Source organism: Vigna unguiculata, chromosome 3 (genome assembly GCF_004118075.2).
Source record: "Vigna unguiculata cultivar IT97K-499-35 chromosome 3, ASM411807v1, whole genome shotgun sequence".
NCBI classification, from domain to species: domain Eukaryota; kingdom Viridiplantae; phylum Streptophyta; class Magnoliopsida; order Fabales; family Fabaceae; genus Vigna; species Vigna unguiculata.
In genome coordinates, this window is record NC_040281.1 from 63481435 (window position 1) to 63624101 (window position 142667).

Below are 142667 nucleotides of genomic sequence, written 5' to 3' on the forward strand. Positions count from 1 at the left end.
GAAAGAATCAATGATCCACACTAAGCCACGTCAGAAAATAATAAATGAGAGTCAAAGTATAATTTCTCAAGTTATTAAAACAGTGGTCGCGGCACATATCAGGACAAAAAAGGCATTTTATGTTATTTTTAGGGTTTTCAACCATTTTAACTCCATTAACTAATAGGTTACCCATAGTTTTTTAACAAATTTGGGAACTAAAATCCAAATTAAGCCTATGTTTGGATTTATATATTTACTGTTAAAGTGGAATGATAATGATAGATTTGTAAGTTGTATATGCATTTGTTTTTTAATATTTGATTTGTATGGATTTGAAAGAGGTTATTTACATGGATAGAGAAGTTGAGAGATCCGCACATGTAGATAGATGTGGGTGGATTTATTATACATGATGAGTGTGTAATTTACATAAAAATCTTTGCTTTTAGGATAATTATATTTTAACTCTTATTTTTTTGATTTCCATCATTTATTTCCTGACGTGGTTTAACGTGAGTCATTGAACTTTTCAAAAAAAAAAAAGATAAAGAATGAGAGTTAAAAAAATGGGAGTCATAATATCATTGTCCTTACTTTTATTTACTTGTAAGGAAAGAAAATCACTTATGTGGAAAGGAGAATGCTAACGAGTGCCCTAGGGGCACTGGTTAAGGAATCATTAATGTGCAGTGGTACTATAATTTTTACATTAAAAACTGAAATAATTAAATACATTAATTAAAATAGTATAAATGCATATTACATTTTTTTTAAAGACAAAAATATCCTTTTAATTTTTAGAGAATATGTTTTTGATACAATTAGGACTTTGGAATTTTTAAAGTCTCTACTCAAAATTGATACTTTAATTGTTTTTTTTTATAATTTTAGATGTTCAAACTTTTTTATGTTTAATTATATTTAAACATTAAAATACATTTATTTTATTAATAAATATTAAATACATATGTACATCACTTATGGATATTTTTGTCCTTTAATTAAAATAAAATTGCATTAATAGTTGTTAGGTCAGATTTTAATTAATATCACACTTAACTATGTACTTTTGTAAAATTTCGTGTATATTAACTATCCTTAACCAGTGTCCTTAGGGCACTGGTTAGCAAGACCCATGTGGAAAAGCTTAAATTGATTATTTAGGTGGTAGGAAGCATTAAATTGATTCTAGAAAGTGATGAAATTTGATAGGTTGTATATTTATGAAATCAATTATGACCGATGCATCTACATGATGAGATTATTTTATAATAACTCTGATAAATTATTATTATTATTATTATTATTATTATTATTATTAAAATATTGAATTGTAATAATAATATTCAAATTATTATTTAAAAAACATAATTCAAATTTATTTCAACAAATTTCATTTTTTTCAATTTTAACTTTTTTTATTATAAATAACAATTTCAATTAAATTTTAATATAATTTCTACAATTTACATTTAAATTTTTATCATTTTTATTCTTAAGGATAAAATGGTAATCATCTAATATTATTTTTTTAAGACATTTTTTTAATATATCATATCAATCACATCATTTACAAACTTTTATTTTATCTCCATTTAAATCAAATTATTTATTCCTTAAAAGAGACAACACCATAATTCTCTCTTCATTTTCTCAAATTCATCTACTTACTATCTCTCAAATCTTCTCTCCCATCCAAACACATTCTAAATCCTAATAGATGATAAGTCCAATAAATCTAAATGTTTTAAAAATCCCTGGTACACATTGCAAGTTTGGAACATCCACATTAATTACCGAGGATTTACAAAAACCTCAAGACATAAAATTCTATGTAATTACAAATTATATATTCTACCCACCACGAGTATGATATAAAGATTATAATAATGTGTTAGGATTAAGGAGGGGGTTTCACTGGGGAGATACAACACTAATGAGACCTGAGCCCAATCACATAAGGCACTGACACCACTCTCAACCCAACACCTTAAGGCAATGGGTTTATGGGTCTTTATTCTTATATAGTGCTTCACCTTTTTCTCATTTCTAACCAATGTAGGACTTAGAATCACACTTGAATTCCTAACATAATGACTAAACAATAACAGCTTCAAAACACTCATGCTCATAGCTATATATGCTTCAAATACATTGTTCTTGAAGCATGAGTGAAGATAAATTAATATCTCACTAAAATTTTTAAGTTTTTTATTTTTATTTTTTTCTGTAAGAACACCCAAATATCATGTAACTCTTCTAAATAAAATCCTTAGTCTTCACTGACCAAATTTAAGCAAAAACATTATGAGAATGGAGCTGGATAAGCGCATTCAATTTTTAATGTTTTTATGTAAATTTAATTAAGGGCTCCTTTAACAAATAATACTATGATATCTGTTGTTGAGTGCTTTTATTTGCAAGAAAAAAATATATAGTTATATAATCAACGTGAATAGGGATGTCAATGGGACGGGTAAGATACGGGTAGTAGCTCCTTCATACCCTACCCGCTGGATAAATAGCTGCCCCGTATCTATATCTATATCCGTCATGTATCTATTATGCGAGTACCTGTCTATTTTTTTTTATATCCGCGAATATCCACGGGTTCCCGCAGGTATTTACAAAATTATTTAAAAAACATATATTTAATCATAAATTCAAATAAAATAAAATAAAATACATCACTGTCATAAATTTTAAATAAAGTTCAAATAAAGTCAAGTTGATACGTGTCCAAATAACTGTAGAATTAAATATAAAATGACGTTCAACCCAATGAAAATTCTTTAATTAGTGTTTTGATCAACAAATCCACTTTCTCCGATTGATTCTTGAAAAATAAATAAAATAAACAAATAATAAACTTTAATTGTCACGTACCAAGTATTCTTATTTTGATTCCATCATTTGACAACAACCATACCATAAACGTCATTGTCTATATAAGGTTTTATGTATATGTCTAATTTCAAAGAAAGGAATGAGAAGAATGTCAAGGGGTGTAAGTTTAGCGGGTACGGGTATCCACGGGTACGGATACTATGATACTTGTATCCGCCCCGTTAACATGCGTGTATCAAAAATATCCGTACCCATGGATAGTGGGTATCCATTTTTAATATTTATTTTCTATCCGTTACGAGTTTTATCTACAGATACCCACGGGTACATATTTTTTTTACATCTCTAAACGTGAACGTAGGAAATTTTACAGATATTGAAAATATTTTTTTACAACAAATTTATAGAGGAAAATTTACATGTATTTTCTGTGGAAAAAATTTCAAAAAAAATATAAATACTTTTTGTAGAAAATATTTTACATAAAAATCTGTAAATATTTTCTGCCGAACCAGGAAGGTCTATGAGTAATTAATTATTTTAGTAGTACGTGGACTCATATTTTTAGGTAAATTTTAGCATGGAGACTTTAGTTGGGCGTACTAAGCCCACTTTAGGCTATCAGCGCCTCGCTTGTGGTTATGGTGATTGATTTTCTGAGAAATGGACTCAAGTGGCCTAATATACGTTATAGTGTTGCTTTTTACACCTTATAAATATTTACAAGTAATAATATTTTTACATCCTTTATATTCCTTGACAATTAGATATAGTGATTTAATAATATAGAATTTAAATTAAGAATATAACTTCAAAATATTTTATTACTACATATTTATATAAGTTTGTAAATAGATATATCTAAAGTAACGATGTCAACATATCATTTTTTAAATATTTAATCCTGTTCTTTTTTATTTTGAAAAGAAATGGATAAATGTATATATTTTGAATTCAGAACATCAGAATAAAAAATAATAGAGATAGAAAGTTACGACATGGAAGAAATTCCTTAAAATATATCTAGTCTAAGTATAAAAGTTGAAAACTTAGATATTTAAAAGGAGTTTTAAATTCAGTAAATTATCAATGATAAATTATTATTATTATTATTATTATTATTATAAGAAGGGTACTGATTAAAGAACAATTAATGTGCATTATTTTCATTATTTTTATATTGAAAGTTTGAATAATTAATTATATTAATTAAAATACCTTTTGAAATTTCTAAGTAATAATTATATGATTAAAAGTAAAAATTTTGGAAACTCAATAAAGTCATAAATTAATATTTTAATTATTTTTTTTAAATTTTTTAGATGTTTAACACTATCTTGTTGTGTTTGGTTTTCTATTAATTTTTTTTATATTTAATTATATTTTAGTTTTTAAAAGCATTAAAATATAATTATTTAATTATTTTTTAATATTTATTGGTAAGCATTAAATAAAATATTAACACAATTATACAACATTTAGGAATATTTTTGTCTTTTAAATAAAATAAAACTGCATTGATGATTATTCGGTCAAATTTCATTACAACTAACTATAAACTTTGTAAAATTCGATGCCTAATAATTGTGGTGTTAGGTCCAACGTGGAATGGGTCTGTAGCCTTAAAACCAATCAGATATTTAAAACCAATGTTAATAAATGGGTTAAAAGATATACCGATTTGATTGATAATCATTAGGATAATTATTTACAGAAAATAAAAGGTCAAATATAAAAAAAAATATTTTATTATAATAAATGAAGAAACTTTAGAATAAGTTTAATGAGTTGGATGATAACTATTTTTGTTCAGGTTTGATACTCATTTTTAAAAAGGTGTTAATTGAGTCCTAATATTTTGAAAAAGTGTGTCGATTAGGATCTTTCAGAAAAAAAAAATTATTAACGTCGTTAACTTTATTCATGACTTTTGCCATTAAATTTAAATATAAATATTATCAATACTTAATTTTATAAGTCAGTCATTTTAAATATTAATACCGTTAACGACGTTAATAATTTTAAAAAAATTAATTAAAACATTTTTTTTAAAATATAGACTCAATTGACACTTTTTAAAAACAAATAATAAACTAATACATTCCGATAAAATACATTCCATCTATCTGATTAAACCTTTATAATCCATGATATGATAGAGATTTGAGAATCTGAAACCAAAAGACAAAAGAAGGCCGTGGAAATGAAAAAAAACAGAGGCTGAGGGGTTCCATACCTCTGGCCAAAATAATTATGTTATCTTAATATAACAATAAAGAAGAAGAACATGAGGACATTATTACGGAATATGAAAAGGAGAAAACATTGGAGACTCTAGTCATCCAAATCCAAACATTTATAATATTTTGTAATTAATATAAAATAATATTATGATTAATGATAATTTAGGTGATACACCCAAATTTTTTTTAAATTATTTAAGGACCTTCTCCTTTTACTCCAAGCCTCTTTAGGTGTAAGGCCCGTATTTCTCTATTCTTTTATTTTAAAGGGCTATCCCAAAATCAGTTGGATTTGGGGTTGGCTCAAAAGGAAATCAGACCCTAAATCTGCTCTAATCCTAACACTCATACTCACTTTTAGAAATTTGTTCCCTTTGTTTAAGAGTTACAGTCGTCACTCTTTTAGGGTTTCGACGTTTAACCGGATTTAAGTCTAGCTCAATCTCGTTTCTACTCACCTATGTAATCTTCTCCTAAAGTTGTGGTGCTCCGTTGTTCAGTGTCAAGGCCTTAACTAGCTCATTCCAGGTAAGGAAAGCTAGGGTTTATTATTGTATTTCAATTTCATGTCGGTTTTATTGTTGTTCTACGATTTTTATGGTTGGTGTGTTATTGTGAATGCATGAAATGTCTTGGTATGTTGTGTGGATTCGTGGGTGTGGTTGTTGCAGGGAAACAATGACGAGAAACGAGTGTTCTCGCTCAAGCGGGCCTGTCTCGCCCAGGCGAAACTTGCAGAAATAGACTAGATTTACACCGAACTCTCGCTCAGGTGGAAATTATTGATTAAATGGAATGTTACATTAATTGTTGTGGTTTTAACAAGAAGTTTGGCTTCTGTCCAAAACATTAGCATTTCTAATTTTTAGCTTTTGGCCAAAATATCTTTAGAATTCGCTTTATGTGCAGTAAACATTTTAGAAAAATGTGTTAAGCTCTTTCCAATATTATGTTCTTAAAAAAAATGTGTTAACTTAAAAGAAAAGTTAATATTTGTTCAAATTTTATTTAGAGGTCAATTCATCTGTATTCCAGTAAAAAAAATATTTTAAAAGTAAACAAAATTTGACTAGCATTTCTAGTAAGCACTATCTATCTAAAGATTATCAGACCATTTTGTTGTCCATTAAAGGAGGATAATGTTTTGGATATATACTCTTATAAAAAAAATTAAGGAACTTAGTGTTTAGCATAATCATATATAATAATACAACAATTATGGTGAATTATTTAACTTTCAAATATAAAAACTGTTGCATTCGTAATGGAATGAGCATTTTTGTAAAATAAGTCGATATTATATTTTTCACCGTTAAATGTAAGAATATCTCTCACATATACCTTTTTTTATAGCACAGTTTCACTAAGAATATAATTTATTTTATTCTTTTAAAAGTTTTAAAACTGTTACTTTTTAAAAAAATCAAGTTAAAATTTCTTTTTACAGAAATCTTACCTTTATTTTCTGTGAAAAAATCTTCTTCATTAAATATCACTGCTTATGATCTTACCTATCTTCTGATTGTTTTATCTGCTCCTTGTTATTTATTTGGCATATCCATTCAGCTGACAATTTCTAAATATTTTTTCATTTTAAATTTCTAAAATTTGCGTATAATTCATAAAATTTATAATAATATATAATAAATATTTTCTCCTTTGTATCCACATTTTGTAACATTCTATTTAATAAATAGACTTACTAAAATGACACGTCCCACATAAACAATATTACGAGCAAGAATTGGGAGTATAACTCACTCCTTAAGAATATCCAAGAATTTATAAAAAAAAAATCCTGAGGATACATAAACCAACAGTAATACAATTAAGATTTAAAACAAGTTAATATATGGCCATAGCCCTAAGAGAAAATGCACTAAGCGGGATCCAGTCTAGGCGGGCTAAGCAGCAGAGTCACCGTTCCCCTGTTGACCGTGAGAACCTCTCGCATCTGCTCACATCAATAAATTGATGATCATCGCCGCAAAAGGAGAAGAACTACATACAAGGCAACCAAACAAGCAAAAAAGGTAAGCTAGAGTAGAAAACAATTATTATGCAGTCACGTGCTATTACACAATCCAAGCAGTATACATCATCCAAACATGTTATGACTTCTCAAGCAATACACTAGACTCAGACTCGACTCATCCGGATACATATAATCTAGTCGGATTCAGCGGATGCTTGCACTTGTGGTGGATTATCCTGCTCACCCCCGAGATGCTCACCCCTGAGCTAAGTGTTACATTGTCTCAATTCCCCCACATAAGGTTAGCCCTTAATGAGTTTCAGGTCTCCTGCTACTCTCACCACAAAAGTCAGTCTGCTCTATGTGAGACTAACTGACTCCTTAGAGTGTCAGGATGCAACCTTACCTTGAATGCTTACCAAATTATATAGATGGGGCACCACCATGAACTCTCACTAACAGGGATCATGAAATTACGTCCCGACCACTAAAGCACCACCATGAGGTCTCACCTAGAGGTTCATGGGATTACGTAACCACATACCAATCATGCTCAATCAATCAAGTAATATTCATCATGCACATAAATCTCATGCCATCCTTTGTAACCAACCTCTTTCATAGAGATGACAAATAAACTCGTCCTCGTAGGTATTGTCCGAATCCGTCTCCATTTTGACGGGAAATCCCCGCATTGACTGGGTATGGGTATGGGGAATCCCCAAATTTTTTAATTGGGTATGGGGATGGGTATGGGGATGTACATATCTCCGCCATAATACATGTTCCCATTTAAATTATTAAAATATTCACAATTAATTAAGTAACAAATATATATATATATATATTATTTTTTATTTCTTCTAATTATTTGATTTGTCACGAAACTCATTTGCATCTCAATTATATTTTCATCTTATCACAAACTTTATGTAATTATGTTAAAAAGATGTATGTCAATTAATTTTTTTTTATGTCTTACATTTTGAATATTTCTATTATTTTTTAATATTTTTATTTATTATATATTTTTCTTTCACATGAGAATGTTTAATACTCTTAATTTAAGTATTTAATAGCACAACTTTTTGTTTACTAGGTAATATAAAAAAATCCTTTATTACTATTGGTTTTTGTTTCATTTGAAGAACTTTTTTGTTTCGCTAAAACAATTTTTATTATTTCTCAACCATTGAGTATATATGTTGATATTTGAAAAGTTTTATTAGATCTCTAAGATATTTTTTTAACTTATCATACCCTTAATTATACATTTGTTTTTCTTTGTGCGATTTCTTTTAATAGTCTCTCAAATTATTTGTAAATATTTGTTAATTTTTTAATATTTTTGTTTTTTATTTATTTTAATTATGTAGAATACTATTTTGATATATTTTATCTAATTATTTTTTTATTTTCAAAGTCATTATCAATCATACTATAATTTTCTCACTTGTATAAATAACTTTTATTTACTACAATATAAAAATTTAATGTAATTGTCATGAATATTTTTTTATTACCATCCAACATAATTGAATTTCAAAAGATACAAGATCTATGTTAAAATTTTATTATTATGATTATTATTTGTTCTTTGTATCATTTTGATCAAATGATGTATTATAACTTTTATTAGTGTATAAAAAGAGATTCATTAGAATTTAATAGATTGAAGTGAACAAATATTTAAAATATATTTTAATTTGAATATTTGTTTTCCTTTTATATTTTTCAAAAAATATTTTTAAATTTTATCAACTAAGTTTCATTAATGTTTGTAAATTTAATAAATGTGTTGGTTCTCATGAAATTTTATTTGGTATTATAATCTAAAATGTGAAAAATTATAATTTATTTTAAACTTTTATTATGATTATTATTTGTTTTTTGCATCATTTTGATCAAATGATGTATTATAACTTTTATTAGTGTATAAAAAAGAGATTCATTAGAATTTAAAAGATTGAAGTAAACAAACGTTTAAAATATATTTTAATTTGAATATTTGTTTTCTTTTTATATTTTTTAAAAAATATTTTTAAATTTGTATCAACTAGGTTTCATTAATGTTTGCAAATTTAATAAATGTGTTGGTTCTCTTGAAATTTTATTTGGTATTATAATCTAAAATGTAAACAATTATAATTTATTTTAAACTTTTATTATGATTATTATTTATTCTTTGTATCATTTTGATCAAATGATGTATTATAACTTTTATTAGTGTATAAAAAAGAGATTCATTAGAATTTAAAAGATTGTAGACAAACATTTAAAATATATTTTAATTTGAATATTTGTTTTCCTCGCCTGGGCTAAAACTGCAGCGGCACCCCAAGGCTTCCACGCCTTCTCGCTTAGGCGAGTGTCTCTCGCCTGAGCGAGACAGTGCCTCGCTCAAACAAGAGCTCTCTACTTGAGCGAGAGTTTGTGTGTGTAACCCTGGCTTGCTTCTGTTAGAAATGATGCTCCAATATTTCACAACCAAGAGGGGGGTGAATTGATATTAATAAATTTTTCCCAGTTTTAGCACTTTTGAAATTGTTTTGATAAAACCTTTTTCTTTTGAATCAATTGAAATAATATGGTTTGATGCTTAATGTATGGAGCATTTATACTATGACAAGATATAGAGAGAAAGAGATAAAGCACACAAAATTTTTATACTGGTTCGATTCTTAAGAATCTACATCCAGTTCATCTAGCAAACCACAGCTAGAGATATTCACTATATCACAAGAATTTCAAGATTTACAAATACACTTGATAAATCTAAATTCTAAGATAAAGGAACACACACGCAAGGCATCCACACACTTGCACAACCACACAACAGCAAGGCAATCACACATACTTGCTTTAGACAGAAAACAACAGAAATAAACAGTTTCAAACTATATCAAAATACAAGAACAAAGCCTACAAAATGGATTGAGTACACCTTTTCCAAGACTGAAATTTCTTCTTCTTGCCAAGTCAAAATTGAATGTGTCTTGATAGAATTCTTCAAGAGGACCTTCCAAGATAGCTCCAAGAACCTGTTTCACACTTCTCTTTCTTTCTTTTGGTTGAACAGATTTTGCTTCAGAAAGTGCAAAAACTGTTTTTATATAACAGCTGCTATCAGACACGAACCTAGTCAACTACATTAGTTGGCTAGTCGACTATCGGGAAGTGCAGAAACTATTTTTATATAACAGCTGCTATCAGGCACGAACCTAGTCGACTGCATTAGTTGGCTAGTCGACTATCGGGGCAGCAGATTAACATTTTCATATTATCACACACATGTCATGTTAACAATTGTCATGCTATTATGGACATCATCAAAAACATTTCAGATACACTTAATCAGCAACAGCTTCTGCAAGTCTCGCATGGGCGAGAGCAACAAATTTTGCCATTGTACTTCCTGCAACAGTCATATTTTCACACCCAAATAGCAATACAAAGCATTTCGCATATTCACAACAACATACAGTCCATACAAACACCCAACAGACTCTAAACAGGCCAAAAATTATTTAAAACCCAAAACCCTAACTTCCCTTACCTGGAAAGGAATTAGCAGAGGACTTCGACACCACAATAGTGAGCACAACAGCTCCAAGAATAGTTTAGGGAGCTGGAAATGAGTGGAATAAAAAGGGGAGAAGATCAATAATGGAAGCCTCAATTGGAAACAAGGCAACAAAGCTAGGACATAGAGAATAACTTACGTGAAGTAGGAGTTGAGTTTTGAGCTGGCTCGACCAAGAAGGGACCAAACCCTAGCAAACAGCTCTGAAAGGAAAAGAGAGCGTATAAGAAAGACTGTTTTGTAAAGTGGAACCTGAGTGGGAGGACCTTGACTGCTTTAGGGGCCTTGACACCCTATGGGTCAGCCTTAGGTCCAACTGTTTTAGGATAACCTTACAAAAATAAGGACAGAGTAATAATGGGCCTTACACATTTCATAATATCAGTTTTATCCTTAATTATTTCAAAATTTAATTATTTTATAAATAATTTACTATTAATTGTTATTTTAAAAACATTTTAATCTTAAATTATTATTTTAGAAACTTTTTTTATAATAATTATTTAAAAATTAATGATATATTTATTATTAATCTTAACTTAATTAAAAAAATATGAAACGTGACTTATAATAATGTAAATGAGGGTATTGGTAGCAAAAGGAAACACGGAACTCCAGGAAATAGTTTTTCGGTATATTATTGGACTGAGAACATGTGTATATATGTATGAATACTGTCGAAATAATAGACGTCATTATTTGTGGAACCGCCAGAACTTTAGACAGCGTTATCATAATTTACAATAAATAAATTATAGGTGTGTAAATAAAAGAAATTACACCTGTATCATACTCATCAAGTTTTCTAGATTTCTCCCGAGCCTTTAAACACGACACAAAACAAATATATTTTATTCGATAACAACGAAATAAATATGTATTTATATATATATATATATATATATATATATATATATATATATATATATATATTTATATTTATATTTATATATGTATATAATATTTTATAACGTATATTTTATTATAGTTTAATTATGTCATTAGTCTTCATTTTGGAGTCAAAATATCAAAATGGTACTCGAATTTTTAAAAGTCTAAAATTGGTCCCCTTTTCTGTTAAAACGTCTCAAGTTTGTTCTTTCTATTAAGTCTGACTAGATGGCGTTAAATGGGGTGTCACGTGTCAGTTCCTTGATTTTTTGAATTTTTTTTATTTTTTTAAATATTTTTTAAAAAATCAAAAAAATTGTCACGTGTCAAGCGGTCATCGAGTCCGGTGGCAGTGACAATGACACATGTCAGTATTATACCAGGTGTCATTTCCTTAATCTCAATTTGGTCCCTGTATTCAAATTCCTGTCTCAATTTAGTCCCTATTTTTGTAAAAATAATTCAATTTCGTCTCTCTCCAAATTAAAACAAAAATTAATTTTATATAAATGTTATACAAATTTTTTTATTAAATTTGATATTTTTATTCAAATTGATATTTTTATTATATATTTTTAACATAGCTAAGTTTATTTAAAATTTTGTTTCACATTCAATTTTACTTAAAATTGTTTTCAAATTTTAAAATTATGTTTTTTATTGTTACATGAACTAGTTAATTTATGAATTTTTTTTCTATTAACATTATTTTCTATTAACAACTTTAAAACAATTTTAAATAAAGTTCAATGTAAAATATTAATTAAATGAACTTAATTTGATTAAAAATATTTACTTGAAATATCAATTTTGATGGAAATATTTATGTATATTTATATAGAAATTAAATTTGATTTCAATTTGGAGAGAGACAAAATTGATAATTTTTACAAAAATTGTGACTAAATTGAGACAAAAATTAAAATAAAGGGACCAAATTGAAACTAAGGAAATGACACCTGCCATAATACTGACACGTGTCATTGTTACTTTAACATCACTATGTCACTACCATGTGGCACGATGACAGTTTGACACGTAGTAATTTTTTTGATTTTTTAAGAAAATTCAAAAGAAATATAAAAAAAATTCAAAAAAAATAAATAAATAAAAAATTTGAGGAACTGACACGTGACACTCCCTCTAATGACATCAATCTTGACTTAATAGAAAGGACAAACTTGAGACATTTTAACAAAAAAAGGGATCAATTTGAGACTTTTAAAAATTCGGATACCATTTTGAGATTTTGACTCCAAAATGGAGACCAAATGCATGATTAAACCTTTTATTAATAATCAAGTTCTTTTAAATAATAAAAAAAAATTAATTGAGTTTTGAGTCTTCAATTTGAAAATCTTTTTAAAAAATTTTAGAAAATAATATTTTAGACGTGATATAGTAGTTTTAAAATAGTAATACTTGATTATTTCATTATTAAAAAATTTTACTTTATTACAAACGAGTCTCATTATTTTAAAATACACTTTTTTCTTTAGAAACCACTTGTTAAAATTTTTTCTCTTCACTTGATTGAAGATCCTGAAACTATAAGTGAGATTATAAGAGTGATCTTTATGACTTCTCTATAAGAGTTATTGTTATCTGTTAACTTTATTGAAGATCTGAGATCGTAGGAGTGATCCGATAAGTTTCTCCATTTGCATAAGTTAAGTTTCAACCATTTTTTCTTTGGTCTTTTTCTAGTTTCTGTTGCATGTGAAGGTTTTTCACTTGCGTGTGTCATTTTAATCTTCTATATGAGTTTCTGTTAACCAATGATTATAATGGTAAGTCTTGATCTTCTTGTTGTGATAAAAATCCTGTGTAATTGGGGGTAGTTTGATGTTCCAAGAGCTATATTGGCCTCTTAAGCCATTTTGTTAGGTGAGCCAATTGATTCATTAAAATTTGTCTAAAAGTTTAAAGTATATTATAATTGTTAGTCTACATTTTCTTTTAATATTAATTTTAATTAGTACGAACTAATATAGTAGTAATAATTATAAGCCCTAATTTTCTTTAAAAGATTCTCTTAAAAAAGGACCACGGCATGTATTCAAATTTCATAGTGAAATTTTGTTATGAACCAGCTCATGTGATTTTTCCTCGCTTACATTTATAGACTTTTCACGTTCATCCGTGTCATTAGTCTTCTCTCCTGAAGGTATTTTTTTCTTTCAGAAGCGTGATGCCTATTTTTTGTTCACGCATATATCAGTGTCATTAAGACTTTTTGTTTTGTTAATTTTCAAGAGTAGTATCAAAGTTTGTCTAGTTTGGAGACCTTTTAACCTAATTCATGGATTTCAAGCTACAATTATTAGAAGTCGAGATTAGGGAAGTTCATCATTGTAGTGAGGATTTGTAAAAGTCAATCTAAACATTATGAAAAAGATTGACAAAGAATGATAACCTATGAGTAGTAGAGTTTATCTTATGATTAAAAAAATATATTAATTGAACTCTGCTTGAGCATGCATTAATTTAGAGCTGTCAAAACGGATAATCCGGCTCAACCCACTATGGGTTGATGATTCAGTGAGTCAACTCAACCCGACTCACTTTTTAGTAAGCCAAAAAAATTCAAACTCGGTCCGGCCCACCACGGGTTAGCAGGTTAAACGAGTTGGTTCATGGGTTCACTTAATTAAAAAAAATACAATTTTTTTATTTTTTTTCGGTCAAAACTAAATTATAATTCTAATTAAAATCTAAATAAACTTTAATACAATCCAAATACAAACCAAAATAAAAAAATACAAATTATTTATGTGTTGGCTAAAAAAAAATCTCACATGACTCAAATGTAAAGCTCAACTTAATAAAAAAATACTTGTGTGACCCTTTTATCTGCAGGTTGGTGAACCAACCCGGCTCACCACGGATTCAACCTGGATGAGCCGGATTCTAAATGAGTTGGGTCAAAAATCAACCTGTATTGAAATTTGTAAAAACATTTTAACCCAATATCCGACCTGAACCCGTGGTGAGCCGGATTGACTTGCGGGTTTCAACCCATTTTGACAGCTTTACATTCATTCATACCAATGTCTGAGTTATAAAGAAGAACGGTAAGAACAAGGTTCAAAAAATTTCTTGAATAATAATCAATTTTAATAATAATAAAAAATTAATTATAATTGATTTTTAAATTAATAATTAATTTTTATAATGAATTGATGTTTAAATATGTTTTTATCACTGAAATTGGTGATTAATTAAAAGTTTTTTTTAGTCGGAGAAAGTGAAGAAGTATATTCCTTGGAAATGTTTGAATTTTTCACATTTTATAACTTCTGTTCATAGAAACGTACAGACACAATCTAATTTATTATTCATTCCAACATATTCTACTGTTCTTCTGCTGGCCGCCGTGGCGAAAATCAATTATGGTGAAGATAAGATCGGCTGTGGATGGATCAATAATATTTGCACTGTATAATTTGCAGCAGAAGGCAAAGAGTTCACCTCTGTTTTCCTCCAAATCATGTGCACTCGTCTAAATTATATTACATTATTGAGATAGAGATGGTAGGAATCCAAAATCAAACCATACAAAAATTCAATTTATCAATAAAATATTTCTTCTTGGATCGCAGCAAAAACAGAAAATTAATGTTTCTAAATCAGTGAGAATACAACACGATTTATTTTTCAATTAAATGTTCCATAATAATTTTATATCATTTTGACCTTAGTCACGTAATAATAGCAGCTGCATGCATGCATCTTCCAAATAGTGTTTGTATATATTCTTATAAAAGCAACTTGATTCAGAAATCGAGAGGCGTGTATATGAATCACCAGAAATTCTATGATATATTTAGGGATGTAAATACAGTAATAAATCTTTTATAGTTTATTTGTTGGATAAATATATGTTTTGCACATGTATTTATATATAAATATTCGTTATACGGATATTTACATATTTTATTAATATTCACGATATTTACATGTATTAACAACAAGAAAATTTTAATAATGAACAATAAATTTTAATTATAAATTCAAATAAAAATATAATGTATAATTTTTATAAACGTCAAACAAAATGTAAATAATTTATGTAAATAATGTTGAATGACAATTTATAAATAAATGAATTTTTTTTAAAACTAATTGAATTCAAGTTCAATCTGTTAATATTTTTTTTTAATTTAAATTAAAGTATAGCGAGTATGGGTATCTATATGTACGAATATTATTATACACATATTTAATCCGTTGACATGCAGATATAAAAAAATACTCATATCAATTACCTTTGGATATCCATTTTTAATATTCATTTTCTATTCATGTTTTATCCGCATATACCCATGAGTACAGATTTTATATATATATATATATATATATATATATATATATATATATATATGGTTAGTTGTATAGTTGTATGCTTAATGTTACTGAGTAGAAAACAAGTCTATTGGCTGCAAAAGATGGCATGACATAGAATTCACGTGGGATGTCATTAATAAGTTTAATTAATTGGCCAAAAGGGTAGGAGGCAGCGTGTATTTAAGGGCTTGAGGAAGAGCTTCCACTGCACACACCAAACTAGGTTTTCATCTTCACCATGGTTTCCACCATGAACCTTGTGCTTTTCTCTGCCCTTCTGCTCTTCTCCCTCCAAACAGTGGTGTCAGTCACCCCATTGCCTTTTCAGCATCCACTGGACCCTCTCACCAAAGAAGAGATAACTCTTGTCCAAACCATAGTCCAGAGGAAGTACCCAACCTTCAACAACACGTTGAGCTTCCACTACATTGGCCTCGATGACCCTCACAAGGATACCATCCTCAAATGGGAATCCACCAAACCAACCATCACAACTCTCCCACGCAAGGCATTCGCCATTGCCATCGTCAACACCCAAACCCACGAGATCCTAATTGATCTTCAGACTAAGACAATTCTCTCAGACAACATTCACAATGGAAATGGGTTCCCAACCCTATCCGTGGATGAACAAGGCGTTGCCATAGAGCTGCCACTAAAATACGGTCCATTCAAAGAGTCGGTGAATAAGAGAGGGTTGAACCTCTCAGAGGTTGTGTGCTCCACTTTCACCTTGGGGTGGTTTGGAGAAACCCAGAGCAGCAGGACAGTGAGAGTGGAATGCTTCATGAAAGAAAGCACCCCCAATATCTATGTGAGGCCTATCAGTGGACTCACAATAGTGGTTGATCTCGACCTCCTGAAGATCGTCGAGTATCACGACGGTGGTATTATACCAGTACCCGCAGCTGATAACACCGAATACCGTTTATCACAGCAGAAGCCACCATTTGGACCAAAACATTACGGTCTAGCAACCCATCAACCAGAGGGTCCTGGCTTCCAAATCAGTGGACACAGTGTTAGGTAAGTAACGTTCTTCATTCTTTTGTTCTTTATCCACTACCATTTGTCATTGCTTAGTTTTAACTATTATTGATTTAATTAATCTCTTCAGCTGGGCCAACTGGAAGTTCCACATTGGATTCGATCCACGAGCGGGACTTGTGATATCACTGGCCTCCATTTACGATCTGGAGAAGCACAAGTCTCGAAGAGTATTATACAAAGGCTACATTTCTGAGCTGTTCGTGCCATACCAAGACCCAACAGATGACTTTTTCTATAAGACATTCTTTGATGCTGGAGAGTTTGGGTTCGGTCTCTCCACTGTCTCATTGGTCCCCAACCGTGATTGCCCCTCCAATGCTCAATTCCTTGACGTATATGTTCACGCCGCCGATGGCACTCCGGTGCTCATTTCTAACGCAATCTGTGTGTTCGAACAATATGGCAGCATCTTATGGCGTCACACCGAAAATGGCATTCCTAACGAATCGGTATGTACGCATACTACACCTCCTTCTTAACAATTCACGCAAATTGCTCATTCGATTAAATTTAAGTTTAAATATTTACGTTGGTGTTGGTCTCTGACAGTTCGCAGAGGCCAGAACGGAAGTGAACTTGGTGGTGAGAACAATCGTTACTGTCGCCAACTACGACAACATCATTGACTGGGAGTTTAAGACAAGTGGCTCAATCAAACCCGCGGTATGAATCATCATTTCCATTACCTATGTGCATGCATAATATAGCTCTTGCAATTTCAACTATGTACACCACGTGGTTCAATACCAGAATTCTCCCTCAAAATAAGGACGAATTCGTTCAATACCAATAGTTTAAGTTTTACCTGAGTCCAAGAACGAAAATCATTCAGAATGAAATAAAGTACTGCATGCTTCATTATAAATACAGGGTTTTGGAAAAATCTTTAAGACATACAAAAGTGGGCCTCACTTGACTTATTATATGTTTTGTCTGATCTGCTAGTCTTGTAGCCAAAACTAATGTAATCTAATATCAACCATTGAACATACATATACACGGATACGTTTGTATACAGATTGCTCTGTCGGGTATATTAGAAATCAAGGGAGTGGATATCAAGCACAAGAACGAGATAAAGAGTGATCAACATGGTACCCTGGTGTCGGAAAATAGCATTGGTGTCTACCACGACCACTTCTACATATACTACCTGGACCTTGACATCGATGGCGTCTACAACTCTTTTGAGAAGACGAGTTTAAAGACGGTGAGAGTGACAGACGGAAGCTCGAAGAGGAAAAGCTATTGGACGACTGAGACTGAAACTGCAGAGAGCGAGAACGATGCAAAGATCACAATAGGGTCCACACCGGGTGAACTTTCGGTGGTGAACCCTAACAAGAAGACATCGGTTGGGAACGATGTGGGATACCGTTTGATTCCTGCAATCCCAGTTCATCCTCTGCTAACGGATGACGATCATACACAAATCCGTGGCGCTTTTACAAACTTCAACGTGTGGGTCACTCCATACAACAGGACTGAGAAGTGGGCCGGTGGACTCTACGTTGATCACGGCCATGGAGATGATACCTTAGCCGTTTGGACCAAAAAGTACGATTATTTCACTTTTGTTATTACTTGTTTTTAAGTGTCTGTGTCGACAACAGCTTACACTTGAAATAATTGCAGGAACAGAAACATAAAGAACAAGGACATTGTGTTGTGGCATGTTGTCGGAATTCATCACGTTCCGGCTCAGGAAGACTTCCCCATAATGCCATTGTTGAGCACTGCGTTCGAGCTGAGGCCAACCAATTTCTTCGAGAGGAATCCTGTTCTCAAAACCCCTTCTCCTAGGGACGTTCAATGGCCGGGACGTCGCAGCTAAAACTACTCATTTACATTGCCATGTGCTACCACCGCTTCACTCTGCATTGTTTGGATTTGGATACATGTATTAAACTATTAATCAATCCTACAATAGAATGTTTGTCTACGTTGAGTAGTTAGGAAGTGATTACATCCTGCACTGCGTTGTTTGGATTTGAATGTCTAGAGTCTCCATTGTTTTCTCCCTTCCATGTGCCACAATACATCGTGCATCATCTATATTATTATATTACCTTAATATAATAATATAAATTTTTATTGATGGTAATGAATTTATAAAACCATTTCAAATTTCTAAATTTTAAATTTTTGTACCCAGACTCGATTTATTTTAAGGAATTTGTTCATACTTTAAACACATCGTCTGGAATAAAAAAAAAATCAGAAATAGGTGTTCCACAAAAATATCTTCCGAAACAATCATTCCAGAATACAACAAAAATTCTGGTATATAATATATATCTATCTAATTCCGTAAATGACTTCCTAAACATTTGTTTCGGAAACTTTGTTTTGTATTACAGAATATATTTTCAAGTTAGAAATGTATTTCTTGATTCAGAAATACCTTCCGGAATATTCGATCTATAGTAGATTTTTTTTTAAATGAGTATTCCAAGAAATATTTCTAAATTCGGAGATATGTTCCTGAACACTCTTTTTAGAAGTATTTTTTCAGTTTTTTCTTCTTCCATGCGCTCAAGAGTTTTACTCCTTTTCTTAACAAATTTGGGATGGATGTGCACACATGCATCGGACAAATCCTTGTAATAGGAAACAAATACGTTTCAGAAAGGTGAATGTGGTACGTATATGCACCTATACTGTTAACGTCGTTTTTTCCTTTAGAGTCATGGTGTGAGGATCGTACCACAATACGATGACTTGCCTCAACGAGCAGTGCATAGGACGACATGGTGCAGGGGTCATAATGTTGCGAAGGGGAGGTGCTCTGTGTAGGGGACCAGGGAAGGAGGTGCGGTGGAAATGGACATTTCTAATTTGAAAAAAAAAAAAAAAAGACAATCGAAGAATGTCATTTTTATCATTTATTTTTATCCTTAATATTTACCATGTATGCCAGGTGTGATTTAGTTATTAATATTGTTAGTGCATGAATTAAACTTTTTAAATGAGTAAAGAAAAATGAAAGATTTTTGAATGAGGTTTAATAATAATATGGTCCTATGTTTCGGTTTATGATTCACTTTAGTTTAATTTTTTTTATATAATTTAGTTTCAATATTTTTTAAATATAATCAATTTGATCCCGTGATGTAACACATCAAAATCTAGAAGATATTATTACGTGTCAAATAGTTTGAAATATGTCATGAGTTAAAATTTAGAATGTGTCATGTATCAAATCAAAGAAGTCTCAATAAAATAGAAAATTATTTTGATTTTGATACATGATTTCTTTCAAATGATATTAATGTTAATTTTACTTAAAAAATCAAATTGACTCTATTTAAAACATATTATGACTCAATTGCATTAAGAAAATATAAAATTCAAAGTAAATCATATAATTAATTAATATATTAATAACTTCCACAAGTTCCTCTTCGTATTGCGTTGTAATATTTAAGTAAATTTCCAAAAACTGTTAATTTATTTTGAAATATATTGATGGTATATTTTCTTAAACTTATTCACATGGATAAGACGTGCTTCAATAAACAATTTGTAACGTTAAAGAGCCATTTTTTTGTTTACTTAAATCTACAAGTAAATACGATTTAAGTTTTTTATTAAACTTTATATTTTTTACATATTTTCATTTATTAATGTAAGTATAATATATAATTTTCTTTACTTTTAGAAGTTGTTTAGGAAATTTGGTTAATAAATAGAAATTTGATTTTAATTGAACAGAATTTGAGAGAATGAAAGAAAAAGGAATAAAGAAGTTTATTATTCAAGTAAAACATTCTACGAGCAGACAATTTGAGAGAAAAAAAAATAAACAAAGACCAAGCTTATGTCAAGTCCAAATAAAAAAAGGTTGAGTGTTTGATATTAGAAGCAATTTATTTCTATAATCAATTATTGGTAATATAGTTGGGTAAAATCTAAAACTCTTCTAGTGTCTTTCGTCGTGTTATTCGTACTCCACCGTTTTCAGCCAAATCATGCGCTCTCGTCTAAATTATATAACATTATTGAGATACAGATGGTAGGACTCCAAAACCAAACCATAAAAAATTCAATTTGTCCCTCGTGATCACCAGTATACATAGAAAACTAATGTTCTCTAAATCAGTGAGACTACAACATGGTTTATTTTTCAATTAAATGGTCATTAATAATGTTATAATGAGGACTCATTTTGACGTTTTAGTCGCAGAATAGCAGCTGCATTTAAATGATCTTGCTAACTACTATTTGTACACATTCTTACCAAATCCCACCAAGTTGTTATATCAGCGCTTAAAAATGGCATGACACAAATAATTCACGTGGTGATGCCATTTGAGACGTGTATTTAAGGGCTTGAGGAAGAGCTTCCACTGCACACACACCAAACTAGGGTTTCATCTTCACCATGGTTTCCACCATGAAACTTGTGCTTTTCTCTGCCCTTTTACTCTTCTCCCTCCAAACAGGGGTGTCAGTCACCCCACTGCGTTTTCAGCATCCACTAGACCCTCTCACCAAAGAAGAGATAACTCTTGTCCAAACCATAGTCCACAGGAAGTACCCAACCTCCAACAACACGTTAAGCTTCAACTACATTGGCCTCGATGACCCTCACAAGGATACCATCCTCAAATGGGAATCCACCAAACCAACCACCACAACTCTCCCTCGCAAGGCCTTCGCCATTGCCATCATCAACACCCAAACCCACCAGATCCTAATTGATCTTCAGACTAAGACAGTTCTCTCAGACAACATTCACAACGGAAATGGGTTCCCCACCCTCTCCGGGGATAAACTGGCCGTTGCCATAGACTTGACACTCAAATACGGCCCATTCAAAGACTCAATCAAGAAGAGAGGGTTGAACCTCTCAGAGGTTGTGTGCTCCACTTTCACCTTGGGGTGGTTCGGAGAAACCCAGAGCAGAAGGACAGTGAGGGTGGAATGCTTCATGAAAGAAAGCACCCCCAATATATGGGTGAGGCCTATCACTGGACTCACAATTGTGGTTGATCTTGACCTCATGAAGATCGTCGAGTATCACGACCGTGCTATTGTACCAGTTCCAACCACTGATAACACTGAATACCGCTTATCACACCTGAATCCACCATTTGGACCAAAGCAACACAGTCTAGCAACCCATCAACCACAGGGTCCTGGCTTCCAAATCAATGGCTACAGCGTTAGGTAAGTAATTAATGGCAACCATTTTTTATCATTGCTTTGGTTATGAACAGTTTTAACTATTTTTTCTTTAATTAATCTCTTCAGCTGGGCCAACTGGAAGTTCCACATTGGATTCGATCCACGAGCAGGACTGGTGATATCACTGGCCTCCATTTATGATCTGGAGAAGCACAGGTCTCGAAGAGTATTGTACAAAGGCTACATTTCTGAGCAGTTCGTGCCATATCAAGACCCAACAGATGATTTTTATTATAAGACATTCTTTGATGCTGGAGAGTTTGGGTTCGGTCTCTCCACTGTCTCATTGGTCCCCAACCGTGATTGCCCCTCCAATGCTCAATTCCTTGACGTATATGTTCACGCCGCCGATGGCACTCCGGTGCTCATTTCTAACGCAATCTGTGTGTTTGAAAAATATGGCAGCATCTTGTGGCGTCACACCGAAACTGGCATTCCCAACGAATCGGTATATACACATACTACACCCTCCTTCTTATCAATACACGCTAATCGCTCATTCGATTATATTTAAATTTAAATATTTACAACAGTTCGCTGAGTCCAGAACGGAAGTGAGCTTGGTGGTGAGAACAATCGTTAGCTACGACAACATCATTGACTGGGAGTTTAAGACAAGTGGCTCAATCAAACCCGCGGTATGCATAATCATTTCCTCTGCTTATGTGTATCATTAAGATAGTTCTTGCAACTTATAGAAACATTTTTGTAAAGCTGTCAATTTTGTTTTATGTGTAGATAGGATGACAAATTTATAATCTTTTATAAAAGCCATGGTACAAAGAATAAACATTATCAAAAGGAGAAAGAAAAAACAAAACATACTTTTTTTTAGGTTCCTCGTCCTAAAAAAGTAAAAGGAAAACATCTCATAGCATTAACACTTAATATACACAGAATTTTTTTTTATAGATTTATAAGTTATATAATATTATAAGAAGAGATAGATAAAAAGAAAAAACAATTGTCTAATAGATATAAATAAAATTAAACTACATATGTATCACTGCTCGTTTTTCAAAGAAACAATACATGGACACAAAAAAATGTGCATTAACACTTAGTATATACTTAGAGAAAGAATAAAAATGATAAATTTATACGTATGATTTGATAAAAAGAAAAAAGATAGAAGAAAAAGTATATAATAAATATAAGTAAAACTAAAATGTCTGTATATCATAACTCATGATTAAAAACTTCAATCTAGATCCAAACCCTCCCGGTGTATCCCAAAAACATCAAATTGGTAGGAACATTATACTATATTGTTTAAAAATTACATTTAAACATAAAAAATATTATACTATATTGCTTCGATTATTCCTTGCGTAATGTTATTTTATTAGATAAGATCCATATTATTCCCTTGCGGACCCCAGGGGACATTACCACGCATGCCATCTGAACTTTGGAATATCCATGCCTGAATGTTTACCTGAATCCAAGAACAAAAGTCACTCAGAATGAAATAAAGTATAACATGCTTCATTTTAAATTCATGCTTTTGGAATTCAAATCATAAGAGACACAAAAAGTGGTCCTCACTTGACTTATTATATGTTTTGGCCAGACAGCTAGTCCAGTAGCCAAAACCAATAATGTAATCTAATAAACTTTTGAACATACATATACGAATACGTATGTGTACAGATTGCTCTGTCGGGTATACTGGAAATCAAGGGAGTGGATATGAAGCACAAGAAGGAGATAAAGAGTGATGAACATGGTACCCTGGTGTCGAAAAACAGGATTGGCGTCTACCACGACCACTTCTTCATATACTATCTGGACCTTGACATCGATGGCGTATACAACTCTTTTGAGAAGACAAGCTTGAAGACGGTGAGAGTGACAGATGGAAGCTCCAAGAGGAAAAGCTATTGGACGACTGAGACTGAAACTGCTGAGAGCGAGAACGATGCAAAGATCAGAATAGGGTCCACACCGGGTGAGCTTTCGGTGGTGAACCCTAACAAGAAGACATCGGTTGGGAACGATGTGGGATACCGTTTGATTCCAGCAATCCCAGTTCACTCTCTTCTAACGGATGACGATTATCCTCAAATTCGTGGCGCTTTTACAAACTTCGATGTTTGGGTCACTCCGTACAACAGGACTGAGAAGTGGGCCGGTGGACTCTACATGGATCACAGCCATGGAGATGATACCTTAGCAGTTTGGACCAAAAAGTACGATTTTTGTTATTAGTTCTTTATAAGTGCATGCCTGTGTCGACAACAACTTACAGTTGAAATAATTGCAGGAACAGAGACATAAAGAACAAGGACATTGTGGTGTGGCATGTCGTGGGAATTCGTCATGTTCCATCTCAGGAAGACTTCCCTGTAATGCCATTGTTGAGCACTGCATTTGAGCTCAGGCCAACCAATTTCTTCGAAAGGAACCCTGCTCTCAAAACCCCTTCTCCTAGGGACGTTCAATGGCCAGGTTGCCGCAGCTAAAACTATTCATCTGCATTCCCATGGTGCTACCTACCTCCGCAGCACCCTGCTTTGTTTTGATTTGGATGGGGTTTTCTCCCTTCCATGTGCCACGATAATGTCTTCATGCTTCTTGTGTATTATTATAGTATAATAATATAAATGTGAACAAAACTATGTCATATTTATCAGCAATTCCCGGCCAAATAGAACATTGAAAATAAGAAACTGCTGATACCTTGACCTGAGAAATTTGGACTGTAACAACATAGACCAAGGTCTGCAAGAATAAGGTAGCTCCCAAGAAGATATGCATCATTTTATAGATGAAAATTAGTGATTTGCAAGCCTCCCTCTTCTCTGGAACAACATAATTTAGCTCAATTAACTATAAACCCATCTTTCGATCTACTTGAGCAACAATTTTGGCCATCTATAAACCTTATAACAGTATTTACAAGATGAATTCATAAATTAGTTTAAAATTTACTTTTCAACATAATATTAATTAAATTAGCCCTGTTACATAGCAAATTAAAACATACTACGATATCAAGGATTCAACCAAGGATACCAGTTCAAGGCTATATGAGCAAAGTTCTCAAAAATTGGCTCTGTTGTTGGTTATCCTGCCATTCCTTTGTTAGAGTTTCTCCCTTTTGGAACAGCATTGTCTTTTTCTTTTACATAAAGACTGAAAAAATCCCACTATTAAGTATGTTATGTGAGTTACTTCAATTATGATTTTAGTTAACTGAAAATTAAAAAAACTGTGGTTACTTTTAAAAAATAGTAAATGAGTTGAAAGTTATTAAACTAATTACATTATAAATTTTCTAAGAACTCAAATTATTTTTACTATGTTTTGGCAGTAAATTTTTATTTATATGTATTTCTGCTGTGTAACATTTGTTCTCCACCGCCGCTTGTGTTTTGAGTTAGCTGTAAGAAACGTAATCTCATACTTTATTTATAATGTTGCGGACTTTTTTCTCACTCCGAATTTGATATTATCCATAAGGATATAAAGATACAAAGTTTCCCCCTTCTACATGCTGCCACATAAAATAATTCCTTCCCTCTTAACGAGGCAAACCAATTCATGATCAAAGAATACAGCCATTTCTTTGCATAGAAGAAACTTATTTTCAATGGCGAGAGCAAAGAAGAACCACATTACTGGACAACCTTTCCCCAGAAATATTCTAGTAATGGGGAGAATTAATCTTCCTTTATACATATATATAAATATTTCAACCTTCCAAGTTCACAAAATAAGGACAAGTTAAGGTTCCACTTTGATTTGTTTTTGCGTTTGAAGTTCAAGGACCATGGCTTCAGGATCGAAATCAGTAGCCTCGATCCTCTTGGCACTGAATCTTGTGTTGTACTTCATTGTTCTTGTGATTGCTTCTTGGGCAGTGAATCATGGGATTCAAAGGTCTGGTGAAACAGGTAAGATATAGTAGAATGTGTTGGTTGGTTGGTGAATTTGAAGTTAACTGGGCTGACTCTGGTTATTTGTATGGTATAGCATCTGTTTTGTCCCTTCCGGCCCGAATATTTCCGATATATTTTCCGATGGGAAACATGACAACTGGTTTCTTCGTGATATTGTCTCTGATTGCTGGTGTTGTGGGGTTCACCACCTCTCTCACCGGACTCAATAACATTTTCCAGTGGGATGCTCCCAACTTACATGCTGCAGCCATGTCTTCACTCACTACATGGGCACTCACTCTATTAGCCATGGGGTCAGCCTTATCCCCTTTTCTGCTTTCTATTTACTCAAATTTTCTACCATTCTATCACCACTCAACTGCTACTTTTTTTCTTCCAGATTTGCATGCAAAGAGATTGAACTTGGATGGACTGACTCAAACCTGGTAAATTAGCTTGCTTAGTAAAGAAAGTTGTATACTTTATCATTTTTATCTGTTAATTTTTGAAGAAGTAGAGATTTGGTTTCCAATAATAACCAGAATTTTGGAAATACTTTTGCAGCGGACCTTAGAAACAATCACGATAATAGTAAGCGCAACTCAACTGCTATGCACGGGAGTTATCCACGTTGGTATTTCAGAAGTTGTTCCTCCCAGAATTGGAAGAGTTTGAGTTTGGTGGTGGGGTCATGGCATGCGTGAATGCTCTCTATTTTAGCAACATGACTGCACAATTAACTCAGACTTTTTTACTTATGTCAAAATTGTTCATATGATGACTATTTGCATCATGGTATTTTATTAGTTTAATTTTTTCAATTTGTATCATGCTCAGTTCAAAATTCAAATGGACGCAATTTAAATTCTTAAATTCATTGGCTGGTATATGCTAAGATGATAACTAAAATTATTAAAATTCAGAATGAGAAACAATTTGATTGGAATTTAATTTGTTCAATAAAAGATTAGGAAGAGAAGGAAATGCGGGCCGACCCACATTCTCGAAAAAAAAAGAATGAGATAAAAGAAGAATGGGATAGGAAGAGTGTTTTAGCTTTGTGGCACGTTTAGGCCTCTCTCATATAACCCATAGGGTTAACGAGAAGTTGGTTCACATAATCTACGTTATTTAAATTCCTAAAATTTAATAGTTCTTATTCACATTTTTTTTCTTATTTCAGTCCACTAGGTTATTTTTATTTTCAATAAATTTATACTTATAAATTATAAAATTATAAATATTATTTATTTTTATAAATGAGTCATTATAAATTATTATTTCTATTAACTTAATTAAAAAAAATTAAAATTAAAATTTTCATGTTATGAACCGACATGCAAACCTAAGATCCAAACATTACGTGGAACAAATCAACTAAATTAGTTACCATTTCTTTTTGTGGATGGGATGGACTGGCCTACATTTTACAGACCAAATACAAGACAGTCCAAAATAAAAGGATCTATCTACATTTTTATGTCTAAAATACTCAATTTTGTTTAATAAATTCCTAAATTACATGAAATAGAAATATTATATATATATATATATATATATATATATATATATATATATATATATATATATATATATATATATATATATATTTGTGTGTGTGATTTGTACAGAAATATATTATTTTTTATTTTATATAATTTTGTTTGTAATATATAAAAATAAGATGATTAAATATGTTGTTGTATTTATATTAACAGAGTAATATATATTATAAATAAATAACTATATATATATATATTAAAAAACATTAATTTTCTAGTAACATGATTTTGCAACAATATTTTTTAATTGAGAATACCAAGATAGCATTCTTGTAAATAGCTTTATTTCTAAATTCATTGAAAACATATAAATAAAAGTAAAAATACATTAGAAAACATAGTCCATTGAATCCTTAGAAAATCATAATTCCGTTCTCTTTTGTTTAGTTCTTTAATGTAAATTGAGGATTTTAAAATATCAAAAAATTCATTATATATTATTTAGATAATTCTTATAAATAGCTCATCATTAGTTAACTTCATGAAAAGTAAAAACAAATAAATAAAAAATAGAAAACGGGGCATTCCGAGAATCGAACTCGGGACCTCTCGCACCCAAAGCGAGAATCATACCACTAGACCAAATGCCCATCACATCATGCAACATTCTATTTTGGAAATATTTTTATATATTATTATTTACTGTACAACAGGAAGATATAAAATATCTTCACATTAATAGTGCAAATTTTAATTAAATAATTTAAAGTTTATTTTCTCTTTATGTTTTTTATTTTTTTCCTGTCACGAATATATCCCAATTCATTACATATTTACTAGTTTCTGTCACGTGTATGACATTGCGACACGTTACTTTTAGATAAATAATAAATTTTAACCACGGCTATTTTAAAATTAAGTTTTTAAATCTAAAGCATTAAGGATGTTAGAAGTTTTTAAATCTAAAGCATTAAGGATGTTAGTGTAAATTTCATAAATTGGCCCTTCTGATTAACATTACAAAGTTAAAGAATTAAAATTAAACGTTTAAAGCTTAAATAACCTAAGAGTAAATGACTAAAAACGTAAGGGTAAAAAATAATTGTTGTCATAATTTTATTTAGTACTTTTATCAACATTCATAAGTTCGTTTTTTTTTATTTAGTCTGAAATATATTTTTTTACATCTGTAACAAAAATTTAATTAAACTTTGTTAATTTTGTTAGCTTTATTACATATATGCCCCAGTTTGATTGTATAAGGGTGTTGGATTCGCAAGAACTGCATAATAGCCCAAATACGTATGGCCCAATAGTGGCTGTTATACATACATACACATATATAATCTTTGTTATACCTTTGTTAATAATATATTCTGTGTTATCAGACTAAATTTATTGAAAATTGAAAAATTGTATTGGTAACATTATTTGATGAAATTTATGTTGAGAAATCTTGTCTCAAATAAAACTTAAAAGAGATAAACCACAAGGATCGAAATATACAAAATTATTAAAAGAAGTATTATTTTATTTTCTTCATTATAATATTATTATTATTTGTATAAAAGTATTTTGTATTATCTAACTAGATCCACAAAATTCTCCAAAATGTTATAATCAAAGCTCATTTATTAAGAATTTACATTACGATTATTTCTTTTATCTTAAAACTTATCCTGATAAGAATATTAGAAACTTAATACTTTCACGCAACAAAAGAAAAATCGTACAAACAACAACATTAGTGAAATTATTGCGCGTGAATGGTGGTTCTAAGAATGGTTACCAAAACTAACCATCTCTCATCTAATCATGATATGAACAGAATAAAATATTTTTTCGGAGTGTTAAATATTAAAAAACTTTACCATTTATAATAGTTCTATCAAATTCAAAAATAAAATAATTTATAGTAAAAAAATATATTTGTAACTTCTGAAAATATCAAAATTTACTTCACATCACATGCTCAGAATCCTTCGAGTTAATTGTTAATTGTGCTGGCACATGACATGATGTAGCCTCTGCATTGCCGCATCTGGATGGGATTTTGATCTAATAATACAACCATCACCAGACACTAAATTATTATCATTATTAGATTTTATTTTTGTAATAAAAATATCATCAAAACATGATATTAAATATAACTTTAATAATTATTAAGTTTGATCAACAATCATGTCAAAAAGTGTGTTACAAATTCTATCATGAGTAATTGGTTACGAATCGGAGTATAACTTTAAATAAAAATAAAAACGTGGAACAAAGATTCAGAAATTTATTACTTAAAATTTGGAATATGTACTGTATCTAAGCGGTGAAACAAAATTCTTCGCACTTTTCGTTCTTTGTTGTTATATCTTCACCGACAAAGGTTAAGAGACTAGTGTACCTCTAGGCAGCCTAATACAACTATATAGTACAATCCACCTACATAAGGCCCTGCCAACATGCAAATGGTTATCAAATAAATCAACGAACAACCATAAGCGGCCTAGGCCACCTATTTCAGGGAACAATACGACATCTGCCGACCATTCCATACTTAGAATATTAAGACAAAACCCCTAGGACCAGCAATCATCAAACTAAGGGGCCTAGGCCTGGCCCAGACCCACCTACGACCCAAACAATAGCTCAGCCCATGGCAAGATCAAACATAATTAATAAACAATAAATACGCATGAACCCCAATAATTAAAGGTACACATTCATTAATCCCTTAATCACGAGATTTGACTTTCTGAGAATCTTTTGGCTGACTTGATCGTCGGAGTCCTCTACGCAGATAACCCCTTATGGGTCCAAACCGTGATACCAGCGGATGACATGTGCGAGATGAGGAGAAACCAACTAGAGATATTGCAAATTGAGGTAAGATGATATTCGTGTTTGACTTCTTTTATTTGTTCTCTGCAAAAACAACATAATCAAATATAACATTAATCTTTTATGTGTCTTATTATTAATTTTTTTCGAAAGACAGAAAATACCATAAATATTATTAAGGGTCAAAGTTTTATTTTGTAATCGGTTCAGATGAATTTTATATCAAAGGAAAGTTAAATAAGTGTATACCGTTATGAGTGATTACATAAATAAATATTACTCGTAGTTTAATTTTTTTTTTTTCTTTTCTAGAAAGTGTGTCAATATGAAGGGATTCAATATGAATCAATAAACTCTACATTAGTTAAAAAATTGAACATAATATAAAAATGAATGTCTACAAATTAACTTTTTTACGTTAAAGGTGGATTCATGTCTCTCGTTGATATTATTTCTTGATACCGATCCTTCTTTGAAAACCTATCACTATTATTTATAATAGACTTATATGCTTAAATTTTAGTGTTTGATTTTTTTTTTCCAATTTTTAAAACTAAAGGTTCTCTGATTATATGTTTTCAAAAATCAATAAGAAAATGTGTACTTTTGATAATTAATTATACATCATTTGTGGACTATTTCTTTTAATTATTACAATCAATAATTTAAAATTATTGAGAATCAAACTGGTTGGCATTTTTTTTTTAAATTTATTGATTAAGTGGGCCAACCCACCTTCAACCCGGCTCGAACCCGTTTAACCCGTGGGTTAAGTGAGCCGGGTTGAGTTCAACCCACTTTTGAAAAAGTTGAATTTTTCTCAACCTAACCCGACTCGAACCCGTGGTGAGCCGGGTTGGCTCACGGGTTGAAACCCATTTTGACATCTCTAGAATCTATACATTTATTTCTCATTCTGCAATATAAAATTAAATAAAACACATTTTTCAAAATTATATATAATTCTACATTATATTATAATATATTCTATAAAAAAATTTCTTATTATCCACATTATTTATTAATTTTACCTTTTAAGTTACTTTTTTTTTAATTAACTATTTTTTAATTTAATCTGTACTGTATGGCCCATCGGTCAGGCAGACCAAGGTCAAGCGGCTGCAGGCCGCCCGCTACAGGTGGACCTCACCTTGGGAAGTTGATGTAGCAATATCTCCAGAGTGCTTTAAGGGGACCTCGCGACCAAGGCCCCCCGTTTTTTGGATGAAGTCTCAGCTCTAAACACGCTAAATCACCTACCCATCGGTCAGCCAGACTAAACACCCCCGTGTTCATTTTCAATTGCACTTTGTCTTCACCTCTATGGAGACCCTCATTTATAAGGACAACCGATAGGACGCATGACCTTCCGGTCGGGTGGCCACACCAAAATCTGGATCAGTAAGTTAAAAGTAAATTAAAATAATACAAGTCAGTAATCAAGTTTAAAAAGCAATTGAGCCATGATTAAGAAATCCTAATCATGTGCCCATACCGAAAACTATAAATAGAGGTCCAAGGTAAGTTGATAAGAATCTTAAACTCGCATTTATTACAACACTTATTGCTACTCGCCGATCCACCTTAAACTGATTTAAGCCTCAAAGTCTTTTAGACAGGTACCCCGATCGTCCGACTGACCGAATGGAGGGAGAGAAGGACGAAGGACTGAACTAAATAGAGGATGAGACCAGCTAGCTAAGGAGAATGCATAACTGAAGGACTTGAAGGTAATTTGAGTGTTGATAGTAGGTGTTTGACCCCTACACCCAAAACATAATCATTTTCAAAATTAAATAAATAAAAATCATCTATAAAATTGTTAATAACTGTCCGTAATAAAATTATAAAAGTGATTTATATTTATTATTTTTGGTTATTACAAGAAAATGTAAATACACTTACGTGGATGTGTTTTTACTAATAAGTAGAATCTGTTTACGAAATAGTATAATATAGGGATGTCAAACTTATAAATATATGTTATCTGCATCGTAATTTTATTATTTTATGATGATTTTTCAACACTTTAAAAAAATTAATCTACAAAGAAAATAAAGGCATCTATAATCTTATTTTTAAATATCGTATGTCATAAGAAAATATGAAAGTGCAGAACACGTTGCCCATGAAACTATGAAAGTTACACTAATAAATGATGTAACAACTAAATAATATACAAACTAATTTGTGAATATTATCTTATATAATTTCTTTATATTATTATTTAAATATTCTCATAAAGTAAGTTTAATGTATAAAAAAAAAATTAAAATGTTCTGTTTTTTATTGTAAATAACAAAATTCATTCACACATGTACAAAACTTATTAAAAATGAAATATAACTCATGATCTAATTAATATACAAACTAATTTGTTAATATTATCTTATATAATTTCTTTATATTATTATTTAAATATTCCCATAAAGTAAGTTTAATTTATAAAAAAAATATTTAAAATGTTCTATTTTTTATTGTAAAAGTTCTTATAACAAAATTCATTAACACACGTACAAAACTTATTAAAAATGAAATACAACTCATAATCTGGTACTTGAAATTGTAAAATATGAGAGAGATAAGAGAAAAATATCTAATAACAAAATTCAATTTATTACACATAAAAAGTTGATTTTCTTAATCAACATTTATTTATGATCAATTTGTCATTAATCAGGTACTTTTTCTCCGCTCAAATTATAATTTGGACGATAGGATGTCTATTTTATTTTTAGTTTGTTATTTTATTACATCTAATAATCTCATATAGCCTATGGGAATAATACTTAAAACAGTTTAAATATTTTGTATTCTTTCTACGGTCCTATATATAACTGGTTTTTAAATGTGGTTTAATTATCATATATTTTTATTTTATTAATTTACATATCTCAATTTTTTATTAGATTATAATAAATTATCTTTTAGTCTTTTTTTTTTAAATGTTTAATTACTCGGATGGTACCCACTTTGGTAGAAGTGTGTACATGTATTTAAAAAAGTGTTAATTGTATCCCAACTTTTGAAAAAGTGTTTCAATTAGTCAACTTCGTCCGAAAAGGACCTAATTAAAACACTTTCTAAAAAATTGGGATGCAATTGACACTTGTTTAAAAGCATGTACCAGACTGACACACTTCTACCAAAGTGGGTACCATCTGAGTAATTAAACATTTTTTAAACATAGGTATATTGATGAACAAATAAAAGAATACACTAATTATTTAAAAGTGATAAAAGGGAAGGGAAGAAAATAGAAAAAAATTAATCTTTGACAAAAACAAAAAAGTCAACTACATCAACTTATTGATCATCTTTGATTTGTGTCTCATCTTATTTTAATTATTTTTGTTTCTACAACCATAACATAAAGATAATTTTTTACAATAAAAATTATCAAAACAAGATTACGAAATAAAATGAAAGATACATTTATTGCCGACAATATAATTATTTATATTAAAAAAAATAGCTGAAAATTTTAATATTAATTCAATTATTAATAAGTTCAAGAATCTTATAAAAAATGATAATTTTTTAAATATGTGATTTGTTTTATAATTATAATTATCATAAATTACGTATTATATTAATTACAATAATTAAATATATAAATTTTAAGTATATTTTACCTTTCATAAATATCAATCAAGATCTACTCCTAGGAAAATTCAAAAGAAATTATGTTATATATCCTGCTTAAAAGCAAGTACAATATTATTAGTCTTAAAGTTGACCGAATATTATTTTAAGAGGGTTAAAAGCGAAAGAGTCATTATAACAACAATAATCTCTAAAATAGTAGGAAGATATTGCATTATAACTGTCTATCAGTTATGTGATTTGAAGAATATTAACATATAACAATATATATTTTACAACTATGGTCAATATACCTTTTTGCCTTTTGTCATAGGAAGTATCAATAATCAATACTCAGTATTATGCTATGCAAATTACAGACTTTGAAGCATAAGCTCGACAACATTGAAAAAGAAAAAACCATCCAACAAATAAAAATTGTGGACTTTCTCTACATATCGTGAAGGGGCAAGTCCTACACAACTTATCCCGCCCAGACACATACATTTTCACATCGGACTCGGGCCAATCATTCTAAAGAACGGTGAATAAACTAAAATAATATATTTAAAGTTTATATATTTTATTATCACTCATATAACAAAAATAACATATAATTTAATATAATTATAGCTATAAAAAATTATGTATATCTAATAAATTATTCTTAACTTTTTTAAATTATTGAATTTATTAATTCGTAACTATTTTTTTTAATGTAAATAATTATATAGTATTTAAGAATTTCATCTTTTATTTTATTATGTAATCTTGTTTTAATAAATCGGAAAAAAAAATATGGTTTGGATGAAATGTCTATCGAATATGATTAATAAATTATTCGAATATTTTTATTAAAGATGAATATAATTTAAATGTGATTAATAAAATATTTAAATTGTTAAAGAACATCAATTATAATAAAATAATGAACTTGAACTTGAACTAATTTTCTTTTAAATTTAATATAAAAATAATTATTAATTGATCGCAAGTGAGTAAGCAAAATAAATATTATCATATTTCTTTTGTATTTTCAAGTTCAATAAATATTTGAGTTTTATCTTTAAATTTTTTTTTATTAAATATTAATATTTTAAAATAATAAAAATATATTATTATATAAGTTTAATTATCCTTCTGGTCTTTATTTGGTTTAAAGATATTAAATTAGTTATTCAGTTTTTTCAATCTTAATTTTGTTTTACTTTTTTAAAAATTGACATAATTTAATTATTTTCATTAAATTTCATAAAATTAGTAAAAGTTTTTTCATCAAACTCGAAACCGTAAACAACAAAAATTTACTTTGGTATAATTAATATAATCTTAATATTAAACTTTATGATTTTTTTTTATTTCATAAAATTTAACTAATAAAATTTAACTAAAAAATTAAATTTCATCAATTTTAAAATAAAGTTAAACTAAATTAAGATTAAAAAAATTGGAGAAATAAATTAATATTTAAAAAAAACATGACAAAAAGATAATTCAAACCCATTACATATTAATAAAAAAATAAAAGAAAATTTTGGGATGGAAAAGACCCTAAGTACCTTCAAGGGCTGTTACTGATTCTAAGAATGACGAATCTTTTCAATCAAAGGATGAAAAAAAAAACATGGAAACGTCAGCTTGGCGAAGCACCACACTCAGGAGGAAAGCCTCATAAATTATAATATTGTATAATTATAAAGTAATAAAATTTTAAAATTATATAATAATATAATTACCAAATTATGAAATTATAATATTATAAGATTTTAGAGTATAAAAATTATAATTTTATTAAATTATAAAATTACAAAATGATAAAGTTATAAAATAATAAAAATACAAAATGATTAAATTATAGAATTATACAATCTTAAAGTCATAAAATTATAAATTATTTAATTCATAAAATGATCAAATCATAAAATTATAAAATATAAGTAAAATATTATAAAATTATAAAATAAAAAATATATAAACTTATAAAATTGAGAAATTAGAAGAAACTTATTTTCAGATGTGTGAAAACCATTATTGCACAACCTTTCCCCAGCTTCCAATCTCACAAAATAAGGACAAGTTAGGTTCCAGTTTGATTTGTTGTTGTTTGAAGTTCAAGGCATGACTGCAGGATCTAAACCAATAGCCTCAATTCTCTTGGCACTGAATCTTGTGCTGTATTTCATCGTGTGCCTGTGATGGTTTCTTGGACAGTGAATCATGGGATTCAAAGGTAACAGGTAAGATAGCACAATGTGTTGGTTGGTTAATTTGAAGTTAACTTGGCTCACTCTGCGCTATTTGTATGCTAGCATCTGTTTTGTCCCTTCAGGTTTGAATACTTCCAATATATATTTTTTCATGGAAAACATCACAAGTGCTTTGTTCCTCATGTTGTCTCTGATTGGTGGTGTTGTGGGGTTCACCAACTCTCTCTCAACATACATGTTTATTTTAATGTTTTTCAGGTTTTTTTTTTAACATAATTGATTAAGTTCATCTCTTATATTTTCATTCTCCAGTTAAACTAAACATAAAGATGAAAGTGAGAAAAAAAATGGAAGGGAATGTTGATGTGAAGTAATATAAAGAAAGGTGTTGGGTTGATTCTCACATAACATAACATGACATGCAGTGGAAGTAAGTGCTCACAATGCAAGTCATGATGGTGACGTGTGAGAGGACGGTCCACTCCACCAACACCTTCCCGCCACCACCTTCCCCTTATCCACTTCCAACTTTACGTACCATTTATTGAGTCCCAACGACTCAAACATCTTCCTTTTATTTTATTTCATTGGATTAAATATTATTTTTATTTTTAAACTTTCATACAAGATGATAATCCACATTTTAAATTGCGGTTAAAATATAGATAGAAACATTTAAAACAAATTTAATATTATTGAAATAATATAATTATATTTATTAATTTTTAAATTTTGAAAAATAAAATTTATTTAATTTCATGTTCATATTTAATTCTATTTTATTTTACTGAAAATAAATAATAATATATTACTATTTCTTGCATAGAAGAGTAGTTCTTTTTATTATATTCTTTAATTAAAATTAGAATTTTACTTCAATATTTTATACAGTAACTTTTTTCAATATGAACTATATTAGTTCAATTGAAACAGATCACCAAATATATTTTAAATATTAGGTTTATATGTTTGGTCTTTTATATTGCGTTTTTTCTTTATATGTTATGCACGACTTCAATTTTTTCACTGTCTTTCCTATAATGTCATAAAATTGTAAAAACTGTTATATTTTATATAATTTTATTATATAAAATTATTATTCTCTATTTTATTATTATTGTGGATTAACATTAATAAATAAATAATATTATTTATAAATATCAATTATATTGCACAATTGTTATTAATTTATGGATAATATATATTGGGTTTCTGATGAACGATCCGTGATGGGTTGGATTGTTCAATGAACGGTCTATGATGGACTTAAGTATTCAGGAACTTGTTGAGAGGTCCCTGGTCTCTGCTGGTAAGGTTATAAAACTGATACCCATTAATCAGTTTTTTATGAGACGACGTCAGAATATATTTGTAAGATGCGCTCTAGAAAAACCAACCAGTAAGAGAGCAGTATAGTCTCACACGTAAATAATTTCTAATCATTCATTGATTATATTTGGAAGATCAGGTATCACTTTTGTCTATATTGTTCTTAATTACTGATTATCAGGTACGCTTTCGCATACTACTCTTGTTATTAGAAACTGCTCTTAATATTGCAATAATATATTATATCGATAATTTGATGCTTCTTATGATTTATTTTGGATTCATAATCTAACAATTGGTATCAGAGCATGTTAGAATTATGATCACCTAGCGTCTCGAATTGCATCAATCGTCCTCTTCTGTTTTTTCTTGTGGTCTAGGGTTTTCTTTTATCTCTTTCTGAGAAAATTTTGTACGCAGTTTCGTATCGCACAGGACAATTCTGTGCATTGTTCTTGAAAACCCCAATTAGAAGCCATGGGCAAATTGAGAACTTTTCATTTGGAAAATCTCCAGTTTGGTGTTGATTTCTCTCGTAAGTTTTTCGAACCCTAAATCCAATTGGTTAATCCCAATCTGATTTCATCTATAATGAGTTTTGTATCAACATTTGTCGCGTTTTGTATTTTTTACGAAACTCCAATTCTTTCCTCTCGTATTGTTCATCCTTTTCTCCACGATGATAGCCTCGTGGTGTTTTATGAGACAAATTGAAAGATGGAACCTAAGGTAACCCCCAATTTGAACCTGCTCTTGAATTTCTTCCACTACCGCGATCTGCATCCTCATACGCGGTTGCCATGGAGGCGCTTTTGTGGTTGCGTTTGTGAGAGAGATAAATCTGTTTTCTGCCATCCCCAAATCATCGCGACGATGTTGTCACGTTCGTAATTTGCAGTGTTGTGGATCTGTTTTTTGTCGCAATGGTGGAGGCACGACTTTGTCTTCTTCCCAGGCGGATTTGCTGTTACGGCAGTGGCACAAACGCGATCTGGTGGCGTTGTGCTCTCTTTGTCGGGAAGGTCCTTCTGCTCTCGTGTGATGGTGGCCTGTGTTTTTCGAAGATCAGGCGATGGTGGTCGCGTCTGTGACAGCGACTCATGGTGCCTCTGTCGCGACAGTCCTCGTTCTTTCAATGTCGCGGTGTCCCTCCATCACGGTGTGGCGGCTGTGGTGGTTTTGCATCTGGTTCGCGATCACGGCAGTGGTATTTCGCGATCATGGGACTCGCGGTGATGGCCTCTGATTGCATTTGCAAAGACCGCATCAGTGGGGTTGCTCGCGACGGAGGTGTTCTCGTTCTCGCATGGTGTCCTCCTTCTTTGTCGCGATGTCTCTCTCCGGTGACGGTGACATAAGGTTGCTTGCGAGAGAAGAGAAAGAGAGAAAAGGGGTTTGCTTTATACATTTTGTGTTTAATTAATTAGATGTTTATCGAAATTGCACATGGTTTTGGATCGGTCTACGTGCATGTATGAATTCTTTTGTAATTTCTGTGTCTTGCCACTGTTACATGAATCGTGATGTCTTTATGGTCATTAATGGTATTGTGCAAGTAGATTGTATTAGTTAAACTTTTTTCTCTACTTAAGCATGAAGTGAGTGATGATCTGAACCATAAGAATTTTATTCTTTGGTATCTTTGCAGATACCATAAGATGTATGAGATCATTCTATCTTTTGAGAGGTTGAAAAAAATTGCGAGACAATTACTAATTGGATTAACTTAGAAGTGTTGAGAACATTGGTCTGGAAAATGAGTTAATTTCCAATGTAATTGTTTAATCAACCAAACTAACATGATCCCTAAAGCGAAGGTTATTAATAAAATTATATTAGTTTTTTCTTCTTTTGGGGCATGATCGATGATACATCTGTTGTAATGCTTTTCCCGTTAACTTTAAAAGGATAGAGTTTGTATCACAATTTTTATTTTCTTTCTTCGTTGTAAGAGATTTCAATTCTTTGATTCACATTGTATTCTATAGCTAATTTGCTAATAGGAAGATGTTTCGTTGCTGCATGTTTGCTTCCTATCTAGATAATTGTGATTATTGGATCGCAAACTATGGTCTATGTACTTTTCACTGTTACGAAAGTTTAAGCAAATATAATTGTATGGTTTGATTTAAATTAACCGGGATGGTTTGGAAAATTTTTATTTTTTGTGTTCCGTGAAAGCCGAATTTGGATTTGAGTGGTTTGATAAAAAATCAAAAATCCACTTTTACCAAAACATAAATTGCTCAACCAATTTATTTTATTATTCTTATTTTATATATATATATATATATATATATATATATATATATATATATATATTGGTTTTTGTAAATAAATAAATAAATATTCAACTTCAAGTTTAGTATTTTATGAGCAAATTAAATGTTTAGCATTTTATGACCTTATATTCCAAGTGACATCTTTTAAGTAGATGGTTTTTGAAAAAATGTTAAGCAGTTGTGTTTATGTATATTCATGCATTTCAATTTCAATTATTTTGGATTTTGACCGTCACATGATGGTGATCATGTCGTCGGAAAATCGTGTCATTATGTTGTATAAATTGCCGAAATATTTCTTTTAAATATAATTACTTCATGCATTATATAATTTTATTATATTTGGTTAAGCATGAGTAATATAATTTTATATGATTGTGATCTCACCTATCGTGGGCACAGTTGTATAAGATTTTGTGTGAATGAAATAATTTAATTTTAATTATTTCATGAATAAAACTTGAGTTTATATATTATATTCTCGACTTTTGGGTATGAAATTTTTGTACAAGTTCTCTACTATTTTGGTGACGTGATATTATACTTGAAATTAATTTTTTGACCATTATTTGAAAATGTTATTATTTAAGGGGTTGTTCATGCATAATATAATTTTATTATATTTTATTGAGCATGGACGATATAATTTTATATGATTGTGAACTCACCTATCGTGAGTACAGTTATATGAAATTGTGTGAATGAGATATTTTAATTATCTCACTAATTAATTTTATATTACATTAATGTCAATCATGCTTGTATGTTATTTTATTTCTTGATGATATGATGTACTTTGAATTTTATCTTATGTCAATTATTTGTCTTGTACCCTATCGGTATTAGATTTCTTTATGACATGAGTTGTGCATTGTCTTTAATTTCTTAATTATATTTCTTATTTATTATGATTCGGGACCCTTAGGCGGGATCATAGTGGATGAGAAATTTGGTATTCTAGGCATGTTTGACTATGTATTCAGAAACATTAAATTTTATTGCACAATAGTTGTGCATATTAGATGTTTCTTTGTCATTTTGATATCGCCTTTTTTGCCCATGCAATTGACTTCGGTCAAAACTTTGAACAAGACAAATTTTGAGGACTAGACAGAATCATTGAACTTGTGTTTGAGAGAAGAAGAGCCTCCCACTTTTACTCTTAATTACTATTAAGTTCATTACTATCAAGATAGCTTCTCGTAAGAAATGGGAACACTCAAATAAAGTGTGTTTAATGTTGTTGAAAAACACTATAAGGAAGTCTATATGGTTCAACCTGATGGCTTTTGTTAAATAAGGTAAAGAGCATTTAGTTTGCAGGTTGAAGAAGTCTATTTATGACTTAGACAAACTTATAGACAATGATATATGATATTTGGCCGGATGGTCACTTCTTTTTGACTTCAAGGAAAATACCACAAATCATTGCATTTACTTGAAGGCTAGTGGGAGTCAATTCATCATTATTGCCTTATATGTTGATGATATTCTTCTTGCTAATAGTAGGGTTAAACTTTTGACTGAGACAAAATTTATGTTAATAGCCACTTTGATACGATGGACCTATGCCTTTGTTGTTCTAGGCATTCATATTTTTGTTATAGGTCACGTGGCATTCTTAGATTGTTTCAGAGAGGATACATTGATAAAGTACTCAAAGTTTAACATGCATTCTTACTCCTTATGTCAATGTCCTCAAATAGATAATGATAGAGTTGACTTGGAAAAAGTTCCATAATTGCTTCCGCTGTTGATAGTTTAATGTGTGCTCAAGTTTGTATTCGTCCCGATATTGCTTTTGCTGTTAATGCTGTAGGGAGATACTTGAGCGACCCAGGTTTGGGTCATTGGAAAGTCGTTAAAAAGTCTTTAAATATTTGCAGGGAAGCAAGGATCACATGTTGACCTATAAGAAGTCTGATCAACTTCAGGTCAATAGTTATTCTGATTCTGTTTTTTCTGTTCTGGTTTTGATGGTTGCCCTGACGACCGAAAATCTATTTTCGGCTTTGGTTTTATGATGGAAGGAGAAGCTATTTCTTGGAAGAGGGTTAACCAAACTCTTATAGCTGCTCCTAAATGCAGTATGTTGCTTGTTATGAAGCACTTGTCAAAATATGTGGCCTAAATTTGTTTTTTGACTTTCAAATGGTTGAAAGTATTTCTAGGCTACTTGTAATATATTGTGGAAATACTACTGCCTTGGATTTCTCTCAAAACGACATACATTCTAATGCTCAAAGCATCTTGATATAAAATTTATGTTTGTTAGAGAGAAAGTTTTAGATTTTCAGACTCGGATTGAACATATTGCTACATAAGATATGTTCGCATATCCACTAACTAAAGGCTTAGCTATTGGAGTTTTTTCAAAAACATGTAACTCATATAGCTGTGATTAAGTCTTTTGATGTATTGGGTTAGTGGGAGTCTGAGATGTACACTCTATATTATTATGGTTTTCATGAGATGTAAATTTATTAATGATGTTATGTTCATCGCATCTCTTTCGGCATATAAAATGCATGAACCATTTTGGGATCACATATTTATTATGTTTGTTTTTATTTTATTTTATTTATTATCCATTATTTTTGAAATCTAAGCATATGATATGTATCCCTATCGGATATTATCTTTGTGATTCATGCTTATATTTCTTAATTGGTATTTGTGTTTATGTTGTAATTGATATAATTAATTTATTTATTAATGTTATCCAAGTGGGAGATTGTTATATTTTATATAATTTTATTATATAAAATTATTATTCTCTATTTTATTATTATTGTGGATTAACATTAATAAATAAATAATATTATTTATAAATATCAATTATATTGCACAATTGTTATTAATTTATGGATAATATATATTGGGTTTCTGATGAACGATCCGTGATGGGTTGGATTGTTCAATGAACGGTCTATGATGGACTTAAGTATTCAGGAACTTGTTGAGAGGTCCCTGGTCTCTGCTGGTAAGGTTATAAAACTGATACCCATTAATCAGTTTTTTATGAGACGACGTCAGAATATATTTGTAAGATGCGCTCTAGAAAAACCAACCAGTAAGAGAGCAGTATAGTCTCACACGTAAATAATTTCTAATCATTCATTGATTATATTTGGAAGATCAGGTATCACTTTTGTCTATATTGTTCTTAATTACTGATTATCAGGTACGCTTTCGCATACTACTCTTGTTATTAGGAACTGCTCTTAATATTGCAATAATATATTATATCGATGATTTATTTTTTTGGATTCATAATCTAACAAAAACATCATAAATATTTCGCTTTTATAATTATTATGTACAAAAATATCATGAAACTATATTTTTACTGAATAATCAATAGGATTATAAAAATAAAAAGTTATATTTGTTAGATATATATTTTAATATAAAAATAAATAATTAGCCAAAATGTACAGTTAAAGTTATGAATGTATTACTGAATAATATAAATATAAATATAAATTCAGTAAAGTAGTTAATTTATCAACAATGATATGTATCTCAATTTTTATTTCATAGAAAGAATGCCATGTTATTTTTTGTCCTATAACAAGTTTTTTCGAAGCTCACCTGCAATATAACTTGACAAATTTTAACTCAACAAAAGTATAAACACAACTTTTTATTATAGGGATTTGCTCCACAATGTACAATCAGTTTTTATTGTATGGATTATTCCCACAATGTATTAACATTGTTTAAGAGACTTTAAGAAAGATGAAATCACTTTTTTATAATTAAATTAGTTAATTTTTATAATTTATATAAAACATATATTTCATAATTTTGTATTATATTTAAGTATATTTTATTTTTATTTGAAATAAAAATATTAATTTATTAAAAACACAGATTTCCCTCGTTAAAAACATAAGTTAGGTAAATATATATTAAAAAGGTTAAAGACACATGTAAGAATAATTTTATTAATACACAGTAAAATTTGTTTGTGCATAAGGATATGTTTATATTTTTGTTTAGGGTTTTATGTTTATAGTCATATCATCTTGTGGAGATATAGTTATAAAGAATAATTTCAAGTTATAAAGTTTTATACTAAAGGTAAGAGAAGCCTATTATTTTTATTTTATTGAAGTCCAAATTTGTTTTTGTGATATGTGATGCAATGGTTTATTTTGTTTCTAACTGGTGAGTTAAATCAATATTATTGAAATCTGATTGAGATAATTTGTGTTGTATTTTGATAGAGACTTTGAGATTGTTTTGTATGTGTAAAAATTTTTAAATTTGAGTTGTAATGTTATCAAACTGGTTGAATGGTACTATCTAAAAATGTTTTTTAGTCAAATTATAACTATTTTGAGGATTGATGAAGGTAAAAATTGCTCGATTAGACCACTGGACCAATTTGATGCGAAGAAGTTGAATCTAATATCTGTTATGGCATTGGACGCAACTTAAGAACTGTTAAGTGCCATTTTGACGAAGAGCTCTAATGATTCTTGATGTTGAGCACTGCCTAAAGATCGTTAGGAGTTCACTCGACAGTGAGCTTCAGTGATTTGAGACATTAGACATTATTAAGGACCGTTGGACACTAACTTAATAAAATCTTCAAGTGATTTGAGCGTTGGACGTCAACTATCTAATACTCAATGTTCAATGTTCTCTCTAAGTGGAATGTTAAATTTATTTTATATTATCTCTATAATGATATGATTCATATTGTATATGGATTAACTAAGTCGTTATAATGATTATATAATAATATATTTCCTAAAAATTTGAATTGTATTTATATAATAAACTTATATAGTTACATAATTGATATTCATATAATTATTAGGTGAAAAATGTATATTTTTTATATATTAAATATTTAACAATATCATATAATATATATTGTAACTTGTTTATAAAAAGAATTACTCAATTAATATTATTTAAAGCAACAAAAAACAGATGTACAAATATCCTCGACCATTAATGAGATGATAATGACAAAATTTTCATATTTATTGAATATAAATATGGAAATAAATAATAAAAAGGAAATGGTTAAATCCGTATCATTCTATTTATTGTCGTGTCCATACTTAAAGTTGAATTTAAAATTTACAGGTTAGAAGGTCATGATTTTGAGTTAACTTATAATTAACCTATAAACTATCAACTAGTGAACTAATTTATCAACTAGTTTTACCAAAAAATCAGCTTTCATAAATAAACTCATTCTTTATAACTTTTCATATTTATGACCACTCATATCATACAGTGTAAAGCAAAAAATGTTATTTAGGACACACTCCTCAACACAATTAAAGTATTACAAATAATAATAGCTTTTGGTGTAATGGATTAAGAAAAACCATGAGCGGATTAAAAAAATCTTAATATTGAAATAGTAATTATTTTTTTGATTGTTATGCATTATAAGGATACTTTTATAGTGCTAATTAATAATAAATATTTAAATATAGCTTTTAAGATACCATTACAAAAGTTATTAACACAATATAAAAAAATTATATACTTAAAAAATATATACTATTATTAATTTCCGTGTTCTATGAAGTTTGATTTAACTTACAAGGATTCTTGGTAATCTTGGAAAACAATACTAAGTGATGTAAATGAAAAGAAAAGAAAAGAAGATGACAAGTGTACTTTTTCAGTTTTTTAAGAAAAGCACAAGTTGGAGACACAGAGACCCACCACAAGCCCACAACGCTTCTCTCCTTCTCCCTCTGTTTTCTCTTCTTTACTTCTTTCTCTGATAAAACTGTCACCAACCCCCTTCCATTTCTCTCTCTCCCTCCCTCTCTCTCTCTCTCTCTCTCTCTCTCGCACACTCTCTCTCCCTGCTTTTTTGTTTTATTTTTCCTGTCATTCTTGTTCTTCTTTTTCCCTTGCAAATATACGTATGATACAATATAATTGATATGCGTTGAAGGCATATTTGCTTGAAGAGCTGAAATTATCATCGCCTTGATCGTTTGATTCTATGGAACAGCTTGTCAACTTCATCATCCGGCCACCAAGGTATCAATTTTCTTCCCTCCCACTCTCGCATCCTTTACATCCAAACACCTTTTCGAATCAAACTATTCTCTTTTTCTCTTTCCAAAATTCCCAGATGGGGTATCTTCTTCTGCTTGGTGTGTTGTGCACTTTGAAAGCGATGGAATTCAATTTAAAGTTTTGATTTTTAGTACTTGGAAAGCCCCAGCTCAGCTTGGGTTTTCGCAATTGAATTTAAGTTTCGTTGTGAATCTCCACAACTATTTTTTTTTTCTTTTCAAAAGGGAAAAAAGAAGCAGATGCAAGTAGATTCAGAATTCCACTTTTTTTTTTTTTTTTTTTTTCAAAAGCATGTTTTTTCGGAGCTTTCACATCATGTTAATTTGGTTAACTATTTTATTTGGTTGGAAATTGAGATCTAATTTTAAGCTACCCTGGGGATGTTCCTTGTCACCTCATGTTCAAGTGTTAGATTTCATTCTTCCAGCAGAAAAGGGTCTTTTTATAAACCCTTTTAGAGTTTTAGTTTCTTTTGTTATGGATTCGTTCTTTTTGTGTTCTGAAGAATGGACGTACCTGTCGTGTAACTTTACGTGGTATTGATATGATAGAAGTATCATAGACATATAAACTATTACTTATCCAAACACACATATGATAATTAGTTGTTGTCTGGTTATTTATGCCCAATATTCAATTGCTTATTTCTTTTTGAATTTTTATATTCTGAAAAGGGAGATCTATCAAATTCTGAAAGAAGAAATCGAAAAGGAATGGATTATTGCTTTGAATGTGTGTGTATGTATATATGTGTGCTCAGGAGTTTTACCGTAAAGGTGCATCTTTCGAATCTCGAGGTATTAATAGAGCCCAGTTGCAATATAGGCCTTGAGATAACATTATACATGCTATACACTTCTATGCAGTATGCTTCTCACAGATTGCTACAAGCTTTTACTTCAAGAAATATCTAAGTCATTATACCTAAAGAGATGAATAGGGACTTGTGTTATGTATATCAGTACACGCCTAGCTGATTTATTTACACTTTCTTTGTTTCGTATTTAACTTCAACTTTTAAGTAAAGAGATCATATCTTTTATTTGGATGCAGAGCTGAATATGACCCCAAAAGTGATTTATTGGAGCAGGAGTTCATGCTGAGAGGGAAATGGTATCAACGGAAGGATGTAGAGGTAAGTTTAAAATAGCATAATTGAGTGCATTTGCAAAATTGTTTTCAGCATTTGCCATGTGGAAATACATTGAAGATGATTTTTATCTTATTTTATAGTTACCATTTAGAAGGTGAAACTATAATATGATGAGAAAAATATCAGAATTGAAATTCTATTTTAGGAGAATTATTTCTCAATTGAACTTGTATTTTATAAATACAGTGTATGTAAGTGATATTCTAAAACTTTTGTCCTTGTTGATTTAACTTTTTCCCCATCATGGGCAATTTTTTGTCCAGTCATATTTTGTCATTTTTTGTTGACAACCTTCATGGTCAGCCTGTCATGTAGATTTGATATTCTGCAGATAAAAAACAGTCGGGGTGATGTTCTTCAATGCAGCCACTACATGCCGATAGTCAGTCCTGAAGGAAAGCCCCTGCCTTGTGTTATATATTGTCATGGAAACAGGTGATTGTCGGGTGTTACTTTTTTCTTAGACAGCACGCTGTTGCTTGAAACAGTTCCTCTGAAACTATAGAAGTTCTTCTGAAAGCTTTAGAGTCCTTTCTAGATTGTATGTGAGATTTAGATACTGAATAATTATAATGTGTTCTGTGACTTTCTTTGCTGATGTGTATGATATATTAAGCACCCATACTTGCGTTTCATGGATAGGTATTTTATACTGATACTCATTGATTCACATCTATGAATATCTGATACAGTCAGGAATGATGCTCAGGAAGGGGATGAGATTGATATTATTGCTGTTTGTAGGACACAATAACCATTGATTTATGATAATAATATAACAATTTTTCATTTTTATTTTTCCTTTAGTAATATCCAAGAATTATGTTCTTAATCTGAATTGAAGTTATTATATATTTGTCATGATTTATGATTTTTCATACATATCTATATTGCACAAATTATGTCCTATATTTTCTTAAGAATAGCCGTATCAGATACATATCTGATATGTAATATCATATCTGTGCACCATAGTGTATGTATGGCATTGGATAGTTTATAGATTTCAAATTTTATAGGGTTGTGCTGACTGAGTCATGTGTTTGTATGACAGTGGATGTAGGGCTGATGCTAGTGAAGCTGCTATAATTTTACTTCCCTCAAATATTACAGTTTTTACTCTGGATTTCTCGGGATCTGGAATTTCTGGAGGGGAGCATGTTACTCTTGGCTGGAATGAAGTAAGTTCTTTCTCAATAGCCTTTTAAAAAACATCAAATGTTGTTTAATTATTAAATGCATAGCCGTATTAATGTATCATTTATCCACTCTCGTGGGGCATAGGAATTTTTTCTCTTATCTCTCCCGCGTAATTATTTTGAGTAAATGTGCGAAGGACATCAAATGAAAGAGATATTTTGACAGGTTCAAAGTTCTATTATTTCCTTATATGGACTAGCATGCATATTGGACACAATACACATAAGTAAACCTCATCTAAAGATAGTTTCTAGAACTTGCAAGCTGTTGGTTTTGGTTTTTGTGACTTTGATCCAACATTATTAGTCCAAGTTAAATTTAGTAATTCTTTTAGCAATATGTCAGTTTCATCAGTGGAAACTGTGAAACTTAGATATGATAGGACAGGACAATTATCTTCTATCACAGTAGAACAAGAAATGCTTCGAGTTTTTTCTTTGCTGGGAGTCTGTGTACACACGTTTCTACTACTCATTTGTCTTTCTTCATTATGAAATGATTGTTTGTTATCTCTTCCTATTCTCAGAAGGATGATCTGAAGGCTGTGGTCAACTATCTGCGCGATGATGGAAATGTCTCTTTGATTGGCTTGTGGGGTCGCTCAATGGGAGCTGTAACAAGGTAGTTTTTCATCATCATCATCATCATCCACTTTTTGCTTTGAACTTGCTTTTGTAATGAGGTTTAGGAAAGGTTTGCCAGTGAAAAGGAGACTGTCTAGTACCGTAGCAAGATATTGGAATTTGTTTATAGTTACACTTTTTGCTGTAAATTGCAATTAAGATTTTTTCCAATAATTGGTATAATGCTTCCTCATTTAACATTTTTGTTACTATATGGCAATGGTTGTAGCATGGTACAGTTACTGAAGTATTGTGGATTGGATGGTGGCTGCAGTGTTGTAAAATTCGTGGTTGGGTTGTGTGACCTGGAAGGCACAAGACCCATTTTTTTCCCATTCGTTCTCTACTCATCTCAGACAGACTGCTTTGTTATATTTGTGTCCATGTCTGTTCTCTGGTCTGTTAGAGTTTCTTGTCTGTGATGGTGCAATGTAGCGTTTCTCTTCTTCTTGGTATGTTGAAGTTTTAGGGCTAGCTGAACTGCTAAAAAGAAGTTCTTCCTCATGTTTTTCTTTTTGTTACTGAAACCCACAAATTGGGCTTTTTTTCCTCTTCTGAAATGCAAGATACTTGGACTCCTTCCTCTTTTTACTCCCCACACTTTTGAATATAGAATCATATGAAATATTGTGAAAGAATAACTAGTAAATAAATATCTAAATTCTTCCTTGAAGTTTATTATATTATTACTTGTATTAGATATATTAATATGTTTTTTAATTTCAGTAAGATCTTGCAGTCTATGTTAGAACCACACAATCCCTTTCCTGGTCTTAGTTAAGATCTCAATTTGACAACCTTGAGTGGCTGAAATGGCCTGTGTGATGAGGTTTCTATTAATGTTTTTGAAAAACACGTCAGTTATTGAACTCATGTAGGTGTTATTCATGCTTAATTAGTTCAATCCTTTTCAAATACGTGATCATTCAACATATAAAATTATAATAAATCAATTTAGATAAAATTTAAATTAGTATAAATGGACAAGTGTGTGTCCTGCTACTAGATGAAAAATAAATAGTAGAAAACTAAACAATATCAATGCATACATGGACCTTTTACTTGTCTAACTAGTTTTCCAGCTTTTGGGTCACATCCGCCTGTTTAGTCCTTTTTTACTAGATTGTGTATAATACTGCTTTTATCCTGAGGCTGAATTATATCACTTGTTTGACTAAACTAGGAAAGTTGTTAGCTGCTCTGTATATGTGTAGACTCATGCAGTACCTTCCTCCCTTGGTGGAAGAAACTCATTTATATGTTTGTTCCCCTCTTTATTTGAATGATTCTCCTTGATAAGTGCACTAAATATAAGTATTGTGATTATAGCTATTCAAACATTACATTTTAGCTAATGCATATGGTTTTTCTCTGAACAATTTATGATTTTATTACTTGCAGCCTTATGTATGGAGCTGAGGATCCTTCAATTGCAGGGATGGTTTTAGACAGTCCCTTTTCTGATTTGGTTGATTTGATGATGGAACTTGTAGATACATATAAAATTCGTCTTCCGAAGTTCACCGTGAGTATATCAAAGATTACTTTTGGTTCTTTACTTTGAGGTTATTGAAACTATTTTCAGTCTATGCTGGCATGCCTCAGTGATCTTTGACACGAAATAAAGAAGTTTGATCGGAAATGACATTAATACTGTTGAACTTCCATGTCTATCCAGCCTGAAATTTAATAGCTCTTCATGACCTGTTATCACGATCAAAAATTGTGTTGTTGAATTTGTACCTGGACAATAACTGATTTTTACTGGTAAGAAACCATGGAGTATAGCTCCTTACGATTGGGGAAATCCCTCTTAATTACACTAAAGTAAATTTAGAAACAGATGCAGACCTTTGAAGGTCTGCCAACGTACCTGCCCAAAGGGCCCCAAATCTTTGCGTAATTTCTTGGTTAACTTCTACACTTCATCTTCACATTTATGGTTAATCTCACTCCCATAAACCAAATTTCTTCCTGGCCCTTCATTTGTCATTTCCATATATGCATTCTGTTATGCAGTTTAACTAATGTCTTAATTTTTTTATGTAAGTTTTTAATTTTACAGATTCTAAGATTTTTTAAACTGTTACATATTTTATTTGCTGCTATTGTTATTTTAAAATTCAGTTTAGTTAGATTATTTTAGAACCCATACCTCTCAGTACATATCTGTAATATAGAGAGAGATGCACAAATTCAAAAACAGAAACAATTGCTCTGGGACACTTGATAAATATGAATTATGAATCCTGTGCCTGTCGGATACGGATAAGTTAGATGAAGTACCATGTCCATGCATCACAGGTTACTGGATAACAATTGAGATACTAGATATCTCTTAAGCAGTGCAACAGCATGGCTGTCTTGTGTACCATTTCAAAGAAAAAAACTACATTTAAGCTAATTTCTGCCTTTACTACTTCATTCTCTTTAATGATCCCCCCAAAAGTTCCTCTTCTGCTACATGAAACTTCTCTTCAATGGACATGTGTTAAAGTGGGGCAAGTTTGATAAAAAAAAGTTATTAATTTCTTGTAATGTTGGGGTCAATTGGTAACTTGTAGAAAACCCCATAAGATGTCTAGGGTCCTTAAAGTTTGTGGAGGAGAGGTTGAATTACCTACTTTGCATTACCCTATATTTTGTGATATTGATCCGAAATATTTAACCTTAGAAACCGGTGATATAATATAACATCTGCAATTTTTTCTTACAAGAGTATTCCTTACTAGATTTCTATGCATATATTCTATCTAATTCCTACTTTAGAAAGTTTGTCTCTGTAGCTCAAGTTTGTAAACAAATCCAAAACAAAACAAATAAGGACTTAAGGTTGAGCCTTACTGTAACCCTATCCTTATATGTAAGTCCTTGGTCTTGCCTCAGAGTTCTCACACTAGTAGGCTGATAAAGAAAAAAGTAGTTATCTCGTCACACAGGTTGTGTATAGTCCAGATTTATGCAACAAAAACACTTTCTTTTTCCAGATTTTCCACAACATCTTGGGACTCGATCATATGCTTACAAGCCAATAAAGTTATATGCAAGTCTCTTGGTTTACTTCGTTACCTTCTCATTAACCACTTTAAAATATAAATGACATCTGTTGTAGACTTTCCGGACATAGAATTAGTGAGCCTAGTGATGCCCTGTTTTGTTCTTATTATTAAAATAACATCTCAGTGCCATAACTCACTTTTAGGCGGTTTTTGTTTCATTTTTCTTGTTACAGGTGAAGTTTGCAATCCAGTACATGCGAAGAGCTATTCAAAAGAAGGCAAAATTTGACATAATGGACCTCAATACCATAAAGGTTGTTTGTCCTTTGGTTATTTAATTTTATTTTATGGTAGGAGTTTTTTATTGAAAGAAATCAGTATCACTTGCCTTAAAAATCAGTTTTCATAATTATATATTGCCTTAAAAATTTCAGGTAAGTTTCTTGTAAATTAAATTGATCAATTGCTAATCATAGGTAGAGAAACTTTTGCTAGTGAGCTAAAGAAAGTTGTAGCTCGATGCAAATAGTACATTGTTCCAAATAGTTCAGAAAACGTTATTTGAAGGATTTATTTTGGGAACAAGTGGAGCAGTCTTGCATCTTCTTGTTCTTCTTACTTTTTAATTTGTATAGTTCTAATAATAACCAATTTAAATTATGTTTCAAGTTTTTGGTTGCTAATGACTGAACTGGTGGACCACATGGTATAGTTGATTGAATACTGGCTAAGTACTACTAATTTGTGTCCCTTACTCTGTGGGGCCACTGGCAACATTAGAGAATGTATGGATTTCTGTTGGAAGCACCTGAAAGGGAATCCAAGCACGTACTAGGCTTTTTCAGGATCTAATTTTTGTCCATATAGTGATGCAAAACTAACAAAGAAATAACGTGGACAATTGTTTTGTTGTCCTCTTGAGCATATATCTGGCATTCAAAATCTCAGAAATCAATATTCTGAACTGTATTCAAAATTTATTGAAAATATCTGGGGGAGAAAACAATAAAAATTTATTCCTACTGGTTTTACTCATTTTTATCTTCTCCATCATATTATTTAATTATTTGTTTGTGTTGCAGGTGGCAAAATCTTGTTTTGTTCCAGCTCTACTTGGGCATGCCATTGAGGATGATTTTATACAGCCTCATCACTCTGATCGGATATTTGAGGCTTACATGGTATGTCTAGAGTTCTTTTTTAACAGCTTCTTTGGAGGATTTGAAAGATGTGATTATTTGTTCAATAATAATCTCAACCAAGCAGACACTGACCCTTTCTTCTAATTATAGTATATATTCTATGCTATTGGATTTTCTTTTTATTTTTATCCCTGTTACTTTAATCTTCAATATTGCTGTCCACACTTTGTAGGGAGACAAAAACATAATTAAATTTGAGGGAGATCACAATTCTCCACGTCCTCAATTTTACTTTGATTCCATAAACATTTTTTTTCACAATGTTTTGCAACCTCCGGAAGATGAGGTTGGGGAATCATTTTTTGACCCTGTGAATGATTACTTTGGTAAGGTAAAATCAGCAATGCTTCTCGTTGGTTCCACTTTATTCAAATTTCAATAGTCCATCTTGTACATCTTCTGAAAATTTTCTTTTTTCCCTCAGGATGTTTGGAGATCTATGCATGAATTAGGCTACAACGTTGAATCATCATCAAGAAACAAAGGCATGACTTAAGCACCTATATTCTCTTAATTTTTTCTGCTATATTGATTTGCGTGAGGATCAGCACTTAGTACCTTCCCTTTTTGCAAATCTTTTATACATGCTTCTTTGTTAGATGCAGAACCTTCAGCAAGCAGTACGATAAATGCCATTGAGCAGGTTCGTTCAAGACGACCAATGAGTAGAATGGAGGTCTGTCTTTATCAACTCTTGGTTTACTGTTCGTATAGCATGCAAATATGTTTGGCTGAGGGAATGTACCCTGTATTTTGAAAAGGGTTGGGATATAATTTTGGTTCATATCCATGTATTTTTTATTTTTTTATTTTCTTATATTAAAAAAGTTACAGGTGATCCATCTCTGGTATATCAATGATTTTTACGTTAGTTGTTGAGAGCCTAACACAACCCTTCTCCTTTACCGATGCTTGGGACTGGCTATGAAACCATAGACCCTTTACCCAGGCTTGGGACTAGCTATATAACAATAAAGCAGAGTTTCTTAAATGAAACAGGTTTTTAATTTAGTTTTTGTGTTATGCATATTGTTGTTTTCAATTTTGATTTACTACTTGTTGGAGTAATGACGAGGTGAAGTCTACAGATCAAATTGAAAATGAATATGTAAAGAGACCAGAAATTTACATTTTTATCTCTGGATGTGATAATCATTTTTCATTGGGCAAAAACTGTGTTATAACAACCATAGATGGCACAGATGTCACTAAAATTGATTGTTCATATTGAGAATAAATTGATTTTTTTTTGTCTAGTAACTAAATTAAAAATGAGTAAGGAACAGAAACAATTTTTAACCATTAAAAAATAGGATGGTGATCTCGTTATGAAGAAGACAAAAACAAGTATAGTATGGCAGGGTCCACCAGTATTTATTTTATTATTGTATCTTTCTCTCTCGTAACATGGCATTATGACGCCCCTAACTAGCATTAGATGATCCTGATCCTAAAATGTATTTTTGCATAAGATTACTCGAGTCGGATATTAAACTTAGATGATTGCATTTGGCTAACATCAGAGGAGAGTGTTTTGCTAAAATCCAATGTAATAATACAGGTCAAATGGCTTTCGCATGGCCATCAAATATATGATGATTTCAATCTTGTTTAAATTCTTTAATTGGCATGGCTTTAATTTTTTGGAGTAATATTTTGTATGACTTTTCTTAGGTTCCATCTGATATTTCTTCAAAAGATGAACGTCATGAACATGAGGTATTTCCAAATCACTTTTTACCTTTCACATTGTTGAAACGTTTTCCCTTATTCTTCAAAAATGCATTGTAATTTTTTCCTGTAAACTATATGCATGTATGGCTTTAGTAGTGTTATCAATCACCAAGTGGGGTTGGTGGTAACTAAGTAAGCATCCAAACTACTAAAGAAAAAGGTGTGATTAGTAGTAATTGCCGTTTCTAAATAAGTAATGATGCCATGACAATCAAGAGTTTCCTAAAAATGTTATGTACCCGAGCTTCAAGAATGTGATGTATTCACATATCTACCTTTAGTGGTGGTGATGAAATAACAAAGAAGCAAAGAAGAAGTATAACCAGTAAGGTAACCAAAGACAAATGAACTAGAGTCTCACATTTTTTCATGATTTTTTTGTTTAGCAGGAAAAGGGTGGTGATCATTCTCCATCTCCATCATCAATGATTAGCTTTGAATTGTCAAATGGTGATCCTTTTGGACCCCATGTTCCAGCAGCATTGGAAGATGATCAATACGTTGAATATCAACTAGATGACCTTGCAGGTTTTCCATCTACTTCTGAGGAGGAAGAAAGGGTGAGTTGACTTGATGACTTCTACATAACCTTACACCTGGTGAGCCTTTGTATCCTCCTTACATTTGATTTGTCCATTCTATTCAGATGTTCATGGAAGCAGTGATGGAGTCACTGAAGGACCTGGAAGTACGAAATTCAAATGCAGAACAACCAGCAAGTAGCATTAGTACTGTGTCTGTAGCGGCTGTAGATCCTTCGGATAAAGATGCTTCCTCACAAGAGAATTCAAGATCTATGGAGACAGAATCTTCCTCGCTCAAACACAGCACAGATTCAAAATCTAAAAGCACTTCCTCTGCTACAGAAGAATGTGAGACATTGGAAGGTGAGTCAAATTCCATTTCAGTAAACCATTCTCAAAATGTGGTTTCCAAACCAAGTCCTGTGCCAAGTCTTTCATCAGAACAGTTGCAACTGCAGTCCCAGCTGCCGCCACCGCTGCCGCCGGCATCAACAGACACGTCATCAGTAAGTGAGTCCAGCCACACAAGAGGTTCTGCTCATAGCTCCAGTTCTGGTAGTTTGAAAAGTTCATCAGAGACTGACATATCACACAATACAAAAGCCACAGTAACTGTTGTCAGGAATCCCCCAGGCCATGCCATGGACGGCTTAATGCGTCGTTGGGATTTCAATTTTTTCAAAAACAAATAGCAACAGCCATTATGATCAGATGATTGATTCTCATTTATACGTTGTTTCTGTAACTAAGAAAAAAATTCATAGTTTGTACCAAAGAAATAGGTTGCTCGTGTGTAAATTTGGTATGTTTAGATTCTCAACTAACAAATCAAACAATATTCTTTGACTGTAAGTGAGATTTGTCATATTTTGTTGCCTTTAAGAATCTAAATGATGGGAAATATTCTCTCTATCGGACTCAGTATTTGAACAATATTCTGGATGCTCTCGTCTTTCCTTCTCTTCAGATGTGTTTATGTTTTGTCAACTATAGACGTTTGATTAAGATGTTTCAAATAATTTAAAATCAATCGGCTAATCTAGTTATTTTGTAAATTATTGAATTATTTTAGGATACTTAATGGAATCTTAAAGAAACTAATCATAAATCTAATTAAAAGTAACTAAGCTTAATTCAAACTTTTAGAATATCAAATATTTTCAAATAATTCAATACTTCCAAGCTAATTTTCACCTTTAATTTATGAGTGCGACAAAGATTTGCTTTCAGAAAGGTGGCAGAACAGTTTACACAATGGTGTGCTATCCTGACGTAAATGTCCTGCACAACCGGGACTTAGAGCTGCATTATTGGAGTTGTTTGGGGGTTTCTGTGATGTCACTGACATTTATTACATTGACTCCAAACATACTGCAAAAATTTCCTTGATTGCTATGTCATTTTTTTGTCACAAGATGTTTTCTTGCGATAATTTAATTAGCTTCCTCAACTACAGCGCCAAAACATTTGAAGCCTGTGTAACTGGAAACCTTAGTTGAACTAGTAAAAGTCCCAGAATTTCGAGTTTGGTCTAAATGTAGAAGCAGGATCCTTCATAATTAAAGTTACAACTTCGTATTGTTTCAGAGAAAAGATATTGAAACTCGAAGCAGGCATAAGAAGTAAAATGTCAATCTTTCAAGTTCAACATTGAATCTGGAAAATCAATGAATAAGTTAATGGGTTGATCTTTTCAGCCGCAGCAAACATGCTTGTCCTTTGGATGGAGATTCTACAACAGTTTACCTATCTTCCATCAATTTCAGTGCCATGTCAACGAGTGACTGAGTTGTTATATTGTGCCGGTTAAGTCCAACTGTGCCGGAGAAAACATTAAAGCTTTCAAGCTCCGATGTGGTCTCTAAGACACCCTCCAACACCACTTCCATTTCCATACCCTTGAAGGTGTCTATGTTTTCCGATTTGTCTTTCATCATCCAAATAGCCAACTCTATAACGAACCTCCTTATCCTTGGGACCTTGGTCGGGGGATACTTGTGTTTCTTTAGAATCTGGACTAATTTGTTTGCAAGTTCAGCCTCGGTGATTCCAGCTTCTTCAAATACAATGCTTGATTCACGAGTAGTTATGTATCTGAAAACATTTGCAGCTAGTCCAACCATCACTTCTTGTATCTTGTTTTCTTCTGACATGATCGCCTTAAGTATCTGCAGGAATGAAAAATGATAAGAAAACTCATGAACTTCAAAAAGCACCTTCATCTAGCTTCTCTTAAAGTCAATGTATATTATGTTATTTTTGGAAAAATTCAATTCATTTGTTTAGTTGTGTTTATGGAGAAATTTATCTCAGCAAAAACCAAAACACTAATGATCGCTTAAAATAATAATGATGGTCAGAGCTCAACACTTACTATGGGTGCTGCAGTTGTTACCCCCTTTAGCTGGTTGAACAATTCTGGTCCACTGTAGGTGCATAAATTTCTCAGAATTCTAGCTGCATTAACACGAAGCAATGGATCTTTCAATGCTTCTTCGAGCCTTTCTAGTACTCTCAACTTCAAAATTCGATGGCAGTTATTCTTGCTTTCCAAAACCAGCATTGCAAGGGCCTCACCCGCAACAATCTTTATATGTTTCTGATTTTCTGGTATGTTGTGCTTGAAAAAAATGTTGAACAGTTCTTTAAGCACTCCACCAGTGCCCCCTATTCTTTCCGTTGCATCCTCTTCCAATGCCAGGCTTGTCAAAATCTCTATGCTCAGTTTCTGTAGAAGAGGATGCTTCTCTCCATGCCTCAAAATGTCTCTAATATTGCTGATGGTGAAAACTATCTCCGAAATCTCTCTTCGAAGATATTTCCCAGTAGTGCCAACAGTGCTAGCCAACATCTTCACCAATTGCAAAGACCTCTTCACGGTTACGACTTGGGATGAAGTAACATTTTCACTCTTCAGCAACCATTCTTCAGCATGTGTGAAGTCTATGATCTTTGGAAGAAGGCCTCTTGTGTTTCCAATCTTTCCACAGTTGTCAAGATCACGTGCAAGTTTTTTCAGTATGAGGAGTCCCAATTGGTTAAATGTACAGAACCCATAATTTTGGTGATCAAATACAAGTTTCTTTTCTCCTATCTCATCAGCTGCAGGAATCACACTCCTATTAGTTTTCAGAAGAGATGATATTGATTCCATGGCTCCTGGAATTCCAGCTATTCGGAGAGAGTTCTGCTTCTTGCCAGCTAGCTTTGACAAAATCTCTGCAGCAGAGAGCCTAATCTCTTCCTCCTTGAGATCTGTCCAATTCAACATCTCAACCAGTCTCTCCGCCACTGATATGTCAATTCCAATCTTTTGAAGGGTATCATCAGAAAATCTTTCACTCACTGAAAACTGTCTAAGAATTCTTGCTCCAATGAGCTGCTCATCAGGTGAATTAGAAGCCAACAAGTCCATAGAGAAACTAACCATATCCATTTTCAAGCCATCAAATATGCTTCCATTGACACATCTTGAATAGGCATCATAGAAGAACCTTCTAGTGGACACCATTCCCGGTGGCCCCAACTCACACTCCTTGTTAACCTCTTCCAACAGTTTGCAATAGCTCACTTGCCACTCCCAATAGGCCTTTTCCATCAGAAACAACAGAGCTTCTGCAAGAGCCAACGCATAGAAGATGGAAAGAGCTGATTTTCGGTTCCTCTTGTCAGTGTCTCCCTTTGCCACCTCTCCGTAGTTATGCATCACGAGCTTTGTTAACGAGAGAACCACACAAGCTGTTGCAGAAAGAAGCTGCAGCCAATAGAGAAGCCTACTAACATGCCTTGAAAGGAAAAACCATTTAGCATATGGTAGGAGTGGAACATCTGAGCTAACCCACATCCTAGTCGGTGTTCTTGATGGGGTAGCATCAGCTGCAACATATTGGTGGTGATGGTTCTGAATCAAATAAGAAATTTCAAAGCAAAAAACTATTAGTTATGGTACTCCAATAGAAAGGAAATATTAAAAAAAGAAGATAAAACACTTTGTTAATTTTGAAAAAATCTCTAAAAGTTTTTTTTTTTTTTTTGTAAAGGGGATTACCACTACCTCAGTGATAGACCATGTGGCTTGGTGCTGCCATTCAAGTTCATGGCTTCTGCTGAAAATCCTGGTTCCTTCAACAACAAGTATGATGGTGATGAACCAGAAGTCGGTTTTTTCTAAGGTGATGGCGAAACCACCCAGAAGGACAACGGTTGCCCAAATGAAACCGAGAGTTCCCAACCCGGTGGCTGCTTTTTCAAGCACTGCAAGCTGGAGCGCAAAAAGGGTGAGCTTCTTTTCTGGTGCCGAGGTTGTCGGAGAGACAGAATTGACAGTGCTGTTACTGTCGAACTTGTCTATGCTGCTGAGGCCACGAGGCTCAAACATGGTGGTGCCTATGCTGATGGTTTCGCTGAGCCTCATCCTTTGGAGTTCATCCACTTCTACATGAATGCTTCCCTCTCCTTCCATTGCAATGCAACTACTGATGTTTAACTTTTGTTGATGGTTGATAAACGGTGATTGCGTTATATGTGATATATAGTGAAAGTTGTATTCCAAGTGTGATCACAGAAGGAGAGTTTTATAGAAGAATGAGAATGGCAAGCTTTGGGGGCACGCTTATGGTGTGGTATGGCATGATATATATAGGGAAAGAGTAACTTCAAGCTTCTCTTTCTGCCTACTAACTTGCCCAAAGGGTTAACGTTGCTTTCTTTACTAAATTTCCTCAAGGTTTCTTATTAGAATTTTAGAATTAGAGATTATATTTGCAAGTTATGGACACATAAAAATTTAAACTTTTATGTTAAAATAACAAGTGAGATAGATTTAGCCACTCTTTAATGAGTCTTTTGATAAAAAAATAAATAAATTATTGGATAGATACAACACTAATAAAATATAAGTTTAATTAACATCACTTTTGATCCAAATGTGTATATAGATTTTCATTCGTTTTCATATAGTATTCGACTTCTTTTTTATTTTTACTCGCTATGATTTAGACTTACACTTTCAATCCAAAATTTTTCAAGACATTAAATTTACGAGTTTTCTTTTTATGTACTATTTATATCTCAGCTGAAAATGGTTGGCATAAATTAATGAGATAATGATTTGTAGTTTGGCACATAATAATCTTATCACCAAACATTATTTGGATAAAGCATGAAAGCTTATAGACATACAGTGTGACATAGTACACATCCTCAAAATAATTGGCATTTTGACTCTTTCCATGCCAGTTTCTTCCTTAGAAGAAACCTAATCAAACATTTTGTTCATATATAGCACTGCCGAATTTCTTGTTTGTGGATTGCAAGTTACATAATCAGGTTGTGTCATCGGGGCATAAACCTTGGAGTATACGGTTCGATATAAAATAAGACAAAATTTAAAATTATCGTACCATAAATGTTTCTCTGCACCATCATTTATTGAAGCTATAGCTTAATTTCAATAAGTGTAATATAAAGATTGGTGTTAAATTGCGCAAATTATTAAAATAAATATTTAATTTTACTTAAATTAATGTAAGAAGGTGTCAATATAATACACAAGTTTTGTGAATTAGGGTGTTCATGCGTGCTACCCATTTTATGCATGGGAATATTGGCTGTGATCCTTCGAAATTCATCCCAATTAATAACAAAGAAATCAAGTTATTACAGTGGTTCACGAAGACTTCAACATTAGACCTAACTTGATTTAATATATTTATTTATATTTTGTGAAAAAATAAATTATCCACATTCGTAATATTTACTATATAATTTTTGCATAGTTAAGTTAGAAATATACAAATCTAAATCATATTCAGAAATAGATGTTGATCATACCTAATAAAATTTATAAAACCTAATCGTATTAAATTTGACAGTTGAAAAATATAAACAATAAAAAATAATGTAACTTTGTTTTGTTTTATTTTCATATAAAAGTATCTTCTTCTTTTTTATTTTTATCGATGATTGGCTTTTACTTTTGCAAATCTTAAATACTATTAGTTTTTCGTAACAAAGGATTAGTTTTCAACTGAAAACATATTATATTCCATTTACTCAAATTTGGAATAATAGTGATAATAAGTCCAATTATTTTGAAGGTCTATAAACTATTCCATGATTTACAGTTAGATCTGTAAATTATTTTTTAATTCAGTTCTTGATCTTATATTAGTTTTTAATTAGTTTCTTTCATCTAACCGTTGTTATAAAATATTAAAGAAATAAATATGTTTTTCTAGACATTGTTCAATCAAATTTGTCCTAATTTTAATGAAAATTCTCACTACTGATCAACTACATATATAGATAAACTTTATGTATATTGTCGTTTCAAATTATTGAAATAATCATACTTCACTAATCAGCTTAAAAAAAATATATTGGTAATTGCTTTTAGTCTTTAATTTTATGTTTTATTTATTTTTGCTACAGAAATTTTCTCTCTCTCTATGTACTTGTTAAAAATTTTAAAAATATATACCTTCAAAATACTTTTTTTCTCTAATCTTAATCTTAATTACAATTGTTTATTTTATTTAAATGATATATTGTATTTCAAAAATAAAAATAAAAATTTTAATAAATCAAATAGCTTAAAGAACTGGTCTCAGTTACTTTAATTTTTTTTTATTTACTTTTTAACATGAGAATGTTTGACTTTTTATTTCAAGAGTTCAAATTATTAAATCTTTAATTTAAATGATAACATAAAAAAGTTTATTTTATTTGTTTTCTTTTTCTCTTAATTAGATTCATTTAAAGAGTTTTGTTTGAAAAAAATATATCATTCTTTCTCAATTATTCAAAAATCTAATTTTATTGAGATCTTTAAGATAAATTTTTTTTTCTCATCACAACTTTTGATTATATATTTTTTTCTCTGCATGATCTTGTTCTAACAATGTACTGCATTTTAGGAGATGAAATTCTCAATTTCATTGAAGTTTTATTTTTTTATAGTTAATTAATTTTTATCGAACTTTTATCTGATATTCTAATTTAATATTTATGTAATTAGAATTTTTTTATCTTTGACATTGAAGAAAATAAAAAATATTTTTTTATATTTAACTTTTTTATAATATCTAATTTGTGTGATTTCTATTTTTATGTTTTAAAATATTAAAAGTAAATATAAGATGCGAGTAAAAAATTAAATGAAATAAAAATTTCACACTTATCGATAAAGATGAAATTAAATTTTTAATTTGGAAATAAAATAATAGATGATATATACACTGCGACAACAATGTCATGTATCTTCAAAACTTTTCATTCTCTTTTTCTTCCTCAAAAACGGTACATTTGTGGAAGAAAATCCAGTATTAGTACGTAATGTTGTGTAAGAGAATAAAAAACATACCCAGATGAAAATATTTAATTCAGCTAATTAAGTTATCGTGGCTAATTTTATGGGATAATGATTAAAATAAATAAATAAAATTTGATGTTTATTTAATAAAGACTTATATCTTTTTATTGGGTGATTCAGCATTTAAAATCTAACAATGTAATAATATTTTTAATAAAAGCTTTGAATATAGAATAAACAATTTTAAGAGATAAGACGTGATTATGACCTAATGATATTAATCTATGATCAATAATTCAAATAAATAGTAAAAAAAAAAACAGAATGTAAAGGAACCTAATAAAAGATATTAATTATTAAATATAACAATCAAATATTAAACCATTTATTAATATTTTATTAAAACATGAATGAACCTAATTATGAAAAACATGAAATAGATTTACGTTTAAACTAACATAATATTTAAATGACATAGACCTCCTTTTGCTTACCTACATTTAGTTTAAGTTAAATATCCAAATGAGGTAGGAAAAAAACTAAAAATGCACCTAATTTCATTTAAATTCCATATAATTGTTTTTTAGTTTATTTTAGTTTTACCAATAATTAGTTTTAACTTTTATAACTCTTAGATACTATTAGGTTTTTTTTTTTCTCATCAATAATTAGTTTTCAACTAAAAATAAGTTTAACAATTATTTACTTTATTCATATATTAAATAATAATATTGTACTATACTTTTTTTTCTTAAAACCAATAATTGGTTTAAAAAATGTTTAATTAATGTTTCTTATTTTATTTAAATGTATAAATTCTACAATAAAAGATTAGATGTAATAATCATCAAAAGTAATAATTTTATACATATATAATTAAATTTAAACAGTTTACGATATTTCATTCAATTAACAATTAAGGATACAAATAATTATTCAAAGTCTTCCTGATCTAGTCAGAAACTAAAAAGAGAAGGTATAGATTGGAAGAGAGCCAGCCTCAAACCTGACATGAAGAAACAGAGAAAGATGTGATTGTTTGACAATACAAATCATTTATATTCTGCAAGTGCATTGCCTCCAATTCCATGTTTTTCAGATCATTCCTTCTCTGTTGGCAACGAACTAGACAGAAAGAATTCCCCCATTTTTAACCTTCCAAACTTCAAATTGGTGAAGCAAATTGCAAGATCTAATAAAACATCAGCTGGAGACTTCTTTAGATTATAATCCCTTTAGCTCTCTCAAATTTTGATGTTGTTGATGCTATGGCCACTCTTATCTTTGTTCAATTCAGATGATTGATTGATCTGGTTGTGTGTGAACAACAAACCCTAATATGATGGCACAAAGCAATTGCAGGGCATAGATTCAACATTTCCAAAATCAATACCAATTACCACCAGGTCCCCCTTGTGCAGCAGCAACTTTGCGTGCTAGATATTGAGGCTTTGTCTGAAGTCCATTAGCACCTTCAATTCCTTCAACTGCCCTCTCAATTTTACAGTTTGGGTTTCTTCTTGGATAAGAACAGCTTTGAGCAGCATACTTGGCTGAAACAGATGGGTTTTTACCCGTCTTCCGCTGCTCAGTCTCAGTTGTCACTGCCACCCCTCTGTTGTTGTGACGCAGTACTGAACCTACAACTTTTCCTGGACGTGCAGCAACACCTGAGTCATGTGAACCAAATCAGAAAGAAGCAAGCTTGAAATACACTCATCAAAAGAATCACAAAAAATCCACAAATCTATTTCAGTAATACAAGTCCTGCTGCTTTCAGCCATTCATACATAATTCTCCATCATGTGACAGAAGCAAGAACAAGTTCACACAACCAGAAACATACTTCTTATTGGGTATGTAAAAAGCCAATGAATAAAAAGAAACAAGCCTCAACAACGAGCACACACACACACACTCTTTGAAGACAATGTCTACCATGCACATATGAGAGACCAGGAAAGAAAGAGGGAAATGAAAAAGTAAAATACATACTACAATTAGTCATCACACCTTGAATATTTTGAGGAGCTTGTAAAGGAAGCCTGGTCATTGGGATACCACCGTTCTTGTCTATGGCTGGCTTCTCAACTTCTCTGATCCTACACTTGGAGAGATCATCCGCAACCACTGCCATATTTTGCTTTTCGTTATCTGAATACAACACACATGGCCTGCATTTACAGCCTCAAATCAGCACAGTTGGCGTGCAGTTCAAGAGAAAATAAATGGGTACACTGACAAGATAAAGGAGCAATAGCAAAAGACAAAAGCCATGTTTCCAGAACCAGTTGCCTCTCAGGATACCTGGGTAATGATGCATGTTGCCTCTCAGGTGGAGTAACAGTTCCACCTTTTCCATATTGCTCCTCAAGATATGCAAATTGTTTTTTGAAATGGTCCACGGCACTATTTGAAATACGTGTTAGCATAAAAAAAATGCTGAAGTGATATACTATATAAAGTAGGATTGAAAATTTACATGACTATATGTATAAGCATGAAATTGCAGTTAATCATACATTTCAACAAATGTAAACTCCAGGTAAAGTTTTAAAATGTATTCATTAACAACATTAATATCAAAAGGAAGTGTTTATGATGATTGAGGATCTAGAGCAGAAAAACTTAAGCATATATTGGGGGGAGGAGAAAAAAGTATAATCTTTACATCAGAAGAAGTTTTATGGCTCACAAAATCAAATTCTATCTTTTGGTAAACACGGAAGTCATTAAAAGAAGGGGAAAATGCAGAACAAGTGGAGAAGAAGAAATCCTCCAAGCACCTATATATGAAATTAGTTAAAAGGTAGAACAAAAAGGCTGACCAAACGTTATTAATAGCTACATAGTACATCGCTCCATGTTGAATTAAATATCTCGTCAAGCGTACTTACTTGAGAAGAAGAGTGAGAAGTGAAATAGAAATTTCGGTGCAAGTTCGTACAATAGTACCTTGGATACATGAATCCTGTTGGCTCTTCTCCGTCTAAATGTTCTTTTAACATCTTTGGATGGTACTCCAGAATCTCTCGGTATATAAGCTCTCGCACGTCTTCCTTTGTTATCCTACGTCTCTCAAATTCAAACTCCATCTTGGTAACTGGCTGAGAACAAGGCTCTCTCTCAACTTTGGCCAGGCCTTTAAAATATGGATCTGCTAGAGCCTAATTAAATCATACACAGTATTCTGATTAAAACTAATCATGATGTGTGGAAAGTTAACAACAGACGGATGGAAATTTAACCTCTTCAGCAGTAGGTCGATCCTTAGGTTCAAATGCCAGCATTCTTTCTAAAACCCGAAGAGCAAGGGGATCTACATTGGGAAACTTTTGAGAGAAAGGCACCGGCTTTTTCTTGCGCATACTACTCAAGTATCTTCGAGCTTTCTCATTCCGTACCTGTTAATATACTGCCAAGGTTATATTAAGCAAAAAAAATAAAGGACACAAATTTGCTATAAGGATTGGCAAATGAATAACAGACCCTAGCAATGGCTTCAGGAGAGGGTGTTCCAAGAAAATCAGTCATGAGGTCCAATTGATGGACAACATTCTTCCCTGGGAAAAGAGGTTTCCCAGTTAAAAGTTCTGCGAAAATGCAGCCAATGCTCCATATGTCTATAGCTGGGGTATACTGAAAGAAAAAAAGATTGTAACAACATTAATTATCCATTGTCATTTCACAAACAATAAGACATTTTTTTTGTTTGACTAAAAAGTAAACAATACATAACCAATAATTATTTAACTGTCAAGCTAAACCTCTTCAATTGGACAATATTAGCATACAAATCAAAACTTGATGAAATAGCTCAAGTCTCAACACAGGTTCTTTTGTACATTAAGTTAACAGCAGTTTAAAAAACATAAATTTCCAAAAATTTCCTGGAATGCATATTGGCTTGAGGAAAGAGACAAAAAGGATGTGGGGGAGGAAAGCATGTTCTCAACTTTTAGATTCCAAGCAGTAATAAATGAGATAAAGAGAGCAGTGATCCAGGATAAAAAAGGTAACAGATATTGAACCTTGGAGAAAAAGGATCCACACAATTCAGGAGCCCTATACCACCGTGTAGCAACATAATCCTGTGAGGAAACAAGTGGTGAGAATAAGCAACATGTGATAACCAGAGAAGGAAAACTACGTTTAAGGTGAGTATTTCATAAGAAAAAAATTCTTACTGTCCAAAATATAGCAGTTGGTGTATCATTGAAAGCCACTCTGGCAAGACCAAAGTCACAAATCTTCAGTTTGCAGTCAGAATTTGCTAAAATATTTTTTGGCTTCAGATCTCGGTGAAAAACATTTGCTACAAACTCATTAACAAGTTTAAATCAGCCACAATGATTATGTGATTTAGCAATTAGTGTTTGTATAAAACATTAACTATGAAGAAGGTACATTAAGAAATTTAAAAATAAAAGTTAGCCAAATATAAAGATCATAACCTGTGTGTATATACTTCAAGCCTCGAAGAAGCTGATAGAGAAAAAACTGATAATGCTCTGCAGTCAAATCATCATTTGCTTTGATGACCTGATGTAAATCAGATTCCATAAGCTCAAATACAACATATATATCTTTGAATTCCCTACTAGAAGGAGGTAATAAAATATGCTTGATCTCCACAATATCAGGATGGCGTAAGAGTCTAAGAAGCTTGATCTCACGAAGAATGCGGGTGGCATCAGAAACGTGTTCAAATATGTCGTTGATTTTCTTTATTGCAACCTTCTCTCCTGTGCGTGTATCATAAGCAGAGCAAACAACACCATAGCTTCCTTTACCAATCACTTCCTCTATTCTGTATCTACTCCCTTCGCCATATTCTGTAAAGAAGTCTACATCTACAGATGACTGCATAAACACAACACATTAGACTCTGCCTGAATATACCAAGTAAAGCCAAAGTCATGATTTAAATGAGCAACAACACCCATGAAACCAGAATAAGGTTTCATATCTTATAAAAGTAGCAAGCACAGCATCTACAAATAGAAAAGAATAGAGCTAGACAAAAGCTTTTAGACAATGGATATAAATGTAGTTAATTTATACATGAGATTTAAAAAATCACCCAGAGTACATTAGACTTATTCCTTTAACAGTAAGGAAAATTCTCTTTTCTAGAGATCTTAAATATAAGAAAATGAATTTAAAGATAAAAAAAGGAAATGAAACAAATAGCATTTGTTTCATGTAGCTTTTCATGAAAGCACAATTTGAAGTACCCAGTTAAAATGTAACAAGGAAAAGGGAAACAGAATACTAAAACTAACTATAACACCGGCATACTTATTTTGGCTGTAGTAACAAGTATCTCAAATATTGCACGGGCTCAAAAGTTTAGGTAAATTTAAAAAGAACAGATTAAAATTACAAAAAAAAAAATGTTTAGAACTGTAGAATATATGCATGTCTCATTCAGATAGAATCCAAAACACTTGTATTAAAAGGGAAAATGTTTAAAATTATAAATTAAATGAGCTTAATTTATTCAAATAAATTAGACCGAAAAAGGTAAAAAAGAAGAAGAAGAGGGTAGTTAGGAATAACATATACCATTTCTAAAGAGAGAGGAGACTGAAAAATTGAGCTACTTTCAAATCTTGAAACACAAGGTCCTGGTTCAAACTTTGCCTTTGTACATCAAGAGCATATATCTAGTTTAAAATATATACACATAGATGATTGTTTGAAAATGTCCACTGAGAGCTTGTCACAGCCGGTACCAAGCCCCAGTAAACGATGAAGGTGTTAAGCCATTGATAGCCAACCCAATATTGCCCAAACTCCGAACATAAAAGGGAAGTTAAAGCAGACTAAACGATCAGTGATTTCTGGTTAATAAGCCATGTATTTGATGGAAAAAGAGAAAATGTAAGGATGTTATCCCTATCTCAAGAGTCGTACTTCATATTTGTTATATAATGGTGGATTATTCAGCATTCTGTTTCATGAAAAAGATTTCCTATGTGCTATATAAGATTTAAATTGACATGAACAGTGAACAAGTTTATAAGAGAATCCATTGCAATGGTTTGCGCTCAGTAGATAAGCTATGAACCAAAATAGCTGACAAGAAAGCTTAAAAGATGAAAAACATTTTGCAGTACATATCACGAGCCAAAATAACTGGGAACCAGACATAATGCCATATGAAAAATACAGTCAAAATAGAAACAGATGTAAAAAAGTGTATGCAGTGACAGGGACCGCGAAATACTGGAAGGTTTGAAAGAACAAAATTCAATACAAAGGGTACAGATCCTATCCAAACCATGTATAGATGCAGAAATCACAAAACATGGAAGTAATAATTCTCTTCACAAAAGTGTACCATGCTACGCTACATAAACATACATCTACTCAAGTGTGCTGCCATATTGATCAAGTAACAATACCTTTTTTCTCTGATCATGAGGCATATTGGAAACTAAGCATAAAACTCGATAATGATCGAACAACCCAACCGTAACCCAAATTCAAATCACTGAACTCCCACTTCCAGTTAATTTAGAATGGCACAAGAATCTCCGGGGATCACGAGGGATGATCAAAATGAAAAAGTCAAGTAAAAGTGCAAAATAAAAAATAAAAATAAAAAAGAGAGGATAAATTTAGAAGAAGAATAAAAAAAAATTAGAGCTCAATAATACGAAGGCAGACCCAGTAAAATTTGGTAGCTAAAATCAACCACGGTTGTAACAAAGGAACGTACTCTACACTACACAGTACTGTACAAGGGGCGGAGAACACGGAAATGGAAACAAGAGCAACATAGACAATTTGGCGGAGGTACCAAAAGTGTAGTTGTAACAGATCACGTAGGAGAACGAGCTAGTCTAATGAATTAAGCATAGAACCAGCCGAAAAAACTAATCTTGTGGCGATAATCACTAACAGGGCTAAAGGGGACGAATAAAAAGTAATAAACAGAGACTTTTGAGAATAAGATTGGTTTCTTGGTGTGGAGAAAGAGGGGAATTGAAGAAGCGAATTGCAGAGGTTAGAATGGAGAAGTTGGAGTGAGAAAAAGAAAAGGTTTTGGATCTGAAAGAGAGAAGTGGTGGATGAGTGCAATGTAGTTGATGTTGAAGAAGGGTGTGGTGGTGGGTGTGTGTATCAAGCTCGGAAACAGAAACACACATAATAAAGGGAACAAGGACCCCGAATTAATTACAGTTATTATAATTTCAACATCAATCCAATTTAAAAGGACGGGTATTAGAATCTTTTTTTTTTTTTACTTTCATAATTTCATTCAATCATTGTCATAAGAACGTATACATGGGTTCATGTCTATTTGTGTTTTTGTTTTAATGTTAGCAAATATGTATTTATATTAAAAATAAAATTTAGAGATTAAAAGAGAAATAAAAAATATTTGTATATTTAAAATTAAGTTTTAAATAGCTATATGTAAAAGGACATATTAACTCCCTCTAGAAAAGTAATAGTAAAACTATTATTTTTATTTGAATTCTGCAAGACATATACATGATTTTAAATTCAACAACAAGAATATTTAAATCTTTAAATTTGTTGAATTTTGAATTTGATCTTTTGTCTCTCCATATTGAATAAATTGTTGATTAGACATTTTTTTCACATGCTTTGATATATTAGAAACCAATTGCACTATTTATAACCCTACTCGCACATAAATTTTAAAAAAATACAGGATAATAATTAAGCAATAACGATTTAGCTTATAAACAAAATTCTAACATGAAATCAATATTTAAACAAATTCTACAACACACACCAAAACAAGAATTACAAAACAAAATTCCACCATCAATAGATAACAAGAAATACCAAAATTCAACAAATTCAACCACGAACAAATAACCTTCAACTTATAAAAAAATTATAAACAAAAAAAAAACTTAGAGAGATACCTATTGTGAAACAAATTAGCAATATTAAAATCACAAAAACAAGCATAAACTCATTAGAGTATAAACAAACCATAATCCAAACATATAGACAAGTTTAGCTAAAAAATATAGATCATCTTAGACTAAAAAGAAATACATTGATAAAAAAAAAAACATTAAAAAGAAGCCAAGTGGTTACTTATGGCAGTGACTTGTGACATGTTGATGTTAACCGTAACACAATGCATGTAATGGTGATATTAATAATAATATAAAAAGTTAAATGGTGAAAGAAAAAAAATCAAAGAAAGGAGATGAGAAATGAATGTATAAGAGAAGAGAATGCTCGAAGTGCATCACATTCTTGTTGTTTGGTTGTAGTATTTTTTGTATTAGAGGGGCTTAGATCTGTACACATAATTAGAAAGTAGTCGGAGCAGGTTCGCTTATATTGTTGAAACGAGGATGCAAATTTAATACCTTTGGTGCAATTGGCTGGTTGGAGGGAGGATTGTCGTTTGGTGAGGTATAGGTATGACTTCTTTGGAATTTCATATTTTTTTGGGTTACTTACAAGATAAGATCACGAAAAATCATTTTTCTCTAAATCTTTTTTAAATATATGGACACTAGGGTGAAGTCTGTGATGGATCCATGGTTTGATCTTTTATGATACAACTTGTTGTGAAATAACTTGTTGCTCAAACTCAACTTAAGCCAACGGTTGTTAATCGTGTGATAATATTTGTGTTGTGAATGGATATTTTTTTGTTAAGAAACTAGGCAAGAATTAGATGGTGGTGTGCCAATGAAATTTGACTTCTTGGCTGGTATGTCGTCTTTAGAGGATGTCACTCCCATTATTAATAGTTTGCAGGGCTTACAATAATTATATTCAACTCAGAGACAATTTATAATCCTTTAACATGTAAGAAAACAACTCGTTTTGTAGAGAAATTAAAAATAATTTCTAAATAGACTAATATGTTTGATGAAAGAGAAAATTCTAATACTGAAGAGAATGATAACATCTTGATTATTAGTTGCAAAAGCATTTAGAAATATCTCTTCAATAATATATGATAAACATTTTATGTATTTCTAACGAGTTATAGTCATTGAGAGATTATGGTTTTATATATATGACATTGGTCTTACACATATAAGGCATTTGACACCATTTTTACCTCCAAAATCTTAAGGCAATGTGGTTATGGACTTTTCATCTTATATAATGTTTAACTTTATATATTCTATCCAATATGAAACTTTTGACTCACATTTAGATTATTTCCAACAAACATTTATATTTTAAATAGATATTACAGCCTAATATTTAAAAAAGAAAAATCTCTTAGCACTTAGAATGACCTAATACAATTTAGAACCCACAAATATGTTTTCTCTTAAAGGAATCTTTATAGATAACAAATCCTTTAAAAAAATTAAATGAATGTGTAATATATATTTTAAAAGTTAAGAAATTCATATTATTTTTAGTATAAATGTGGTGAATTAGACGTTATTTATTTCTTTGTGTAATTTTTCTGCATGTGAATTTTATGTAAGTATTTTTAGTAGGAAGATATCTGAGGATTGAAGTTACTATTATTGAGTTACAACTTTAAATTTAATTTTTCTTCTTTTTAGTATTAGAAATTTTTTTGAGAATAACAATTTTAAAATTGGAAACGTTCATGGGTATGAATATTTATTAACCCGAAGTGATGCAATTCGATCAAATTCTGTATTTATTAGATTGGATAACGGTTTCACCATAACAATTTTCTACTTTTATAGGCATAATTTGTCTACTCCGTGAAAATGAATGTCGACGGCAATTTAAATCATATAGAAAACAATAACTTAATTTTTATTATCTTTTTCAAATATTAACTTGAAATCGTGATACCAAATAATGAGGTTGAATAGAATTTGTACAGAAACATGTAGCTCCTGGAGAAATGTGACAGTGTTAAGGTCAATAAATGTATTTTTATAGGTTGCAGAAGATGTCCTTTGGATGAGAGAGAAATACTAGACCAAAATCTACAAAATATGTATGCATATGTTTGTGTTATAGTGTTATTCCACATGATACAACACATGTTCATTTTTGTATTATAGTGAAATTTGTGAAAACACGTATGCACATTTTAAACTTAAATACAACGATGACACACAAGAAAAAAAAATAGGATCAATTATATTAAAGTTGAAAATAAAAAAAATACTAAACAAACTTGCAATACAACTTACAATGTTCACATTATGCAGCGTCCTATTGACGAAAATCCTTCCAAATCCAAAAGTTATGTTTATTTTCAGTTCCCAACTTGAGGGAGAAGATATGAAGTAGAAAAAGTTATGTTTATCTTCAGACTTGTAACCTTAATATTGTTTTCTTGTATTGATTAAAAACACAGAAGAGGCCAAATGTTCCTTTCCAGCTTATTGGATGCAGATATGAGCTGTGGGTTGAAATCCTCGGGATTTTCAAACAGACAGGCTGAGAAGTTTTCATGTGACATTTTCCAATTTTTTCATTTTAAGATAAGAAGACAGCACTTTAATATCCTTACATCTTATGCACTTGTACACAACATCACCAACATAATTTGGATTTCCACCTATCCTCCAATATTAGATCCATTCATTCCGCCCAATAATTTGATCGCAGCTACAAAGACAAAATTCAACACATCCAACTACAACATGCTACACAGTCTTATTTCACTTTGTTTCTTTTATCTCACACAGATTAACTTTTTGGTGGAATCCATAAGTTTTAACACCAGGACGGACATTGTTTAATAAAAAATAATGTTTAAATTAATTTTAAATATAATTTACATTAAAATATTTTCTAAATCTAACAATAACAAGCAAATATCGGATAAAACATTTACTAATTAGAATCTATCATCACCATAAGCTACCAATTTGGATAACAAAATTTCTAGACCTGACTTTTGTCAGATGTAGTACAATTACACTCTATATAAGCATCTATAAGTACGTGGCACCTCTTGTGCTGTGACCATAATATAATATTTTAGAATTGGCTCAACCCAAGGACAATTAGTCCAAAATGAACAAAGAAATTAGCCTAAGGTTCAAATCCAATATCTAGCACCATTACTACAAGCATTACCCTGCCAGAAAATTTCATCTTTCATACGAAAGATATTGCATAAAATTAACTTTTCTAATACCAAAAAGTAACAAAATTCGAGATATTGGGGACGCCTTTTACCTTGATCACTCGATACGTGTGAGTCAAATGGACAAGAGCGTCAGACGAGAGTTTGAGGTCATTCATTTGAGAATAAAGAATAGTTAGCGGAGAATATATAATTTTACATCGATGTCAAATTATCAATTACTTGCTAGTTCATAAAGTCATATGACTAATATTTACTTTTCAATATAGCACTATAATATATTTTTTCTCAACACCATAATATTTACTTTTCACTCCGCTTTTCTCTGTTCATTAAATTTCGGTCCCATAGACCTTCCAATTTCGCCACATAACAGAACCATCTAGACCACCACAATCGCCACAACTACTTAAAACAAGTTAAAAGTAGAACTCGATTCCTAGGAGAATTTCATCATACCACAGGCTGCCACAACATACGAAGAACTTTAAACAATCAACGAATGCAAATACGTTCAACGCAAATTAGACAATTAGTAGATTATAGTGCTACGGAAATTATGACCACAATTGTTACCAAAAGCTTTATCCAAGGACACGCCTTGATGAGGACATAACTATAACAAACATAAAAGGGACAACACTTTTCACGAACTAATAGATAGTTTACTACTGTGAATACGCCCCGCAAGGGTAAAAAAAATCGTAGTTCGAAAGCTTTTAATTAAGTGTATTCACTAGCTGGAAAGACTGAACATGGCTTGAGAAACTCATTTTAATATCAAATATAGAATCAGCATAATCTAAAAGTGGGCTTAGAACATGATTTTTTTCTACAAGCATGAATACACTAATTTCAAAATTCAATCTGTTCAACGCAATATGGAACTATAACTCATAACAGAATCTCAAACTTCGCTCGGCTTCATGTTTCTAATCAAAGGTCTCACAATTTAAAATAACTTGGCCAGTACATTTTGATATAAGAAAAATAATGATAAAGAAAGCAGAAAAGTTTCAGTTACCAACTTTGCAAACAAAATAAAGAGCATCACAAACCACCTCCTGCTATGATGATATAATAACTAGGGACTAGCATATCCTCCATTGCAACCGGTGAATCTCAAAATTGAAATCACTTCCATCCTCAATTGAAAATAACCTAGTAGAAGAAACCCAGTACCTTACCACCAACATTTTTCCTCCTGGCCTCTTCATGATCCATAATACCAGCAGACGTTGTCAATACAATATATCCAAACTGCATAATTAGTGTAAATCAAACAGTTAGGGATAAGTACAGGAGCAATCAATATTCAACACCACACAGTAACCCATCACATATAATTCAATCCTAGATATGATATTAGGGAGATAACGTCACAACCCCGCTAGAAAAAAAAAACAACCTTAGCACACAGCCTTGACTAATCTAACTCGATCCACGAAGAAAATTTTCACAACATGGAAGAAATCCAATCACGACAAGAAAATACTGAAATATGTTTTAATGCCATGGCACTATACAACCATCATGTAAGAATTCATAGAAACACACATTTGAACACAACAATAAATATATATATAAATAATTAAATTTAACAGACCTGTCTTGACGGAAGAAGCCTAGCAGTCCAAGGTTCTATATCTTTGACACCCACGTCAAAACGGGGACTAATAACCCCGCACTTGTTCAGTCTACCGTTCAACTCAACCACGATTTTACCAGCCCTATGATCATCAACGTACTCAAACTCTCCAATGTATCCTACACCACAAAGCAAAGCACCGGAATGCAACAATAATTCAACACACAAACTAATTTATTAACCAGAAAGAAAAAACAAAAAAATAATATCAGAGAGATACCGTGCTTTTGCATGACCAGAAGAAATTTGATAATGACTTTGGAGGATGGCCTAATCATGACTTGGCGCTTCCCCCTTTTCTCAGCATTGTACATGCTCTTGAGAGCATCGTTCAACACACTAACCCTCACCATAGTGCCTAACTGACACACAAATTGCAATCAGAGTCAAATAATTATCATAACGGCTAAAACCTAGATCACACACTCAGATCGAACCAGCTATTAGTAACGCGAGTATAATACTAATCTTACCAAAGAGAAGAGAAGCCTCAACCAAGCTGCGCCGGTGCTCTCCCGTTCAGGACTAAGCGACAATCACGAAAAGCAAATAAGAAGACTTGCGACTCGATATTTAGGGTTTAGGAGCTGCACAGGCTTTTATTGGGCCCTTTTGGGCCTCAGCGTATAGTTTTAAGCCCTTACCATGTACTGCTTGCTATTCGATGTTGGGCCAGATCTAGACCTTCTTAGAGGGAATTTCTTTTCCACCTCCAGACTTTTGTTCCGTGCCCCAAAAAATATTGAAATTTCCATTTTACCTTTCTGTTTAGTTTAAAGTTCTTTATGGACTAGAAATCTTATCAATGCACAATATGAACTTAGAAAAAGTATATTGGATTACACAATCTAATAGAGTAATTTCAATATCAATTAAAGTTAATATTATATTTTAGATTGCATAATATAAAAACTTTTTTATAAAAAAGAATAACATATGAATTATACAATATAAATAGACTTCATTGAAAATGACTTATAGATTATACAATTACAAAAATCATATTTCGTAAACAAAAAATAACTTTTACATTGTGAAATCACAAAATACACTATGATTATAAAGTAATTTTTTATTAAAATAACCTCTAGGCTGTGTAACCGAAAAGAAACTTTTAGCTAATTGAAAACACGTAGCTAAGATAGAATCTAAATATTTTTTAATAAATCCACAAGACATTAATGGATTTAGAATAGAGATGGCAAATAAACCCGTCTCCGTGGGTATTGTCCGAACCCGTCCCCATTTTGACGGGGAATCCCCGCATTGACTGGGTATGGGTATGGGTATGGGAAATTCCCGACTTTTTCAGTTGGGTATGGGGATGGGTATGAGGATGTACATATACCCGCCATAATACCCGTCCCCGCCATATCTCCATTCTCGTTTAAATTATTAAAATATTCACAATTAATCAAGTAACCCTTATATATATATATATATATATATATATATATATATATATATATATATATATATATATATATATATATATATATATATATTTTCTATTTTTTATTTCTTTTAATTATTTCATTTGTCATGAAACTCATTTTCATATCCAATATATTTTTTATTTTATCATAACCTTTATGTAATTATGTTAAAATGATGTATGTTAATAAAAAAAAAATTATGCCTCACATTTGAATATTTATATTATTTTTTAATATTTTTATTTATTACAAATTTTCCTTTCACATGAGAATGTTTATACTCTCAATTTAAGGTAATATAAAAAAAATTCTGTACTTATTATTATTATTATTATTATTAATTTTTGTTTAATTTGAATAACTTTTTTGTTTCATTAAAATAATTTTCGTTATTTTTCAACCATTAAGTATATATGTTGATATTTGAAAAGTTTTCTTAGTTCTCTAAGATATTTTTCGTCTTATCATACCTTAGTTATACATTTGATTTCCTTTGTGTGATTTTTTCAATAGTATCTCAAATTATTTCTAAAACACACATTTGTTAGTTTTTTAATATTTTTATTTATTGTTTTTATTTTCATCATGTAGAATAATATTTTGATATATTCTATCTAATTATTTTTTATTTTATAACTCAGTATTAATCATAATGTAATTTTTTCACTTTAAATTTTGTTTGAAGTGGTTAAAATTATATATATATATATATATAATGATATTTAGGAATAATATATGATAATTCACTACAAGAAAAATATGAAATGGTGACTGATTTAGTCAGTAACCCATATCAGTCACTATTTTTCGTCATTGGTGGTAGTAGTTCATTTATTGTCTGAATCAATGATTAAATTAGTGACTGATTCAATGATCGAATCGGTACTTGATTTAGTGACCAATTTAATTACTAATTTATTTGTAATTTAATGACAAATTTTTTTGTCACTAATGATATTTCTATTTATTTTTAACCACTTCAAACATAATTTAATAATTAATTCTCTAAGGTTTTTTTCATTTTATCATACCTTAATTATACATTTGATTTCCTTTGTGCGATTTCTTTCTCAAATTATTTCTAAAACACACATTTGTTAGTTTTTTAATATTTTTATTTATTATTTATTTTCATCATGTAGAATAATATTTCGATATATTCTATCTAATTATTTGTTATTTTATAACTCACTATTAATCATACATTAATCATACTGTAATTTTTTTCATTTTAATTGTATAAATAACTTTTATTTACTACAATATAAAAATTTAATGTAATTTCTATGATTATTTTTTTGTCACTATCCAACATATATTAAAGTTCAAAAGATACAAAATCTATGTCAAAATTTTATTATTATGTTTATTATTTGTTCTTTGTGTCATTTTGATCAAGTGATGTATTATAACTTTTATTAGTGTATAAAAAAGAGATTCATTATAATTTAAAAAATTGAAGTAAACAAACATTTAAAATATATTTTAATTTGAATATTTGTTTTCCTTTTATTATTTGTTCTTTGTGTCATTTTGATCAAGTGATATATTATAACTTTTATTAGTGTATAAAAAAGAGATTCATTAGAATTTAAAAAATTGAAGTAAACAAACATTTAAAATATATTTTAATTTGAATATTTGTTTTCCTTTTATATTTTTTTGAAATATTTTTTAATTTTATCAACTAAGTTCATCAATGCTGTAGTTTGCAAATTTAATAAATGTTTTGATTCACATTAAATTTTATCTGGTATTCTAATATAAAATGTAAACAATTATAATTTATTTTAAGATATTTGGCATCGAAGAAAATCCTCTTAATATTGAATATTTCATAATATTATGTTTTCTTTACCGTAATTTTTATTCTTTTATAAGAATTAATATTGAAGTAGTTAGAACACGGGTACGGGTATGGGTATGAGATTATACCCGTTACCCGGTGGGGATGGGGATGGGAAAAAAGTTTAATACCCGTTCGGTTTGGGTATGGGGATGGGGATGAATTTTTTATGCAGGGATGAATATGGGATAGCGAAACCCGTCCCCGCTCCGTTGCCATCCCTAATTTAGAACGATGCCAACAAGGAATGAGAATAAAAGAGTTTATGGATTTTGTTTTTTTAGTGCATGTTTGGATTCATTTTTTAAACCTATGATCAATTTCTAAAATAATTTTTTGCTATCGAAACAGGACTAAACGAAATAATCCTTTTCGTATTGTAATTTTAATATTGTATTAGATCGAGCTTTTAAAATAATTACAAATATTAACTTGAAATTTTAAAATTAAGATTATTTTATTAAATTAATTTATGAAAATTTCCCTATCTGCTTCTTTCAGAGCTAATTTTTAACGTATATACAAATTAATATCAGCTTATAAAAGAAATCATTGTATTGTTTCTTATAAATATTTATGAGGAATTTTTTCATACTAACTTTAAATCAAATCGGTGCGCATCCGTGTTGTGTTGTGGTTGTTTGTCTTGGACGTTTTGAGACAATTCTAGGATTTGACTTGATAGAGTCCATTCATCTATAACTATATATAAAATCTATAATTATATATAAATTAGATTTTCTTTTTTGTGTCCACATTTCATAATTTTAATTTTATCATTTATAATTTAATTATTTATTAAATTTTTAAAAATTAATAGTTACTTTTACAAGTTTTTATAAAACTATTAACTTACCTCCTTCTTCTTCTTTTTTTCTTACTATTCATTAACAGTTATTTTTCTCAAATTTTCTCTATATATTTTACTTTATTTTTTATAAATATATTTTTATTTTATTTATTAATTTAATAATATTACAATATCATCAATTATTAATATAATTTAAAAAATGTGTACTGACACGATAGCGTTTGTGTTTACACTAATTTAAATAATAATTATATAAAACCGGTGAAATTTCCAGCAAAAACCTAAAATTGAAATGAAACCAGCAAATGAAAGTTTATATATATATATATATATATATATATATATATATATATATATATATATATATATATATATAAATTGTGAGAGTAGTTGTTTTGGATTGGTCACCGTGCCAACTCCTATGCTAAAGTGAAAGAAAAAATAGTAGTAAAATTGTTCTCATTCTTATGTTAAATACTTCAAAAATTATTTAAATGTTTTGTGTTTTTAATTATTTAGAATTATCAATAGAATAATTGGTTTATTCATACTGTATCTCAAATATCTTATGTGTGTAGTAGTAGTAGTCTTCCTAGTAATTAAAATAAAATTTAAAAGAAAGAAACATTTTAAATTGAAATATAAATACACGATAATAAAAAATTTCATATATTATAAAAATTTAGACTAAAGTAATAGTTGACCATTCTTTCCACCACCTTAGCTAAGATGCATCGATCCTTCAATTTGGATTACGTATATGTGTTTGACACGTATCCTTATCTGATACTTTAAGATATTTTATCGATACTTCTTAGTAAAGTATCTAATTTATAAAATTACAGTACAAGAATTTTTTTGAATAATAACCAATTTTAGTAACAACAAATAATTAGTCATTATACAGTAATCAATTTAAGTACCAATTTTAAAACTAAAAATTAACAACTAAAATAGTTCTAAAAAATTATAATTGGTCTCTAAATTAATAATTAAAATAGTTTTCATTAGGAATTGATTTCTAAATTGGTTATTAACATTAGCTACCAGGTTTTGACTATCAAAAGAATTAGTTTTTAAGTTGGTCACTAAATTTTTTGTTACCAAAATAATTGGTTTTTAATTAAGAGATTAGTCTTTAACATATTTTTTGTTACTAAAATTAATCATTATTTGAGAGTTTTTTAATAGTTGTATTTTTACAATGATAATAATTCATAATTTTTTATGTTGACAACTTTAATACATATAATTTTAAGTTGGATTCATACAATAATAATCATACATTTATTATATTTTAAAAAATTAATATATATTTTTTGATATTTATATATCATGTATATATATCATATTATATTTTATTAATTTTAAAATAAACATATTGATATATCGAATATAATACCCTTATCATATTAGTGAATGCAAGCAAATATGCATGATTTAGTTGACCATTGACGCATTTATTTTGGGGTATGTACTGAAGGGATAAGGATGACCTGGTCATTGAGGAAAAGTACTGAAGAAGGAAAAGGCTTGGGAAGTGTACTAGAGAAGGAACAGCTATGTCCTGTTCTTCTATCTTCTCTATATATCGAGTCATATGCTGCATGCAGAACAATGAAGGAAAGTAAAATGAAGAGAACCAATAGAAGAGGAGTAAGGAGAAGGAGGACCACTGTTCTGCCGTGGGCTTTGATTATTCAGATATTGTTGAGGTTGCCGGTCAAGTCTCTGGTTCGTTTCAAAAGTGTCTGTAGATCATGGTTTTCTTTAATCTCTGATCCCAACTTTGCAATTTCACATTTTGAACTTGCTGCAGCAAGCACGGAGAGACTTTTGTTATTGGAATCTATTGTCCCTGAAGCCCGATCCATAGACTTCAATGCACCCCTCCACGATGATTCTGCTTCCGCTACATTAAACCTCAACTCTCTGCAGCCAGAATTCTACTGGGATCAAATCCTAGGTTCTTGTAGGGGGTTTGTGCTTTTGGACTGTGGCCAAAGTCTCTGTTTGTGGAATCCTTCAACAGGTATCCACAAACAAGTGTGTCATTCACCTATTGCATGGAATATGGATGTCATGTTTTGCACGTTTCTTTATGGTTTTGGGTACGACCCTTCAACGGATGATTACTTGGTGGTTCAAGCCTCCTACGATGTGAACTCAGAAGCTGTAACAACGCGAGTGGAGTTTTTCTCTGTCAGAGCTAATGCGTGGAAAGAAATTGAGGGCATTCATCTGTCTTACATGAATTGCTGTGATGATCCCAGAACGGGGTCGCTCTTGAACGGTGCTATTCATTGGTTGGCTTATAGTAACGATGCATCAAGGAATGTTATTGTTGTTTTTGATTTAACAGAAAGGAGTTTCTCAGAGATACTTCTGCCTGAGGATCTGGCGTGCCAGTTTGATTTTTGCGAGTTGAGAGTACTTGGAGATTTTCTTTGTGTACACGTTATGGGGTATCATGAATGTCCACTACAAATATGGGTGATGAAAGAGTACAAAATACACTCATCTTGGACTAGGAGTGTTGATGTGCCTGTTGATGAGATTCCTACTAAATGTTTCTCACTGATTTGCGCTACAAAAAATGGTGATATTGTAGGAAGAACAGATGGCGATAGTGGATTGGTAAAATGTAACAACGAAGGAGAGTTTCTAGAGCATCGATCCTATTACGATGGTCGAAGAGGATCCCAAATGATTGTGTATACTGAGTCTCTACTTTCACTCCCTTATGATAGTGATCAAGCTGAAGAAGACTAACAATGGTGTACTTGTTCTTGTATGATAGTATAATAAAGCGTGAAAAAGAAATAGAACTTGTTGTGTTATTGTGTAATTGAAGAAGTAGAACAATATAAGGAATTGGTAATAGAATAGAAAAGATACCAAAATAACATCTTCAAACTCAATACCTCTCTGCATTTATAGATGAAAAACTCACTTGTCTTATTTTTCTGTTATCACATTGTCACTCCCTTAACATAGGTCCTAACAATATAGTTTTTCAAAATAAAAGAGCATGAAATAGGTAGCATTCTCCATCCTCCAACAGGGACACGACGGTACGATGAAAATCACACACTGGATTTCTCACTTCTTTAGATGCTTATCAAACCAATCTATCATGATTTTGTGTGCCGCCTCTGCCCCTTTCACAGCTGTTGGATCTTTAGGGTCATACCTCAGAGCCCAACCATGTGAGGCGTTCATAAATATTTTTACATAACTAATAACCTGCACAAGACAAAAATCGGTACACAGGTGATAAACTACATGAGAGATTTGATAAATTTTTCGTTAGACAAAATTAATTACAGTACTTAATTTCTATGAAATGACAGTACATAACCACAAAAAGAAAACAAGATTCATCATACCTCTGGTTTAGCATCTAGGACTTGTTTAAACTCTTTTACAAGCTTTGGAGGAGAGAGTGAATCATGTTCAGCTCCAAGTATAGCAATGGGAGTTTTAATGCCTGAAAGTAATTCATTACAAACCTCTGAATCATTCAAAAATGGTAACAAGACTAAATCATCACAGCCTTTGCTCATCTTTCAAACTTTTTAATCATTCACAAAGTGGGATGTGAAAGTTGCGATAAGAAGTTTCAGTCATATCTAAAACTTTCACCAATATATATCAAAAGTTCTCTAAACATTGAAAAATCATACATACCACGGACGTCATCCACAGTGATATATGATGGATGTAATAGCACAGAAGCTTGGGTAAGGTTGGCTGTTGCAAGACCAGTAACTGTCTTAGCTGAGAAATGAAAAACCACATTACATTCTGAGTTTATACCAAAGAGAACCTGAAATTGCAAGATACGATAAAGAAACCCAATTCAATACTCACCACCCCAACAGAAAGCAGCAGCTCCGATAGCAGAAACATTTTTACTTTTTAAGGCTTTAATAATAGGTTTTGCAATTTCAACACCCTTTCCCTGCAAATTTAATATGCAATGCAAGCATCAACATTTACTCCTCTTCAAAAATCAGTTCAGAAAATTGAAAGAAGGACACCAAGATTGAAATTTGAAGAAAAGAAGCAACAACATTTTTTCTTGGCAAGTCAATTAGAAACAAGTATGTATCGTTGAGTAAGAACTAACCGGTTCATGGTCTTTTAACCAAACATTATTTGGCCTTTTCAAATTCTTAGGATCAAGAGGGTCGTCATTTAACAAGTCAGGAACCACAACATAATACCCAGAATCTCCAACCTTGTCACCAATTTTCCTAGCAATACATAACACGTTTGTTACTTATCAGGGGAGCATATTACATTTAGCATCATAGAGAGTGAAAGAGAATAAGCAAAGAGATCCGTGTGATGAGGAGAGACACTGGTTTATTCTGTTTCTACTTGTATATTAGTTATCCTTAAACTTACCATTGTAAAGTTTTTCTAAGAATTCGGCATGCATCAGTCTTAAACAAGTTTATATAAGAGATCATAACACTATTATTTCTGATCCAAAACCTTAAAATAATATGTTTTTGAGTCTTTTTACTTATATATTAGTCATCTTACTTATTTTTAATCAATAGACTTGAACTCTTTAACAATACAAAAAATTAGTCATAGAAAGTAGACATTGAAGATAACCCATACCTTAAAAGTGGTGCTTTATATCCTGCAAGTCAAATTGAGCATGTTAATTAAATGAAGATATGGGCTAAAGGTAAAAACAGTGGTAGAAGCAAAACAATAGATGCACCAAACAGGGAATTAACAGCAATAGCAGTGCAAGTGATAACAAGTGACAGCAAAATATCATGTTCTTTTCTGATTTTCTGTTTATAAATAAAACACTACCATTCAAGGAAATCTATCACAAAAATAACCAATAACGATGACCCAAGTCATAGGTTTCTTGATAAGTAAGCAAAAGTTGAATGTTTGGAACTTTACAAAATGATATAAGCAAATAATAAAAATGTTTGTAATAAGGTGATTAAGCAGCAGAAAGAAAGAATACCATAAACATCAGAAATAAGAAGTATGGCGATGGCGGAGAGACTGCAACCAGTGACATAGCAATTAACACCTCCGATATTGGTAACATTGCCAACACCGCTGGTTCCGTTAAGGATTGGATGGTTTGAAAAACAATCACCTCTTACCATTTTTCTCTCTTTCCTTTGTGTTATGCTAACATTCCACTCCCATTATGTTCTTATATATTTATCACAGATTCTATCATCAACAACTATATCGTGTGGTCTGTAGTGAAAAAGGTTAAATGACCGATAAATTTATCAGTTATAGTGTTGTGAAGAAGGTTAAAATTAGATTTATTGTATGGTTCAAATTGCTGATGAGTAATCTGTTAGAGCAGAAATTATTAATCATTTTTTTTTCTAGCATTTTGTAATGCTCAGTGGAATGAAATTCACGTCATGGAAAGAGTTTGTTGACAGTGCTTTCAACTACATGAAATTGGACATAACACTTGTTCATTCCGATCAAGTATAAATTTGAAACAATTATGGATTGAAAGATGGTAAATTTTACATGATAACCCCTCAATTGATAACAAACATTACTTAAATAAAGGCAAATGTAAGAAGAACTTGAAAGCATATTCAATTATATTAAACTACAATTGAGAGAAAAAAGTAGTTACTCATGTGAGAGCTTTTTTCTACCAAGATCACAAAAATGGATTATTTTGAATACGATGAAAAGGTTTGGACCGTGTTTATATTATAAGAAGCACAGTTAAGATTCAAAACGACTATCTTTGGCAGCACATCGTGGGTTAGGACATGTATAATTCTTAAAACTCATAAAAAGTATCTTTATTGACAAAATGGTTAAATATGTTTTTATCCTTCGGTCAATTTTAGAATTACTTTATTTTAAAATTTTGAACTAATTTAATCTTTTATATTTTAAAATACGTGAATTTAATCATTTTAATCAAATTTTGTTATAAATATTTATGTATTGATAAAAATAATTTAAATGAAATTGTCTATATTAACTAATTTAACCTAAACATATATGTAATTTTTAATTGACTAATATATAGAGTTGTGAAATGGGTAACCCGGTCCGACCCAGCTCGATCCATCACGAATTGATGATTTAGTGAGTCAATCCAACCCAGCTCACTTTTTAGCGAGCCAAAAAATTCGAACTCGGCTCAACCCACCACGGGTTGGCGAGTTAAACAGGTTGACTCACGGATTCACTTAGTTAAAAAAAATATTATTTTTTTAATTTTTTTTTCAATCAAAACTAAATTCTAATCCTAATTAAAATATAAATAAACTTTGATACAATCCAAATACAAACCAAAATAAAAAATTATATATATATACAAATTATTTATGTGTTGGATAAAAAAAAACAACCTAACATGATCCAAATGTAAAACCCAACTTAATAAAAATAAATAAAAAACACTTGTGTGACTCTTTTATCTGCGGATTGATGAGTCAACCCGGCTCATCACGGGTTCAACCTGCATAAGTTGTGTTCTAAATGAGCCGGGTCAAAAATCAACCAGTATTGAAATTTGTAAAAAAATTTCAACCCAACCTAACCCGTAGTGAGCAGGATTGGCTCGCGAGTTCCAACCCATTTTGACAACTCTACTAATATGCAATTCAAGTAAAGTATTAACTAATTATAATCAATGTTATTTTCATATAATGGTGTAAAAAAAATTAAACTAAAATCTAGTTAATTAAAATTTGTTATAAAAGTGAGAAGTAAAAATTAAAAAGATATAAACACAAGTATCCTTGTAAAAGATCTCCCTTCCACTCTCCCAAATTTATCCTTATAAAATCTTCACATATCAATTGATATAAACACAACATAATAAACACTTACATTTTCATTGTCTATTATTACAGCAATACATTAATAGAAACAGGTCAGAGTTTACTGTGAATCATTTATTTAAACATATAAGATAGATAAACTGAAATTATATCTTTCACAGAATCTCGTTGAACTTGTCAAACTAAGATTCTTAAAAGCTAGTACACTTATCACGTACTTATTATGATTGGTCATAACACTTTATTTTTTCATAAATAAAACTACACAGACACACGGATATCACATAACAAGATTTCTCAGTTCCGAACATATTTATCAAACCAAGCTATCATCGTTCGATGAGCCTTGTCTGCAGCCTTCACAGCCACTGGATCATTAGGATCATATAACAGAGTCCAACCATGTTCCACATTAGGAAATATTTTTACCTGATAAGGAACCTGCACAAAACAAATAAATTTAGCCCTCAATCAATTTAAAAAAAAAAAAAAAAACTTAATAGTAACTTGGATTTTTATATTTAAGGTTTTTATTAATTAAATCTATTCAGAAATTACACTTTGATAAACATAATAGGATTAATGATACCTTAGGTTTAGCATTTCGTAGGACTTGCTCAGCTTCTCTTATTCTGGATGGAGGAGTCATTGTATCATTTTGACCACCAAGAATTTGAAAAGGAACCTTTATACCTGAAAATAAGATCAATAATCTATCCTTAGAAGCAGAAAAGGAACCCTAAATAAAATATGTAAATTACGAAATAATCTGAACATTGATGAAAACCCATACCTCTGACGTCATCCGCTTCGAGAAATGATGGATGTGATTGCGAAGCAGCTTTCACATAGTTGGTTTTCCCAAGGTCGGACATGGCCTTACCTGAGAGAAAGGAAAAAAAAGAATTTTAAAATTCTACATTTAAACCATATATTTTATCATAAAACCTTTCAATTTTTCTACAAAAATTAAATAGTTCTCAACCAAACATACTTTTATTATTTTTAAACTAAAAACTCTAGAAATTCCTGAAAAATTGTCTTATTCTTCCAAGTTACTACCCCTAACATTTGATCCATGAGTAGTTACAGAAATAACACAGATAAGTGGAAACCACTCACCGCCCCAGCAAAAACCAGCCACTCCTGGCCGAGAATAACCTTTACTTCTTAACTCTTGAAGAACAGGTTTTACATCTGCAGAAGCATTCTCCTACAAATTTAACAGGTAGTACTATTTACAAACAAGGCACGATTTCGAATTTGGTGGCTATGTTGTGCCAAAATTGGATTTTGAAAATTGGAAACACCATTTTTTTTATCTTGCTAAATGAAGCATAAACAAACAAGTATCGTTAAGTAAGAATTAACCGGTGGATGATCTTGTAACCAAACAGATAAGGGTCTGTTGACATCATCAGGATCAAAAGGGTTGCCATTAAATAAATCAGGAGCTACAACGTAATATCCTCTTGCAGCAACCTTGTCTGCAAGATTCCTGCACAAATATTTATGAGTTGTGAGGGGAACACATCATAATAGAACAAGCATAGAAAGTAAACAACATACCTGAAATTTGTTGCATTGATTCCTATGACACAAATTGAGCATACAAAGTTCACAGTTCAATTTTCGGAACTTCAATAAAATTACATAAGCAAAATAAAATAAAAATGTTGTTGATTTTTAGAAGACAATTAATTGAGTACCAAAAATATCGGCAACAAGAAGAATGGTGCACAAGGTGAAATTGGAACCAGTGACATAGCAGTTGAGTCCACCAATAGGGGTGACATAGCCAGCACCACTTGATGCATTCAGAACTGGAGAGTATGAATGCGCTTCACTTCCTAACATTTTCTTCTTCCACTCTCTCTCTCTGTTTTATGTTGTGTTTTTCTATGTTAGTTTACATTTCGGTCTTATATTTATAATTAAACCTACGCCTTTCAACTATCTTAACTTTTCCCTTTTTGTTTTTTTCAGAAGTAACAAAAATTATTGGGTGTAATAAAGATATTAAATTAAATTTTAATTCATATATTTCAACTTTGGGTATTGAATGAAATTCATACTTAAAAAACAAAAAAAAAAAGTACAGGACGACTTAATTAATAAGTTAGAGATCAAAAGATAAAAGTAACCTACATACCTATCTTGGTAAAGAAGATTAATTTAAGCACTTAACAATTTTTATAATAAAAACTTGATTAAAATACTCTAATTTTTAATTTAAAATTTTATTAAGCTTTAATTAAATATATGTATTTTGAATCTTGATTCCTATTTCCAAAGTTTAGTAGAGCTATAATTAAAATTTTGAGACTTCATAAAAGAAAAATCCTCTATGTTACATGCATCTTTGCATTTTTTTTTTCACTTATTTTATTTGAAATGAATGACAGACTCTTCATTTCTTCTGATTCTTATGTGTGTTCTTCAGATATTTGAAATGAAATGAAACAAATAGTCACATATTTTTATTTTCTTATTTCTTTATCTTTTTTCTATAATTTTATACAATCAAAATAATATATTTAAAATTTATATATTTAATCATTATTATTAATATAATAAAATTGCATAATTTTAACTTTTTTGGATATTTCTATATATTTGAGAATGTTTTCTTGCATCATGTTCTAAAAAATAATATAAAACATGTTATTCTTTGAATCTTAGTAAGAGATTTCTCTCATTGACTAATTAAATTATTATTATGATGCTTTAGAATAGGTGAAAAAGTTGAATTTATGACAATAAAAATGTGCCGTATAAAATTAATATATTATTACCAAATAGGATAATAGGAATTGTATTTTTCTTCAAAAATAAAATAAAACAGATGAGAACTTAAGGTAGAATGACGAGTTTGTGTTTAATTTTTTATTTTTTTCATAAACAAATGATATGATATACTTGGAGACAAACACACACTAAATAAGTCAAGAAGAGAAAAAAATATCTTAATACTTTTATTTACTATATTCAATTTTATATTTTATTATTTATTAATATTGGCGTGTTTTATAAAAGAAAGAAAATCCTATCAAATTTATAGTCTGGGACCTAACTCCGATGATGATTCACCCTATGCCGAACCATTTATAAATTTTAATATCTTTTATAAACAAAAAGAAATCCTATTGAATTTATAGTTTGGGACCTAACTCCGATGATGATTCATTCTATGCCTAACCATTTATAAATTTGAATATCAACACTCATTCTTCTAATTGTCACATTTATTCCATAGCAACAAAACTTAGCTTTAGGCTTTGTTCTTTTGGAAGGAAGGATTAGAAGGAGAGGGAAAGGAAGAGATAAGAAGGATTAGAGGGTAAAATTGATGTTGTTCTTTTTAAGGAATTAGGAGGTGATTTTAGAGTATATTAGAGAGTGAAATTCGTGAAAATTTATGATTGAATTGAGTGATGTGACATATTAAACAAATTTAATAGATAAAAAAATGAGATTACTAAAATATCCTTAATGTTAAAAGTGATATAAAATGCTATATAAATAATTTAAAATAATTTATTTAATTTCTATTAATTGTGTGAAATAATAAAAATATATAATTTATTTATGTTATATATATTTTTTGTTTTTAAGTCTTTGAAATATAATTTTTGTTTGTTTTTTGATATGAACATATTTTTTTAATTTGATTATGTTTGTTAATAATATAGGTAACACTTTTTAATAATTTTTTTTTTCAAATTTTATAGAATTATATATTGTTTATATATTTTTAACTTTAGATTTTTAGATGTTTATTAATAATAAAATTTTATTTATTTTTATTAATAAATTAAAACTAAAATTAAAATATAAATTTATGTGAAGAAAAAAAGAAAGAAGACAACACGAGGATAAAAGAGGTAAAAATAAATATGATGAGAATAAAATGGTAATTTTATATCTATCACTTTCTAATCTCTTCTCGAGTAGAGGGATGAAAGTTTTTAGCCATCCCTTTGATCCATCCCTGTCTTTTACTTGCATCATCCCACAAAGAACAAAGTGATCACCCTCCATACCTTCCTCTCCAATCCTTTTGAACAGTACATCCCCTCAAAAGAACAGGGTCTTAGTCTTATAGTCAAAAGACTAGATTACCCTTTCTCTTTATTTGTTTTATTTGATCTTTTAATAAAAAAAATCAATTAAGTTCCTAGATTAAAAATGTCTTAGTGATTTAGTCTTCTAATTTATTAGTTTGGTTCATTTTGGTTTCCTTATTATTTTTTGATTCAATTTAATCCTCCAATCTCTCTTAGAAAGGTTCGATTTGATTCCTTTATTATTTTGTATTCAATTTTGTCCTCTCTTCGATTTGAAACCAAATATATATATATATATATATATATATATATATATATATATATATATATATATATATATTAAAATAAAATTTTAAAATTTACACATCAAATTATTAAAATATTATTTTAACGTGTATATATAAGTTGTAATTAAGTTTAATTACTAATTTGGTCTCAAATTAGAGGACAAAATTTGATTGTTAAAAAAAAAAGATTAAATTGAATCAAAAGTAATAAGAAGACCAAATTGATATTTTTAAGCAATTGAAAGATTAAATTTGGAGGATTAAATTAAATCTAAGGAGACCAAAATAAACAAAAACAACAAATTAGAAGATTAAATTAATAATTAAGTCTTAGGAAAAAAATAATGTGACTTTTTTTGTTCAATTAATTTTTTTAACTGTTAAGAATACAACAATATGATTCTTCAATACATTAAAATATACATGGTAAAATGTATAACCTTTTATCATGTAAGTAATAAATTGACACTAGTATCGGTGGAAACATGTTCTTAGGAGTATCCATGTTTACTTTTGTTTTATTATAATAAAAAATTAAAATTAATCTTTTTAACTATTATTAAAATACAATATTTTAATAAATTTATGACAAATATATTTCCAAAACAAAATTATAATTTGTAAAATTTATTTGATTTTTTTTTAACTTAGAAATAACAAAATTCCAACTTATTTTTCTTTTAAGTTTTGAATGAAGAACTCGTCCAAATAAAATTGAAAAAAAAGAGAGGGTGAACACAATTAGAGAATTAAATAAAATTTTTATTTATTATAAAAAAAAGTATGTTTTTAGTTATTAAATTATAATGTAATTTTTTAAATTGTTTCTATTTCAAACTTTCCATCATGTTTGGTAGGGATGGTAACAACTTATGAACGAGATTTACTATCTCATATTAATTCTTAAAGTAAAAATTTATCCTATTCTTATACATAAGGGGTATATGATTTTAGTCTCATCATCATCTCCATTTGATGGCAGATATTCTCCATATGTTATATATATTTTTTTTCACTGTTTTAATATCAATTAATTGTATGTTATAAAACAACAAAATCATATAAAAAAAGCATAATATTATAAAATATTAATTATTAAAAAGATATATTCTTGTAAAATATCTAAAAATATTATAACGTTATAAATTTCAAATCATAATACCAAATAATATTAAATAATATTGGATAAAAGTAAAAAAATTATAAAAAATATTTCACAATTAATATAAATAAAATTTCACAGTCAAAACATTTATAATTTTGTAAACATCAATAAAACAAAGTTGATAAAGTTAAAAAGTATTTTTATTTTAAATTATAGAAAAATTATATTCAAGTTTAAAAATATTTTAAATGTTTTTTACTATATACCGATAAATATTACATTATACAAAATTGCATAAAAAAATAATTTAATAATAATTCAAATTTATATATAAATATTTTATTTTAAGATTCAATTTAGACAAAATTAAACTTATGAGAAAAAAAATTAGAAAATAAAAATATTTTTTATCGATCAACTTAAAAAGATGGTCTTGTTCTTTCGTATATAGGAATAATTAATTATGTTTTTAATTGAAGTTATTGCTCCTACCTACCAATGGATCTAACTATGATGAGATGGAATTGTCAATTGAACATGCCATTGCCAATAGGTTGGAAGAAAAAAAAACTAATATTTGGTTCAAATAAACTGAGTTGTTTTTAAGGGTTAAAGTGAACCAAATTTGTAGACTTCTTTTGGATTAATTTGAACAGTATAAAATCAACTAATTATTTACTTATTTAAAATTATATTAAATTGTTATTCAAAATAATTTTAAGAAAATTTGAAGTTCAATGAAATGCTAACCTATTGCTGATAAAAAAGAATCATTAAAGATCTTCTATTTTCTGACATCAAGGTAAATTAGCTTCTGCCAAAAATTTATGAACTAAAAAGTTCTAATTCGTACAAGAACATGGACAGTATAAATATATATATATATATATATATATATATATATATATATATATATAATAAATTATAAAAGCAAAATATGGTAAATAAGGAGACCTAGTCACCATTTTTTTCTACTAATATTATTAAAATATTTATTTAATTTATTAAATATCATTATAAAGATAATAATTAAATTTTTTTTTAAATCACTAAAAATAAATTAAATTGAACTAATTCATCTCCAAAATAAACTTGAAACAAATAAAGATAATTTGTGTGAGTCAACTTAACTCATTTAACACCTATCAAGTTACGTACTTTTTTAGTATTTTTTCATCACTTTCAATATTCCCTTTCAATACAAAAGAAAATAAAATATTTGAACTTTCTTTTGGTTTATTTTTTTCTTATCTATCAACTTTAAAAAGTGGTCTATTTTCTTTTTCATACTAAACATATTTTCAATAGGAATAATTAATTATGTTTTTAATTGAAGTTATTGTTATTACCAATGGACCTAACTGTGATGAGATGAAATAGTCAATTCGACATGCCTTTGCCAATAGATTGGAAAAAAAAGACGAAAACTTAGTTCATGAGCTGTCTTTAAGGATTAAAGTGAACGGAATTTCTAGACTATTTTTGAATTAATTTAATTAATTTGAACTTCAAATCAAATTATTATTTAATTATTTAAAACTGTATTAAACTGTTATTGGAAAATATTTTAACAAAAATTAAAGTTTAATGTAATGCTAACCTTGGTAAAAGGAATCATAAAATATATTCAATTTTATGTCATCAAAGTGATTTAGGTTTCTGTACATGTTGTGGATCACTATATTTAATCGTAACAGTTTCCAATTTCATAAATGCGATAAAAAAATTACATAAACAGTTTATAATAAAAATATCAATTATCTTCTAACTTTACTATAAAATTTATTTTGTACTTTCTCACGGCAATATTACTTATGCATGTTCTTAAGTATTGCTGTTTTATAAAATTAAAAACATTTTAAAAAACTATTCTGATTTCTTTTTATAAGTGATTATATTTTTAATTTATTCATTTAACTTAATTCAATATCCTTATAATTAGGTTGAGTTGAATTAATTACTAAATAAAAAGTCAACTTAACATAGTTGAATTAAATTTAATTGAATAAAGTTGAAATTAGATAAAACTGAATCTAAATTGGGATCGTTTTATATTTAAGATGATTTATTTTAGTCACGTGCTAATGGGGAGTGGCAATTTCTTAATACTCATATTTGGGGTGCTCCTACTTATATAATTGCACAAATATTTTATACTAAGGTGGTTAAAGTTATTTTTCAATTAAAATTTCGTATTAATAATTAATAAGATATTTTTAATAAATTTGTTCTTCTACTGGATTATTAATAATTAAAGGTGTTTAATGTCAGAAAGGTAAAGAAGATAATATCAATTCAAAGTTTTATAGTTTTGTTTGACTTAATGTATTTTTTTTACATATAATATTTTATTCATTTATGTTTATTAAAAATAAATAAATAAATATCATATTTAAATTTATGTTGATTACTTCTGTTTTTTTTAATCGATGAAAATAAAACAAAATATTTTTTTAAATATTTATAGATATGTGTGGGTATTTGTGGATTTTTGTAACCCTATAAGAATTGTCAAAATTAGTGTTTAGGGATTCACATGCAAACACATCTAGCTTTTTATAGAAATGAGACAATTATATTTACAAGAATCGCTATTATTTTAGTATAAACTGTCTTTTTAAAAAATATTTTATAAATTAATGGGTGGATAATAAGTTAATTAATGTTAATAAGATAGTTGATAAAACTTTAATTTATAATTTTTAAATTAATAAATTAATTTATTAGATTAAAATTATTTAATATAATTAGTTGATATAACGAGTTGATAACTACAAATAATTTTAAAAAATATCACTATATAAGTTTTATTATGTAAATAAAATTGGTTTATAAATATAATGTATTTTTATGTTTAGTTTAAATTTTATTAATTTTTTTAAATTTGTGTATTTGGAAAGAAATTAGTTTTCAATAAAAATAAATTTATATTAAATGTTATCATTTTCCACTTTTCTTCATTAATATTTTGTTAAAACAAAAACAAAAAAGGTGGGTTATTAGAACAAGAAACTGTTAATAGCATGGCCTACGTTTCTATATTACTAATTCCCCTATACACCTACACTCTAGGTTGCAGTTTACTTTTAAATTTAATAAAATATATATTTTAATTCGTTTTTAGTTCTTATAATTTTACGAAATGTCTATAAATTTTTAAATGTTTGATCCTCTAATTTTTTTACATTTTCAGATATGAAAATCAAACATTTATTAAACATGCCGTACCAATCCTAGTTAATAAATGTTATGCGACTAATTTAATCATCATATAAGATCACACACACGTTTTTCAAAATATAATTAGAGAGGTAGTGATTTTTGTAGAAGACGAAAATTTTATTTATAGTTTGATTTTAAATAATAAATAATCAAGTATCATATTTTACAAATTATTATGTTTATGCTTATAAATATGTGAAAAATATAATAAACTAAGTCTAAAATATATTTGAATATAGTAACAGTGCATATTAAAAATATATCTAGTGTTAAAATTATACTACAAGTTTTTTTTTTAATTATCGTATTAAACTCAAACAAGATGTTTTCTGGAAGATATAAGACAAAACAATTTTTTTTCCGGCATACAGAAAACAAAATTAGCTTTAACTTAAATTGTGATTGAAGTTAATTTAAAGATTCATTATAAATAAATTTAATGGTTTTGAGTTAATTTATCAAATCTGAATTTTGTTAACTTTAAGCCAGAGGGTTTTTAATGCCCTTTTGTTATCTTTTTTAATCCTCTTATTATATTTTTTTATTAATTATCTTATTAAATAAATAAAATGATAATACTTTTAGATATTAAATTTATTTATTTTTATTGAATGTTTTAATAAACCATTATGAAAAATAATAAAAGGACATTGTTATATAATTCTTTCTATTTTCATCCTCAAGATCTAATTCAAAAGCTTATACGAGGTAATCACCTTTTTAACTAGTACTTTAACATGATATAACATTTCATAAATGTTTATTTTATTTAATTAAAATCATATAAATAAATACTTCTAAATATATCAAATATGTTACAATTAAATTTGTAATGAATAAATATTTTAAATATATAAATTACATATATAATTTAATACTTATGATAAGTAAGTTATATATTATAATATAATGTTATTTTTAATTATTAATAATTCTGAAATATTATAATTGAAAATAAAAATAATAGTATTGATAATATTTATAATGATAAATTGTTGTTGTAAATAGTTTATTTATCAAAATGAAATGAAAAGGATCTGATATAAAATAAATTAAAAATAATAAAAATGAAATTAATTATTAATAATTAAAAATAATAAGAAAAACGATATCTTATATGAAAAAGGTGAAATTTAAAAAATATTGAAAATTAAAATAAATATAAATATAAAAAGCTTAAAGCAGACGTTTTAAGAATCGCTACTTTCCAGAAAAATGTTACAAATTATTGAAACTAAATTGGTTATCAAACATTAGTAAAAAAATCACACAAACTTTTCAACTATTTCAACTAATAAAAACAAAAAGTAGAAGCTAATCGAAAAATGTAACATCCCAACAGCAGCTTATAACTAATAAAAATAGGAAATTTCATCATAGTTCAAAAAAATAGATAATCCAGTGTACACAATATATTAATACAGTCTTACAAAAAAATATGACTATAAAAATATATCACTTATACACTTAAACTAAACTAACAAACTCTATACTTAAATTGACCACTGCTGAAACTTCCACTGGAAACCTCCTCCTCAATACTAAAACGATGGCTCTTCATCCTCTAGAAGTGCCTTTGACACTGCAACCACATCTGCTCCTACCAAATAGGTGATCATCGCAAAAGAAAAACATACAACACGAGACAAACACACAGAAAGCAAGGGTAAGCTAATCTGATAAGAAAAATCATGCAATTCAATTATAAACAAATCATGCAGTCTTTCTCATTTTTTTACTAGAATCACATAGACTACCACAAACATAGTACAAATATATTACTCTAGACTCAATATCTGAATTATGTAAGCGACATCAGATCTCTTGGTGGCCAGTGGCGGAACTTGGACTAAAATTGTAGGGGGGCCAAATTAGATTTGTTATATATAATTTTCTTAGAAGAAAAACTATTCATTTTTTTCTCTTCATTTCCTCTTCTTATAACAAACACATATAATAGTAGAATTCAAAAAAATCGCTATTATATCATGATACCAATTCATGAATACCATTTTAGATAAGTCATTCGTATCTCATCAATTTGATTTGGTGGTATTGTCAAATTTGATGTCGTTTTTTTCCATATCACGTTCTATTGAATTGTTAAATTCATTATATGTAACTCTGATAACTTTAGAGATTTGTTTTATATTGTCTTAAATTCTTGGTTCTTATTAAATTTCTCAAGCTTAGTTCACGTAAATGCATTTCTTTTTCATCTTCATCACAAACCTTCCTCTTTGAAAAAAGGAATCAATTTTTTTACTTTTTACCATAATCTTTCTAATATAAATTTATCACCTCTTACCTATTTAGAAAAAATAAAATTTATATTCACAAATCACAATTATCACAATGCAAAACATAACAAAACTCATACTACTTTAATTAAATAAGCAATACTGTATAAATTCAAAACTTAAAAAAAAATTACCATAGGTAGCGAAAAACACAAAATCCCTAAATTTCATAATTAAAGGATTATAATAATTTAGGAAAAATTATAATTAGGGTTCATACCAATTTCATAAAAGAATCCCTAAAATCATAATTAGGGATTATATTAATTTGGGATAAACTTAATTTGGAAGAAACATCCTAAAAAGAATCATAAACTAACATACATAAATCATAATAAGATACTAACCTTGATTTGTGATAGATCATGCAAGAATGTATACAAGAATCTCAATCTATGTGTTTCCAACCTCTATTTCCCAACCTTTGTATTTATCTTTCTTCACGGACTTTCATGATAATTTACATGATGAAAAGATCTTATAGTCAGAAAAACCCTAATCTCTTTTATAAATTAATGTCTCTATTAAAATTTTTTATTTTATCTTTTATTATAATTTTCCATAATATAATTTTAATATAAATAATATATAATATAATTTTAAAAAATATATAAATATATAAAAAAAAATTCAAAAAAAAAATGGGGGAGCCGTGGCTCCCCCTTGTCACATCCTAGTTCCGCCACTGTTGGTGGCGTGCACCTGTGACGGTTCCCAAACTCTGCAGAGTTTGGACACAAGAGGTTATCACCCAACCACTCCCAAGGTAAGTCCCCTTCACGTATATGACTGAATCGGATCCACGGACTAGGACCTCCTGCTACTCCTCCCGACATAATCCATTATGCTCTACATGAGCCTTAATGGTTATTGGAGCGTCAGGATACCAACCAAAACTGAGTCCTTATGTCCTTACATACACTAAAACATTCCTCTTAGAATTTCCCTTGAAATCCTAATTCAACCACATATTCTCATATTCCAACTTCATGCAATTTCACCACACATATTACCAGTCATAACAATTCATGCATATCATAACTAAGTTCACATTTTAACATTTAAACATAACTTTATCCATTAGAAACAGAGAAATAACATTCAACTGCAGAGGTTCTCGCCCAAGCTGGAAGGTCTCGCCCAGGCGAAAGGGGCTCTCTCACTTAGGCCAGTCATTCTCGCCTGAACGAGGCTCGAAACAGAGAAAAACCTAAATTTTGGGCGAATTCTCGCTTAGACGAGAGTGACTCTCGCTCAAGCGAGACTGGCTCGGCTAGGCGAGATCTCGCGCAGAGACAGGAGATGAGTTTCTGGTGTTTTCGCTTAGGCGAGAGCTGCTCGCTTAGGCGAAAATATCAGATTCTCAATTTGTTCTCACATGCAACTATCCAGAAATCTATCACAATCCAATCATACACTCAATTACACAGTTAAAGCACTCATACAACACTCAATCATGCAACTCAAAGTCATCAAAATGATTTCTATACGAAATTCAAGCAAAACAGTTAGCTTCCTATACCTGTTATCTTGTTTAGACAGCTTTATAAACGTCAACGCCTTAAAAATGTCAATACCTTTAACTCCACAAGATGCTTTATCTACGTATAGAAACATCATAAGAACGATCAGGACATACCGTTATAATCACTGATCATCAGAGACTTATATTGATGATTAAAACGTCGCATGCAAGCGAAAAAGGACTCGCATGCAACAGAAAACAGAAAAAGACTAAAAAAGAGAGCGAAAACTCAACTTACACGAATGAAGAAACTGATCAGTCCAATTTGAAGAGCTCGCCGAGAAGATCAATCCTATGATCTCGGTTCTTCAATCAGACGATCAGAGAGACAAAATCTCTAGAGAGAAGTCAGAGAACTCTAGAAAAGTGGTTTCTAGAGAGATGATGTGTTTTAAAATAATGAAACTCGTTTATAACAATTCTATTTATACTAAAACCTTTTAATATTAAAATAATCGAGTCTCACTATTTTTAAACCACTATCACTTTTAAAACGTCGTCATTTTCTAATCTTACAAAAAAATCTCGTGCCAAACTTGATCCTATTCAAACTTATACATAGAAAATATACAAACTATAGGATAATAAAATTGATGATTGAAAATTTATTCCTTAAATATTAATTTAGATGTTTATTTATATTTTTTAGAAATTGCATGTTTTCTATAATCTATCTCTCATTTCTCATAAATTACTGTATTCATTTAAAGCAAAGCTGTTTTATGAAGACAACATCTAACTTTTTTTCACGGGAGTAATTTTTTATTAATACATCTAGTTAAAAAGGAAATACCATATGAGGAAATAGCCCCCACAACCCCATATGTATTAGAAGTTGAAGGTAAAATTTTTAAAATTATTTTAATTTATATGTTAATGATGTGGGTGTCACATTTACATATAAAAAGTCTCCTCTTTTAATTTTGCAAGGATGTGTGATGCATGTCAAACTTTACAAGGCGCAATGTAGTACATAAACACATGACTCCATTAAACTTGGTTAAAAATAACATTTTCAAAGATCCTCTTAACAATGTTTCCCAATCCTCTTCATAAAACTAATAAATACAATATTTTATCCTATTAATACTTTCAATTGTTTTCTTTGCAGATGTGTAAATGACCTGAATTTCTATAACCTTTTCTTATGTTAATGTAACACTAATATCTCATCATATTCCATTCATATCTTGTATAATCACACACACATACCCTAAATATTTTCTTTCATCGTTTTGTTCCTTGCCTGATTGAAGACCAACATTCATTAGCATAATATATTAGAGGTAAAACAGGACGATAATACTTTCCTTTGAGCATGATAGCTACATTGAAATCACTATGTGAAGCATATTCCAACAACCAAAGATACATTACTTATTTTCTTGTAACTTACACACTGCAGAAAAAAGATGATAATTCGCAGTGTTTTATTTTGTTGTCAAAACACAGCATGTCCTTAGCATACCAAAATTTCTCACTTAAGATGTTTAGCAAACCAGTTCAGCAAGTCCTGATGGGCTTCTTCTGCAGCCTTCACAGCTATTTCATCTTCGTTTTTGTACCTCACAGTCCAACCATGAGAGACTTTAGGAAATATTTTAACAAAAGAATCAACCTGCAACAGATAAACATTCACTCATTACTAACACATCCCACTTTCTATTTTGGATTAAAGAACGTTAAACAAGCTCAATATAAAGTACAGAACTTTCTCCTCAACTTCAAAACTATATCCATTAACCTAAACATGAATGAACGGTTATGGGTCAAGTGTACGTCTCCAAGAAAGAAAACACAAACAAGTTACAAATAGGATGCTAAAATGAATTTTGAATAACGCTAAGCTTCGGATAGATGAATCAATTCCAACTTGTATGCACCCATCAAAAGCCAAAAAAAGGAGGAAGAATGAAGATTTCATCTTGTAATTGTAGAGGAAAAAACAATAAACATAGTGACATTAAAATAATATTACTAGCAAAACATTAAGGTAATATAAAATGATGGTAGATGACCACAAAAAGAATGAAGAGACAACCCCGGGTTTAGCAGTTAGGACTTGTTCAAACTGTTTCACAAGCTCTGGAGGAGACATTTTGTCAATCTCAGCTCCAAGTATAGCAGTTGGAATATCAACACCTGAAGTAAGACCAATAATTGCAGTTAAAATATGAAAGTCTTAGTCACAGCTTCAAGAAATCTGCTAATTATTGCTCCTTCCTCGCTCACTATTTTGAATGATCCAGAAATGACAACTGTATTAGTAGTCATGATAAAACATATACATATATACCATGACTGTTTTAGGTTTTCATTATCTTTCAGACAAAAATAATCATCCATAAGCAAGGTGTGGCCATATTTACTTATTTTTTTCATTTTTCCAGTCAATAATATACGAAATCGCAAATAATATTATATGCCATATAAATATTAATAAATTTCAAGTGAGGGGGACCCCGAGGGTCCTCCTTTGTCTCCTCAAGAATCTACGTACAAACTTTTTTACTATGTTTAGATGAGTTGAAAGAAAATGAGGAGGAAGGAAATAAGAAATTTAAATCTGAATTTGGGAGACATATTTAACTTTACTTGCTTCTTTTAGTCAATGATATTTCTCACATATTTGACTCCATTTTCTCTTCTAAACAAGAAAAAATTTCAAATTTCAAAGGGTTTCTTTCCTCCCGAGTTTTGTTTCTCCTCATCTAAACAAAGGATAATGACCTATTTAAAAAATCTAAATAATCCAGGGACAAACAAATTAATTAACCAATAAAATATTCATCAATCCATTTCTATGCCAAAATTAAATGTTAAATGTAATGATTATGATAAGTTCATAACACTATATGCCAATATAATTTAACGAAAAAGAAAAAGAACAAGAAAGCTAACTACTCCTTGAACAGTTTCACTAATCAAGAACATATTATTCATAACTTTGATCACATCATCAAAATATAAAATGCACTGCAAGTCAATGTGAAGACAAATGTGATTCTGGAAGTGATGCAAGACCCCATTCACACAAACATGCTTAGATTGATGGTATGATAAGATCCTGCAACATCATTTTGATTGTCATTCTTCCTTGTAAATTGCAAGATGCAGAGTAATCTTCCATGAATAATTATGAAAATTAAGAAATAATCTAAATATTGAAATCCATACCCTTGAAGTCATCCACAGAGACAAATGATGGATGTAAAAGCACAGCCGCTTGAATTAGTGTGGATTTTGCAAGTTCAACCACGACTTTAGCTGTGGGATTAAATAAAAGGGTACATTCTGAGTTTCATTACTAACTTTATATCATGTTTAAAACTTAAAATCAAACCAACAATAAATATGCTTAAGAGGAGCTGAAAGTGCTGTATATATAGTACATAGTATATTAGTATACAAACAAAAGGAAGGGGATAAACAAGCACTCCAAATAAGTGAAACAGAATTACTAACCCCCCCAACAAAAGCCAGCAGCCCCAATAGCCGAAACACCTTTACTTTTCAAAGCTTCAACTATGGATTTTGCAGCTTCAAATCCTTTGTCCTGTTAATATAATATGAAAGCATCAGAGGATAATGTATAGTTACAGAATTTCATGCATTTGATCCACGATAGTTTATAACATCTTATCTACATACAAACTCAAACAACAGATGCAGGTTGCAGATTAACATTAAAACATAGAACTGTCCAACTGCTACGGTATTAAAAAATCAAATAAAATGACATCTGAATCCGGCGGTAATCTTCTACAATCAGAACTATAGTGTTATCAAAGTTTCAACACAGCCAAAAATTCAGTTTCAATAAAACGAAAGAAAAAGGTATTTGCTTCAAGATACAGAAAAGGGAACAATTATATAAACCACCACTTTGTAAATAAGAACCAACCGTGCCATGATCTTTTATCCAGACAGGAACCGGCCGGTCAGCATTCTCAGGATTAAAGGGATCACCAAAGAAGAAATCAGGAACAACCACATAATACCCAGCAGCTGCAACCTTGTCTGCAATGTTCCTTTACATCATAAGACAAACAGGATTACTTCCTAGGGGTATACTAAATTTGGCATCATAGAAAGAGAGATTCGACAACGAGAGCTGAATGAAACATCCAAATTCTACTGGAGGCATAATTTATTAAATAAATTTACAAAAAGGTAGGCATCACAATGAAACAAATGATCAGATAAATCACTTAAAGATTAAAAATCAAGTAACAATCTAACTTATATACAGTATTAGTGAGTGGTTGATTCATTTGATTTACACATATACATTGAAATGGACATTCATTTAATTATTTCCCCATGAAAATCAATATTCTATCAATACCACCCAAAGGTCGTGAGATAGCAATTTAAAAGGCACAAGTAAGTTCAATCAGAACAACGTACATGAGTAATTGGGTGGGTCTAAGGAAACACAAATTTGTTCCACAAAAAATACACACGAGAAAGCACAATGAATGAATCATCGGAAAAATAAATACGAATAAGAATAAAATCAAATAAAATATCAGGAGAAGCAAACTACTGTATCATTACTTGGAAATTGGCCAGAGACAAAGAAAACTTGCCATAACTTGTGACTTGAAAAACTACTACTGGAATATAAATAAAAAATAGACAGGAGATTTAATGATTTAGCCCATACCTTAACTTCGGTGCTTCATACCCTGCAAAAACACATTGAGCATGTTAAGTTAACAAAAAAACAAAGGATTTGTGATGCAGAAGCAGAAAAATAACGATGCAGAAAGGAAAAGAATAAACACAAAAGAGAAAAGATGGAACTTTGATCATAGATTACCATAAATGTCGGAGATAAGAAGAACGGTGAGATTGGAATTGGGGGAGCCAGCAACATATGAATCGAGACCAGCGAGTTTTTCAACGTGACCAGCTCCTGCATTAGGGTTCAGAAGTGGTGGGTTTGAGCAGCATTGAGGTCCTGACATTGATAATATTAAGCTATCACCGCTATAAACTCAACCTCAACGCTAACAACCCTACTACGTTACTCTCGTATTTGTCTTTGGACACTACTGTTCTTTGTGAATCAATGAATGCTACGGTCAACAGAAAAAAAGAAACGAAAAGAAGGTTCCATTCAACAGTTATATTTGTGACCAAAGGATAAGGATATCTACGCTATTTTTTAACTGCATCAGAAATAAATTTTTATTTGGACAAAATATTAATAGAAAAAATAAAATATGAAAAGTTTAACGTGCACGATTTGAGTGCACACCTCTAGTTATTTTTGGACGGCAGAGGATCCACGTCACTCAACAGATATATCTGGCTTATGTACACTGACATGCTCCACGCACTCCATTCTTTGCTTTCATTTTGTTTTAATTTTTATATTATTATTTTACATATTTTTTCTCTCCTCTTAAATTAAATCATTCGTTATTCTTTTTCTCTGAAAAATATGTAGTTAAGTTATAAAATATATTTAAAATATACTACGAATAATACCCAAAACTGCTATGAAATCATTAATCAGAAACCATCTTAAATAGGATTTGTAGGGTTTAGGGTTGTAGAAATAAAAGAAAAGAATTATGCACAACAATATGTGATTGTAAATTATTTTAAAATGTTGGTATTTTCATTGCATTGTTTTAAAATATTAAAGTATAATTACTGAATTAGTCTCTTAATTTTTTGATTTGGTTTAATTTGATATTTATTATTGGTTGATTCAATTTAGTTCTCAAATTATTTAGAGTGGTTCAGTTTAGTCATTTTCATCAAATTGAAGTTAATGTGTCCTTATTGATGACAAGAAGTGAAAATTTTAATTTTTTATTTATTTTAATATTTTTTTCTAAAAATTTATAAACTGTCATGTGTTAGGTTACTCTCATGCCACATGCCAGTTTATAGTTGGGACACGTGATAATAATTATTTTCAATTTAGTCCTTTATTTAAACTTTTTATTCAATTTAATACATATTCTTTAAATCGATCCAATTTTATCCTTTTAATTTGAGATCAAATTAGTAAATAAACTTAATTATAACTTATATATACATGTTAAAATAATGTTTTTGAATTACATCAAATCATTCCACTTAAATACCTAATTACAAAGGTAAAATTGTAAAAAATAAAATAATTTAAATATTGAGGTGTAGTAATTTGATGTATAAATTCAAAAAAATTATTGTAACATGTATATATAAGTTATATAAGTTGTAATTAAACTTATTTATTAATTTGGTCTCAATTTGGAAATGATAAAATTGTATCTTTTTAAAGAATAAGGTACTAAATTGAACCAAAAATTTAAATAGATAACTAAATTGAAAACAATTATCATCACTGTCACATGTCACACGACGGTAAACAGCCATGTGGCATGACGATAACCTGACATGTAACAATTTATAAATTTTTAGAAAAATATTAAAAAATTCAAAAATAAAATAAAAAATAAAAAAGTTCACGCTTTGACACGTATTCTGTACGAACACAATGTTAACTCTAACTTAACGTAGATGATCAAATTGAACTTTTTCATATAATTGAGGGACTAACTTAAACTAACTAATAATAAGGAATCAAGTTGAACCGAACTAAATTAGTAATTATATCTTAAAAAAATTAAAAAAGACCATAAATTGATATATGGTAAGCCGTTAGTATTTTTACTTTTGAAAATAATCTAATACAAACACTTTCAAAAAATTAGATCGTAATTGAAATATTTTTAAAAACAGACCAAAATCAGTCTCTTCTAATTAATTAAACCTGAACTAAATCTCGTATAAGTAAATTACGAATATATATTTTGGGAGACAACGTTCAAATTTGACATTAATAAATTAAGATTAAAATTATATAAGAAATAAGGTGGTATTTAATTTATCTTAAATTATAAGTGTATAACTTTTATTATTTATTTAATTTATTTTTATTTAGTCTACAATTTTTAATTCACATTCAAATTCATAAGAAGGATGTTGTCTAACATGTCCTGATGAGTTAATAAAAAATATTTGGATTACACTCATTATGAATCATGAATGCATTTATAAATAATATTTGATATTTTATAAATGGAAAACGAAATGAAAATGATTTTATATATATATATATATATATTTCATTTTTTTTCTTCTTTGTCATTTTAAATTCCTAAATTACTTTTATATTTATTTAACATTTTTGAAATCATTTTCTGTGTCGTATTTTCATTGTAAAATTTTATATCACTCGGAAATCAGGGACCGAAATAAACACGAATTCTGTGACTTAAACTTGTTCTTTTCAAATAGCATAACATAAGTTTGATAACTATTTTTCAAATCTTGTTGAGTTTTTTCTCGTTGTTCTACACCAGTTATTGAACTGTCAACAATAATAAAAAAAAAACACAGAAAAAGTAAAAAACGAAAAAGACTGTGTTGACATATTTTAGGGATATGGGTAGAAGAAGTGCATGGCATTATAGTATCTGAACAACATTCTCACTTAAGATGTTTAGCAAGCCAATCCAGCAAGTCCTTGTGGGCCTCCTCTGCGGCTTTCACAGCTTCTGCATCTTCTGTGTCGTATCTCACAGCCCAACCGTGTTCTACTTCTCCATATATTTTAACAAAACTCGATACCTGTCAACACAAAAACAATCTTCATCACACATTTTCTCTGTCTCCTAATACACAATTTCTTTAACTGACCCCAGGTTTAGCAGCTAGGAGTTCTTCAAATTGTTTCACAAGCTCTGGAGGACAATATTTGTCACTCTCGGCTCCAAGTATAGCAATTGGAGTATCAACATCTGCATGTTAGACCAATATATAATTATTCTTCTGTACATCAATACAAAAAAATGATCAATCACGAGTTTGTGAAGAATAAACATAAAGCAGGCTTTTAAAACAATCCATTGTCAAAAGAAATAGCTTTCTGCAGGTTTACAAAATGTTTTTTTTCATGCAGTAAATGTATATGACTATTTGATGATAATATAACAGTAGAGGTCAATATAATTTTAGTATTTTAAAAAACTAAAAGAAAAGAATGTAAATATTGAAAATCCATACCTTTGAAGTCATCCACAGAGAGAAATGCTGGATGCAACAGCACTGCTGTTTGGATCAGTCTGGATTTGGCAAGTTCAACCGCGACCTTAGCTGATAGAGAGATAATATATTCAGTGGATTCTGTGAGCTCAATCACCAACTTAGTTTCTCTTAAAACTTTAAATCCGACCAATTACTACACCTTAGCTTTCAACATAAAAGGAAGGTGTAGATGCATAGGAAACAGTTAGAACTCACCACCCCAACAAAAACCAACACCAGCGATTGCAGAAAAGCCTTTACTTTTTAAGGCTTCAATTACGGGTTTTGAACCTTCAGCACCTTTCTCCTATTAATTAATATACATAACAGGTAAGTATCAGAGAATGTCACCATTAGACAATCAGAAACGCTGAATCAACAAATTAAAACATTCTCAAAATAATAAGAACTAACCACGGGTCCATGATCTTTTAACCAAACAGGTAAGTCATTGAGAGAATCATGAGGCTTAAAGGGGTCACCCTCCAAGAGGTCAGGAACAACCACATAATACCCAGCAGCTGCAACTTTGTCAGCAAGTTTCCTTCACAACAAGGAGAAGTAATTATTACTGAGAATGAGAGAGATAGACATGCGGAACATATTATTTACTATAAAATATAGCAAATCAGACAAAAAAAAACAGACATGAAAATTAACCATACCTTAAAAGTGGCGCTTGATATCCTGCAAAAGAAAACCGGGGGCATGCCAAGTTAATATAGATTTTGGATAAAGGCAATGTCTGAGAAAAGATTCTGTATACATTCAACATGATGAATTCAGTATATATAAACCACCATTGTAGCTTTCAGTTGGGCATGAAATGGTACGCATATAAATATATAACAGACACAACTCATCCAACAAATTCATAGACACACAAATCTTGTAGAAAGTCATTCAAAACGAACATGACTGTTTGATAACGATAAATTTATTAACTTCTGAAATAACTATGATCTGTGAGCAAAGAATATGTGTCTGGAATAAGGAATTATAATGGTTGAGAAAGTGAATTGCAGAAAAGAATGGTGATAGATGAAATACCGAAAATATCGGAGAGCATAAGAACGGCGAAGTTAGAGTGAGGAGAGGCAGTGAGATAGCAGTCAAGAGCACCCAGTTTCTCCACAGTTCCATTTCCTGCAGTTGGGCTAAGGATTGGTGGGTTTGAACAGCATTCAGGCCCTGACATCTTTCTTTTCTTTCCCTCACACACACCTATCTATCTTATCTTTCCCCACTGTACCATATGTTTTTATACTCTATCAATTTGTTTTGCAGAAAATATATATTTATCTTTTTAGTGACGTGAAAACTTTATCAGGGTATTTAGTTCTTCATGTTAGTTTCCAAAGAGTAGAAATTATTGCTTTCTACAGAAGAACAATAAGAGATAAATGTTCCTTGAGATAAGAACAGAACGAGACCAAAATGACGACTTTTGGAACGATTCAGAGAAAATAAAACCAAAGATTTGGTCTGCCCTAAATAAGATAAGTAATGTCAATGAATCACCGCTGTCTATATTTATTGCAAGCAATGGATGACCACACAAGTGCCAATCATGTCCTCTTACAATTCAAAATACTGTTAATGTTTTGTCGGATACAGAAAAAAAAAAAAAAAAACTTCTATATGTGAATTTATAATTCTCTCATTTTTTATGTGATGAGACGATCATTCCATCAGAGATAACCAGATATGAATGAAGAGTTCCATACTTAGTCAAATAGTCTCCACAAACATAAACAATACATTACATAAATATATAGATTTTAATTTGTTTAAGAAAGCTTCAGTTTAAAGAAATATAGTTGCCCAAGAAGTTTTCACGGATAAATATGAATTGATAACAACTGTTATTACTAAAAAAAAATACTACATTAATAAGTTTGTATCTTCACGGATTACTCTTTTTACTTATTACCGTTTTAAATGTTAACATTCACCAAAAGAATATTTCTATAAAAGTGGTTTAATTAATTAAATTTGATTTTGTTATGATATAATATTATATATTTTATATATAATTTCTTATGCAAAGTATAGATATAAATTCTAACATATTAAATAAACGACCGGATTATATATATATATATATATATATATATATATATATATATATATATATATATATATATATATATATATATATATATATAATATGATTTTTTCAATTGGTACGAGAATCGCATTGATTGGCTATCAACATGTGTATGGATAATATATGATTTTTTTAAAGCACGTGTAAGGATAATAGGTAAATATACAAATACTCGTTTAGTTTTCGTTTTCATCTCTTCTTAATACTCATTCTGTTCTCTTTAAATTTTTAAAGTATTTATTATTTATTAGATAACCTAATATATATATATATATATGTTGTCTTTTATGTCTATATTTCGTTATTTCAATTTTACCCTTAATTGTTATTTTAAAAATTAATTATTTTATAAATAGTTTACTTTTAACCACTAGCCTAGAAACTTCTTTTGTCTTCAACATTTGTTTTAAAAATTTCTTTTATGTACATATTTTATTTTTCTAATTTTACATTTAACAACTATTTTAAAAATTCATTATATATTTTATTGAACAGAATTGAATCGAACCAAATCAAATTGAACTAAATCGAACCGAATCGAATCAGAGCGAATCGAACCGCACTGAACCAAATTGAACCGAACCATACCGAATCGGAGCGGACCGAACCGAACCGAACCACACTGAACTGAATTGAACCGCACCAAACCGAACTGGACCGGACTGGACCGAACCGAACCAAATCAAATATAACCAAACCGAACCGCACTGAACTGAATTGAACTGAATCGCAACGAATTAAACTGAACTGAATCGGACCAGACCGCACCGAAAATCGCACTAAACCAAACCGGACCAGACCGAACCAAATCGTATTGAATCGAACCGAACCGGATTGGACCGAACTGAACCGCACTAAACTGAACCGAACCACATTGAACCGAACCTAACCGCATTGAACCGAACCGAACCGCAATGAACCCTCTTTTGTCAAAGTGGGGAACATGAAGTTTCGAAAATGGTAAAAACCTAAATATTTAAGAAAAATATTATAAGACGATGAAAAAAATTAATTTTTTTCCTTTCAAATTTATTTTTTATTATAAATAGTTTAGTTTTTTGTGTTACTTTAATATAATACAGATAATCATAGTTAAGTTTAGTTAGACTAATTTTTTTCATCTATAACAATATATAAAAAGGATACCCTCTTTTGTGCACATATTTCGTTATTCCAATTTTACCCTTAATTGTTATTTTAAAAACTAATTACTTTATAAATAGTTTACTTTTAACCATTAGTCTAAAAACCTCTTTTGTCTTCAACATTTATTTTAAAAACTTCTTTTATGTACATACTTTATTTGTTTAATTTTACATTTAACAACTATTTTAAAAATTTATTATATATTCTTTATTGAATGGTATTGAATCGAACAAAATCAAATTGAACTGAACCAAACCGAATCGAATCAGATCGAACCGAACCGAACCAAACTGAACCGCATTGAACCAAGTCGAATCAAAGCATACTGAACCGGACCAAACCAAATCGAACCGAACCGAACCACACTGAACCGAACTGAACTGCACTAAACCGAACTAAACCGAACCGAATTGAACCGAACCGCACTGAACTGAACTGAACCAGACCGAACCAAATCGTACTGGACCGAACTGAATCGCACTGTACCGAACTGAACCACATTGAACCAAACCTAACCGCACTAAACCGAACTGAATCGCAATGAACCGAACCAGACTGAAACTAACCAAACCGAATTGAACTGAACTGAATTGAACATAAATACTCTTTACTTTTGCTAAATTTAAACCTTAAAAAAAATAGGAGAAATTTTAAGGAAAAATTTTACACTTTCATAATTAATTAATATAGAGCAAAAGGAGAGTCGCTTTGTGATGTGCATAAAAAATGTCACACCCAAAAGTTTTTTCAGCACCTACACCACAATCGTGAGATTCCTCTTAAACAATTGAAACATATTATTTTTTCCCCAAATTAAATATAGCAAATGTATAAACAGTAACAAAAACAAATTGCATATTTTCAATAAAAACAACATTCAAAAGACAAGCTTAAAAATATTTTTATTCACCTTTCACGGAAATAACTATTTTATCAAAGTGGAGAACATAAAGTTCCGAAATTGGTAAAAGCCTAAATATTTAAGAAAAATATTATAAGACAATGAATTTTTTTTCCTTTCATATATAATTTTTATTATAAATAGCTTAGTTTTTTTGTGTTACTTTACTATAATACAAATAATCATAGTTAAGTTTAGTTAGACTAATTTTTTTCATCTATAACAATATATAAAAAAGATACCCTCTTTTGTGTCCATATTTCGTTATTCCAATCTTACTCTTAATTGTTATTTTAAAAACTAATTATTTTATAAATAGTTTATTTTTAACCATTAGCCTAAAAACATCTTTTGTCTTCAACATTTGTTTGAAAAACTTCTTTTATGTACAAATTTTATTTTTCTAATTTTACATTTAACAACTATTTTAAAAATTTATTATATATTCTTTATTGAATTGAACTAAACCAAACCGAATCGAATCGAACTGAACCGAACAACACTGAACTGAACCGGACCGAACCGAACCAAACCAAACCAAATCGAACCGAACCGAACCGAACCGCATTGAACCGAACTAAACTGAACTTAACCGCACTGAACCTAACTGAATCGGATCGAAGCGAACCGAACTAGACATAATCGAATTGAACCAAACTAAACTTAACTTAACTGAACCGAACTGAAATACTCTTTAGTTTTGCTGAATTTTAAAACACCTTCTAAAAAGGAGGAGGAAATTTAAGGGAAAATTTTTACACTTTCATAATTAATTAATATAGAGCAAAAAGAGAGTCGCTTTTGTAATGTGCGTAAAAAATGTCACACCCAAAAGTTTTTTCAACACCAACACCACAATTGTTAGGTCCCTCTTAAACAATTGAAACATAATGTTTTTTCTCAAATTAGATATAGCAAGTGTATAAACAACAAAATAAACAAATTGTATACTTTCAATAAAAAAAACATTCAAAGGACAAGCTTAAATTGGTTTGTATTCACCTTTCACACAAATAACTATTTTGTCAAAGTGGAGAACATAGAGTTCCGAAATTGGTAAAAGCCTAAATATTGAAGAAAAATATTATAAGACGATGAAAAAAAAATTGAAATGGGAGTAGTAAAGCAACGAGTATAAAAAAAATGAGAAAAATACAAAAAACATATAAGAGAATGATAAAGTGTTAGTTAGAGTTAAGGTTCAAACAAAAACATACCAGTTCTGTTAGAATTGCAATGAAGGTGGTAAAGTGAGATGACGAGAGCAAGGTAGCATGACCTTATATAGTAGTGACGGGGATGAGAAGCTCACGATCATTGTCTCAATGGTAGTGATTTAATTAAAAAATGGAGTGTGCGCGGTGTTTAGGATAAGAGGCCATTGAATAAAAATGTGAAAATAAAATACATTATTCAATTAGTGAGCAGTTCATCGATAGAAATTAAGTTTTTTTTAAATAAACGATAAAACAATACTGTTTAATTATTATTATTATTTTTTACTTTAATATTTAATTTTTATTATAAATAGTTTAGTTTTGTTTACTTTAATATTTAATTTTTTTTATAACTTATATATTTTTATTTCACATATTCCACGGTTCAAATTGATGTTGATTTAAAAGTATGAAAAAAATATATTCAAACACATGCATCAATTTTTTTTCTATTAAATTCTATTTTTTGTAAATTAAAGTATGATTTGTGCCATATATATTTAAGTCTGTCAAGAAAATAATTTATATACATTGAAAAAAAAATCTAAATGTTACATTATTTTAAGGGAATATTGTGTATACATAGAGAAATATAATTAATTTTGACCGAATTTTGTATCCACTTTTGTGTCCTATTCAATAGATTCTAATTTTATTTTTAATTATTATTTTAAAAATTAATTATTTTATAATTAGTTTATCTTTAACCGTAATCTCTTATATTTTGACCATTATTTGAAAAACGTTTTTTAGCGATTATTCTATTTAATAACTATTTTAAAATTTATTATATATATTTTAAAAATAAATATTATTAATCTTAACTCAAATTTTTATGAAAATAGAGAAAATCGAACGCACAGAAGGTAAATATATATATATATATATATATATATATATAAATTATCTTTTTGAGTAACATTAAAATTAAGTCTTAAACAAGGTTTAGAAATTGACTTTTTTTTACATTTTTAAAATGTTAATATTTCTGAAAAAGTAGAAAGATAGAAAGAAAGATAGAAAGAAAGATGTATTAAGTACTCTAATAAAACAAAATGAGAGAGAGAGAGACAATTTAAATATGTTAAAATAGATAAATATGATAGTGATATTAGGAATTTAATAAGAAAAAATATGACACTATAGAATACGTGAATTTTATCTATCAAAATGGGTAAATTTTACATAACAAAATTACTTAATATTTTTTAATTTAAATATTTAAATTATCACTACAATATATTTATTTAATTATTTTGTTTTTTACAATTTTATCCTTTTAGTTTATCTAATTTTGATATTTTACTTTTAAGTTTTGTTTTAGTGATTTAACTCTATGTTGTTAAATCATCTTTTAACAAACCATAAATAAAACAAAAAGGATCAAATAATAAAATAAATATATTGTAAGGATCACTTTCATATTTAAGATATACTTTTGCATCCATAAAATTAAGAAAAAAAAAATATGGAATCAAATTTTATTATGGATGATAAATTTATTAATTTTTATATTAATATTTAGAAAATCGTAACCCCGATTTTTCCCTGTTTCTGTTTAACCGTACAGGTGTTTTTTTATTGCAAACGTGAATAAAAAACACATAATAAATTTTGTATGTATTTATATTTATAGTTAGAAATTTAGAATAAATTTGATTTTGGTCTTCTAAATTTAAAGAAGTTAATTTGATTTAAAAAATTATTTAGTATTTAAACATTATATTTAAAAGACTGTATTTTTTTCAATCTTTTAGCAGTTCATATTTAATGTCTAGGGATTAGATTTTTTTTTTTTAAACCTCTATAATATTAAAATAACATTTTTAATTTGAAGGAACAAGACTGGAATCACAAGACGTAAAAGAATAATTAAAATTTTTATTTTTATTTAAAGAAGAAAAAAAGGTAGCCGCTAAAAGAAAGACGTTGTGTAGAAGTATCCTTTGACAGTTAAAACAAAGTGAAACATGGGCAGAAACAAACAAAACTGCAAATCCGAATCATTATAGGGCTTTTTTTCTCGGTGTCAGCAACAAACATCTTGGATCAGCGTCCTCTGCTTTCTGATAAGGGTTTTTGCAGGGTTTATTCTTCCTTCAATTCTATTATTTCATCCAAAAAAAAATGGGTTCTTTGGAGAATGGAACATACAAACCAAGAGAGGAACAAGAACAGGAACAGGAAAAAGAACAAGAACCAATACTAGTGGAGAAAAGCCAGAGGTTTTGCATGTTCCCCATTCGCTACAAGCAAATTTGGGAGATGTACAAGAAGGCTGAAGCAAGCTTTTGGACTGGTACTTGCATCTTTTCCTCCTTCTTTTCCAAATTATTTAGTAAACTTCATTCATTTCAAGTTTCAACGTAATCTTGTTCCTAAAGGCTCTGCTTTTAATTTCCACTAATTCCTCTACTTTGCTTTAGTAACGTTGACTTCCACGCGCCGGAATTCAACACAGTATTGATGTTATCGGTATTATTATGGGTAATCCCTTCGTATGGCTTTCTTCAATTTCCATCGTTTTAGTGTTCTTGGCTTTCTCTTGCTGGATCCTGGGGAAGTGCGAGTGGATATTATAAATTACTGTTCCATTTGAAAAATATACTTTTTTTGTCTGTTGCATGAGTACTTTTTGTCACACTTGGTGTTTGGAATTTGAAAGAGACGAGGGATTCACAATGAACTTATGAAATACTTTTCTTCTCTGCAGGCTCTGATGTTTGTTTATTTTCAGATTTTTGTGGCATGTTCCTTTTCTTTCTATCTTTCTTTTTCTTCATCAATGGGGGAGGTGGAGAGGTTTTCTTTATTTTCGTGCGAGTAATTATTGTCGGCCAAGTATGTGCGGGTTCGTTTGACAGACGCAACACCAGAAGTTTCATGAACAAGTTTGACTATACCAACCTGCAGTGGGAGGATTTTAATTTCCTGATTTGAATGAGGATTTTTAAACTATGCAGAATTTTCTACCATTTATTTAAATATTTTGAGCTCCATTTGCAATTAAATCACATTGAACCTGTTTCTATGAAGGAACATAATAATATTGGCTTTTGTTGCATACTAGTGACTATGTTTCTAATAAAAGCAAAAAAAAAGTAGAATATGAAGTTATGTACTTTGAACTTATCAATGCTTAGAATGAGAATAGATTCGATAAAGATACATGTAACACTAACACTGAAACAGTATTGGGTTTCGTCCACTGCACATCTTAAAGTAAAACCGATCTTTCGAATTTGTGTTTTGTATTACATAAATAGCTCGGGAAGATGGTTCTTTTGCTTACAATGATCTAAGATTCTAGTGATGACTCAATTGAAGTATATGACCACCTTTTTTGTTGTTTCCATGAGATTGATTGGATTGAACCTTTTGATCGTTCACTTTTATTAACTTGGAAGTCGGTTACAGCTGAAGAGGTTGATCTCTCCCATGATGTACAACATTGGGAGACTTTGTCTGTCTCTGAGAAGCACTTCATAACACATGTCCTGGCTTTTTTTGCTGCTTCTGATGGAATTGTCTTGGAGAATTTGGCTGCAAGGTTTTTGAGCGATGTTCAAATCCCGGAGGTAAAGTTTTAAGTTTTTGTTTTGCTAATGCTGTTTTAACTCTGTTCAAGTTATCAAAGCAGTTTTTTGTTTGTGATAGTTTTATTCTGTTTATATACTTCTGACTTGCTTAAGATACCTGTAGATTGAATAATCAGTGTGTAATCTGCTTCTGTACACGTTAAGCTATATCTTCTTTTATAGCATATTTTTATAACAGACTTGGTTTTCTCTGTCTCTCTCTCTATGTATATATCTATCTATCTATCTATATATAGTTGGAACTTGATCCTTTTACTTATAGTTTAGCTTATTGGCAGGCTCGGGCATTTTATGGGTTTCAGATAGCAATGGAGAATATTCATTCTGGTATAGCTTTGCAGTTGATTCCTTCTCTTCCTTTCCGTAATGTCTGATTGTTGCCTGAGTCGAGGTTTACTTTTGTCAGAAATGTACAGCTTGCTGCTAGAGACATATATTAAAGATTCAAGAGAGAAATATAGATTATTCAATGCAATTGAAAATTTGCCTTGTGTTGCAAGGAAGGCTGAATGGGCATTGAGTTGGATTCACAGGTGACTATTAATTCTATTCACACTCTGAACAATCTCTCAAGAAAAAGATAGGACAGGGCAGTTTAAGCAACAATGTTATTCTTTAATTCTCTCAATTATTCTGCTATTTGTTTTTTACTGCAAAAAGGAAACCAAAATGAAAAGGGTAAGAAAGGATTACCTTTGATATGCAGGGTCTGTTTCCTGCGATGAAATTTTTAAGTTGATCCATTTACTTTAATATTTAATGGGAATGTATTTATCCTCAGAATCGTGATCATAAACCGTGTAGATTGTATGTTTTGCAGTTATATATGGTCTTTCTTATTGTGTTACTTTAACTTGGCTTTGCTTCATATCTTCCAGTGGGAAGATGATAGAAATGGCTTTATAATAACTTATTGCAATGCATGGGCTACAGTTCCACTTCATTTGCAGAGAGACTTGTTGCTTTTGCATGTGTTGAAGGGATATTTTTCTCAGGAAGGTAGTTCGTTCTCTCAAGAAAGAACATCCTTGTTTCTTAATGTGAGTTACAATGTTGATGTACTTTGTGTGTAACTTAAATTGGGGTTTGATTTCAGCTTCTGCTCCATATTCTGGCTTAAAAAGAGAGGACTGATGCCAGGTTTGACATTCTCAAATGAGCTAATCTCTAGAGATGAGGGCCTTCACTGTGACTTTGCTTGTCTTTTGTACAGGTAGTGTTGTCTTTGTCATTCTCGTATTTTGGTTTGGAGTTGACAACATTTTGGGAAGGAAATATGACTAGTCAGTTGATTGTTGTTTGGTGCAGTTTGTTACGGAAGCCTCTAAGTTCTGATCGAGTTCATAAGCTTGTAAACGAAGCTGTTGAAATTGAAACTGGTTTTGTCTGTGAGGCCCTGCCTTGTGCATTGATTGGCATGAACTCAACACTGATGAGCCAGTACATAAAATTTGTAGCTGACAGGCTATTGGTATGTATGATACGAATTGACACTCTTTTTTCTCTTTCTCCTGATTTTGGTTAACTTCTTATCTTTTAACCTTTCAGGTTGCTTTGGGGTACCAAAGAAAGTATAATGTGGAAAATCCCTTTGATTGGATGGAGTTTATCTCTTTGCAGTGAGTACTTTTATTCTATTATTCATAAAGTTTAATGAGCTGTGACCTGTATCTGCATTCCATGTTTATAACCTTTTAGGATATGCTCTTTTATTTTAACTCCTGAACATACACATTCAATAGTTGTTTCTTAGTTTGCTGCATGTGATGTTTTTGCTGAGCGAACACATGTTTGGAACTTTTCTTGGTGGTTTGTGTTAAATGCATGCATTATACTTGGTTTGAGGTGTTGATCATAGTATATGACATAAGTGATGATTGAGCAGAGGGAAGGCTAACTTTTTCGAGAGAAGGGTGGGTGATTATCAAAAAGCTTCTGTGATGTCAAACCTCCAAGATGCGGGGAAAAACTTTGTTTTCAAGCTTGATGAGGACTTCTAGTCATGATTGGTTTGTTTCAGCTTCTTCAATTATTCTGGGGATGTTGAATTGGGCATCGAGATTTTTATGTACCAGTATTTTTTTCTTTTTTCAGTAACATGATTATACACGAACACAAAATTGATTCCTGGGAGGTATCTTTACTCGGGTTATTTGTTGTAATAATATGTTTGTTTCTAGTTATTATTGAGTGACATGTAATATTTGCAGTGCTAGACCAAAGTGCTGCTGTAAGTTATTGTTTTATTATATGTTAGACTAAACTGACACTTCATTATTATATCTATGAATGTATAATGAATATTTCATTTCATATTTCTGTTTACTTTTAATTATAATTTAAAATTATAAAAATAAAGAAAACGAATATAAATTATTTATAGCTTAAAACATGAACACTAGACACTATAAATAATTTATTTATTTATTTTTTATTATTATTATTATTATTATTATTATTTTTAAATATACAGAGATAGAAAATGTCTTTTTTTTTATTAATCAATATTAATTTTTTATCATAAGTTAATACGGAATCTTCAATTTTCTGCGGTTTTTGCCATTAACACTTGAATGATTATATCTATTTTAGCAAGTGAAAATATAAATTATTAATATTTTTATTATTCAAAAAACATTTTATGCCAAAATTGTTAATTATTAATACTCTTATCACATGAGTATTCATATTTGGTATAATTACCGAATTAGTTTCCTAAATTTTTTGGTTTCAATTTGATCTATTTATTTTTTGTTGGTTCAATTTAGTCCCTCATTTATTTAAAAAGGTTTAATTTGGTCATCTCCGTTAAGTTGGAGTTAACATCGTGTTGTCTTACAATCATGATACTCAGAGCCTTAAGTGAACTCCCACTAGACTAGGTTAGGTGTAGCAACCTGACGACACGAAATGTATCGAATCTTCAATGTTACTCCTAAACAGTAAAGAGGAAGACTTGGACCAGCTCCTTTCATTTGTAGGCGAGAAGCTCTTTGTTTGAATTGACTGTATGATTGTGTTTTATTTATGATAACCGGAAACCTTCTCCTGAATTGAGAATGAGTAAAAGCTTGACAGAGATTTATGGGATGGATGCGGAAAAGAACTCCCTTTTTGCAAAGTAAGATTTCACCACCTGATTACACTTTTTTTAGGATAGGATGTCAAACCGTGAAATTTTTATTTTTTTAATTTTGATAATATTAAAAATTTAAGTTCAATTTAAATTTTAGATAAGGAACTATATATAAATACAAATATATAAAGACACAATTATATTATTATAAGATTTTGAATTAAAGAGACATCTTCATTTTTTATATCGTTATCATAAGAACCAAAATCAAATTTGATTAAAAATACATAAATAAAATATGTATTAAATGTAATAAATAAATATTTTCAATGAAAGAAACCGGTAAACTAGTCAAATACTAATAAATTTTAATTTTTCTCTTCCTCACGCTTTCAATTTCTTTGTTAACGTAAACTCTTACGAAATGTACATACTGGTCAATGAGTAAGATAATCAACAAAGGATTGACATTTGACCTTTTGGAGACAACTAGGTTTTGATAACAATGCAGTGAATCATGTTCATGAATGTGTTGGTGATGTTATGTTACGTCGCTATACGTTTCTCAAACACAAATTGGTCAGCCAAATATGGCAGTCTATTATTTGTGTTTACCAAAGGAAAATTAAGCAAATAGTAAACATAAAAAAAGTCAGAACGTATATATAATTAACCTTCGAATGTAAAGACTAAATTTCAAGAAAGAAGAAAGATAAAGGAGACCTATAATAGTACCAACACCTCGAATTTTCTTCGCAGTTTCAAATCGTTAAATGTGAACACTCTCCTTCAGGAATCACGTAGTTTCGTGAAATAAATCCAAACAAAGACACCAAAATATGAAAAATATTCAGTGTCGTCTTCCTTTCAAGTTTCCATGAGCAGCCAGCGTATACGATTCAATCTTTTATTTTAATCACATGCACACGGAATCATTTTCAAGATGATATTATGTTTGAATATTAAACACCTTCCATCATGGCTTACTTACATGTCATACGTTAAGATTACAACTAATTACATAATTGTACGATATAAAAAAACACCATCACCACCATCACATAATTTGTTCTTATAAGTAACAGTTAAATAGGCGAAACACCGCAAGTAACGACAATTTTAACTGTCACTTTAACACAGAAATATATACGATTTTAATACTTTGCCACACATGTTGGTCATAGTAGCGTAAAACACAACTATTGTTTAAATGCTCGTTTAGAATATTAAATGAATCAGTAAGAAAGAATAACAAGCTTTAAACAATATTTCTTAATACGTAATGATCCTCCATTTTTTAACTCGCTAGACTTTATTTCTATCAATTTTGAATTTTTTTTTATTAACTGAATTGTGGTGTAAGCGTCGCAAGCAGTGACTTGTGTATGAAAAGTAAAGTAAATAAAGAAAGCAAAAGCTAATTTTGAAAGGGAAATAAAGCAAGAGTTTGGCTTATTAAAGAAGTGGAGAGAGAATGAGAAATCATGAAAGCTGTGATTATTTAATCACTTATTTATCACATATGCTATTCGTTTGTTCAACAAAGTAAACACAAGAACAGAGATTAGAAGGAGTTGGTGATATGTGTACTATGTTGTTCCAGAAAGGCAACTCTGAAGATTCATGTCAGCTCGTGTGGTCGGACTTGAAAAAATTGAAGTAAAACTAAAGATTATTCCAGGAAGTTAACGCAGAGTAGGACATTTAAATACAACAAAACCCAACTCCAAACACAACACCACTCACCTCTCTCCCTTTCTCCTTCTACCTCGTCACAACATCAACAACATAGTTTGTCTCCCTTACCAAACTGTTTCTGTGTTCTCATACATAAAACATTATTCTTCTAGTTCGTAATTAATCATGGGCACTCTGGTGGGACATGTAGCTCCAGGTTTTGGTTTCATGTTGATAGGTTTGTGGCACCTCTTCAACCACATCAAGCTCCATGCCCTTAACCCAAAGTCCTACAAGGGCCCATCATGGTTCCCATCTTCCAGGTTTAGATACCTAGAGTTGGTGCTCATCATGGTAGGCTGCACAGCCTCCGTTTCAATGGAACTCTTCATTGGCCCAGATCGGCACCAACCTCTTGACCCAGATGGAACCATTCCCTCCAACCATCTCCACAACTTCGAACACTCTTCCATCTCCATCACCTTCTTCCTCTACGCAGCTTCTTCCATCATCCTCGACCGTTCCCAAGCCCAGGCCCAATTCGTTCTCACCCAGTTTCTTGGGGCCGTAGCATTTGCTCAACAACTGCTTCTCTTCCACCTCCACTCCGCCGACCACATGGGCCCGGAAGGCCAATACCATCTCTTGTTACAGCTTTTGGTCTTTGTTTCACTCTCCACCACAATCATTGGAATCGGATTCCCCGAAAGTTTCATCGTGAACTTCGTCCGCTCCGTCAGCATTTTGTTCCAGGGGCTGTGGTTAATTGTGATGGGCTTCATGCTTTGGACACCTTCACTCATACCCAAAGGTTGTTACATGAACGACGAGGAGGGTCACATGGTGGTTAGATGCTCTTCCCACGAGGCACTTCACCGCGCCAACTCACTCGTAAATATTGAGTTCAGTTGGTTCATCATTGGTGTCACCGTTTTTTCGGTTTCTTTGTACTTGGTTTTGGTCAAAGTTTATGGGGAGAAGGTGCAGTATTTTTCCCTCGGGATCGAGGATGAAGAGTCAAAATACGACGTTGAGTCCCAAAAGAGCGTCGCCTTTGACAACAACAGCAAAAGCTTTATTCACCTCGGCAAAGTCTTTCCTCAAAATCATATGGAAAGGTAGATAATAGCGAGTGATGAAATGAAAGTTGGTTAATTTGTGATTAGTGGTTGGGTGTGTGGGTGTACAGTATAGCTTCTCTTTTGATTAGGATTGAGATTGGTTAAGTCACCAGCAATGTTGTTTTTGTTTGTGAATGTGGGAATTATTTCATTTGTTTGTGTTTTCGGGGAATAGTTTCTTGTTGAAACCATTTCTTACTTTTCTTGATGAAAGCATATATATGTTACTCACTTTGTGTATAATATACTTTTGGATTAAATATATTTTTCATTCCAAAATTATTTGTATTTTGTTTTGATTTAAAATTATATACTAATTTTATTTTTACACTTTATAAAAAAATATAAAATATTATTGGTAACAAATAATGTTACAGTTTCTTTAGATAAACCAAAGCTTCATAGCACCAAAATTCAAAATCTTAGATACATTCAAAAATAGGCAACTTGATGGTCACCTTCATCAAATCTGGAACCTCTGTAATCGTCACAGTGGCGAATGCAGCCATCCCTTCTCTCTTTACGCTCTCGCGCAAGTGTGGCTATCGGAAACATCTCCCTCTTCCTCCTGGTAACCGTCGTGTACTGTTGGTGGAAACTAAGTTCTCACTCCCTGACAAAACCTTAATCATGCACAATCTTTCAACCATGAAATTCCTTTTCACAAAGTTCTCTACCTTGCCAACCACATCTATCCAAGTCTCCGTCCCTAATTTCATTTCTCTCCCTCCTCACCAAAGAGTGTCACCTTCTAAATAGTATCAATATTAATTTAATAAATAAAACCATTAAAATTGCTTGAATAAAATAGAAACTAAATTGAAAAAAAAAATAAGAATTACAGTGAGAACAAAATAATAATTCAACCTAAATTAAATTGTAGAAGGCATTTGGAGAGTATTCTACCAATGTGCAAAATAAGATAAAAAGAAAGTGATTACAAAATATTATTTTGTATTAGACAATAATTTGTCCAGTTAAATAAATATTGACATATTTCGTTTTTGCTAGCAATGAGTTAAAAATTTTAGATTGAGTAGGAATGACAAAGTGAAGTGATATGATTTCATATGAAAAAAAAAAATTAACAAACTTTTATTTTGACAAATTAAACAAAGTTTCCATAAATAGAATTAAAATATATTAATTTTTTAGCTAAAATGAAAAGATAAAGTGATACTTTTTTACTTAAATAGATAATTTGTCAAAGTTTATAGAAAAAGATTTTGTTAAATTATCATTTTCTTATGAACAACTCATATCTCATTCATGGTTGATCTCTACAATCTATGACCGATAGAAAATACCAATAGTTTTTAGGACGGTAAAAAAATATAATTTTGTTTAAACTTCATTATAAATTTTTTTAGTTAACCACTTTAAGTTCCAAGCTATAACTTTTCCAATGGAGTGATTCATTTAAATAAAAAAGAAAAACTTTAATTAATTTATTATTTAAATACTTGTTTAAAATATTAAATGAACATGAATGCTTAGGAAGAAAGAATAAGAAGCTTTAATTTAAACAATATATAACAATATCTCTTAATACGTAATGATCCTTCATTTTTTAACAGGATAGACATTATTTCTTTTAATTTTAATAGAAACGTGGTATAAGCAACGCAAGCAATGACTTGTATGTATGAAAATTAAAATAAAGAAAGAAAGACAAAGCTAATTTTGAAAGGGAAAAAAACAATTTGGAAAAAGCTCTTATTATTTAATCACTTGTTTATCTGTTATGTTTTTTGCTTGTTCAACAAGTAAGCACAGTAACAGATTAAAAAGGGATCGGTGATGATGTGTACTATGTTGTTCCAGAAAGGCAGCGCCACCTCATCTCTGAACCCTGAAGAGTAAAATTAAAAGCTTATTCAAGAACCCAATACAACCAAAATTCTTCATTTGTTTTCGTTAGGGTTGAAAATCTGATTTTTCTTTTGTGTTTATTGTCTAGCGAAAGGTGTGGATTTTACACTGTTTATTATTGGTAATGAATTATGAAGAAAAATGAAAAAAAAAATCAGATTTTGTCCCTTATAAAAGAAACCAATATTAAATGTTATGTTATTGACACAAACCTTCATCTAAATTTCCTCAATCAATCTAATTACACACAAAAAAATGACAAAAAATAGTGTATATGATATTATGTGATTGTATAATTTAAAAACTATATAAAATTAAAGAAATATCAAATAAAATTTTATCTAACTTATTTACATAATTTATCCAGCAATAAATTTAGTCACCATATTGTCAGGTTTAATAATATGAATAATTTAAGAAAGAAAAATATATTTCATATATGGAATGTTTTTATAATTTATAATTAATTATTTACATATATTAAATTCAAATTTTACTTTTTCAATATATAATTTATTAGGAATAGTAATGCGACTTTTTCGTCAATTTGCAAGAAAATATACAGAATTAGTTGAGTATTTTAATTTGCTGTTGTTCTTGTTTCTTTACTTTACACTTAAATTTTCAAATTAACTCTCCTTTTTATATTTAGCATTGATTATCATATCCTTAAAAAGTATAACAATATTCTCTTACCTCTAAAAATGTATTATTAAAAATTTTAATAGAAAGTATGAGGTAATAATTTTTTTTTAACTTATCTATTTTTATTTTAATCACTGTGATAGAGTTTTTGTGTTAAATATAAAGTCCATCATTCTTAACTACCACGTTCATATAAATTTGCTTTGGGTTTTTTTAATATTTAGTTTTATTTACTTAACTGGAAATAACGAAGACAAAAACTTTGATATAGATATTTTGAGATATTTTTTCAGCAAATACACAAAATCTCGAAAACATAATGTATAAGTTTTCGTGTTCGCACAAACTATATCAATTATTTCAAGAAGGTTCCTGAAAACATGCCGACAAGGATTCTTTCCCATATGATACACATAAAATATGTGAAATTATATGCTAGACAAATATAATCTTCCCTTTTAAAAAGTTGTTGCTATACAATATAATTACAGAATAAGTATTTATGACATGTGCAGGATAATATATAATTACGATATTTTGACCAAATAATGTAAAATTCATGAACGGTGGAGAAGAGAAGATAAATGGTAATTATGAGTATGTTTGTATGTTGTATATATATAATATGATTTTAGGTATCTTGTAGAGTTAGGTTAGTACAAATTAGTTAATTTTCTTATTCATTTTATTTAAAAAATGCAGGGCTTGAGCTTTTGCATTCAGTCTATATCTTGAGTGCATACAGGGTTGAATTGAGTTCATTAAGCTAGATAAAGATTTTTTTATTGAATTGTAATTTTTTAAGTGTCAATTTAATTAAAAATATATATAACATTTTAAAAAAAATTATTTCAAAACTTTAATTAAGTTAATAAATCAAGTAATTTATCTAAACTAATTCAAGATATAAAAAAAATACAATTTGTACATTACTTAATTATCATTCTTGCATTTAAACATTTAAATTTTCACTCTTTCAAGATAATCTATTTTTTACACTTGCAAGCCCACTCAGAAACTATTGGGATTTGGGTTATGCATCCAATTTATGCTAAACCCTTTTCTGTGTTCGGAGTCCATGTTCCTTAGAAGTGAACCCAATAAATAAATAAATAAATATATATATATATATATATATATATATATATATATATATATATATATATATATATATATATATATATATATATATATTATTTAGTACAACAAATTATTGGTTTCATGAATTGGGTTAGGTTAGATGGAGGTGGAATTATATCATTCAATTCAATTAAAATTTCTTGAATTGAAATGAATTTATTATTCTTTTTATTAGATTAAATTTAATTTAATCTACCTTTAATCATGTTGGATTGAGATTGATCAATTATGTTATCATATTTTTCTGATTTTAAATTTAAAAAGAAAAACATAAACCCTATCAAGATAATAATTTAGTCTAATATCCTTTGAAGGCTGGAGTTATCAATTTTATGGGTGTGTTATGTGAATATTTAATGGTTGATTTTCAATTAAATTTTGATAACGGAATACATAGGTGGTAATTTTCTATGCGATGAAATTTAATCCCGAAAACAAATAATAACAAAATATATAAAAAAAAATAAGTATGATGATTTTATGCTTCTTTATTTATTTTTCAATCAAGTCCTCTTTTTCTTACAAATGTTTTAATTTGATTTTTTTCATTATATTAACATTAATATCATATATGTACAAATGTATTATATATGTTAATTCATAGTATTTTTTATTTTATTTTATTAATTTTTTTAATATATGCTATGTAACATATATTTTTACTTATAACTTAAAATATATAATTTTAATTACAATTTATATATATTTTTTAAAATATTTTTTTTAAAATTTATACATTAAATTACTTACATTTAAATATTAAAATTAATTTTATTTTTAAAATTTTTAGTTTCAATAAAAACATGTCTATTTTAAACTTACATCTTTTTAAAAATATTAAAAATGTAAATGTGACAAGTGTCACTTTACATTGGTTACGTTAAAAAATTATAAGTATCACTTTATATTTATATTTTTAAAATAAATATTTTTTCATTTAAAATGAAAAATAAAAGTAAAACCTAATTCAATTAAAATATTAAAATAAAAGAGTTAAATTGAATCAAAAATATTAATTATAAAATTAAATTGAATACAAGACACTTTTGTGTGAATACCTTACCTTGACAGACGTTAACATATGATAAAAATACTAACATGTAACATTATTACTATCAAGTTAACAAAATTAAATAAAGGTAAAAATACCACAAACTAACATATTAAAAAAATAAATCAGATATAAAATGTTTACGCTAATTTATTTTTAGAGTTAGAGTCGTGGTTAAAACACGGATTTTTCTTCTTTCATTTCTATTTTTGCCAACAAAAAAATATTCATTAATAGTTGTTGGTTATTGTCCAAAAAATTATTTTATGAGTAATATAATTCATTATAATCTAGTTAAATTTTAGAGTATAACTAACAAGAAATTTTTGAGAAAAAATATGGTTTACAAAACGCTATTTTTATAATATCTTTATAAAAGACAATTAAAATTGGTGATTTTTATTTGTAATATTGAATCTAGAAAAAAAAAATTATACACTTTACAAGAATATATCCTCTAGTCTATAGTCTTTGGTTATTTTGAAAAATTCAAATATTTTGCATGAATAATGAAATTTGCACGTTAGATTGAATTTTGCCCCAATCTTCTAGATCATGATTCTGTCCCTGAATAAAGGAGTTTAATTTTCCTAACCTTTTACTGTTTTCTCAAATAATACAACTTTATCTTGAAATGTTTAGTATCAACAAGACAAATAAGATACTTTGATTTGCATCTTCATTATCTTAAATATATAGAAACATTTTTGTTTAAGTCTAAAAAGAAAAAAAAGGCCTTGGAATCCTGTACAAGATTTTTCCACAAAGCAAGAGATATGATAAAAAGAGAAAGGAACAAGTCATGATTTAGCACATCCTACACTGCAGCTGCTTCACTTCAATTATTATTCATCAAAAATTAATCTCTGCATGTGGCTACATGGATCCAAAGTAATCAACTACTAAACTTTCACACTTGTGTCCCCCAAAATTTCAAACCTTCAAAAAGTTGCGTTGAAAATTAAAAATGCCAATAAACATTGTCTCTCACAAATACACTGTGCATGATTTTCATGTGCTGGCCTCACTCTCTAATTCATGCATTGCCCCTCCTTCCATCACACATGCTCAACTTCAGAGCTGTCAAATTTGGCCCACTGAGTCTCTTCTTACAGTCTGTGCAACCATCAATTTCTCAAATTTCCAAAATATAATTCACTTGGTTAATAGGTAACCAGTAGGGTGACAAAACGAGGCAATCCACTCTATTTTAATCGGATTTATCTGTGCCTGTAAAAAATGAATTGGGTTGGGCTGGCCCGTCAAACAAAAACGAACCAACAATCACAACCCATCCTGTATTGAACGGGCTAATGGGTTTGGCCGAACTAGCCCGTCCACTTTTTTTTCTTTTCTTTTTTTTAATTTTTTTTAAAACTTTTTTAATTTATTTTTTATTTTTTTATTTTTAAAATTTGTTTATATTTACATGTAAATTATTGTTAAAAACATATTTAATCAAATAAAATATTTTAAAAATTTTTAATTGATTAGTTAATGTTTTTAATTAGATAAATTAAAATAACATTAAATTTACATATTAAATTATTCAATTATAACTAATAATTGAAACTTAATTTGTAGGTGTTAATGATTTAAATTATAATACCATTATATATTTACATATTTAAAAAATATCATATAAAAAGTTAATCTTTTTAATTACTTTTATTTTTTTTATTTTTTTTAAAACGGATCAACGGGTCAGGATGGGCTAGTCCGTATTTTGGCCCGTCAAGTTGACAGGTTGGACAAGACGAGCCAAAACGGGTTGACAGGTTGAAATCTTCAACCCAACTCGTCCCTTTTAACATGGGCTGATGAGCTGGCCTGTTGGACTCAACCCATTTTGTCACCCTTAGTTATCACTTACATACATTAAGAGAGATAGACTTTAAATTTAACTCAACTCTACAAAATTAATATATAAAATAAGGACAATGATATTTTGATTACTAAATTTTGATAACTTTATCTTATAACATAAGGTATCATATTTTAAGTAGTTTTGAAATATTGAGAATGAGAAAATAAAAAAATGAAAAATCAATTAGAAAATACAAACTAAGATCGCAAAAAAAATTCTCAAAATTTAATAGTTAAAAAATTATTTTCCATAAAATAAAGTTTATATACAGTTAAATATTACGAATCAATGTTATTTATAATTGACATGATCTTCTAATCAGATGAGCTAAATCAATAGAAGGTTACTATCCATTTCCTTTACCAATATTCCCTGAGAAATATAGGAATTGTTGAGGTTTATGGTGAAGTTGAAAAGCTACTTTGGCCTTTACAACTCAACTTAGTGTTCTGCTATTCACTCATGCCGAATAATTCAGCTGTGATTTGTCATGTTCTTCAGGTTCCAATTTGAAATGGAGACCTCATATTTGGTAACCACGATCAGATAAGCATTTATCTCTCTGATATCTCTTGTTCCACCGGCTTTTCTGCACGCATAATTTGAACACATACTCTGTGTTTCCCTAAAGGGAATGTTGCCACAACGGTCCTGTGTAGTGTGAGTTAGTCACATCCTGAACTACACAGATCACCTAACTTTGTCCATCACTGTTCTTTAAAAGACAACAGATAGTAGTCACAGTAGGACTCCCCACCAGCCTGGAACTTTCTTTTCTCACATTTCTGACCAAAAACAGAACAAAACCACAACACTTGAAGTAACATGTCCCCAGTTTAATCTTCACTCTTCCGCAAGTGCCTTCCATCTGTGTCACCCTCATTGGTCTCTGAGTGACTCAAATTTCTTCTTCACAATTTTACTAGGTCCCATTTTTTAGTTGGATATCTTTAGACTAATCCCAAAGGTCCACAAAGATTAGTTATGCATGCAAAGATCTTATCTTTCACACTTTTTATGCTTAAAGATAAGATGTGTGACTGTGGGAGCCTTTCAGCGCCAATCCTTTTTTAGAAACGTTAAGACATTATTTGACAAGCTTGTAAGTCACATGCTGAACCCCATCTTAAGTAGAACAAATAAAGGTCTTGGAAGAAGGAGTGATGTTGAAGTTGTGGTGAGTTTTTGTTGGGTTCACCCCACAAGGGTCAAGTGAAAATCATGGCCTTTCACTTGTGTCTCTCGTTTGAACTGGTTGGTGATGAAGAAAGCTAAAGAGGGTTCTCTGTTTGAGGGGATAAGATGTTCGCTTTAGCCACACTATTTGAGATAAGGCTGGTGTTTTTGTACTTGCTAATCACTTTCAGGGAAGCGACAATCACTGATGGCCGGCATGATTTAACTAAAAACTTAGCGTCTCAGTTGAATTTGGAAAGAGAAGGCACGTGACTTTGATGTGAAACTCAAGTACAAGTGGAGCCTTAACATGAGCGCGTGCAACTCCAAATCCATTTCACCCTCCTGCCACGTAGGATTTTATCTTCAATAAATTGTGCCTGCGTTGGAGGAGCTACATGTACAACTGCAGTTTCAGCTTCAAAATGGGAAACATGGTTAGAAGAAGATTTTCCAAGTTTAGGAGAATGGCAAGGCAACAAAGAGGGAAGTTTTACATTATGAGGGTCTGTGTCTCTATGCTTCTAAATTGGCATAAGTACTCTTAGCTCAATGCTTTTGACCCTTACACATTAGCATTCAATGAAATTGTGTAGTTAATAGTTATCATCTATGGAGTGTAATTCTTTTTTTGTGTCTGAAAATAATCCCATTCCAGTGGTTAACAGTAAATGAATAGAAGTCAATGTCTATTACATGTACGCTTGGAACCTCCTAAGTTGCTTATTTTGGTTACGTTGTACGTAAATACAAAAAAATGATATAAAATTTTCACTCCTAGACACTGTTACGTGATGAGTTAAAAAGCTGATAATCAATCACAACATTCTGTTGCGTGAAAGGCATCATGTTATTTTCCACCAGTAATGTGCAACATATGAGGTGCTAATCGAAACAAGCTAAAGATCTGTTCTGTATCACAAGGTGTGATTGGCTAACTTTATGATAAAGTAAAATATTTTGGTTCATTATTATCGATATTATCGAGGAGAATCCATACAAGAGAACCTGAAATTGAGGCACAAATGCGTTTTCTTTGGGAATATACTATGCGTGGAGTTAGAAAGGTAGATAATATATAGGGTTTGAACAGACAGGGTTGGACACTACTGTTAGGATGAGATGATGAGTTGTTTAGTGATTTGGCAGGGAGACAGTGTGATAGAGAGTGCTTTGTCATCTTCCATTCTTTTCAGGGACCACCCATGTCACCTGCTATGCCATCTACCACATTATTTTCAACCTTCTATATATATAATAACAACTAGTTCTGGTTCCATAAGGGCTACAAAATCGAAGTACTATATTCAGTTCCAAACATCTAAAGTACTAAAACTCTTTCTCGTGTGTGTCCTTTAGACCTTTGTTTCGTACCATGGCAAGACAATCCTTATCAGTTCCGAAGTCTGGGGGGTTAATGCAACGCTGTTCAAGGCACTTCAGGGAGCAGAAAACTAGATTTTATATCATCTGGAGATGCACGGTGTTTCTTATGAGGTGTGAAGACAGGTTTTGACTCTGCTGCCTTAGAAATAGGTGAAGAACATAGATTTCAGAATACAACGAGTTTTTTTTTTTTTTTTTATTATGTTCTATGTAGACGCAGAGTGGCTGCAAGGCTTCAATTACACAGTCTCTGCCACGAGATTTGCTCCACCAAGTTGTTCTGCTTTGTTACTTCTTTGCCAACTGTGGAGGAACCCAGAAATTCAGTTGTTTATAAATATATGTAGAGTTACTGGATTTTGTTCTAGTCTTGTTTCACTCTTTTGGCCTACAATTCTAAGTTTTCTTTTCATTGGCGAGAAAAAACTTATGCAATTAAGATCAATAGATAATTCTCACGTGTTTGACAAAATCTCTTTTTTTTTTTGGGTACGTATGATCTCTATCCTTGTCTGATGTTTTCTTATTTTCCTTTTTGAGCTATATAATTACTATCATATATGTCCGATTATGTTGGTCTTATTCCAACCAAACACTTCTTCACCCACACATTAAGACCAATCAGTTGTTGACCAGGTGATAGCTTCATTTTCAGCCATGGTGAAGAACTGTAATATATAAGCATATTGGTGAACTAATTCATCATTTAGAACAAAAATTTAGTTCTGAACGTTCAATTAACTTGGATTACATTAATTCAAGATTAAGTTAGTTTCAAAATCCAAGCGAAAAACACATGGTATCTGACAAGAAATCAGTGTTAGAAATAGTGTAATTGTAAGTCAAAATATTATATCAGATAAAATAGACAAAATTAAATATTATATAAAAATAAAAGATTCATAAAATTATTGTTTTAAGATTTTGAATTAAAAATAGTATCAAATAATTTACATGTATAAGTAATCATTCTAGATATAAATGCTAAAATTTTCATGAAATATTTTGGAGGGAAAGGAGGAAGATAGTTGAAAGGAATTAGCCGTAGACATGGTAGATTTATCGACATCGACACACGACGGAAAGACAAAATTTAAGATGTTCTATTGAGATATAAACTGTGTCTTTTATCATTTATCTACCACGGATAAGCACCCTTCGTCACCACTCTTCCCAATTTCATGCTACATTGATAAAAGAAAAAACACTCGCTCGTCTTCCTTTTACATTGAACAAAAATCAGGGTATGATAATTGTTTACACATTTTATTTTTAGTATAAAACTCTAATTATATTATTTTATTTGAATTTGTTCATGACTTATATAATTAAGTTCGGATTTGATTGATAATGATTGATAATAATTGTTAGGTGTATTTACAACGAATTTCAAATTTATTGAAAAGATATATATAAAGTTAAAGATTCTTTTCAAAACTAATTACATATTAATTATAATTATTCTTTTCATAAATGCACGTGATAATTACTAAATCTTATACATATTTATTCACTCACTTTAATTGTAAGGGAGTTTAAACAAAATTAAAAAATTTATACAACAACCGTAATTATTGAAAATGAAATATATTACTATTCATGAACTATCTACCCAAAAAATTAAATAACTTTTCATCTTCCGAAATTTCAGATTTTGAATTCCCATCCCGATAAACGTTCTTATTTTTGTTGTCCATAATTAGTCTTCAGATGGACTGAAAAATAATTTAACAATCAGACAAAAGTTTAGCCTCACATGGGACTAATTGTAAGTAATAAAGGTATATCAGAACAGAATAAACATAGAAAAAACCTATTATAAAAATTGAATGTTAGTGTTTTATAGGAACCAAAACTTATTTATTCAAATAATTACTATAAAGTCATTTTAAAGCTAATATTGAAATTAAAATTTAAAAATAAATAATCACTCCAAAAATTTCATTTTGTTAATTAGATTAAAAAGAAATGACTCAAGAAATAAACAGAGAATAAAAGTGGCATAGATAAAATGGATAAACAAAGTAGGGAGAGGGAGAGAACATAAGTAATACGTATACATAATTGACAAAAAAAGTGAAAGGAAAAGCAAGAAAAATATTGACTTCGAGAATTACAAATTTAAGTTTATCCTTTACTTATTTTCTCTTCAATTCAAATTTCACTTTTTTATCTTATTTTATTTTCACCAATCAAAAACACCCTGAATAATTTTGTTCGCCATCCCAAGACCAATTTAAAGAACCAAATATTTTGTCCTACAAACACTTTTCTTTTTGGTAAAAGAAGCATTTTTGGAGTAGTAGATATGCACGAAGCACAAGATTTAATGACCTTGAACTATATAATAGCAATATATCCGTTTAAACCCTTCCAAAAGGAAAGTTATTTATATGTCACATGACAGATGACTGAAGAACTCGTGGGCCTCTTTCTCATGATGTTGCTCACACAAAGGACCCTCAGTTTTAGAGGTTCAGTATCCTGAGATGCTAACTCGAATTTCCCCATTGCTTTGTCCAATTCAATCCATTTTCCTCCCCAGATTTCCTCGGAGTTTGCCCAGGCTTACCCTGGATTCCCTGGAAGGTCAAAAAACAGAGATCAGAAAGAAAAAAATTAATGAGCACCCATGCTGGATGTAGAAAAGAACCCAGAAAATCCTTGGCTAAAAAATTTTCAAGCTTGCCTTGCGACCCATCCTATGCTTTGATGAAAAAGAAACTAATTTTAGATTCGTAAAATTACAAAGGGGTTGGGAGGTAGATCTGCAACTTAAGGCAACTCAAATAGTCATTACCAAGTGAAATAACATAGGACCCCGCTACAGGAGCCATTCGATTACCCGAAGAGTAAAATCAGTTACTTGTTCAGGTCATTCAAAGGCCTAAATGTCGATTTGGATAAAGCTACATTAGTCTTCCACAAAAATGTGAGTTTTCGTTTTTCATAGATTTTAAATTTGGTAAAATAGTTCCTATCATAATTTAAAAAGGCATGACATGTATTCAAACAATGTCACATTGCATGTCACCTCAAAACAGTTCTAAATAAAAATATAAGAAAATTTATGAGAACTAAGTACATATTTAAGGTCATGAATTTTTCTTCTTGAGTCAGTTTTTGTGTCTGTGTTATTTCCAACAAAGTTACCAGAAGAAAAGAAGATGAATTGTAAAACTGAAAATGGGCATGATGCACACAGACTGGATGGAATCTAGTTTCATGACAAGGACCATTTCCACTGATCCATAGAGCTTGTTTAAATTGTCAATATAAACAATATAAAATGTTCATTTTAGTTGGCCAGGAGGCACTTATCCACCAAACACGACATGGAACTGTGACACAAATATCCAATTAACATTGCTCTTTGGAAAAGTGAAAAAAAAAAATCTTAAAGAAAAATAACTAGTTCAGGATTTAAGCTATTGTGCATTTCACTATAACGAAGAAACAAAACCAAAACAATTTAGTAGACCCAGCACTTTTATAATATAATGAACACCAATAATTAATACATCTTTTTCACACTAGAATAAGAAAACAGTCAGTCGCAAGACATTGAGGCATGGGTAACCAATAATATTTAAGCACTCAAACTATGGGAAAAAGCTATGACTAAAAGGTAAATCTTGAAAAATTAATTAAATGGAATATGAATATGATGAGACTAGTAATTTGTCTCTGAAACCTATTGTTAGAGTCATAAAAACAGTTCTGAAATCCTATAATTTCATCCTTGACTCCCTCATATAGTATCAAATTCTCAAAGATTGTTCTCTCCCAATTTAAACTTGATACTTTTAGCAGGAGAGATGCTACTTAGACTAAGATACAAGTTCTTTAAATCCACGTCCCTAAATTCATAAAATATCATACATATTATCTAAAATACAGAATACTAAACCATGCAGAGTAACCTGAAAATTCAGGACCTTACCCCAAAAAGGAACCATTTCCTCAGCTCGAGGAAAGGAAAATATCGATTTTATTTAGCAACTGTGGTGGACAAGAAACACATTATAAGAAGATAAAATGAGTTATAATAAATCACTTACTGTTCCCTTAGTCAACCTTCGTGATGATGGAGCTCGGGCCACTGAAGAAGCAGCTGCAGCTGCAGCAACACGTATTCTGCAAAATAAAATTTATGTACATCAAAATTCAGATTTACAGTAGCTTCATGTCTCTTTGCTACCTAATCTTTGAAATTATGTATTCTATTACCTCTTATGGACATCAACATATTCATCTGTCTCATCAACAATTTCCTCCTATAACGAAGAAGTACAATAATCAGTTTTAAGGGTTGGAAAAAGTACACTGGACAGATAGGGAGCTATTTCTCAGAAAACAGATATTTACTTGCAGAAGTTCTTCAAATACATCTTCCAAAGTGATAATGCCAATCACTTCACCATCTTCAATACTTTCTGCAGCGAGACCATTTGTTGTGCCATCATTACGTTGAAAACCAGTCAGTTTATTATTGTTGGAAGGCTTTGAAGGCATGACAATGTCAACAATAACACCTCCTGATTTTGCATCCTGCTTCTGTAGCAATGGAGCGGTCAACTGTGAATCCCCATCAGTGCTTTTGTTTTCTTCATTTTTCTCCTCATCAATTATTTGTGGAGTTTCTTTGCCTTTTACCCTAGCCTTAACAACAGCAGCCATATGACTACTGCCCTTTTGGAACTCGTTAAGTATATCATAGAGAGGCATATCTGATGGAACCCTGTACACATAAACCCATACACGAACTTTGGATATTACACAACTAATTTGAAAGAAAACAACACAAAAAGTAAATTAATAAAGGCAAGCACACCGTGGAATTCTCCGGATGGATACGGCACTGACAGGTGTCTCTGTTTCTGGTCTTACAGTAAGAAGACTTTTGACCTAATTTAAGTAGAAATGATGTGAAGAAAGAGCCCAAGAAATAAATAAATGGGAAAATGTTAAAGTAAAAAAGCTTGGAAAAACACACACCAGTAGAAGTCCAATAATATTCTTTGGATTTCCAGAATAGACAGGAACTCTACTGTGCCCGCGAGCAAGAATTTTTCCCATTGCTTCCCTGATTTATGATTGGCACCATTAAAACAAATTAAGGAAAAAATAAAAGAGGGGAGAAAACAATGATGATTCTGCTCTTTACACATGCTTTTGTATCTTTTAACCAAGAATTTTACTTCAAACATGCAAGCAATGTTACGTCCCAATAGTTTAGTGGGAAATAACTAGAGAAATCTTTCTGCACTTGGAGAAGTTGAAAAAGAAATATTCGCCACAAAGGTTAAAAAGTAAAAACAGTTGAATTCATCATCAAAAAGAGAAAGTCGCTAGCAAAATAAATTCAATCACCTATTTGTCACCTGCTAAAGAATAATGACCAAGAAATTAAGAAAAGTTACCAATCCAATTTTGAATTAACATCCAAAGAAAATGTTGATTCAATAGGAGTCATAGCCTCCTCAGCAGTCTGTCCAAAGACACAAATTAAAATACAAGCTGATAGTTAAGTTGATGATAATTTGTAACGCAAGATGGGAAAGAATATATTAAATGTGACTTATATAAGTGAACATCATGAAGCATGATAGTTAAGTTAATGATAATAAATTAAAACATAAAGAAAATAAAGTATGTATGAGAATGCATTTGGTTATGGAACAAGATCACTAAAAGTTGTTGGCCAAATTTGCATCAACATGGAGTGGTATTTTGATATACTTAATAAAAGGACGTTTCATTCGGTGTCCTGCAACATTGTGTATTGACACTTCCTAGCAACCCAAGCAGAAGATGATAACTAGAAATAACCAGATACATAAATAACCTTCACATCTAAGCTTTCTACCATCATCAATATATATTGAAACTCAAATAGGTAAGAAACTTCATTTTCATTTGCATTGAACATCATAAACTCAAATTTGTATTGGACTACGAAATGAAACACTAAGAATAGGTTGGCATTGAATGTGGCAGGTGAATTGCAGCACCTACCTTTTCAGTCAAATCAAGTGCTCCACTGATAATTGTTGTTTCGTCATGTGTAAGCTCACCACCTTTCCCAGCCTAAACAAGCAAATTCAAAATATATGAATCAAGCACCCAACAGGCCGATGAGTAGCTTCCCCAATCTTGACATGGCTTGTTCTAATTTATAGAAAAACAATTACTAATTTATACCTCCTGGCTGTGAATGGAAACAAGGGCTTTCAACTGAGCTCGCCTAAATAAAGCCTCATTATGTCCCAAAAGGTAATCCAGAACCTGGAACAACAATTAATGAAGAAAAGAAACGTGTGAGGGCTTAATAAAACCCATCATTGATATATGAGAAAAAAACTGATGCTCTATGTTTTTCTGGTGTGAAGAGCTATAATTGTAGGGCGATCGCTCAGAGTTTCAGCCCTAAACACAGGCCAATAATATTACTCATTTCCATTTCTTCATTCTGTTCTCAACTATATTGTATAGGTTATCACAACTAAGGAGCAATCTCCGTAGGAAGATATACCTTTCCAACAGGATAAGAAACTGGGTAACAGATAATCATCAAAATCCGCACTAGCCATGCAAAGTTGGCACCTACAGCAAGACCGTATCTACTACAAATTGCTTGCGGAATAACCTGAAATCAAAGAGGCATTGTTATTTTTATTAAAAGGGCTTTACGTCATTCATTGGATACAAATAGAGGCTAAACCACTGAACCACAGAAAGATGGTAAAATGACATACCTCCCCGAAAAACAGAACGAAAGTTACAGAGAGAATGATAGCAACAAACTGATTGAATAGTTTATCTAGGTATAACGGCAGAGCCTGCAGATTGGAAGTTTCAAAGCCAGTGGCTGTAAAAAGTTAGACAGGATTTAAGAATCAGTATAATAAAGTGTATGCATAACCCAAATCAAGCATAAATAAGCATACAACCAGTCACTAGCCATTTCACGTGACAAAGAAATTAGAGAGGCACGTCCAGGAAAAAAAAACACGGCAATTTGAAAGAAGCTATTCTCATCTTCCCAGTCCAATATTTCGTTAAAACATGATGTTGCCCACTTGCAAGAAGGTTTTTTCAATGGCATCCTTATTCGAAAGGACCCCGATGCGATAAACTTTTCTATAAGTATACGTAAAAAATGGAAACAAAAAAAAGTACCAAATTTCTTCCCACAAACTTACTCGACGAAACAACTCGTATAGAAGTTGAAATGCTCAGAAACATAAAAAACAAAATAAAAAAATAATTAGCATGGTACTGAAATGAAACCAGTCTACGTAAAGCCAGTCATATCAAACAGCTTAAACTTCTACCATAATAAGTGAAAATGATAATTAATTACATGAAAAGGAATCAATGCAGTCTAATTACCTCCATGGCAACAGCATTACAGAGAAGCAGAGTGACAAGAAGCTGGTGTTGCTTTTTCACCACGGGAAGTATAATAGCTGCATATACATACATACGACGCAAAATGATTAACGTATAGTGGAATGCGAAGATCGAGAGGGAAAGGATATAGGAAGGAGAAAGTACCAGCTTGAGCTCTCTCAGCAGGAGAACCACTCCGCTCGAGAATCTCGAGGTCGACGAGACCAAGAGACATGAGACCGAGGGTAAGACCGGACATAATGCCGGCGAATAGGACGAGCAAACACGAGATTCCGGCATAGGTGAACCACCACACCGATCCGAAGGGTATGCTTTCGTTGCCAAGCACCGGGAGCGAGTGGTCCCGCGTCAACACCCGAGCCACCATTAATGCACTCACCACCCTCATCGTTTCACTCCGATTCCAATTCCGATTCTGGTTCTGATTCTGATTCCGATTCCAATTCCAATTCTGAAAAATTTGTTAGGATGAGTCGTCGGGCGATCGGATTGGATGGTGATCTACAACGTGATCCACAACACACCGCAACGCTACCGAATCACACAACAGATCCACCTGACTACTTTATTGGACCATTCTTCCTTTCTATGCAAAAAAATTATCTTCTTTCACTATGGAATATTAATTTATGTCAAATTTTTGTACGGTTGAGAGGGGGAGTGAAAAGTTCTTTTTTATGAAGATATAAAAAAAATATCTCTTATGATTTCTTAATAAAATAATAATTTTTTGAACAAGCAAGACACCTAAGTACTTTACTCAGAAATGGTAAATAAAATTCATGAGCAATGAACAAAAAATAATAATTAATTATATTAATAGTATGATGCTCTGCATGTGTTGACAACTGGTCAACCACACCCAAATATTAGGAAAAAAAAATTTGTCATTCATGTTATTAATTTATTTGGCACCTCTCATTTGTGTGTTTCAAGTTTTTTGGCACCTTGTACATTAGTCTTTTGAAGCATGAGTTATCCACAACATTTTTTTTCACACTTTATTATCACGTTGAGCGACTTCATCCAACGTCTTTACTACTGTACGGAGTAGATCCATCGGTATAAAACTCAATATGGTACCATAGTGTACATGCAACACAAAATGTATTTTTTTTAAGAGGACAAGGGATTTGATCTAATGATTTCTATTTAGTCCAAAAGATGATTAATTAGAAGATCGGGACCATCTTCTGCAACAAATTTTTTTGTTTCTTCTGGCTCTCTTTTTTAAAACTAAAAAAAAACAGTGAAATGTTAATTTCAAGAAAGTGCAACTGTTTTCACATTCAAAATTGTAATTATTTCTAAGTCTAATTTGGAACAAATTATTACATGATGGATGATCATTGATCACTATATTAGTTTTAATCAAATATTGTATAAATTAATTTATAAAGTTAAAACTTCCAAAACCACTTTTACGTAATGTTTATATTGTTATGAAATTTTTTTCAATGTTATAGTAATATAATCATCATCATCAAAATTATCATTTCCATCAAAATTATCAGTTATAACTATCCAACTGTGACAACAACAATGATCATGAATAATGAGAATTTTTGGTAGTAATAATAATATCATTGAATAAAAAAAAGTTTTAATTAAAGTTAAAAATTTATTTAAAAAGAAAGTTGTTGATTCAATTGATGTTTGCTGTGATTTTTAATGTTATATTTAAATTGATGCCATGTGTGCTTTTACAACAATAGTTATAATAAAATTGTTGTTGAATTTGTCTGACAATGATGGAGTATTGAATTGTCATTGTGTACCATAAATTTTTTTATAAAATTGGTTTTCATGTATATCTGAATACAAGATAATATTTATAACAATGGTCAATGGTCGTTGAAAGTAAACATACAACAACAATCATTGCTATAACCATTGTAAATTAGTATGGATAATACAAATTTATTACTATGGTGAGTAATTCCTGTCTAATACACAAGATCATGATTACAAAGGACATTGAATCCATAATAATGTGTATTTATTACTATCATCATTAATTCACAACTATTGCAATTTAAAATAGTGTTAAAACTCAATACAATTATTTGAGTAACTAATCATTGTCATTTTATCAATGAAATGTCCGAATACTTGAATATATGTTTCTGATAAATATATATTTAAGTTAAAGATATAGAAGTTTTAAATTAGATTTCATTAAATTTTGGATAAAAATATTCATAATCGTATTTTTCTTTTACATGACAGCGTGATAAAAAAAAGTTGTTTAATATATAAAAATTTACTTTAATAGATATTTTAATTTTGAAATAGAAAGCTTATTTAATTTATATTGTTATTAATAACTTGATATTTGTATTATTGTTAAGATTGTTAGAGATTGTAAAAGAAAAAGTGAATTGTCAAAAAAAAAATTGAAGACTCCATGTTCTTGCAGTTGTGCCCGTTGATTTGTCAATCCACAAAGTCCAAGTATGTCCCAACAATATGACTACCTTTTGTAAAGCATATTGGATGATGTACCAACTAGGAAAAGCATCAAGATGCTTTACTCCAACATCATTGTACTTTGCGTCCTTTCATTGCACGTGTCTCTACAGACTGAACAATTCTTCTCAAAGCACAAAACTAAACTAGTTGAAACTAAAATTAAAGGTAGAAGTATCTTTGAAAAGATGCTTTCAATTAAATCAAAGGCAACAATTGATAGGTCATAAATAAAACCAACCAGTGGATAGCAGTGCCGAGCCAATTTGTTTCATCATAGCTTGAGGAACTGCTTACTTAAAAGATAAATGGAGAACCTCAATTTCTTTCTGCGACTGGTTGTAAGTAAGAGATATACAGGACATACTTAACATCACTAAATTGGAAGATTCAATACCAAAAAGACATGACATTAGTGATATGTTTGAGCAACTTTGCTCTTAATAGAAAATTGTTTTTTATATGGTCAAAGATAGTCTCTCAAATGAATAAACTCACCCTTGAGGAAGAGGAGATTGTCTTTGGGATCTTTGGAGAAGACCCTGGCTTGTGGATCTTCTTCCATATTGACCCCTGCTTCTTGTTCTTGATCACCAACTTCCAAGTATATTTTTGGTTTATAGAAAGGCTACTATGTATACCCACACATTAGTGATTCTTTTTGCGATAAATTTTAGTAACTTTTCAAATCAAAGGGTCTCTCATTCTGGGGCTATGGAGTAGAATGTGTAGCATTGAACTTTAGACCCCTCAAGTGATCCAATATTGTTTAGCCGTTCCATCAAGGAAATTATAGTGTCGAAATTCAACAACTGCTCATATGATTAAAATTTGTAGGCTGTTGTCCTCTTCGAATTGTTTGATGGTCCAGGCTTTGCAATTGTAACATAAATAAATCTGCCATCAAAAAACTGCAACAAAAATTCAGCCAGCAGGTCAAAATCATTTTAATATGGATGAGATAGGATATCTCTTATAGTTGGAAACTCTAAGAAGTTGCACCTTTCCATTCATCTCTTGGACAGCCAATTGCGCAGACTCTTCCTTTACAAACCAAATAAATGCAAATCCTAAAGACTTTCCTGATTCTTCATCTATTGGAAGCTGGACTGCCATAAGATAAAATTAATTAAAATTAACGGTCCTTTATAGATTCAAGACTGTCAAAAAGTGAAAGGATTTATTATTACCGAGATTAACTACTCCAAACTCTGAAAACACCTTCATCAATCTTCCTTCAGAGGTTGAGTGAGGTAGCCCTGCAATGGCCCACCATGAAAACTTCAGTATAATGATTTTCATCACAGAAAATGCCGATAACTTATTAAGACTAACATTGCAGATAGCGGACCAATCAAATATCGACTCAACAGTTTACCATTGTCCGCATTCAAAACAACAGTCGTAAAGATTATTTAGTAGATGATTGGTGACATGACATCCACACAAGATATTAGCAAAACGGTAATAATACTTAGTATTGAAGAAAAGGCACACTGCCCAGGATAGTCTATACTCTCAAAAAACTTGTGAAATTCTAGTATGTAGTTTTGCATTCTTAATAAAGCTGCAAAAATGGGTCATGTTCGAATAACCTAATAAAGTGTGCGGGCTGGGCTAACCAAATCCAAGCCTGAAATTTGGTTAACTTTTTCTGATTCGGCTCAAAGTTGGGGTTGCCAGCCTTTGGACCATATCACCATGCAAGCATATCAACATTTTTTTATGTTAAGAACTGAAGGCCAACTGCCAATAAGCTAGTTCCCTAATTTGTTAGGGTTCAAAATCTATATGTGAGTTTGAGTCCTTTGTTGAGGAAAGAAAAGAAAGTTGAATAACGTACAAGAAAAAAGACTTACAAATCTATTATCTTAAGATTTTGGATTAGAGAATATCAATCTCTTACGTAAATTGAGCTCATATTTCATTGGAGTTGTGTATTAGTGTACAAGTATGGATTCTTGAAACGTGCCCCTCCACAGCTTTTCCTAAGGAAACGTCTCTTCTAGCTAGTTTGACACTAACCAAAAGAGTGAGGTGG

General features: G+C 30.3%; 16 protein-coding genes and 1 non-coding gene across 26 annotated transcripts in view; 7 read left to right on the top strand and 10 right to left on the bottom strand.

The window, feature by feature from the left end:
• The first annotated feature begins 16106 nt into the window (after positions 1–16106).
• LOC114175573 (primary amine oxidase-like) lies at positions 16107–19045 on the top strand. Its single transcript, XM_028060326.1, has 5 exons — positions 16107–16894; positions 16986–17367; positions 17468–17581; positions 17937–18475; positions 18554–19045. Exons 1-5 carry the CDS (start codon positions 16107–16109, stop codon positions 18750–18752), a joined length of 2022 nt encoding a protein of 673 aa, XP_027916127.1. The 3' UTR covers positions 18753–19045.
• Positions 19046–21206: 2161 nt separating this feature from the next.
• LOC114176534 (primary amine oxidase-like) lies at positions 21207–24899 on the top strand. The gene is made up of 5 exons (XM_028061604.1): positions 21207–22090; positions 22175–22556; positions 22642–22746; positions 23762–24300; positions 24375–24899. The coding sequence occupies exons 1-5, from the start codon at positions 21303–21305 to the stop codon at positions 24571–24573; spliced, it is 2013 nt and encodes a 670-aa protein (XP_027917405.1). The 5' UTR covers positions 21207–21302; the 3' UTR covers positions 24574–24899.
• A 910-nt stretch (positions 24900–25809) lies between these two features.
• On the top strand, positions 25810–26887 carry LOC114179268 (membrane protein PM19L). The gene is made up of 4 exons (XM_028065534.1): positions 25810–26007; positions 26087–26306; positions 26393–26438; positions 26557–26887. Exons 1-4 carry the CDS (start codon positions 25884–25886, stop codon positions 26665–26667), a joined length of 501 nt encoding a protein of 166 aa, XP_027921335.1. The 5' UTR covers positions 25810–25883; the 3' UTR covers positions 26668–26887.
• A 1185-nt stretch (positions 26888–28072) lies between these two features.
• TRNAP-UGG lies at positions 28073–28144 on the bottom strand. Its single transcript has one exon. It is a non-coding gene; the product is annotated as a tRNA-Pro (tRNA).
• Positions 28145–45414: 17270 nt separating this feature from the next.
• Positions 45415–56154, top strand: LOC114177668. 6 transcript variants are annotated; one of them, XM_028063118.1, is made up of 15 exons: positions 45415–45759; positions 46852–46933; positions 47283–47386; positions 48006–48132; positions 48678–48772; positions 50176–50299; positions 52007–52087; positions 52856–52954; positions 53148–53306; positions 53400–53460; positions 53575–53651; positions 54650–54694; positions 55096–55269; positions 55356–55596; positions 55680–56154. In XM_028063118.1, the coding sequence occupies exons 1-15, from the start codon at positions 45722–45724 to the stop codon at positions 55745–55747; spliced, it is 1575 nt and encodes a 524-aa protein (XP_027918919.1). In that variant the 5' UTR covers positions 45415–45721; the 3' UTR covers positions 55748–56154. The 6 variants fall into 6 exon arrangements, with proteins under 6 accessions (XP_027918919.1, XP_027918920.1, XP_027918915.1 ...); XM_028063119.1 differs by having other exon boundaries at positions 55692–55969; XM_028063114.1 differs by having other exon boundaries at positions 55356–56154.
• Positions 56155–56851: 697 nt separating this feature from the next.
• On the bottom strand, positions 56852–59850 carry LOC114176632. Its single transcript, XM_028061738.1, has 3 exons — positions 59288–59850; positions 57608–59134; positions 56852–57401 (listed from the first exon to the last, which is right to left on the bottom strand). Exons 1-3 carry the CDS (start codon positions 59693–59695, stop codon positions 56976–56978), a joined length of 2361 nt encoding a protein of 786 aa, XP_027917539.1. The 5' UTR covers positions 59696–59850; the 3' UTR covers positions 56852–56975.
• Positions 59851–63421: 3571 nt separating this feature from the next.
• Positions 63422–69708, bottom strand: LOC114177844 (mitogen-activated protein kinase 15-like). Of its 2 annotated transcripts, none has more exons than XM_028063421.1 (10): positions 68956–69708; positions 67000–67408; positions 66733–66860; positions 66577–66636; positions 66035–66184; positions 65794–65949; positions 65501–65712; positions 64853–64954; positions 64559–64719; positions 63422–64215 (listed from the first exon to the last, which is right to left on the bottom strand). In XM_028063421.1, the coding sequence occupies exons 1-10, from the start codon at positions 68977–68979 to the stop codon at positions 63932–63934; spliced, it is 1686 nt and encodes a 561-aa protein (XP_027919222.1). In that variant the 5' UTR covers positions 68980–69708; the 3' UTR covers positions 63422–63931. The 2 variants fall into 2 exon arrangements, with proteins under 2 accessions (XP_027919222.1, XP_027919223.1); XM_028063422.1 differs by lacking the exon at positions 68956–69708 and adding an exon at positions 68114–68916.
• Positions 69709–74423: 4715 nt separating this feature from the next.
• LOC114175101 (40S ribosomal protein S15a) lies at positions 74424–75835 on the bottom strand. 2 transcript variants are annotated; one of them, XM_028059861.1, is made up of 4 exons: positions 75720–75835; positions 75467–75604; positions 75205–75365; positions 74424–74858 (listed from the first exon to the last, which is right to left on the bottom strand). In XM_028059861.1, exons 2-4 carry the CDS (start codon positions 75597–75599, stop codon positions 74760–74762), a joined length of 393 nt encoding a protein of 130 aa, XP_027915662.1. In that variant the 5' UTR covers positions 75600–75604; positions 75720–75835; the 3' UTR covers positions 74424–74759. The 2 variants fall into 2 exon arrangements, with proteins under 2 accessions (XP_027915662.1, XP_027915661.1); XM_028059860.1 differs by having other exon boundaries at positions 75467–75608.
• A 4989-nt stretch (positions 75836–80824) lies between these two features.
• Positions 80825–82147, top strand: LOC114177063 (F-box/kelch-repeat protein At3g23880-like). Its single transcript, XM_028062293.1, has one exon. It carries the CDS (start codon positions 80831–80833, stop codon positions 82109–82111), a length of 1281 nt encoding a protein of 426 aa, XP_027918094.1. The 5' UTR covers positions 80825–80830; the 3' UTR covers positions 82112–82147.
• A 282-nt stretch (positions 82148–82429) lies between these two features.
• LOC114177064 (endo-1,3;1,4-beta-D-glucanase-like) lies at positions 82430–84489 on the bottom strand. Its single transcript, XM_028062294.1, has 7 exons — positions 84342–84489; positions 83975–83996; positions 83472–83598; positions 83213–83303; positions 83030–83119; positions 82729–82829; positions 82430–82585 (listed from the first exon to the last, which is right to left on the bottom strand). Exons 1-7 carry the CDS (start codon positions 84487–84489, stop codon positions 82442–82444), a joined length of 723 nt encoding a protein of 240 aa, XP_027918095.1. The 3' UTR covers positions 82430–82441.
• A 1725-nt stretch (positions 84490–86214) lies between these two features.
• On the bottom strand, positions 86215–88054 carry LOC114179700 (endo-1,3;1,4-beta-D-glucanase-like). The gene is made up of 7 exons (XM_028066115.1): positions 87867–88054; positions 87727–87748; positions 87529–87655; positions 87280–87370; positions 86951–87040; positions 86747–86850; positions 86215–86598 (listed from the first exon to the last, which is right to left on the bottom strand). Exons 1-7 carry the CDS (start codon positions 88012–88014, stop codon positions 86455–86457), a joined length of 726 nt encoding a protein of 241 aa, XP_027921916.1. The 5' UTR covers positions 88015–88054; the 3' UTR covers positions 86215–86454.
• Positions 88055–99943: 11889 nt separating this feature from the next.
• LOC114175557 (endo-1,3;1,4-beta-D-glucanase-like) lies at positions 99944–103794 on the bottom strand. The gene is made up of 7 exons (XM_028060309.1): positions 103489–103794; positions 103333–103354; positions 102568–102694; positions 102129–102219; positions 101841–101930; positions 100705–100805; positions 99944–100281 (listed from the first exon to the last, which is right to left on the bottom strand). Exons 1-7 carry the CDS (start codon positions 103634–103636, stop codon positions 100141–100143), a joined length of 720 nt encoding a protein of 239 aa, XP_027916110.1. The 5' UTR covers positions 103637–103794; the 3' UTR covers positions 99944–100140.
• A 2142-nt stretch (positions 103795–105936) lies between these two features.
• On the bottom strand, positions 105937–108194 carry LOC114176815 (endo-1,3;1,4-beta-D-glucanase-like). 2 transcript variants are annotated; one of them, XM_028061983.1, is made up of 7 exons: positions 107808–108194; positions 107423–107444; positions 107172–107301; positions 106974–107064; positions 106737–106826; positions 106371–106471; positions 105937–106320 (listed from the first exon to the last, which is right to left on the bottom strand). In XM_028061983.1, exons 1-7 carry the CDS (start codon positions 107953–107955, stop codon positions 106285–106287), a joined length of 618 nt encoding a protein of 205 aa, XP_027917784.1. In that variant the 5' UTR covers positions 107956–108194; the 3' UTR covers positions 105937–106284. The 2 variants fall into 2 exon arrangements, with proteins under 2 accessions (XP_027917784.1, XP_027917783.1); XM_028061982.1 differs by having other exon boundaries at positions 105942–106301; positions 107808–108192.
• A 5890-nt stretch (positions 108195–114084) lies between these two features.
• On the top strand, positions 114085–118014 carry LOC114175832 (ribonucleoside-diphosphate reductase small chain A). The gene is made up of 9 exons (XM_028060648.1): positions 114085–114430; positions 115549–115709; positions 116009–116057; positions 116137–116263; positions 116664–116729; positions 116827–116943; positions 117039–117201; positions 117279–117349; positions 117616–118014. The coding sequence occupies exons 1-9, from the start codon at positions 114259–114261 to the stop codon at positions 117728–117730; spliced, it is 1041 nt and encodes a 346-aa protein (XP_027916449.1). The 5' UTR covers positions 114085–114258; the 3' UTR covers positions 117731–118014.
• A 2292-nt stretch (positions 118015–120306) lies between these two features.
• LOC114176839 (transmembrane protein 45B-like) lies at positions 120307–121886 on the top strand. The gene has a single exon (XM_028062020.1). The coding sequence runs from the start codon at positions 120670–120672 to the stop codon at positions 121603–121605; it is 936 nt and encodes a 311-aa protein (XP_027917821.1). The 5' UTR covers positions 120307–120669; the 3' UTR covers positions 121606–121886.
• Positions 121887–132952: 11066 nt separating this feature from the next.
• Positions 132953–138800, bottom strand: LOC114178817 (DUF21 domain-containing protein At4g14240-like). The gene is made up of 13 exons (XM_028064922.1): positions 138302–138800; positions 138137–138213; positions 137500–137583; positions 137277–137390; positions 136946–137029; positions 136760–136831; positions 136165–136232; positions 135740–135827; positions 135576–135649; positions 135110–135482; positions 134972–135018; positions 134803–134878; positions 132953–133323 (listed from the first exon to the last, which is right to left on the bottom strand). Exons 1-13 carry the CDS (start codon positions 138543–138545, stop codon positions 133234–133236), a joined length of 1491 nt encoding a protein of 496 aa, XP_027920723.1. The 5' UTR covers positions 138546–138800; the 3' UTR covers positions 132953–133233.
• A 2005-nt stretch (positions 138801–140805) lies between these two features.
• LOC114177070 (glycine-rich RNA-binding protein 4, mitochondrial) overlaps positions 140806–142667 on the bottom strand; it is a 2918-nt gene continuing 1056 nt past the window's right edge. The window contains exons 2-4 of one of the 2 annotated variants that reach the window (XM_028062302.1): positions 141817–141885; positions 141629–141735; positions 140806–141523 (exon numbers count right to left, since the gene is read on the bottom strand). In XM_028062302.1, coding sequence (XP_027918103.1) covers positions 141443–141523; positions 141629–141735; positions 141817–141885 — 257 coding nt within the window. In that variant the 3' untranslated portion in view covers positions 140806–141442. Of the gene's footprint in view, positions 141538–141628; positions 141736–141816; positions 141886–142667 lie in introns of both variants that reach the window. The other variant, XM_028062301.1, reaches the window with a different exon arrangement.

What these genes read in the sequence shown, in the direction of transcription:
- LOC114175573 (XM_028060326.1), top strand. Translation starts at nt 16,107, where the DNA reads ATGGTTTCCACCATGAACCTTGTGCTTTTCTCTGCCCTTCTGCTCTTC. An exon ending in ATGGCATTCCTAACGAATCG is followed by an intron (nt 17,368 to 17,467) that starts GTATGTACGCAT and finishes GGTCTCTGACAG; the next exon opens with TTCGCAGAGGCCAGAACGGA. An exon ending in TTAGCCGTTTGGACCAAAAA is followed by an intron (nt 18,476 to 18,553) that starts GTACGATTATTT and finishes AAATAATTGCAG; the next exon opens with GAACAGAAACATAAAGAACA.
- LOC114176534 (XM_028061604.1), top strand. Translation starts at nt 21,303, where the DNA reads ATGGTTTCCACCATGAAACTTGTGCTTTTCTCTGCCCTTTTACTCTTC. An exon ending in CTGGCATTCCCAACGAATCG is followed by an intron (nt 22,557 to 22,641) that starts GTATATACACAT and finishes TATTTACAACAG; the next exon opens with TTCGCTGAGTCCAGAACGGA. An exon ending in GTGGCTCAATCAAACCCGCG is followed by an intron (nt 22,747 to 23,761) that starts GTATGCATAATC and finishes GTATGTGTACAG; the next exon opens with ATTGCTCTGTCGGGTATACT.
- LOC114179268 (XM_028065534.1), top strand. Translation starts at nt 25,884, where the DNA reads ATGGCTTCAGGATCGAAATCAGTAGCCTCGATCCTCTTGGCACTGAAT. An exon ending in TCAAAGGTCTGGTGAAACAG is followed by an intron (nt 26,008 to 26,086) that starts GTAAGATATAGT and finishes TGTATGGTATAG; the next exon opens with CATCTGTTTTGTCCCTTCCG. An exon ending in GATGGACTGACTCAAACCTG is followed by an intron (nt 26,439 to 26,556) that starts GTAAATTAGCTT and finishes ATACTTTTGCAG; the next exon opens with CGGACCTTAGAAACAATCAC.
- LOC114177668 (XM_028063114.1), top strand. Translation starts at nt 45,722, where the DNA reads ATGGAACAGCTTGTCAACTTCATCATCCGGCCACCAAG. An exon ending in TTCATCATCCGGCCACCAAG is followed by an intron (nt 45,760 to 46,851) that starts GTATCAATTTTC and finishes ATTTGGATGCAG; the next exon opens with AGCTGAATATGACCCCAAAA. An exon ending in CTTCTGAGGAGGAAGAAAGG is followed by an intron (nt 55,270 to 55,355) that starts GTGAGTTGACTT and finishes CATTCTATTCAG; the next exon opens with ATGTTCATGGAAGCAGTGAT.
- LOC114176632 (XM_028061738.1), bottom strand. Translation starts at nt 59,695, where the DNA reads ATGGAAGGAGAGGGAAGCATTCATGTAGAAGTGGATGAACTCCAAAGG. An exon ending in CCACATGGTCTATCACTGAG is followed by an intron (nt 59,135 to 59,287) that starts GTAGTGGTAATC and finishes TATTTGATTCAG; the next exon opens with AACCATCACCACCAATATGT. An exon ending in TAACAACTGCAGCACCCATA is followed by an intron (nt 57,402 to 57,607) that starts GTAAGTGTTGAG and finishes TCATTCCTGCAG; the next exon opens with ATACTTAAGGCGATCATGTC.
- LOC114177844 (XM_028063421.1), bottom strand. Translation starts at nt 68,979, where the DNA reads ATGCCTCATGATCAGAGAAAAAAG. An exon ending in CTCATGATCAGAGAAAAAAG is followed by an intron (nt 67,409 to 68,955) that starts GTATTGTTACTT and finishes GTGTTTATGCAG; the next exon opens with TCATCTGTAGATGTAGACTT. An exon ending in ACAGGATTCATGTATCCAAG is followed by an intron (nt 64,955 to 65,500) that starts GTACTATTGTAC and finishes TATTTCAAATAG; the next exon opens with TGCCGTGGACCATTTCAAAA.
- LOC114175101 (XM_028059861.1), bottom strand. Translation starts at nt 75,599, where the DNA reads ATGGTGAGGGTTAGTGTGTTGAACGATGCTCTCAAGAGCATGTACAAT. An exon ending in TCTGGTCATGCAAAAGCACG is followed by an intron (nt 75,366 to 75,466) that starts GTATCTCTCTGA and finishes TTTGTGGTGTAG; the next exon opens with GATACATTGGAGAGTTTGAG. An exon ending in GGCTTCTTCCGTCAAGACAG is followed by an intron (nt 74,859 to 75,204) that starts GTCTGTTAAATT and finishes CTAATTATGCAG; the next exon opens with TTTGGATATATTGTATTGAC.
- LOC114177063 (XM_028062293.1), top strand. Translation starts at nt 80,831, where the DNA reads ATGACCTGGTCATTGAGGAAAAGTACTGAAGAAGGAAAAGGCTTGGGA.
- LOC114177064 (XM_028062294.1), bottom strand. Translation starts at nt 84,489, where the DNA reads ATGGTAAGAGGTGATTGTTTTTCAAACCATCCAATCCTTAACGGAACC. An exon ending in GGTTAAAAGACCATGAACCG is followed by an intron (nt 83,304 to 83,471) that starts GTTAGTTCTTAC and finishes TTAAATTTGCAG; the next exon opens with GGAAAGGGTGTTGAAATTGC. An exon ending in TCCTAGATGCTAAACCAGAG is followed by an intron (nt 82,586 to 82,728) that starts GTATGATGAATC and finishes TGTCTTGTGCAG; the next exon opens with GTTATTAGTTATGTAAAAAT.
- LOC114179700 (XM_028066115.1), bottom strand. Translation starts at nt 88,014, where the DNA reads ATGTTAGGAAGTGAAGCGCATTCATACTCTCCAGTTCTGAATGCATCA. An exon ending in ATCAATGCAACAAATTTCAG is followed by an intron (nt 87,656 to 87,726) that starts GTATGTTGTTTA and finishes ATATTTGTGCAG; the next exon opens with GAATCTTGCAGACAAGGTTG. An exon ending in GGTTACAAGATCATCCACCG is followed by an intron (nt 87,371 to 87,528) that starts GTTAATTCTTAC and finishes TTAAATTTGTAG; the next exon opens with GAGAATGCTTCTGCAGATGT.
- LOC114175557 (XM_028060309.1), bottom strand. Translation starts at nt 103,636, where the DNA reads ATGTCAGGACCTCAATGCTGCTCAAACCCACCACTTCTGAACCCTAAT. An exon ending in TCTTATCTCCGACATTTATG is followed by an intron (nt 103,355 to 103,488) that starts GTAATCTATGAT and finishes GTGTTTTTGCAG; the next exon opens with GGTATGAAGCACCGAAGTTA. An exon ending in CTCTGTGGATGACTTCAAGG is followed by an intron (nt 100,806 to 101,840) that starts GTATGGATTTCA and finishes GTCTTACTTCAG; the next exon opens with GTGTTGATATTCCAACTGCT.
- LOC114176815 (XM_028061982.1), bottom strand. Translation starts at nt 107,955, where the DNA reads ATGTCAGGGCCTGAATGCTGTTCAAACCCACCAATCCTTAGCCCAACT. An exon ending in TAAAAGATCATGGACCCGTG is followed by an intron (nt 107,065 to 107,171) that starts GTTAGTTCTTAT and finishes ATTAATTAATAG; the next exon opens with GAGAAAGGTGCTGAAGGTTC. An exon ending in TCCTAGCTGCTAAACCTGGG is followed by an intron (nt 106,302 to 106,370) that starts GTCAGTTAAAGA and finishes TTGTGTTGACAG; the next exon opens with GTATCGAGTTTTGTTAAAAT.
- LOC114175832 (XM_028060648.1), top strand. Translation starts at nt 114,259, where the DNA reads ATGGGTTCTTTGGAGAATGGAACATACAAACCAAGAGAGGAACAAGAA. An exon ending in TGAAGCAAGCTTTTGGACTG is followed by an intron (nt 114,431 to 115,548) that starts GTACTTGCATCT and finishes AGTCGGTTACAG; the next exon opens with CTGAAGAGGTTGATCTCTCC. An exon ending in ATGGAGTTTATCTCTTTGCA is followed by an intron (nt 117,350 to 117,615) that starts GTGAGTACTTTT and finishes ATGATTGAGCAG; the next exon opens with AGGGAAGGCTAACTTTTTCG.
- LOC114176839 (XM_028062020.1), top strand. Translation starts at nt 120,670, where the DNA reads ATGGGCACTCTGGTGGGACATGTAGCTCCAGGTTTTGGTTTCATGTTG.
- LOC114178817 (XM_028064922.1), bottom strand. Translation starts at nt 138,545, where the DNA reads ATGAGGGTGGTGAGTGCATTAATGGTGGCTCGGGTGTTGACGCGGGAC. An exon ending in ATATTATTGGACTTCTACTG is followed by an intron (nt 135,650 to 135,739) that starts GTGTGTGTTTTT and finishes TACTTAAATTAG; the next exon opens with GTCAAAAGTCTTCTTACTGT. An exon ending in TATGTTGATGTCCATAAGAG is followed by an intron (nt 134,879 to 134,971) that starts GTAATAGAATAC and finishes TTTATTTTGCAG; the next exon opens with AATACGTGTTGCTGCAGCTG.